The sequence below is a fragment of the Martes martes genome (assembly GCF_963455335.1).
Source record: "Martes martes genome assembly, chromosome: 7".
In the NCBI taxonomy this organism is placed as follows: Eukaryota; Metazoa; Chordata; class Mammalia; order Carnivora; family Mustelidae; genus Martes; species Martes martes.
The window spans coordinates 124,185,745-124,307,640 of record NC_137894.1 but is presented as its reverse complement, the minus strand read 5'-3'; the positions used below and the strand labels follow the sequence as shown (position 1 = coordinate 124,307,640).

At 39.1% G+C, this 121,896-nt stretch overlaps 2 protein-coding genes and 1 long non-coding RNA gene across 3 annotated transcripts in view; 1 reads left to right on the top strand and 2 right to left on the bottom strand.

The window, feature by feature from the left end:
- Positions 1-2,154: 2,154 nt before the first annotated feature.
- GTF2A1 (general transcription factor IIA subunit 1) lies at positions 2,155-45,290 on the bottom strand. The gene is made up of 9 exons (XM_080808264.1): positions 44,813-45,290; positions 40,875-40,976; positions 31,064-31,268; positions 29,207-29,271; positions 24,087-24,162; positions 22,818-22,951; positions 19,775-20,095; positions 14,423-14,512; positions 2,155-4,954 (listed from the first exon to the last, which is right to left on the bottom strand). The coding sequence occupies exons 1-9, from the start codon at positions 44,840-44,842 to the stop codon at positions 4,847-4,849; spliced, it is 1,131 nt and encodes a 376-aa protein (XP_080664390.1). The 5' UTR covers positions 44,843-45,290; the 3' UTR covers positions 2,155-4,846.
- A 1,115-nt stretch (positions 45,291-46,405) lies between these two features.
- Positions 46,406-52,529, top strand: LOC308345403. Its single transcript, XR_013967066.1, has 3 exons — positions 46,406-46,613; positions 50,593-50,639; positions 51,217-52,529. It is a non-coding gene; the product is annotated as an uncharacterized lncRNA (long non-coding RNA).
- Positions 52,530-72,492: 19,963 nt separating this feature from the next.
- Positions 72,493-121,896, bottom strand: part of STON2 (stonin 2) — a 145,923-nt gene continuing 96,519 nt past the window's right edge. The window contains exons 6-8 of the mRNA XM_080808033.1: positions 81,608-83,446; positions 75,791-75,993; positions 72,493-73,980 (exon numbers count right to left, since the gene is read on the bottom strand). Coding sequence (XP_080664159.1) covers positions 73,897-73,980; positions 75,791-75,993; positions 81,608-83,446 — 2,126 coding nt within the window. The 3' untranslated portion in view covers positions 72,493-73,896. The remainder of the gene's footprint in view (positions 73,981-75,790; positions 75,994-81,607; positions 83,447-121,896) is intronic.

Below are 121,896 nucleotides of genomic sequence, written 5' to 3'. Positions count from 1 at the left end.
ACTTTACAAAGGAAGAAACTGAGGCCAAAATGGTTAAGATCATCAACATAGGAGCTTAAAGTGCAAAAATACAAGATTTGCTGGCAATAAATGTCTTTATTATGATTGTTTTAATGGTTAAAATTTTATTTCCAAGGTAATGTAGTAAGAGGATAAAAAAATTACCAAAAAAACCCCTCCTTAATGATTCATTTAACTATAAAATTAAAATACCAAATTAATACCTTCTAAAATAACGCAAAATATATATGTAATACAAACCTCAATAATCCAGCTCTCCTCTTAAGCAATTATTTACAGACTTTGAACTAAGGAAAAGATTTAGCCAAACAGTAATTAAAATATGCCCTCAAATAATTTTATCCTAAGTAACCTATACTTTGGAGTAGAATTATTCATATATTACAATATGTTAATTATATCAATTTTTAGTTACATTTTGTTGGTGTGAATTTAGCCCAATTTAAAATCCTGTGTGCCTGGAAAATACAACTAATTCTTCTTAAAAGCTACTAAGAACTTGTAACACAGTTTAATATTTCAGATTTACATCTCATCCTATTTATTTTGAAGGTATAGGATTTAATGATACCCTTCTCTTTTGTGAAGTGGAACTTATTAACAATGTAAAGCAATTTCCTTTCTAAACTGTATAGTTTTATTCAGTTATCTATATAACAGTCTTACACACTAGTAAGCAAAGCAAGCAACATTACTTTTTTAAATAACATCTTTAATTAAAGTTTTTGCAAAGGTAAAATATTAAACTTAAAATAGGTCTTAGTACATCAAAATACTAAGTTCTCTAATTGTATTCCAAGATGGTCTTTAAAACATAATATCCTGTATATCACAGAAGAGCAACCTTGATCTGCAATTGTACAGAATGAATTTTACAAACATAATAAATATATTTACGCCCTTACACATAACAGTATGTACAACAGCAGTTGACAATAGTAGCTCAGAACAGCAAAAGGATTAGCCCCTCCCCCAAAATTGTAGCCCTGACACATACTGGACCGATTTAAGGAAACCTGACTAAAATAGTAGTTACTAATTCAAAGCAGTTCTTCCCTTAAGAGAAGAAAAAACATTTCTCTTGTTCCTCAAAATAAACACAAATATTAAGTTCGGTGTGTTCTTCCTTAAATCATAAAAAATGACAAAAGATAGGCTAAGGCAGGCTTAAAAAGGGAATTATAAACTTCAGAATAATTTCCATAGCATAATAGATTAAAATGCAAAACTATTTAATATAAACTCATGAGGAACTATTTTAAGCAACTATGTTTTAACCAATGAATTCAAAATCTGAAATAGCTGACTCAGACAGATAGATGGGAAACAGACATGAAATCAAATGAAAATGTACAAAGATGAATCAATATAATATTCCATTGCACAAAAGTTCAAAAAAGTTCAAGATGAAATAATCTGAAAATATAGGAATTTTCTCAAGTGGAAGAAAATGCTAAGTTATAAAGGGAACTCCCAAGAGGAAATTATGTCTGTTTTCCTGTACAAGGCATATTTACCTTTTGAAAAGAATGCTGACATTATTGCTGTAAGGTAACCAAAAATTACTCTTAGAGGGAGACAACCCTTTTTTATTCCTCCATAAAAGCCAGAAAAAAAGAAAACCAAATCTTTGATTTTCAATATAGCAAAAGAAAATCTTTATACAAAAGCTATTATATTTTTATGTTCTTGCTAAAACCAAAATCTATTAGAATATGCTCTTCAAGAACATATTTTAATCACTATACACACCACTCAGATCCTGATATATTCCTAAGAATAACATCAAGGTGGCTTTGATTATAAGAGAGGCAACAGTATGTGATATGATGACATTTAATTAACAGAAAGAAATGTGAACATTTAAAAAATATAAAAGCCCAATATAAAGATCCTCCTCATATAACAGACATTTTACTCTAGGAACTAATTGCACATTAAAGTTGTTTTAGCCAAATGTGGCTCTCCACAGAAATTAAATGTGCTCTCAAGCAATTCAAATGGTCTGATTATCCAAATGACCACCAAAAAAGAGTACATATACTGAAAGGCACACATTTCCACACTTTACCTAGTAATTTTATGTAAATTTTCCTTAGCACTGTTAACATTAATCTTTTTTTTTTTTTTTTTGGTAGTAAAAGGTGCCATCACCATCTGTGCAAATCTCAACAAATCCTCTCCTGAAACCTTTACTTATTTTCATAATACCAAGTCTGAACTATTTTCCCTCTTTGAATAAACATGTATTTTTATTTTAAAATTCTGAAAGTGGGAATCCTTGCCTTTTTCAAAGGAATGACATTTTATAGAACCTAATGAAATGATTTGTTAAATACAATGTAAAAGCATGATTAAGAATTCAAGTACAGTAAAAGATAAGCAAGTGGCATTCTTATAGCAAGCCACTACAATAAAACCAAAACATTCTATCTGATTAAAAAGGAACACGATGCAGTAATATATAAGAGCACAATTTGGTATGCAGTGTTGTTTGGACCGGCTTTCAGAATTTTCACAGGTAAAAGAAAAGCATTTGCCAAGTATGCCATAATCAATATGCAATACACAGGTGCAAATACAAATGGTTATTTCCTGCTTCAAAATAACCCTAGTGAGTCACTCTGAAAGCAGTGGTTGTTCATGTTTGAAAATAACGTTATAAAAACAGGCCTGTATACAATTCTACTATGAATACAAATGTTTGTCTACATAGAGGGCCCAAAACATGAGCTGTATATCATATAGTAATTCAAGGTTCAGTAGCAGAAGAACTACAATATAGCCGAAGGGTTTCAATCAACATCGCAGCACTGCTAAACTTTTATAGGTAGTTCAGGTGGTTGACTTCTTCATTGGGTAAATATAAACCTATCAGCAACTAACTGAAGGACAACTGAACAACAGGACTTCTGTGATTTCACCCCCTCCCTTCTCTTCTCCCAGATTCATTAACAAAAACAAACAAACAAACAAAACCTGTGTGTGCTTTGAGAGTAGTGGGGTAAACAAACAAACCTCCCCTCCAAAATAACTAAATTAATATAGTAAAAATTAAAACCGTATTACACCAGTTAATGGTATCTAAATAAAACCTAACTACTAGCATGCTAGAAACCATCATTTATACCAAAGTTCAGAACATAAGTTAAAGGGACCAAGTTGCTACATGGGGTGGGAAGTAGGCAAAAAAAAAAAAAAAAAAAAAAATGATTAGCCTTTTTAAGAAGTTTAAAGATTTGTGTTAAAAAAAAAAAAACAGCTCACAGTTTTTCTTTGCAATGTTAAGTGTTTCTGTTATTTCTGGAAACACACAAAGGCAAATAAAAGGAAGACGAAAATGGAAGACATAAAAAAAAAAAGCAATATACAAGTATCTTAAACACACGTTAATTTTGTCAAGATAGACCATGAAAAAGAATTAGTTATAAGAAAACACAGATGAAGTGTTCCTACAGTTCTCCCAGGCAACTAGTTCACACAGAACACAGCACTGCCATATTGTTCTTTAGAGGCTCTTACAGAATACAGAGCTGTGCATTCTTAATATACATATTACATTTCTATTATTCTTAATATACAAGTCAAATTTCTATGCTTTCTTCTCGATGTGCAAACTGGAGCCCATGCCTACATTACCAATGGCCTGGAAGGGCCACCAAATGAAAGAGAGGTAAATATGTACTTAGTGGCCCAACCCCCTCTAACCCCAAAATTTCTCCCTCAAATTACAAAGTTGCAATTAAAAAAATGTGTTCAATTAGAATAGTTTTTAAATTCTTCACTAGTAAACACAAGAAACTTTTATAATTACTAAACTGTTTAAAACAAAATCCAGGTCCTCACTACCCACTGCTTCAGTCAATGCACAGAATGTTATCTGAATGTCTGTTTCGCTTAAAGATTAAACACATATATAAGCATATACTTCAGCCCAACGGGAAAAAATCTGTATGTATTCTTATGTATGTAATTTCAGCTAGATGGTACCTCTGTGAAATAAAACTGTATTCCTGAGGAGCCACCCTGGGGTTTCTTCATAAGGTATGGGACTAAAAGAAACAAGCATTTTTCTGTAAGGAAACCAAAGTTGTCATTTTAATTCTGTTTAACTCAATGAGGCCCAAGTCTTTAAAAGTTATAGTTAATGAGTATGAAAACCTAATTAAAATAAATAACCATTCCTGGGTCAAATTTAGTCTCCAAACTGTGATTATTGATTACTTCCTTTAACTCTTAAGAGATGTTTCATAAAGCAGGGAAGAAGAGGTATATATTACTGAGGGAGAATAGCTAGTAAAAATATTTAAGACCTATAATGAGAGTTCTAAATTGTTTCCTTATACAAGTGAATTAAAATTCAACACCATAATTCTTACCCTTTTGTAAAAAGCTCACACGCAATTTTTACCAAATATAACCACATACAATAAGCAGTTTCAGTTCAATCTATCAAAAGGGAATTTTCTTCAGTTCGTTCCAACAAGTATCTTCTGATTGAACCCAAGTTGAAGGAAGGAATATAGACAAAGCTTTACATGCTAATTACTGGTGGCAGGTACCTGTATTTAAAATCAACAATTATGGTTTTCCAAAACCCCAACCTCCCCCACCCCAACATCCCCAGGTGCTACAGTTCCATGGCTTGCCAGTTAGTAGTGTCTATGTTGTCAAGGTCTCTTTGTTCCAGTAGCTTTGATTCTACTGCACTTTTCTGACATGCAGAAGTTAAGTTTTGGTTGGTGTATGTCCCAAGTTTTAAACTGTCCACTTTAAATTTTTTTAAGTTTCTTTGTTTTATTTATAAAAGAAAAGAACCAACTCTTCACCATTCTGCATCTCCAATGGCTTTGGAAAATATATAATCTCTTCCATTAAGATTCATAATGCCATCCTTGAGATGAAATTTCCATTTGTTTTTACTTCTGTGTATCTAAATAAATAAAAAAAGAATGTAAAAGATACAATCAAAAGACAGAGGAAACAAAAACCCATTAATACACCAAAAAATCTGTCTTATACATTACTGCATTTATAAATTCTTCTTTTAATTGATAATTGACATGTAACATTAATTACAGCAGCACATGATTCAATATTTATATATATTACAAAATGATAAGTAAGTCTAGTTAATACCCATCACCATAATACAGTTACAAATTTTTTTCTTGTGATGAGAATTTCAAGTATATAACATGTCATTAACTACAGTCATCATGCTGTATATCACACCCCTGTAACTTATTTTATAACTTCCAAGTTTGTACATTTGACCCCCTTCACACATTTGCCCCAATCTACCCTCTGGCCTCTAATAACCACCAATCTGTTCTCTGTGTCTATGAGTTCGGTTTTTGCTTTGTTGTTTTTAGGTTTTTTGCCTGGTTTGTTGTAGAATCCACATACAAAAGTGAGATCATACGATATTTGTCTTTCTCTCTCCTATTCCACTTAGCATAATTCCTCAAGGTCCACCCATGTTGTCATAAATGACAAGCTTGCTTTCTTTTTTATGGCTGAATATTACATCATGTGTATATAAATATATATCACATTTTCTTTATCATTCATCCACTGATGGACACTTAGGTTGCTTCCATGTCTTGGCTGTGGTAAATAATGCTGCAATGAACATGGGAGGGCAGAAATCTTTCAGAGTTAGTGTTCTCCTTTGAATAACTATTAAGGAAGCAGAATTACTGAATTATACAGTAGTTCTATTTTGGATTTTCAAGGAACCTCCACACAGGTTTCCATAGTGGCTATACAAATTTACATTCCTACCGAAAGTGTCTAAGGGCTTCCACTTCTCTACAACCACACGTAACACTTGTTAATTTCTTATCTTTTGGGGAACAGTCATTCTGACAGGTATGAGCTGATATCTCATTGTGGTTCTAATTTGTATTTTCCTAACAAATAGTAATGTTGAGTACCTTTTCATGTACCTGTTGGCCATTTTATGTCTTCTTTGGAAAAATGTTCAGTTCTGCCCATTTTCTAAACTGAATTGCTTATTTGCTATTGAGTTATATGAGTTCTCCATACATTTTGGCTATTAACTCTTTATCAGATATGTGATTTGCAAATATTTTCTATTCTGTAAGTTGCCTTTTCATTTTGTTGATGGTCTCCTTTGATGCGCAGAAGCTTTATAGTTTAATGTAGCCCTGTTTATTTTTGCTTGTGTTGCCTTTGCTTTTGGTGCCAAATCTAAAAAATTATAACCAAGACCCATGCCAAGGAGCTTAATCCCTGTTTTCTTCTACTTTTATGGTTTCAGATTTTTTTTTTTAAGGTTTTATTTACTTATTTGACAGAGAGAAAAACAACGAAAGAGGGAACATAATCTGGGGGGTGGGATAGGGAGAACCAGGTCCCCTGCTGAAGGACTAAATCCCAGGACCCTGGCATCACGACCTGAGCCCAAGGCAGACACCTAACAACTGAGCCACCCAGGAGCCCCATGGTGTCAGATCTTACATTAAAGTCTTTAATCCAGGCGGCACCTGGGTGGCTCAGTGGGTTAAGCCTCTGCCTTCTGCTCAGGTCATGATCCCAGGGTCCTGGGGTCGAGCCCAGCATCAGGCTCTCTGCTCAGCAGGGAGCCTGCTTCCCTGCCCCCCTCTCTGTCTGCCTCTCTACTTATGATCTCTGTCAAATAAATAAAATCTTGAAAAAAAAGTCTTTAATCCATCTTGAGTTGACTTTTGTGTATGTCATAAGATAGTGGTCTAGTTTCATTGCTTTGCATGTGATTGTTCAGTTTTCCCAAAACCATTTATTGAAATGATTGTCCTTTCCATTGTATATTCTTAGCTCCTTTGTTGTAAATCAATTGAATACATGTATTTGGGAACATTTCTGGGTTCTTTTCTGTTCCATGGATCTGCATGTCTGATATTATGCCAATACCATACTGTTTTGATTCTTACAGCTTTATAATGTATAAAATCAGAAAGCATGATGCCTCTCTCTCTTAAGATTGCTTTGGCTATTCAGGGTCTTTTGAATTTTGGAATTATTTGTTCCAGTTCTGTGAAAAATGCCACTGACATTTTGATAGGGATTGCACTGAAACTGCTGAATCTGTATAACACTTTAAGTAGTATGGACACTTTAACAATATTAATTCTTCCAATCAATGAACACAAAATACTTTTCCATTTGTTTCTTCTTCAATTTCCTTCATCAATCTCTTAAGTTTTCATAGCAGAGATGTTTCATCTTCTTGGTTAAATTTATTCCAAGGCATTTTACTCTTTTTGATACAATAAATGGAATTAACTTCCCCTTCTGATAGTTTATCAGCATATAGAAATGCAACATATTTTGTATACTGATTTTGTATCCTGCAATTTCATTGTATTTATTACTTCTAACAGTTTTTTGGTAGTCTTCAGGATCTTCTGTATGTAATACTTCGCCTTCCATAAATAGTGACAGTTTTACTTCTTCCTTTATAATTTAATTTGGATGCTTTTTCTTTCTTTTTCTTGCATAACTGTTCTGGCTAGAATTTCTAATACCATGTTGAAAATGGCAAGAATAAGCATTCTTGTCTTGTTCCCGATCTCAGAGAAAGAAAAAGCTTTTAGCTTTTCTTCTTTGTGTTACTTGGAGCTTTGTCATGTATGTCCTTTATTATGTCAAGGTATATACGTTCCTTCTGATACTCACTTTTTTGAGAGTTTTTATCATAAACGGATGCTGAATTCTACCATATGCTTTTTCAGCATCTATTGAGATGATAAGGATAAGATTTTTATCCTTCATTTTGTTAATGGGGTCAGTTGCCACATCGATTTGTGTATGCTGAATCATCCTTGGATCCCCTGAAATAAATTCCACTTGGACACGGTCATGGTGTATGATCATCTTAACATATTTATAGCTGAATTCAGTTTGCTAATATTTTGTTGAGGATTTTGGCAACTGTGTTCATCAAGAATATTGGCCTTTAATTTTCTTTCCTTGTGGTGTCTTTCTCTGGTTTAGGTGTCAGGGTAATACTGACCTTATAAAATGAGTTTACAAGTGTTCCCTCTTCTATTTTTTGGAAAAGTTTGAGAAGGACTAGTATTAATTCTTCTTGAAGAATTTCTTCTTTATCCTGGTAGAGTAAAACTATCTGGTTTCATGATGGTTTGTTGGAAGGTTTTTATTACAAATTTATCCATTTCTTCTAGGTTGTCCAATTCCTTGGTGTATAACTGTTCACAGTAGTTTTATGATTCTTTGTATTTTTGTGATATCTGTTATAACAACTCCCTTTCACCTCTGATTTTGAGTCTTACCCTTTTTTTTTTCTTGGTGAGTCTAACTAGAGGTATGTCAATTTTCTTTTTCTTTTCAAAGAACCAGCTCTTAGTTTCACTGATCTTCTCTAGTGTCTTTTTAGTCTCTATTTCATTTATTTCCATTCTGATCTTTGTTATGTCCTCTCTTCTACTAACTTTGGACTTCATTTGTTCTTTTTCCAGTTCTCTGAGATATAAAATTAGGCTGAGATATTTCTTGTTTCTTGACATAGGCATTTATCTCTATTCCCTCCTAAGAGCGCTTTTACTACATCTTATGAATTTTGGTATGCTATGTTTCCATTTTCATTTGTCTCAAGATTTGTTCTCTCTTTTGATTTCTTCTTTCACTCAATGATTGTAGCGTAGCATGCTGTTTAATCTCCAAATATCTGTGAATTTCCCAATTTTTTTCTTGTAATTGATTTCTAGTTTCATGCCATTGTGGCTGGCCAAACTGGTGTGACTTTTTTTTTTTTTCCCCAAGATTGACTGACTGACAGAGAGAGAGAGAGAGAGAGAGCGCGCGCGAGCGAGCAAGCGCGCGCACACAACCAAGGAGAGCAGCAGGCAGAGGGAGAGAGAGAAACAGGATCCCCACGTAACAGGGAGCCTGATTCGGGGCTCAATCCCAGGACTTTGGGATCATGACCTGAGACGAAAGGAAGACACTTAACCAACTGAGCCACCAATGTGCCCCCAAACTGGTTTCTTAATAAAGTTAAATCTGACAAAAACAAAAACAAAAACCACCAACCCAAACAAACAAACAAAAAACAACAAACAAAACAGCCTATTCACTCATTAGGTGAATTTTTAAAGAAACAAATGTATCTGCAATTAGTATTATTTTACAGCTCTTAATACTTGTGTTCATTAATAATAAATTTCTCTGCAAAGTATCTTATCTTTGCCAGGTTTATATATACATGTGTCCCTTTTTTCACAGGAAATTTTCTACTGGCAAACTTTTAAAATAGGATACCCTTTGTTTTCCCTGATGCTTCTAGACCACGGTTTTGCCTTTTCTCCGTAACTCCTTTTATGTCTACACCATTTAACCTTAGGCTTTTCTTCATTCTTATCTAGACTACTGGGACACTATCCTCAATACTGGAATCACGTTTACAACCACTCTCTTCCTCACATACAGTAACAATTTCCATATTGCTAACTCTTCTGATACTATGATCAAACAGTATTAATATCCATACTAATATTAATATTTCTAACCTCTAATTACTTTATCTCTAATTCTACTTTAGTTGTCTACAGGACACCTGGCAACTGTTTTCTCAATGGCCACCAAAATATCTTCTAGTTTACCACATCAATAGCCTCTTGTTACCTGATTTATTACAGTAACTTTCCAACTCCAGGCTTCAGGTTCAACTTTCTTCCAATCTGCTTATAAATATTGTTGCCACAAGCACAGTTCTAACCAATCATCTCCACTTAACTATTTCTATTTCTAAATGACCTGGTAATAACTCACCTTCCAAGCTTATTTCCTACTTCCACATTCCTCAAAGACTGTATTTCAATCAAAAGAAGTATCATTCCTTGCTCCCATTTTTATAAATTCAATTCCTATTTCAAGATCCACCTCAAAAACACTGCTGTGTTCTCCTCAAAGCGTTCCCTAATCACATCAGCTAAAAGTAGTCTCTCCTAATAATTTTCAGTGTCATTCCCAAACACATTTCTAGTACCATTTCTAAGTATATACAATTATGAAGAATTTCTTCTATCAAAGTAAAACCGCTTATGGTTTCCTCAAGACCTAACATGGAACATTATACATGGCAGTATTTAACAAATACATCTGAGGGAGTTCTGATCATCCAGTCACTTACAGATTTCAAAAACTATGTCTACCTGCAATTATGCCAAAGGGGTAAGGGCGGTGTTCAAATAGCACCAGATCCTGGGCACTCCCCTCCTTACCTTCATTTATAGTTTTTAGCTGTTTGCAATTCATAGACTAAAGGAGAAAAGGAGTTATAAAAGTTAATCAACTGAAATGACCTTTCTTCCCTTTCCCAATAAATCCCTTGCATCATTCAATTTTCAGCTTAAGCTCCCTATCTTCCAAGAAGGACCCATGGTTCTCCCTCTTCTCTGATCTAAAGGGACCTCAAAATCAAGCAGCTAAGGCTTTCATTTTCAAAAAAGATAATCATAGCTTAGAGAGGTTCAATGAATTGACCAGGAATATTTTGCTAGTAAGTAAGTGGCAAAGATGATTCTCAAACACAAGACACTTTTGACTAAATCAGGCCATTTCATATAATAATCCCAAAATGCTCACTATGATAGATATTGTCTGAACATCCTTGCATAAAATTCCATCCTCCCAATACAAACATTTCCATGGCATATTCTTGGCAAGCTGTCATTCAATTTCTGCTTCAGTATGATTAGACACGGGGAACAAAGAATTGCAAATTAAGTTATTCCACTCTGGGCCTATTCTAAAAGCCTTTCATACTTTATCCCTTATTGAAATCTGCTTCCTCCAAGCTTCTGCTCACTGATCCTAGCTCTATCTTCTGGGACTTAATTTAAAAAAAAAAAAAAAAAAGAAGAAGAAGAAAGAAAATCAAACACTTAATGTATTTGAAAACTACTCCCAAGCTTTTCCTCTACATCACTGAATTAAGCTATATACACATTTAATATTTATCATATTTGTCTTTTTATTACAAGAAAATAGAGCAAAATAAAGTTAAAATAGCAGTTAGGGCAGAAACTCTTATGTTAAGTGGTCTTGTATTTCTGGTCTAAAAATACACTATGTAGATAAGATGTTAAACCTAACATCTTAAGATGAATGATTTGAATGTCCAACAGACATACCAAGACTTATCATGCTCAGAACTAAACACTCTCCTCACCCAAACATGCTCCATCTTCAGCCTTTCCCATCTGAGTTGATGGCATCTCCATTCTTCCTCCTGGTTCCTCATCAAAAAATCCTGGAATCATTCTTGATTCCTCTTTTTCTTTTCTACCACTTGCCAAGAAGAGTCAGAAAATCCTGCTCACTCTTCCTTCAAAACACATCCAAGATTCAGCTGCTTCTCACCACTTTGAGTACTATCCCCCTAGCCAAAGTCACCATTATCTCTCATTTGAACTACCATAATATCTTAGTCTCCTTGTTTCAACTCTGCTTCCTCTGCACAGTCCACTCTCACCAAAGAAGGCAAAGTAATCTTTTTAGAATTAAAATGTAAGTGACACTACATCTATTTGAAACCTTCCAATAATTTCCCAATTCGCTCATAAGAGCCCATGTCCTCACAAACTTCCATACCACCTGCCACACTTACCTCTGACTTAATCTACTAACTATATCCCTTCCCCTGCAACCCCAGCCCAACCACTCTCACTTCCATGCCACTGCTCACACGCAACAGCTAGGCTTTGTTACCAGATAATGACAAGGCTAACTCTCCTCAAGGCTTTGTTCAAATGTCATCCATTCAGAAGATCTAACAAGACTAACCTTCTAACCTTTTAAAAACTCTAACCTGTATCCTTTCCTACCAATTATCAGCTTCTAACATACCATAATAATTTATTTATTTATTACATTTTAGCATCCGTCTCCCTTAACTAAACTTCCCAATGGCAGGGATTGCTTTACTTTGTTTACTAGTGTTTCTCAACCTCCTAAGCACAGCACCTTGGTACACCACAGACATCCTATTTATTGAATGAAAAGACTTCTGTCTCCTTTTTTTCTTTGACTCCCTATAAAGAAAGTAGTAACTATCCAAAAGTGGGCAAATTTATTTCCAGCACGAACCGAGTGACTGCAACTTGAAAGACAACAGGATTATGTAAGCAAGAAAGTGATGAGAAGCCAGGAAAAAATAATTCTCCAGACAAGTAAAGAAACTGATCACATTCTTCTGTATTGACAACTTGCTAAAACCAAGTGTACAAAAGTTTCAGGATCAGTCTGTATACTCAGCACTTCAAAAAAGGCCCTTAAATTTCCTAATGACAAACATATTAAGTAAAATTACCAATAAATAAGACTGAAGCCTCAACACCTGATGCCATCAGTACTTATCTATCATAATAAGGGAGAACTCTGCTTCATTATTAGGTTTAACTACAATTTTGATTTGATTGGCAACATAAACTTCATTATTCTTTCTATAAGTTTCTAAAATCGACTCGTTGAAATTCTAAAGTTTAGGCTTCAAAAATAAAATCCTAAAATTCAAGTTGGCTCAAACCACATCCAACCCCATTTTAATAATTCATAGAACACCAGCATTCTTTATTATTGACTAAAACATCAGGCCCAGCCCTCAAGAACTCATTTGATTCTAAAAATTAGATCTTTGTAAACTTTAAAATTGTTTATTGCTCAACACACTACTTAAAGCTATTTTCAATTTCTGTCTCAAACATTAAATTGTCTCTAGGAGGAAAACAAACCAATTTTAACATTTAAAATATTATGTGTACAATTTGTACCAAAGGAGAATACAACCATTCTTATATTATGAAAATACTTAGAAGTATATTCTTCAGTCTAGCTAAGGTAAAGGACTCTACTGCCTGATATGACATCTTCTCATCACGAAACTGTGTTCTGGCTAATTTGGTTGCATGAGGTCTCTTTGAAATTTCCTGATAATACAAGGTATTCTCCTATCTATTTCAACACTAATACTCTTCCACTACACAATAACAAAAAATTACACTTATGGGGTGCCTGGGTGGCTCAGTGGGTTAAAGCCTCTGTCTTCAGCTCAGGTCATGATCCCAGGGTCCTGGGATCGAGCCCTGCATTGGGCTCTCTACTCAGCAGGGAGCCTGCTTCCCCATCCATCTCTCTCTCTGCCTGCCTCTGCCTACTTGTGATCTCTGTCAAATAAATAAAAATCTTTAAAAAAAAGTTACATTTATTATAACGTCCCTGGTGTAAGGTTTTAAGAATGCTCACCCAAAAGTCACACAATACAAAAGCAGATGCCCTAATAATTCTGTTTATGAACAACTTCACTGCTTTATTCTGTAATCTCACTGCAAGTAACTGGCTTGACTTCTTTTCATTTCAAAATGATAAAACTGTTTTGACATTTCCCTACATACATGTTTCCAGTAAGTATGGCTATTCATATGCAGTAAGGATGACTACTAGAAGATTCATTTCTATAAAAGCAACACAAATCTAAGATTTTCATCACTTATAAAGGAAACTCATGCAAGGCACAATTCTGCATGATCATGACTACAGCTCCAGTGCCTGGCATATGCAGACACTTAATAAGTATTTGTTTAGTGAATGAGTGTGCTTATAAACAAAAGCCCGATTGCTTCTATTAAGGTTTTCCTCATTTGGTAAAGACCACTGCTGAAATTAAATTATAAATGCAATATAATTTGTGGATTTATTAGAAATTTAATGAGTATAGAAGACCATTTTATTCCAAATTAATGTTTCAATAATTAACAAAATCTCAACAATAATGCTAATAACTGTAACAAAAAACACCTGGCAAGTAGCATCCTTTCGAAGAATTAGGAAAACAAGAATTGAACAGTTAATTCTCACAGACCTAGTTTAAAAATACCTAAGGCTATCAAAAATACAGCAAAGCTAAACAATTTTAAAAATGATTTTCAGTAAAAACATATTTGTTAGTTAGCAGTCCTGTTTACTGCCCTAGTTTTCTCCTTAGTAATAAAAAAAGTGACAGGATTCAATTAAAGCCGTTTAGTTTTGAGGCAGTTGAAACTAAAGGGAAAACAGGTTATTCTACTGGCTTATTAATGTTAAAGGACAACCCTAAAGTGACTGTTAACTTTGCTAGCGAGTTAGGAGATGGTATAAATTCAAAGCCTACTTCTCCTCACGATTTCATTCTTAACATTTTTTCCAAATGTAAAGCCACATAATTTCTCATTTTATTAAAATAATCTACTAAATTTTAACAATGTCTACATTCACCCTGTTTATACTGAATGTAAGAGGCATCTGTTAGCTGCCCAAATTTTGAACAAGGTAGAGAAGATATTTAGGGAAGAAATTACAGCAGAAAAAATGTCAGTAACCTGATAAAAATCCTTACCTTATCATATTGGCATACAACAACATTTTCTGTATCAAAGAGTTCCTGTCCTTCCTCATCACTCACATCATCTTCACTGTTGAGGGGCTCCTACAAATAAGAAATAAGAGTATTTACTTATACTTCATGTATTATTAGAAAAAGGCCCTTCTAATATTCAAGGAAAAGAAATACAATGACCTTGATGTTCTTTGAGAATGAAGGTTCAGACAGAAGCATATACATACATATATTTATATCAAACTTATTATTAATCAGCTGTTAAGATTTTGCCAATTTTACTGAAATTCCAACAAGAAATCAAAAATAAAAAGTTAAGCTACATAACTTTAAAGTCTGAAAAGATGTTTATCTCCTTCATTCGTTCAGAATAGCACAAGACTACTCTCTGCTTAAGAGGCCTAGAAGGGGACCTAAGAAAATATGAAGGTTTAATGAGATAATGGTACTATGTACCAACAGCAGCAGCGGAGCAAAAGGGAAAACAGTGGTAAAGTTGGAGGGGAAAAAAGCCTATAAAACAGGCTAGGAATCTGGCTTTTCTATATGTGGAGGACTAAGACTCTATTTATAATATTAGCATGTCTACCATTGTGATGGTAATTGTGGGAGGCTTGCAGTCTAACTAAGGCATTTAGATTAAAAGGATACATGTGGGAGGGGTAAAATGGAAGAGGGTCTCAATCCCAAAAAGAATTAAAGGCCAAGACCTAACTAAAGCATAAAATGACCAACTATGTTAAATCTGACCTCGGTTATTTGAGAAGACAAAAGATGTAACTCAGATTTCTAGTTAACAGAAAAAGAGAAGAAAAAGAGAAATAAGACAAAATGAAAAAAAGAAGACAAAATGAAAGTGGAAAGGAAAATAATCAAGTAGATATTAAGTCTAGGCTTATACCTCATACACATGTATATTTAATTTAAAATAGGTATCACCAATGTAAATGTAAAAACAATTTATTGAAGCAAAATTCACATAACATAAAATTCACCATTTTAACCATTTTAGAGCATATAACCAGTCATACTTGGTACATAATGTAATTATCACCACTATCTAATTCCAGAACAATTTTATCACCTTTACCATTAAGCAGTTGCTCAACCCCCATCCCCACCTCTCCCCAGCCCCCCACTAATCTGCTTTCTGTCACTATATATTTACCTCTGGCTAGTTCATATAAATGCAAACATACAATATACACATAAAACAACATGAGGTATGGTTTCTTTAACTTATAATGTGTGAACTTCATCCATGTTGTAGCATAAACTGGTACTTTGTTCCTTTTCATGGCTAAATAATACTCCATTAAAATCACATTTTAATTTATCCATCCATCAACTGATAGACATTTGGGTTATTTACATCTTTTGGATTTTGTAAACAGTTTTGAACATTCATGTACAAGCTTTTGTTTGAATAACAGTTTTCAATTCTCTTATACATATACTTAGGAGAATTGCTGGGTCATATGATAATTTTACACAACATTTTGAGGAAACACCAAACCATTTTCCACAGCAGCTACACCATTGTCCATTCCCACCAGCAATGCAAAAGAGTTCCAATTTCTCCACATCCTCACCAACATCTGCTCCTGTTTTTATCTCTTTTGATTACAGCCATCCTGGTAAATGTGAAGTGGTATCTCTTTGTGGTTTTGATATATGCATTCCTGTAATAACTAGTGATGCTGAACATCTATTCACACGCTTATTGTCTATTTGTATATTCTCCTTGGATAAATGTCTATTCAAGTCCTTTACCCACTTTGGAACAGAGTTGTTGAATTTAAAAGTTTTCTAGTTTGGATATTGAGCCCATGTTAGATAGAGAATTTGAAACATTTTCTCCTATTTTATAGTCTGTCTTTTAACTTTCTGCATATTGTCCTTGGATACACAAAAGCTTTTAATCTACTAAGTCTGTTATTTTTTTAATTGCTTGTGCTTTTGGTGTCATATTTAAGAAACTATTTTCAAACCCAGTGTTACAAAGCTTCTGCCCTATTTTCTTCTAAGAATTTTATAGTTTTAGGTCTTTAAGATCTTTGATCCATTTTGAGTTAATTCTGTGTAAGGTGTGAGGCAGGGGTCTAATTTCACCGTTTTGCATGTGGATATTCAGTTGTCCAAGCTACGTTTATTTAATAAGATCATTCTTTTCCTATTGAATAGTCTTGGCCCATGTAAAAATTTTTTAAGATGATAGCATACAAAGCAGTATTCCACATTAAAAAAGATACAACATCTAAAGCTTAGGGATCCAAAAATTTGAAAGTGAAAGAATGAAAAGAGCTATTCTAACTGAAACAAAGTTGGTATGATTCTATTAATATAACACAAAACAAACTGTATGGGCAAAAAAAGAGAAATTACTAGAGATAAATAGCATATAATCATAAATGGCTCAATTCACTGGAAAGTGTAAGTTTAAGCTAATATGCATCCACTTTTAGGTTCAAAATACAAAAAGCATAATGACAACAAAACAAAGAAATACACCATCATAGTAGGAGATGTGAACATATCTCCCTCACTAATCGATAATGGTGTAAGCACACAAAAAATATCAGTAAGGGTATAGATTATCCAAAGAATCTAATTCTAGTAATACATATAGAAGACAACCAACAGCTACAAAAAAGTCTTTTCAAATATACAGGAAGCATATGCAAACACTGACCACATAAAGCAAGTTCTAATCAATTTCAAAGGATGCATACATTACACAGATCATAACTCTACAAATAAAAGTTAAGTCAGAATAAGAATGAACTAGAAAAAAATACACTAAAGCTAAAAATTGATTCTTAAAAAACATTAATGAATCAACATAACCTCTGGCTAGACTGAACAAGAAGAGAAGAGCAAGATGGCACAAAATCAGAAATGAGAATATAAAAATGAAAACGACTACAAAGGATTCTGGTATCAAAACATAATTATCATTAACTTTATGCTAACTTATAAATTTACATACATAGCCCTAGAAAAATATAACTTATCCGAACTGTCTCAAAAAGAAACAATACTTAAACACAGTAAGGACATTACTAGAATCAGATAATTTTAGCAGCATGCTTTAACAAATATTCACAGAATTAAGTACATCTTTAAAAAAAAAAGAAATCTAAGGATGATAGAACACTCACCAGAATTCATTTTATAATGCTATCACAAACCTGAAAACCTAGCAAGAAGAGTATGAGAACAGAGAATCATAAACAGTCTATGAATGTCCATGAAAAAGTCCTGAACAAAGTGAATTCAGCAATTCATAAAAAGGGTAAGAATAATCAAGTTGTGCTATCCAACGAATACAAAACTGGCTATAAGCAGAAAACCAATTAGTGCAATTAGTTATTAGATAACAGATTAAGGATAAGAAATTGTATGATTAACAGTTGCAGAAAAACTGTTTAACAAAATTCAACATTCATTTAGAATTTAAAAAACAAAGCAAAGCTTAGTTAATGTGAATAGAAGGGAACTTCTTTAACGTGATAAAAGTTGTCCATAAAAAGCCTATAATAAACATTATACTTAATAGTGAACCACAGAAAGGGTTCCTTTTAAAATTAAGAACAAGATAAGGCTGCCTGCTATTTCTAATCAATACTGCGCTAGAGGGCTAAGCCAATGAGGCAAGAAAAACTGCCATTTTTAGTTATTTGATTGTCTACAGAGAAAACATGAAAGAATCAAAGATGCTAAATCTCATTAGTAATCAAATTAAAACCAAAAGGAAACATATTTTCTACATATTAGACTGGCAAAAATTAAGAAGCCTGACAATATCAAGTATCGGTGAAGACATATTAGTACAACAATTTGGCATTTTATTGTAAAGTTGAAAACATACATGCCTTAGAATCCAGTAATTCAATGGTTAGGTGTGACACTTAAAAAAAAGTCATGCATATGTGTCTCCAGAAGACACACTTCAAAATATTTTATAACTGTAAGAGGAAACATAGAAACAACCCTAATGCCCATCACATCAGAAAAGAAATGGAGAAATAAACTATGGTATATTCAATAGTGAAAATAATTACCAGTATATACAACAACTTAGATGAACCTCAGAAATACCTCCCTGAAAGGGGGGGTGGGGGGGAAGCAATCAACCTGTAGAAGAATAGAGAGAATAACTCCATTTATGTTATAAATGGGCATTCAAAACTAAACATTATGCTCTTTAGGAATATAAATAGATGGTAAACAAAGGCAAGTTAATGATAAAAATCCATGAGCCTGGTTACTCTGATAACAGAAAGAAGAGGATGGGGGTTAGGGAGAGGTACTCAGGAGACTTTAATAATGGATATATATTTTTAAAAGATTTTATTTATTTATTTATTTATTTATTTAGATAGCACTGATGAACAGGGGGAAGGGGCAGAGGGAGATGGAGAGAGAGAGAATCTCAAGCAGACTGTGCTGAGCGTGGAGCTTGATGTGGGGCATGACCCTGAGATCATGACCTGAGCTGAAATCAAGAGTAGGACCTTAATGACTAAGCCACCCAGGCACCCCGCAATGTATTTTTAACTAGATATGGACATAAGGGTGTTTTTATGTTAAAATATTTTTTATTCATTTGTATCTATTCAACATTTAATAGTATTTTTAAAAAAACATTAGATATAAAGAATTTTGTCCTAAAATAAAATTATATCTTAAGTTGCAGAAAGCAATGAACAATGAAAACTGTGGTTAAGACTAACATCTTGAACACAAGTAACCAAGCAGGAACACTGAGAACAACAAAGATATATTTATAAGCTTCTAGAAATATGTAACTAAAGATGAGTAAGAATGGTTCTTTTAACTCACAGATAGACACTAAGAGTAGACAAAGTGATGTACAGAACTAGTATAGAATACAGACCAAAAGGAAGTTATGAATAAGTCTGTGACATTTAGTTTTTTCTTCACGTCTCCTCACTTTCCAGATGTGCCATACCTTTTTAATTATTGAAGCAGAAGATTAAGCTCATTTTATCTGCTCTACCAAGGTCTTACATTTCAATCACATCATGAATGCATAAGCCAGAAAATTAGAATTACACTCTTCTCTCCACCCCCTTTACAAATACAACTCAGTATGATATATTTATATTTTATTACTAGCTATAAGAAACAGTATTTTATGATGATAAATACAACCAGAACCATCTAAAAACCTTATTAGGTTAGAACAATCTAACTTTATATTTAAAATCCTATTTATGTAACACCTTAACAGTCTCTGAAAAAATAGGAAAAAATCCATCAGTTTGACACCAAGTAAAAGAAATGATTGAGTAGTTTCTCATTTCAAGTCTTTTACTACAAACTTACTTCTTCTACCTGCCCATCCTCAGCTCCATCTTTCTCTTTGTCTTCCTCCTCATCATCATCATAGTCTTCTTCTTCATCTTCATCTTCTTCAGATGATGTATCCCCAGTTCCATCAACCTGTAACACCAATGGGGCTTGTGCTTGAGCAGGCTGGGCCTGTGGTTGCTGTTGGCCAGTTGCAGTTATCTGTGCTTGTGCCGGTGTAGGTGCAGCCACTGTAGTAGGTATAACTTGAGTCTTATTTCCTGTAAATAAGATTTGTTGTGGCTGAATGATGACACCCGTCTGTGGTGAAATCCCTCCAGGAAGAGGGGCCAGTACCTAAGGCAAAAGAAAACCATAGTAAAACTAGTAAGAGGACCAAGTAGCTCAGTTTCATTTTCTAGCACACAGAACTAGGCGTAAATGCTAAAGGATCATCCAAAATGGCCTTATCTCATATAGTTAAAACCACCAAGCATAAAAGGAGCTGAATGAGTATAATGATCCCACTTCCACTTTACCATTCAAAATTCTGAAGGAAAAAAGATTTTCTGAAAATAAGTATTTATTGAGCACTGGCTATGTACCTGGCAAATTCCAAGCCAATAGTTACACATATGATTAATTATTTGTTTGATGTATGGACAAGTTTAGTAACTTGCCAAGTTCATAGTCACCAAGACACAAAATTTTAACCCAAGCTTTCTGATCCTGTGCTGATTATTATGTTACACTGCCTCCCTGTGGAGAACACTACACTGAAAATGTGGTCCTGGGCCCCAGTTTTGTCTAGGATCCCAGGTCGAGATATAGCAAAGGCATGTCATTTAACCTACTTTGGCTTTTGTCACTTCACTGTTAAATTAGGATCAATGGTTCTCAACCCTGGCTACAAATTACAACCACCGGGGGCACCTGGGTGGCTCAGTGGGTTAAGCCTCTACCTTCAGCTCAGGTCATGATCTCAGAGTCCTGGGATCGAGCCCCGCATCGGGCTCTCTGCTTGGCAGGGAGCCTGCTTCCCCCTCTCTCTGTCCGCCTCTCTGCCTACTTGTGAGGTCTCTCTGTCAAATAAATAAATAAAATCTTTAAAAAAAAAAAAAACAAACAAACAAAAATTACAACCACCGGGTAGCTTAAAAATACTGGACTTGGGTCCCACTCCTACTATTCTGATTTAATTGCTATGAAATGAAATCTAATCATTCAAACAAAGCTCTCCAACTGATTCTAACTATACAACCACACCAGATCAGATGATTTCTAAAGTTCCTTTCTGCTTCTGTATCTAGAATTCTAAAGTAAACCATAACTCAATAAGAACATATTAACAAATATTAACTGTATCTTTTTTTTTAAATTTTTTATTTCTTTTCAGCGTAACAGTATTCATTGTTTTTGCACCACACCCAGTGCTCCATGCAATCCGTGCCCTCCCTAATACCTACCACCTGGTTCCCCCAACTTCCCACCCCCCGCCCCTTCAAAACCCTCAGGTTGTTTTTCAGAGTCCATAGTCTCTCATGGTTCACCTCCCCTTCCAATTTACCTCTACTCCCTTAACTGTATCTTTTACAATAAATATAATTATAGGTATTAACAAATTAATAAATTATTAGTGATAAATAAAGAACAGTGAATGGCAATTATCTGCCTTTAGATTCAAGGAATGCAAAATAAGACAGTACTTCCCTTAAGAAGTTTACAGATTAATGGTGCAATAGACAAAGCAGTAATACAACTCAAAAGGTAGAAGGTATAACAGAAATATAATACGCTGTTACGAGAACACAGGAGACTGGACTAAATTCAGTTTGAGGGAAAAGGTATGGGCAGGAAAGCCTTCTTAATAGGTAATACTTGAGTTCTGTTGTGCTTGGAAGATTAGCTAGGCTTTTCCATTTGGTTGCTTTGTTTGATGCAGATAGTAAAGGGAGTTGCTAGAAGGAAGGTCAAAGGGCTTTCTAAGTAAAATAACATCAAGTGAAAATCTGGAAAGCTGTAAATCATCTAGATTACTGCTTCTCTGATCTTACCACTGTCATCACACTATTAATATGGACATTATGTTTTCATGTGTCTCTTTTCTAAAGTGCCTAAGTTCTTTAAGAAAATAAACCATTTCTCTTTCCTCTTTGTTCTCATAGTACAAGAGTTTAACGCCCAGCACAGAAATAGATACAAAGATTTAACTTTGATCTAAACAGCAGCTGAAGCAGATAATTGGAAGCATGGCAAGAAATAAACCTGAAGAAATCAAAAAAATCAGATCCATAAATAAAGATCCTATGAATCATGCTGAGTTTTAGACTTGGAAAAAGCCTAAGAGAAGTTTCAAAAGGAGAACTATAAAATACAGAGTAACAAGTTAGGAAGGAAGCTTAAGAGTCAGGGAAATCAATTAAGAGGACAATATACACACAAGAACGTGCACACACACACACACACATTACATATAGTATATATACTACTGAGGGAATAAGAATAGTATTTTAAGTGGGAAATTATGAAAGCCTGAACTAAGAAAATGATGAGAGAGACTGAGAAAACTAGTTTCAAACATCAAGGAACTGCAAATATGTTAAAACTGCAGTGTAGAAAAAAAGGAATATTAAGAATTGGTAGGAATTCATAATACTTAGCACATTAAAAACGCATAAGCTTCATGAAACTGGATTCATGTCTGCCTTGTTCACTCCTAAATCTCCACTCCCTTGCAAAGACTCTGATACACAGCCACAGAGTTAATGCTTGCTGAATGAATGCCAGATAACTTGGAGGCTTAGGAGGCTGGATGGAGGGTGGTGCCACTGATAGAAAAGCATGTCCCGGGGAATGATGAAAGATAAGCAGGGGTAACAACAATTTAGTCTTAAGTATATTGAATGTAAGTTAAGCTATAAGGTATATAGGAGGAATTTACAAGGATAGGACATACAGTGTTGGGAGAATAGTCTAAGAATTCGTATAGATAAAGCCATGGGAAAGGGGAAGAGAACCACCCAGAGAATTCATACAGAAGAAAAAAGAGCCCCATCGTAATAACTTACTATTCTATTACCTGTTGTATAACAGGAGCTTGTACTCCACCAGGCTGCATTTGTGGTATAACTTGTTGTTGGAGAACCACTGACTGCTGAGGCTGAAAGATATACTGGGCACCATTGGCTGCTCTTACTACTTGAAGAAGCTGGCCTAAAGCAGAAGGTATGTATTACAAGTTATCATTTTAGCAGTGACTATCTGAAAACAAATGAATTCATAATGAATGTCAAACCACCAAAATGCCCTAGAAATGACTGGGCAAGAAGTCTAACAACTAAGGGCTGCCATACACAGTAAACTATAATCCTCACCTTCTCTAGGTTCCCTCCATGTTCAAATACATTGCTTAAAATCTTTTTCCTACTTACCATCCTTATAAAGCTCTTTTCCAATAAAGTTTTAACAGATTATGGAAGTTGATTAGAAGTTTAAATTATCTTTACTAACTTAAGAGTCGTGTAAAAGCAGTAAGATCAGATGTTTCAAGGGCTGTTTCTTTTTAAAGCTCTAAAGACATGAAAGTATAATAGTTCATTAATATCTTGAGCCAAAGCATCAGGATACTTAGCTTCAAAATGCTTTAAAAAAGTAAGTTTGCTGAACCAATTATCATTGCCACATAATACTGAGTATATGCCTGGCTTAAACACAGAGACATGAATCCCTCTCTTTGTTGTTTGAGATGATACAGAATCATCAATTAATTAAAAGGCAACAATTATACATTCATAAAATACGTAGCAGGATAAATCTCTAGCTAGTTCTCTATAAATTTAGAATCTTATTAATAAAATATCAAGAAATTCTGTAATTCAGATTACAGAGAAAATACTTAAAATTCATGTAAATAAATTCTTCCAACATTAATATACCAAAAATCACAAGTACATTTTGTCAGTCTATGCAGATACTATGTAAAACAGAATGCAGTAAAATACTATAGGATTTAGTTTGATATCACAAATTCAAATGAGTCAAGTTTACTTATCTGGCAGGTTAAACGTGTTTAACAAAAATCTACGCAAATAAACATTACTATATAATCATACTGCAACAAGATTCTCATTCACAGATCAAAAGCTCAAGTGCAATTTTCATCTTCTCTACTGCATCCTCAGTAGTAATTATCATTTAATGTGCTATAGTACTCAATCTTTTTTAATAACCTAAGCCAAATGGTAAAAGAAATATTGATTTTGTCTTTCAATGAGGCCAAAAATGAAGACTAGATGTTACAATTTTCTGAGTTATACATATAAATAATGGTACCATTACTCCTCATTACCTGAATTTGTTAGTATCTGCTGAACAGGAGTCACACCCGCAGGAAGTGCCAAGGTAGCAGCTGTAGCAGCAGCACTCTGAAAAAGACAAAGGAAAAAAAAAAAATCAAAACCATATATGTGCATAACAGTACCTCAATTTATCTCTGGCACATTTTCATAGTGTTTGAAGTTTATCATTTAGTATACACTAAAATGAAAAGTTTTAACAAGACTAAATCCCATTTTATAAAATGATACAATGAAGACCACCTAGCTTAAAGGCCTTACCTTAAATACTTGAAACAACAAAGTAGAGTAATATAATTGGGTTTTTTTCCCCCTGAAGAATGTGTTTTTTTTTTTTTTTTAAGATTTTATTTATCTATTTGACAGACAGAGATCACAAGTAGGCAGAGAGGCAGGCAGAGAGAGAGAGGGAAGCAGGCTATCCGCCAAGCAGAGAACCCGTTGTGGGGCTCGATCCCAGGACCCTGGGATCATGACCTGAGCCAAAAGCAGAGGCTTTAACCCACTGAGCCACCCAGGCGCCCCTGAAGAATGTGTTCTAAGGAAACCTCACACATACTAACAATGCTATTCAACATATAAAATATCCATTCCATTATTTATTTTCCTACTCTATTTCTTATTCCCAATTCCTTGTTGTCAATTACAGCTGACCCTTAAACAATGCAGGGGCTAAGGGCACCAACTCCTCACACAAGTGAAAATCCACATGTAACTTATGACTTCCCAAAAGTTAAATAGCCTACTGTTGACCAGAGGCCTTACCAATAACATAAATGGTAGATTAATACCTATTCTGCATGATATATATACATATTATATACTGTATTCTATAATAAAGTAAGCTAGAAGAAAATATATACCTTATTTATTGAAAATAACCATATTTATCGAAAAAAAAATCTGCATATATGTGGACCATACAGTTCAAACCCAAATTGTTCAACTGTAATATACTTGAAGCAAAATGTTAAGTATCTTCGTTTTAGAAATCTTAATATTTTTAATTTATACCAGAATGAATAGGCCTGAAAGAAACCTGGTATCAGAAGGATGAGCTTGTATAGCTAGCAATTCTATGATGCCCTAAGATGATAATACTGGTACTCTATCTAGGTGAAACATATTAATAATAGTTTTATTAACACAAAAAATACCTAAAAATCTTAACAAAAGTCATCAACTTTAATTTCTACATTCTAAAATGGAGGTAGTATCTGACATTTAAGTAAAAAAATACATACATGGGTATACTCTGAATCTCTTTAAATCCAGGATAAATTTTTCATTTACTGCTTCTGGAGACTTCTCCTCTCCCCTTTCCTCCAAAAGAGTTACACCACATTTTCTTTTACTGTTTTTTTAATTCTGTACTCAAAGTATTTCCATGCATCTCAATGTAACTACATATAGAGGTAATTTTCTCCCTCATCCTTCAATCTTTTTACAGGTACCAAGTCTTCACATACCAATCTAACATATACATTTTTAGAAACATCTCTATTTGGCAAGCTCTGAGAAATAAATTTAACTGTGCTTTGAAGATACTAATGCCAGAGAATCTCAACAATACTTGGAAAATTATACAAAAGTAGTTTCATGACACTACTATCTAGTATAGACTCCACGTATGGTGTTCCAAGAAAATGTGCTTCTTGTTGCCATTTGATAGACCTACCTAGTTTCTACTTCTAAAGCCTCCAATTCCCACTATGCCCCAGAATCCAGCTATAGCCCCACCAGGTTTCTTCATGAAATCCAAGTTCTGCATTTCATTTACTTTAAATAAATCTTGTCCATATAGGCAAATGTAAGGTAATCTAAGTCTAAGGACCACATTAACAACCACTTACTACTGAGAAATACTATTCAGAAATATTAATATTGAGATTTTATGAGATTAATAGAGCTCCCTCTACTGGCAAAGTGACAACAGCATACATGACACAAAAACCACCTGCACACCTCTGCACATTCAAGACACTATCAATAAATATTTGTTGAGTGACATACCATACACAAAACACCTTTTATCAATGCCTACTGGGGCACCTGGGTGGCTCAGTGAGTTAAGCCTCTGCCTTCAGCTCAGGTCATGATCTCAGGGTCCTAGGATAGAGCCCCGCATCGGGCTCTCTGCTCAGTGGGGAGCCTGCTTCCCTCTCTCTCTGCCTGCCTACTTGTGATCTCTCTATCAAATAAATAAATAAAATCTTTAAAAACAAACAAAAAATGCCCACTGAAAATTTCTTCTTGTATTTTATGAAATAGCCCTAAAATGAATAATAGATTAGAGCAATTATTTTATTAAGAGAACCGTAAAACTGGTTTGATGTCAGGTCCTATTTCTTTTGTAGGTTCCCTGAAATAGCTGTCTACCTAATATATCACTATCCTACATTCTTATTAAATTACGTAACTTTTCAATGTTCATTTCCAAAGCATGCATAGCTTTAAAAAAAAATCAAAACTGGAATAAAATCTTGCCATCTGGAATGACATGGATGGAGCTAAAGTGTATTACATTAAGTGAAATAAGTAAGTCACAGAAAGACAAATACTCTGTGATCTCACTCATATGTGGAATTTAAAAAAGAAAACAGATGAACATATGGAAGAGGGAAAAAACAAAAAGGAGAGAGGGAAACAGGCCATAAGAGACTCTTAACAAAAGAGAACAAACTGAAGGTTGGTAGAGGGAGATGGGCAGGGAATGGGCTAAATGGGTGATGGGTATTAAGGAAGGCAACTGTTCTGATGAGCACTGGGTATGTATATAACTGATGAATCACTGAATTCTACTCCAGAAACCACTATTGCACTGTATGTTAACTAACTAGAATTTAAATTATTAAAAAAAAAAAAAAAAAGGAAATCAACCAATCAAATGGTTATCTTTGAATCAGGAATAATTCAAACAAACAAAACAAAACAAAACAAAACCTTTTATTTGTAAAGAGCCTACAGTGATTATATTTCAGAACATATAAAATACATGGATGAACACTGAAACATCAACTAAAATACTAAAACACACATAAATGCTAACACCTTTTATTGACAGATGTTTCTGACATATGGTCTATTTAAATACATGCTCTTTAGAACCAAGACATAACAAACAACTAAGAGACGTGCCACTAATTTTGACTCAGTCTCTTTAAACACTATTTTAATTCAAAATTTTCTTCCAAACACTTAAAATTCTTAGAACTCAGAGAGGCCTACTCCAAGTAATTCTACAAAATTTTCTGTTTTAAAAAGGACAAAAGTCAGGGCGCCTGGGTGGCTCACTGAGTTAAGTGGCCAATTCAGCTCAGGTCATGATCTCAGGGTTCTGGGATCAAATCCCGTGTCTGCCTCTGCACTCAGCAGGAAGCCTGCTCCCTCTCCCTCTGCCCTGCCACCTGCTTTGCATGTGCGCACGCTCTCTCTTCCCTTCTCTCTTAGATGAATAAATAAATCTTAAAAAATAAAATAAAAGGACACAAGTTATTCCTTAGGAAACAATCTCAATAGTACCAACTGCAATACAGATCCTACAGTGAGACTTTCATTTTAAAGACGGAGGTTAAAAAGAAATTTGGGGCCTGAGACTTGAAATAGAATTTTCTGAATGATAAGAATTCTTGCGATGCCATGATAGGCTGGAATTTTGTGATTTTTATGAAGAACTGATTCCAGCAATTTGAACTAGAAGGACAAATAGATAACCTTGATTCTTTTGTGAATTTAAAAACTGCAACTTCTACTATCATGCAGAAATTTGTAATTCTGTCAAGCTACAAATTTGTGAGGCTGGTATATTTAAAAAGGAGTCATCTGTCTGGTAGGTGAGCCCTGTTTCCTATCTGCCCTGTTTCCTATCTGCTTATCAATCACAGATGAGCTCTGAGGTTAACTACTCATTACTCACCAAACAGAAGTGATTTTTTAAAATACTGCTTTCTCAGGGCACCTGGGTGGGGCATTCGGTTAAGCATCCAACTCTTGGTTTTGGCTCACATCATGATCTCAGGGTTGTGAGATCAATCGAGCCCTGCATCAGGCTCTGCATTCTCTGCATTCTTTCCCTCTCACCTCCTCCCAACCCACCACCCCTCCACACATACGTACACCCAGGCGTGCTCACTATCAAATAAATTAAATTTTTGAAAAATACATATTTTTGCTTTTTTTCATTTAAAAAAAAGAACTATCTGGGAAAAAAAAAAACCTCATTGCTAGCATTAGACTAAGATTTTTTTTAAAAAGTGATTCTTGCCTTTAAGTAAAAAATATGGCTGAATTTGAGAATGAAATGTCGGAGGTGAGATTCCACTAACATTCTACTTATTGTAAAAAGAACAAAGAAAAGCCATTTATGAGAATGCGCTGGAATAACTATTCTAATAAGACTTCATTTAATGTCTTATTTTAAAAAAAACTTTAAGCATATAGGTAAAGACTCTCTAAGAATCTGAAGTAGTTTTTCTCATTTTAGTTATATGGTACTATATTCATTGGGAAATATCACATGCCCTAAATGAAATTTGAAAATTTAGTTATGTTCAGTGAATATCCCTTAGAAATACCAAAAGACTAATGCGTAATAAACTCAACTGGTTAAAATGTACTTCAAAGTAGTAATATACACATTGTAATAAATCTTATTATGCTATACTATGGTTAAATCAGAGCAAAAATTTTCAAAGGTTTCGTCTTAAAAACAGTTATCCTGAACTATCCAAACAGTTCATTTTCATTTTTAAAGTTTTAATTCTAGTTAATTAATGGGTCTTCTGAAACAGAACTATAATTGGCACATTATGTTTCGTAGGTCCCCTAAACCCATTTTCCAAAAATAGCTTGGAATGAAATAGCTCTCACAAAGCATCATTCTTTTGGTATTTTCAACAGAAAACTGCATAATTTTATGAACCTCTATGTCTAAATACAAAGCTACCCTTGAGATCTGCTGCTAAATCCAGTAATTAGGAAACCAAATAAAACAGCTATTTTGTTCAAGTCTTGAATAAACTTCAAGTTGTTAATACACAACATACCTGGGCATAATCACAATTTTGAGTTAGAATAAGTACAGCCAATCAAAGTCTTATGTTCTGAGTCTTACCATGTTTGATGCATTCATATGTTGTATCAGCTTAGAATCAGGAACTATAACTTGTGGTGCAGCAGCTATTAAAAAAAAAAGTACAAGTACAAACAAGGAACCATGACATGAGGCTGTTTCATAATCCAAAGAATACTATACAATGCTGAAAACTTATTTCCTGTTTCCTGCATTCAAATGCGTTCACCCATTTGATACCTCAGAATGTTATAAATTTCTACAGCAAATAACAGTTGTGATATACCCATCTTATACTGAAAACATTAATTAAAAAGATTTGAGTAACAACACCTAAGAATACAAGGGAATTGGGGAACATGAAGTAGTGAGATACCTAATACCTATACGTATCCAGCTCTGTGCATTCTTAAACTGGAAATTTTCAAACACAACTTAATTGTCTTACTAACTCAATACTGTTTTATTGATATAAGGATACTACTGTTAGAATGAGTTAGTAGTCCATTAAGAATGAACTAAAAAAAACTATTAACTAGTTGTTTTTAATCTATATAGCCCTCTTCTCCCATCTGGTAGTTGCCAGAATTTTAAGTTACGTCCACCAACTTTTTTAAAAATATAAATCAGAAATAATGGCAATGTTTAAAAAAAAAAAAGAAAGAAAGAAAGAATGGCAATGTTACATAAGAACAAAAGGAACTAAGTGTTTGATTCCGCAAATTTCAGAGAATAAACAGATAATCCCATTATCCTAATATTCTCTGAGTGAAGAAAATCAAATTTTAATTTATGATGACCTAAAATCCTAGTGCCAGCCCTAAAGGCAATAGGAGGAACAGTCATCAAAACAGATCAAAAGGATAAGATTATTTGATCCAGGAATAGAATAAAACCAAATATTAAAAGTCTTATTTGATATAAACAGTAAAACAATCCAAACAGACATTTCTACTATACATTACTTAATATATATCACTAACCATTTTAAGTCTTATATATTCTCAGATACTCTCAAATGAGGCAAATGGGTAACTAAACCATTACCTTAAATTAAAACTTTTCACTTACCTTCATTCTCCTCTCCAGTAACAAGATTTACAAAACTGAAATACGTTTGAGTTTCAGCTCAGGTCATGATCTCATGGTTAAGTTTTGTAACTGAATACATTACGTGTCATGACGGAAAATACTTACTATATGTAATAGGCCAAGCTTCCTAGCCTTCTCAGGGCCCAAATTTTCCTTAGCACTGAAATGTTGGAAGAGCTACTTCACAAAGCCTTTTATAAGGCTTCAATGAAACAAATCTATAAATTCACTTGCACATTACAAAGCACTATGGACACACTCTATAAATACCTGGTTTTTCTTACCTTCAAACCAAGTAATATAAATTAAGATATGTATATACACTCTTCACTTAAAAGAAATCTAATTCCGTCATTTTACATTTAAAGTACTAGGGAACTGAAATTTCAGACTGTCACACTTACAAACTCCCCCAGTGTTTAAGATATATTTATAAAAACCAATTCAAATGTCTCTGAAGTAATAAATCAATTTCATAAAGAAAGTAAATAACAATTTTACCATAGAAAATAATGAAATCCTCAGTAAATAAATCTTTGTAGGTCTGATGTATTTTAGGAAATCCACCATTATGCAGCCTTCTCAAAAGAAAATATTAATACACTTACCTCATCTTAGGCTCTCAATTAATTACTTGTTTATTATTACTACAATACAGAATCCATGTTTTATAAAAAAAATTTGTATGTAAATACACATACACAGACAACCCCTCAGTCAACAGAAAGAAAAAATCCACATTTCTCTTCTTTGAAAATGACAAATTTCATTTCCAAGTTGTAAGCAGAAAAATACATCCGGTCTCACCTTGTTGTGATGCAGGAATAAGGACCTGCTGGGTCTGCGCTTGCTGAGGTACTGTCTGCTGTGGCTGAGTTTGCTGATGGTGGTGGTGGTGGTGATGTTGCTGCTGCTGGGGTTGATGTTGCTGCTGAACTTGCAATAAAAGCTGCTGCTCTTCTGAATGAAATCCATCTACTGCCCTAGACTGCATTAGTTTATTCTCCCACAACTAAGGCAAAGAAAAGTAAAGAACATTCTAAGTGAATGCTAGTAAAGGTAACTCCAGCCACATGGACAAAATATATTTTACTAGTCTGTTTATAAAATTCTTCCATTTTCAATCTTTATTTTCTCCTCTCACCCTAGGACAGCTATTATAGTGGGGGAAAAAATCAGTTACGGGCAAAAATAAGAAAGAAAATAAAATATTTATGACTATTTCATACTTTTCCCTAACACAGATCCTCTCTAACAGACTTAGTGTTCAATGTGGAGAACCTCAACCCTTATAAGAAACTGCCCAAGAGGGGCGCCTGGGTGGCTCAGTAGGTTAAGGCCTCTGCCTTCGGCTAGGGTCATGGTCCCAGGATCCTGGGATGGAGCCCCACATCCGGCTCTCTGCTCTGCGGGGAGCCTGCTTCCTCCTCTCCTCTCTCTCTCTCTGCCTCTCTGCCTACTTGTGATCTCTGTCTGTCAAATACATAAATAGAATCTTAAAAAAAAAAAAAAAAAGAAACTGCCCAAGAAAGAAAAAAACCATTTTTTAAATATACAAAATGAAATTAATTTAGTTATTCTGGGGCGCACCTGGGTGGCTCAGTTAAGCATTTGACTCTTGATTTAGGCATTAAGCTCTGCACAGAGTCTGTTTGTCCCTCCTCCCAGCCCCCACTCTTGAGAACACACATATTCTCAAATAAATAAATAAATATAATATTTTAAAAAATAATTCAGTCATTTTGTACACATGCACCTAGCCCATACACACACTTCGTTTTCTCCCCTAGGATAAGCTCTTGGAATACTGCCTAACACACCTGAGACTTCTAGGAGATCTTTCAAAAAGGTCTTTTTACCATACTCACAATGATTTTTATCATCTTCCAACACTTCGAACTGTTCTAGAAATTCTGCATTTGTAGCTAATAACAATTCCAGCATATCTCTAATGGCTTGCTAAAAAAGTAAACTAAAGGTCAATCTCCCAAAGCAACAATTCCCCTTAGCAAGCTCACTGTTTAGACCTGCCTGAAGACTAGAGATACTAACAGTATCTCCCTCACTGGTTGTTGTGAGGACTCAGTAACATATTTATGTAAAACGTTTATCAGAATCTAGCATAAACTCAGTGACCAATAAATGTTAGTTTTCATTATTACAGTGGTGGTGCTATTAATTGTGTAATAGGGCACTACACTAGAAATCAGAAACATGGTCCTGGTTTGGCCACTATTCAGTTTTGTGGACAAATTACCTATCTTTCTTGGGCATTTTCCTCATCTAAAAAGAGGACAAGTTGATTTCCTTCTAAAATCATTTCCAGCTAGGAAATCTAAGTCTCTGAAAAATCTCAAATTAAAAACAGCTAGAATTCTACCTAGGGTAACAAAGAATTACTTTCGGAGAGCTCAAGTTGTATCTGGTTCATCTCTGTAGAGTAGGCACTTAGCACAACACACAAGACAAAATGGACACTTACACACTGAATAAAATACATTTCAACTAATATATTATATAAAAAGGCTCTCAAACAGTTTGCACTCACCCAAAACTTCTGTATTTCTTTTGTCTGTTCTAAAACAAAACAAAAACCTAGACTCTGGTAAGCCAAAAATCAAGGTACCATTGATTAATATGCCTTAAGAAACTGTTGTTTAAACCATGATTTTTTAAATTTAAAACTTCAGTTCAATCACCTCTAATTGGTCTATCCACTACGATGTGATCCATTCACATCACTTCAAGGAATCTTCCACAGTAATGGCAAATATTAACGATTAGGGGCGCCTGGGTGGCTCAGTGGGTTAAAGCCTCTGCCTTCGGCTCAGATCATGATCCCAGGGTCCTGGGATTAGGCCCCATGGGGGGGGGGGTCTCTGCTCAGCGGGGAGCCTGCTTCCTTCTCTCTCTCTGCCTGCCTCCCCCCCAACTTGAACTTGAGATCTCTGTCTGCCAAATAAATAAATACAATCTTTAAAAAAATATATTAATGATTATATATTATGAGCTAAATACTAAGTACCACTACTCACCTAGCCTCCCAAGCCAACGACCTGAGTCAGAATCCACCTCAACACCCCTCATTACTGTCACTATCCCTTCCAAAGCGTTGTTCCAATCTGTCCTTACTGGTATGGCCCTGGTTCAAGTCCTTTCCTCCCACCAGTACTACCATAAAGTGTAATGACGTAGCCCACTGAGCTCCCCATATCAAGTCATAAAATTCTACAAATAATGAGATCTCCTATATACTAGGCACTATTAGAGGCACTGAAACAGTGAACAAACCCGACAAAAATCCTTCTCCTCACAGAGCCCACAATCTAGTGAAAACTTACTCTTCCAATCTATCCTCTATAAATCAGTGGTCCTCAAAATACAGTCATCAGCATCACCTGTGAACTTGTTAGGCATACTAATTCTCAGGCCCCACACCAGACCTACTGACTCAGCAACTCTGGGGATGGAGCCAAAAATCTGTTTTAATAACCTGTCCAGGTCACTTTAATGCATGCTATTAAAGTCTAAACCAATGCTTTTCAAAGTGCATATTGCAACCCATTAGTGGGTTGTTAAAAGTCAATTTAATTTTTTTTCTTTTTTGGTATATGTAATTGAATTAAAAAGAAAATGTCAAACTGTGCCTCTATCAGGTCAGACTCTCTGGAACAGCAGTCCAAAAATCTGCATTTTAACTAGCACCCCAGAGAATCTTTCTCACTTTAAAGATTAAGCTCCTTAATACAGAATTACGTTAACTCTCTGCTACTATGAGACTTGCATTCTACTTTCCTAACAGTGTACAACGTACTTTCCTAACTTCAGTACAACGTACTTGAAGTTCCCTGAATATAGCATACCTATCTCATGTCTAAATCTTAGTAAACTATTCCCTCTGACTAGCAGTCTTCCCTCATGATTCCCTAAACAATGGGTACGTCAAAGTCACACAGCCTCAAAAGAAATCACTCACTGCCTCCAAATCCTACAAATATTTTTTTAAGATTTTATTTATTTATTTGACAGAGAGACATCACAAGTAGGCAGAGAGGCAGGCAGAGAGAGAGGAGGAAGTAGGCTTCCCACTGAGCAAAGAGCCCGATGCAGGGCTCGATCCCAGGACTCTGGGATCACGACCGGAGCCGAAGGCAGAGGCTTAACCCACTGAGCCACCCAGGCGCCCCTCTAAAAATATTTCTATCATAGTTTTCACACCAAGTCTACCTTCTCTACTGAAGTATGAATTCCTTCAAGGCAGAGACTGTCTTATTCATCAGGCAACAGAATGACTAAGAGCTTATCAGACATTTAGTATTAATTTCAAAGAAGAGAAGGGCAAACAAACTGCTGTTTCTAGCTAATGTTTCTCTGTAAGGATGCTACGGACATCTTGGCCAAGACAATTTTTATTGTACAGGTAGTGCCACAGGAAGTATACCACCCCCCCCCAAAAAAAAAACAAAAACCCATTCCGGGCTGTAGCCCACTAAATGCCAAAGGTGCCCACTAGTCATTAAGACAAGCAAACACGGCCTCACACATTTCCAACTGCTGCAGGTGGGTAGGGAGCAGAGGAAAAAGGGATGTTGGAGTAGGCCCCCGAGAATTCACATTTACCAAGTACCAAATACTGTCCCAGGTAACATGAAAAATACAAATACAATACTGTACAAATATTTAGCATTAAACTTTAATATCAAATAATATAAAGTTCAAACTGACTAAATGTTTTGTTTTTATCCCATTTTTTATGATTTTAATTGTATTGATCAAAATACTCTACTTTTCAAATATCACCTATTTAAAATAAATAATGCAATACTGTTTTCAGCAACAGTAATCATATTAATACTACTGACAACAATCAGGAATACTAAGTTGTTACATATTTATTTATTTTGCTTAGGAAACAGAAGAACTCTTTTTCTTTATTTTTATAACATTATTTTCTCTCCAACACAGTAGCTATAATTTCTGACAATCTTATTTCATCAATCTTCTGCCAGGTCTCCGAAATTAGACATGGAGAAAATTCATTTTCTATTCCCCAAAAGGCTGTAATGTACATATCTACAGAGCATATTAACTAGATTAATATAGTATTAGTATTAATCTGTATTCTTACTCTGCACTTTGCAAGTAACTTTACACAGAGACTCATTTTTACAAAATCCTGTAACACAGACATTGTTACTATCTCCTTTTTACAGGAAAAAAAAAAGAAAAAAAAGAAAAACCCAGAAGAACAATAAGTTAGATAATTTATCCAAGACCACCAACTAACAGCAGGCAAAGTGGTATATAATCCAGGCAGTCTGACTCCAGTGTTCCCAGTCACAGAACCTGGACCCTGAGAGTGAAGACTAAGTGTCCTTTAAATTCTACACCCTAGACCCCTTGCTTGCCACATCCTAATCCTAGCTCTGGTCCAAGTTTTAATCTCTACACTATATTGCTGCTATCACAGCAGGCCCAGTCACAACTCTGGTACCTTCCTTTTTCCTGGTAAGTATTATATATGTCATCTGAAGGCCTTCGTTAAAGTCTGTACTATTTGCTAAATAATCTTATCAAAGCATATTCCTTCTGAATCTATTTTTTGACCTATAAATTGGTGATTATTAAATCTACAGTTTCCTGGCAGTTTGCCAGGCTAGAAATTTGAAGGATTCTACTTTCACAAAACATCTAGCTCCTGAATAAATACAAGAAAACTGAATTTCTGGGCTTCCTTGAAATGGGGTTAGGGTACAGAGTTCCCCCAAGGATAAATGAAGTAGAGAATAATAAATTATTGTTCAAGTTATGGCCCAAGTATTTATATATAACTAGAGTATATTTAGAAGAGTGGTTCTCAATCAGAGGTGGTTTTGCCCCCCAGGGACATTTGGCAATGCAGAGAGACATTTTTAGTTGTCAGAAATGAGCAGTACTACTGGCATTTAGTGGGCAGAGGCCAGGTATGCTGTTAACATTCTACAATGAACAGAACAGCTCTCTGCAACAAAGAATTAACAAATAACAGTAATGCCAAGGTTGAGAAACCTGATCTAGAGACCAATAAACTGAGTTTCAGATTTGTCTCCAACTGAGGAAATTTTTCTCACTTTATTTCATTGAGAAGAGAGGCCAAAGTTTTATATGTACTTGCTATTTAGATATGGGTAGGTCTGACAGTGTAGAAATGAGGATGATTTTATCATTCACTTTAAACAGGATTTGTAGACTGTCATTCCCACCCATAATCACTCACTAATCCAAAACACAATTTACATTCAAATACAAATTAAAGACCATCAAGACTATGTTTTAGGTGGTTTTTTTTTTCTATCTCCCATAGTTTATACATTAAAGTAGGTCCAAAGTGTTTCAAGAGATAACTTCTGAGAACTGGATTGACTTTTTTTAATCGTCTCTCTTCCAGCATTATCTAGTTAGGCTTCAAATTACATGCACAGCCCTTACTCATCTTAATTCGTCATCTAATTCACCACTGTATCCTCCAGCAGTGGTGAAGTTTTTGATAAGAGTCTGTGAAACAGCCAAAAAGTGGGGCGGAAGAGGTTAGAACTAATGACAAAGTCCTTTGTAAATCATAAAACACAAAAGCAATGTTAGTTTTTGTTAGCAAGATGTCTAAACCTGTAGAATATAAAACAGTATCTAGCAGCCACACATGGTGATTTATTTTTACTTTTTAATACATGGTGATTTAAATTGCAATTAATTATAATTAAAAATTTAGTTCTTCAGTTCCATTAACTACATTTCAAGTGCTTAATAGCCACATGTCGCTAGTGGCTATCATACTGGAGAGTACAGTTACAGACCATTTATCACCACAGATAGGGCATATTCTGGAAATTCTGAGATCTTGAAGAAATTTAGTAAAGAGAATTAAAATAACATGAATTCCATTTAGTGTAACAGTGTATTTTCAAACACAGTTACAACCCACAATAGAAGAGTATGCCCCATCTGAAAAACAGCAAAAATATTAAAATACCTTGCTCTGTTAGGCTCTGGAACCATGTTTGTTATTAACTAACTTAATTAAATATTTACTGAATACCAACCACATATGCAAGGCACTGTGCTAGAGGCTAGGGATTCAAAGTCAAGTAATTCACAATTTTTGTCATTAAAAACTAGCCATCAAACAATGTATAAAACATACATAATATTCATATATTATATGCATTATATATATTATTTTTTTTTATAAGTAACTTATTTTTTTTTTTTAATTTATTTATTTGTTAGAGAGATAGAGCGAGCGAGCACAGGCAGACAGAGTGGCAGGCAGAGGCAGAGGGAGAAGCAGGCTCCCCGCCAAGCAAGGAGCCCGATGTGGGACTCGATCCCAGGACGCTGGGATCATGACCTGAGCCGAAGGCAGCCGCTTAACCAACTGAGCCACCCAGGCGTCCCTGCATTATATATATTATTAATTAATCTATTACACTAATATATTTGAAAAATCAAGTGTGATAAAAATAGAGTGAGATCTATTTAACCTCAATGACCGCTCATTCTCTTTGGAGAATGCTTTGATGCTAGTGGGACCAGTAGGAAAAATCAATTCCCCACACTTTGTGAAAAGCAAGAGTAGATAACCAACAACCTGGATTGACTACCAGTTTGATTTAGAGTGGATTAATGACTTTGGGGCTGATTTTCTACATTTAAAAATGTTATATCGGGGCACCTTGGTGGATCAGTGAGTTAAAGCCTCTGCCTTCAGCTCAGGTCATGGTCTCAGGGTCCTGGGATCAAGCCCCACATCAGGCTCTCTGCTCAGCAGGGAACCTGCTTCCCCCTCTTTCTCCGACTGCCTCTCTGCCTACTTGTGATCTCTGTCAAATAAATAAATAAAAATCTTTAAAAATGTTGTATCTTGGGGCACCTGGGTGGCTCAGTGGGTTAAGCCTCTGCCTTCAGCTCAGGTCATGATCTCAGGATCCTGGGATCGAGCCCCACATCAGGCTCTCTGCTCAGCAGGGAGCCTGTTTCCTCCTCTCTCTCTGCCTGCCTCTCTGCCTACTTCTGATCTCTGTCAAATAAATTTAAAAAAATCTTAAAAAAAAAAAAGTCGTATCTTCTACATAAGGTCAAAGTACCTCAAGGAAAACCATTATATGAGCGTAAGATAAACTGCAAAGTAGCTCCACATAACACAAAGAAATCTTACTCTCTTATTCATATCCTGAGACACTTTATGCTACGTAAGCAGTTTATGTTACGATTCTTCCATCTTATGCCTCAAGAGTTGGCATTCTTTCGCTTGTATTTTAGGATGCCTACTCTTCACTTTTAATCACACCATCATATTTGATGAACCATCACATTTGTCTCAAGGTAAATAAAAATTTCCTCATCTCACTTAAATCTATGTATGTTTCCTTCCTTGCACAGGCAGATTCTTGTTAAAAACTCCACAGAAGCTACCCCCAGATGCCTAAACACTCTAAGATTTCATGACCATAATAAAGCTGAGGTTTACTTTATTTAAGGTAAGTTCCTAAGCTGCAGCCTCCACACTGCCACTGAATAGATAAATAATAAAGTTCTTAACATTGACTGTGATTACTGACTTTGTACATAGTCCTCAAGGATTTCAATACCCAATTTTTAAGCCAGCAGTTCTAAAACTTTTTAGTCTCAGGATCCTTCACTGCTATCAAAAATTACTAAAGACCTCAAAGAGCTTTTATGAAATTTTAACTATGTTGGGTATTTTGTTTACAAATTCATTTAAAAACAGCAATGTATCCATCACATGTTAACATAAATAACACATTTTTAACAAAAATAACCAAATCAAATTCACTGACAAATAGTTTAAAGGAAAAATAGCTGGGTTCTCCTATCTGCTTCTACAACCATCTTATTGTTTTGGTTGAATATATGAAGAAAATCTGTCTTTCCCACACAGTTGGGAAAAGAAAAAGTATTCAAAGTGATGGTTTCTTAAAAGTTAGCTACAATGTAAAATCTGAAACCACACACCAATGAACTTTTCGTACTCTTAGGTTAAAATCCATTAATTTATCTTTCACTTTGAACAAGGGATTTTGCAACATCATGCATTGGTCATTTGTAAAATATAAGTTCAGTGAATTATGCAATATTTCAAATATTAACACATTTCATTAAAAGTATGAAATATTCTGATTTCTTAACATTAACACTGATCTCATCTTGATTCTTCAGTACACATCCTTTTTTTTGAGATTTTATTTATTTGACAGAGAGAGATCACAAGTAGGCAGAGAAGCAGGCAGAGAGAGAGGGAGAAGCAGGCTTCCCGCTGAGCAAAGAGCCCGATGCAAGGCTTGATCCCAGGACCCTGAGACGATGACCTGAGCCAAAGGCAGAGGCTTAACCCACTGAGCCACTCGGGCACCCCAGTACACATCTTTTTTTAATATTCACTGCATCAAAATGGGAAGCATACATAAAGCACTGTGCATACGAAGAGTTACCTCAAAGAAAAGTACTTGTGCATTTGAGTAGCAAGTTTAATTGGCCACTTTTCATAGAACACAACTTTTACTGAAAACATGACAAACTCTGATTATTCAGATGGGCATTTGGCCAACCTCACTGACCTCCTGAAAGAATCTGTGGGGAAACCTTAGGACTTCACAGACCTTATTTTGAAAACTACTGTTCTGAGCAATAAAGCAAAATATTCAATGATTTCATGAGTTATTAAAACACCAAGGAAACACAAATGTTAAATAAAAATATCTAATTATCATCGCGTAAGTCCAAAGAAATCCAAGAGACAGAAAACCAACTCCCAGTGTAAAATACATCATAAACCTAATATTTGGCCTACATTAAAAAAAAAAAACTTAAGAACGCAAAACTATTTTATCAAAGCACTTATTTAATCTCCACAACATAAATACTTTTTAAGATTTTATTTATTTACTTGACAGAGAGATCACGAGTAGGCAGAGACAAGCAGAGAAAGAGGGGGAAGCAGGCTCCCTACCGAGCAGAGAGCCTGATGCAGGGCTCGATCCCAGGACCCTGAGATCACGACCTGAGCTGAAGGCAGAGGCTTAACGGTGAGCCACCCAGGCACCCCCATAAATATTTTTTAAAATATAGGTACATTAAGACCATTAAAAAAGTAAAAAAAGAAAACAAAAAAAAACTATACATATGTTAAATAATTAGACCATAAATACCATAAATAAATAAATAAAGTGAATATAAATAAATAAATAAATTAGACCACGAATACACAATGTTAATGGTCCTTTCAATAGTGAATGCTATTGCTAGGCACTGTGCTTAATAAGCACTTAATATGGTTACTGTATTTAATCCTCAAAACAAACCTATAAGGCAAGTCCGACCAATTCCTGTATCACACATAATGAAACTGAAATACAAACAGTGTGCCTAGGAGCAGAGGAAGGATGGATGGTAGAGTGATCTAAAACTAGCATCCTTCATCCATCCACATACTGTCTCCTGCAGCAAAGTTGAATGTTCACCCCATGGAAAAATTATGGATCAGTCTCTGGCTGAAGAGAGGATTTTAAGGGAGAAAAAAAAAGGCATGACTATTAAAAATAACAAAAAGAGGCAAACTCACGGTCTTTAGTTCCATCAGAACTTGTTCATCAACTCCATCATCCAAAAAGATGTCTCTTACATCATTAATAACATCTTCAATCACAGATCTGTACAATTTAGGCTTCAAAGGAAAAATAAAAAACTTGAAAAAGATCATTTTTCACATATTCCAAACAAAGTCATTTTTCCAACTAAACAAAATTTATTTTAGAAGCTATAACTTAAGATATAGGCATCCTAACAAACATCATTTGCTTCAATTAAAATGGATTATCTTACAACTGCATATTTTAAAAGAAGTCTCAAAGAGTAATACAATTCAAATACAGAAGTCCTTACGCATACAAGGTCCACACAATTTCCAGTTATAATTTCCTATGTTGTTATAATCGAAACACCTAATATGGCCCAATAAATAGCCTTATGGGTTGCTTATGTCTGGTTCCTATTATTCTTCCCTTTGTTTGACTCCTGTTAGATCTCACAACCTCCTCACTAAGACTTAAACTAGAGAACCTTACGTCCTGCAGTCATTTGCCTGATAATATCTGCAACCTAATATAAAAATCACATAATTTCTATTTTCTGTTAACCAGTCTGTGCCTTTAAGCTATACCATTAAATTGTTCATATACCCACAATAACAGGTCTCAAAGCCTCAAATGAACAAGGCACACTCATCTCTTTCCCAGGATTTCTTTCCTTTAACAACTGCCCAGACGATGCTATGAAACAGAATCATGGACAGCCTCAACATTTATTTTTCTAATTATTATTATTACTACTATTGTTGGTATTACTTAGGAAGGGTTGGAGGGGAAGACTGTTTCTAAAGTTTGCCAGAAGAATAAAAGGAGAAAAAATGTGAAAGCACTTTCAAAAGTATAAAGTATTTTTTAAAAACCAAAAGGTGATGGACAATAGTTTGCCCAACCCACATCCTATTTTTAACATGTTAGGCAAGAAGTTTGCATGTCAGTATGATAGAACTAGAGCTATCTTGTTATAAATCCTATCCATTATCACACACAATTAAGGTTATCATCCTTTTTCTTTTAATGTTTGTCATTATTTGTGTTTTATAACCTGCTTAAAGTAAGAATTACTGGTTCCCCAATAAAACCAAGGGTTTGCTCTCATAACCAAACCTCAAACAGAAATGCTTCACTAGCATCTCTTTCAGAAATATTGTTATCACAGGAGAGCCATCTAAGAAAATGCATTCTTGCACTGCCAAAACTACAAATAAGAGTTCCTCTGTATAACTTACCTCAACCATTAAAATTTGTTCCTTTTCATCACAACCAGAAAAACAATTCATATACCTGGGTTCTGACCTTTGCTATTCCACACACTAACCTGCTTTATTTTACCAAATTTACCTCTCTAAACTATTAAGTTATTCATGTGCAAATGTGGAACTCTATAGGATCTCATTTTAACATTCTGATTCTATATATAAGGAAATTGTTACTGACTATAGGGTATCACTTTATCTATGCAGATTTAACCACTGAATTACAAAAATAACATTTAAAACGTGGCTTTTTTAAACCAATAATGATCCTTAAAGCACTATAAGGTGACGGTATAATTTTAAATTGTTACTATGAATCTTAAGTTGATGATATAAATTATTTTTTTCAGCAACCTGGACATTTGGTGTTTTCTGAAGTCAATCACTCCTAAAAATCTTCGGCTTGGAGATCCAGAAATCTATAGGTACAAAACTTGCTTTCTTCTGGCACTCCCTATTTAATCAATTTATCTTGTCTTAGGATTTTGCTTACGCACCTTAGTTAAGCTACAACTTGCCCACTTAGTGGATTCATAAAAGCACTATAAAGGGAAATGTGTATTCTTCATGACATACACAGAGAACAATTTAGCAGAATTCTTCCTAAGTTGATAAGCCCCCATAATACTGATGAATGGGGGTATGCAGGGACTATCTGAAATAAGCAATTTCCAAGTTATTATTTAATACACTAAACCTTACTTGAGCCAAAGTTTTTGCCTTTTACAAAATACAAAGTAAGTTAGGTTTGTCCTGGTTTTCAAAACAGACATTCCAAACTGGTAAATTAAAGAACCATGACTGTCACCACCTAATGACTATTTAGAAGGTTCCTTTCAAAAGTGTTAGTTCCCTGAGGGAACACTGGAAAATAAATCAGATTAATATCCATCTAGAATATTAATATCCAATGAAATAAAAACACTGCCAACTTACAATTTTAATTTTTTTAAGATCCAGTTTGCACTAAGCCTCCTCACTCTCATTACTCACAATTCGTCTATACATAAGTGTACTATGGACATAAGGTCCTATGTTGAGGCTTTAAGCACTTGAATATTTCTTCAAAAAGCTGTATGTCTCCAACATTTATTACAGAAAAAAGACGTATTCGGAGCTTTACTTCTAACATATTTTCTGAATACTTGAAGAACACAACACTACCAAAGTCAAGTACCCTGCAGCTAACAGTTAATGTAGGAAGCATTTTTTTTTAAATTCCCGACAATAACGCATTTTCCAATACAAAAACGATTAGACATCTGAGCTACAGTTCTGTTTAAAAGCAAAAATAAAAAGAAGGGCCAGCAATTTTATTTTCCCCTAACAAAGACAGGAAACCCTAACTGCTCCTTCAAAACAACAACAAAAAACTTGGGACGCTGAAAGCGGCCTTGTTGGGTGCGAAATTACAGTGCAAGCAAAGGACCTAGAAATAAACTGAGCTCTGCACACTCCTGCCTCTCGCCTCGGGAGCACGCACCTCCCAGCCCCGCTCTCAGCAGCTCTCACTATTTAAAGCCGGATCTAGTGTTTAAATGGAGAGGCGGTGACGTAGGCCTGAAAAGCACCTTCCCATCCTGGCAGAGTCTATATTAGAGAGCGGCAATGGCTCTATATAAACAGGGCAGCCAAAGGGAGGAGGACCACAAGGCTCAGGGACTGAAAAGCAGGGTAAGCAGCCGCAGCCATGATGGATCGACCCGAGTCGCCAACGGTACGGAGTCGGGCGGCCGCGGGCTTATCCGCGGCGTTCGGGACCGGGCAAAAACGTGTTTTATTGTCAGAATAAAAATAAGAGTGGGGTGGACTAGTGATCACATTGCGTTGGTGACTGACAAGGTTATTTATGTGACTGCTTTTTGCAAACCTACGTGATCGCAAGTAACCAAAAAGGGACTAATGGGGAGAAGTAGACAAATTTCAAGGCGAAAGCAGGGGCACTTTGACCACTGTAAGCTTTTTTTGTTGCTTTGGTGCTTTTGCTAGTGGAAGATACGATGGGGGTTTTGCTTCCCCTTCGCCATTTTACCGATTCGGAAGGAACCGAGATAAGTGCTTTTCAACCTTCGTCCTTTTTTTTTTTTTTTTTAAGAAATATAAAATGGCCCCAGTGAAGGCTCCCTAAGCACAACCGCCAGAAACACCCCAAGTGACCCCCAAAGTAGCCGTTCACCTTCCACTGCATTGAAGTGGACCACGGCGGGTCTTGGGGACTCGCCTAATTCCCCAGACGCGGTTTTTGTTTTGAGGCTGCTCGGGGTGCCCTTCTCGAGCCGGCGCGGCCGGGCCCGCTTCAGGGTGGGGGAAACGGCGGCTTCCCGCCCACCCTCCCTCCCGGCGACCGGGGTCTGGGACCCGGGCCGCGCGCTCGCCCCGGCCCAACGGCCTCCGCGGCCCGGACCGCCCCGCGGCGGCCCCAGGCCCCGCCGGCGCCCCCGCCCTCCCGCCGCCGCCGCCGCCGCCGCGAGCCCGAGGCGCCCCCCCGCGCCCGCCGCCCCGGCCCGCTCCGCCCGAGGCGGGAAGCGGCGGCGGCGGCGGCCGCGCGGGCGGCTGAGGAGAGTAGAGGCCGGGAGTCGCCGCCGTCCCCGCCCCCGCCCGGTCCGGCCGTTGCTGCCGCCTGGACGAAGCCCCCGCCGGCCACCAAACCACGTCCTTACCACGGTGTTTGTATTTGCCGAGTTCGCCATTTCCACACACAACACAAACAAGAGGGGGGCAAGCCCGAGAAAACAAGATAAAAACAAAACCAAAAAAGAAAAAAGAAAACCAAAACACCCGGAGGGTGGCCCAAGCCACCGCAAGATTGGGGGTAAAAATTTCAAACAAAATCGAATCCTGAAAGAGTAGAGGGGAGCGGTGAGAGGAGGAGGAGGAGGAGGGGGGCAGTCCTCCCAGAGCTAAAAACCTCGAGAATCGCCCTTAAAAAAAAAAGCCACGACCCTTTTGGGGTCCAGGGGGCGTTGCCCGCTCCCCACCCCGCGCCAAGGAGGGAAACCACCACCGGTCGCCGCTCCCCGCGCCGCCGCTGCCGCCACCGGCTGCAGCTCCAGCCGTCCGGTCCGCCCGCTTCTCCCCTTTATATAGTGAGCCAACGAGCTGCGCGAGCCGCCGCCGCCGCCGCTGCCGCCGAGAGACAGGGCGGAGGGGGAGGGAGGGGCGGAAAGGGCGGGGGCAGAGGTGGGCGGGGTTGAGCGCGAGACACCGCGAGAGCCGCCTGCGCAGGCGCGCCGGGGCGGAGGCCGCCGTGGGCCGCGTCGTCACGCGCCGTGGAGGGCGCTGGGCGGGCGGAGCCAGGGAACTGGAGTAGTTCTGTGAGCTTGCCGACTCCCCAAGTCTCGCGTGATCACGTGGTTGCCACCCAGGCGGAAGTGTCCCACAGCTCTTTTAGGGTGAGGGACTTGCAAAGCACTGCTGGAAAAGACGTGAGTTCTGGTGACACTGGAGGCCAGCGTTACCTGGGACCGACTCTTGTCAGGTGTTTCTGCATCTCCCTGAGCTGGAGAAGCTAGAAAATATGGAAGGGGTGGTGGCAGCTGCCTCGCTAGCAATGGCTGCAGAGCCCCGGTCACGTGTTCCCGCTTCCGGCCCCGGGAGTGCTCGGACTCCGGGCAGAGTTTTAAATGCGGAGTCATCTCAGGGCTTGAGTTAGTGATTCCAAGCTCTGAGGCTTCCGTTCCTCTCCTGAAGGGTGGGCCCTTCCCCTGCAAAATTGTGTACGTCTTCCTGAAGGGGAAGAAATCTGATTTGGGCCCACCGTTAACACATTTCAGGATTAGTAACCCCCTGAACTGGCTGAGTTGTCTCCCCAGTACAGCTAAAAGTCTCTGAGCTTGTTTCCCAAGTTTCGGCCATCTACTAGCCTACTAGTACTTTAAGTGACTTACAACGGTGGTGGGAATGCCAAACAAAACAAAACGAAACAAAATACGAGCCACCGGATTATGACAGCACGGTAATGTTCCCCCCCACCACCACCTTTTTTAAAATACTGCCCAAATTCTGTAACCATATGTCCTGCCTGTAATAACTAACATCTGAAATACTTCCCCTTGACCCACCAACTCTCGTGGCCTCTCGCTGCGAGAGAGCGGGCAAAAAAAGTCCATGTCTTGAAGTATAAATCAAAAGGCGTTTGACCTGCTCTGCTCGGGCAAATCCCGCCTTTATGGCAACATTTTACGCAGAACAGAGAATGCTCTGTTTAGAAGGCAGAACTCAGAGTACCTAATTCTCTTGTCCCTAGGAATTTTGAGAAACATGGAATGTAGTCTGGACAAGTGAGGGAGTTTATCCTCATAAAGCAAAACGAAATGTCAAAGTTGTATGCAGCTGAGAGCATATTTGGAAAATAGCAAAGACAACGTACCAGAGAGAGAAAAAGATGCAATCTACCAAGACCTGAAGGAAGAAATTAGAGAAAGCAGAGGCCATTAAGACTCAGAAAATGGGAAGTTGTCGGTATGTTTGTGATGGGCATAGAGAATATCAATTAATTTTGAGATTTCTTTTAACACCACCTGCCTTAAACGAGTTGCATTTCAGTTCCCTGCACAGCTTCCTGAGTGAAGGCACTTAAAAAAACGTCCTAGAAAATCTTCGTGTTCTTGATACATAAAAATTGGATTCTATCACCTTTTGTAATTCTTTTAATATTCAGGTGACCATTAGCCGGAAAAGTTGTACTAAACAGTACCAATACTGGTAAATTTCATCACTTATTAGGACTTCTTTTTACCTCTTTATGTATGCATACTACTATTTGCACTTGGAATCCCTCACCTTCCATGTCATTTTCTTCTCTCACCACTTGATAGTCTTAACTAAATGATAAAATGTTTTGCCATCGGTTAAGATAAAGAGCACTGCATACAAAACATGGGTTTGAATCTATGAGATTTATTCTCCACAGACTTATTCCAATGGGATTAGTCACCATTTTGCTCTGATTGAACCTGACCTATGAAGTAACAAAATACAGTTATGGGATTAAAAAGACAGAAAACCCCGTCCTGGACTCCTTAAGACCTTCCTACTTCTTGGAGGCTCTGAGATGGCCTCTGTTTTTACACACTTTAAATTGCAACAGTGCTGAAGCACTTAACTAATATTAACCCGGATCTCTTGCGTTCTCTTTTCATTGTGCCTGGATTCCATTCCAATTTACAGTTTTCCATTCCTCATTTAGTTGTAATATGTTGTAATGTGCCTTCAATCACTACATATGTGGGCCAGCCACTTTAGTTACAGAAAGAGACATTACCTGATCTTGCACCAAAATAGTGGGTCTGAATAATTTGGAGACTACAGCTGTTTAATTCACAAAACTGGAAATCTGTGAATAGAAAGTTCCTCCCATGTAAGACTAGATTTAGCATTATATGTAAATTTTTTTTATCTGAACTTCTTGGGGAAGGGGAGCTTGAATAACTTTTCTAATTTTAGCTGTTCCTTGTACCATGTATGAATCATGAATCATTTATACTGCATATTCAGTTTACAAACTCATACTTTGTAACAGCTATATACTTAAACAGGTAGATACTTATAGTGCTCTCTTTTCTCTGTAATGCATCTTTTATTTATTTATTTTTTTACTTCAAAGTGATTTGTACTGGACAATAGCAAGTTACTTCTTCCTTTTAATGTTAATATTCTGCCTAAACACTGAATAATTGCTAAACAAAAGAAGCAATGGAAAAATTTAGTGCTTAAATTTTAATATACCGTAAACAAAATGACACCAAACCTTATATGCCCAAACATTAAAATGTTCTACTCTCCAAATGACTATTTTAGCAACAATGCCAAGAGAGAAAAAAAAAATCTAAAAAGACTGCTCCTGGAAATTAGTTTGAACTAAAATCTCATTATGTAACTTACCTTCAGTTTCCATGTTCTTAAATAATAGATAGATCAATAAAGGTAATTTTCTGGTGTATTTAGGAAGCATGCAGCCCTTATATGCTCAGTAGTATTGGGCACTTTGGGAGAACACTGAAGTGAAGAGGGAAGATCTTGTAACTCAAGTTTACCAATCCTAGTGAAAGTCCCTATTGTATAGTGCATAGTTACAGCATTCATTCAATTTATTAAAAGCACTGATGTATTTCAGTACGACCAAAAAGAAATATATTCAGAATTCATATATTTTTTAGGCCTTTACAAAAGCCAAACAAAAAACACCTGTTGATTTCCATATGCACTGATGTTTGATGCAGTGTATAAGAAGAAATTACTGTCCACACCAATGACTTTATACATACGAGGAGGAGATTTTTTAGTTCTTTTTTTTTCACGGTTCTCTTCCTTTTCGCTTACAGTTTAAAATTGCTGTTTCATGTCTTAAAACAGCAACTTACTTGCAATTATTTTTTGTATATTGAAATATAAGGCAGTTAGTGGTGGCTTAGCAAAAATAACTTAGTGCAGAGTCTGTGCAATCATGTTTGACAATGCCATTACCTTACTGTGAGACGTTCTGCAGTAACTAAACTTCTCTGTGCTTGATAAGATGAAATAGTAACCACCACGTATGGATTGTTGGGAAGATCAAAGGTACTAGAAAGTGCTTCGGTAAGTATTGGGTGGATATTTTTCTTATTAACGGTAAGTTACGTCAACAACATCAAAGCAAGGGGAAGTTCTTTTTTTTTTTTTTTTTAAGATTTTATTTATTTGCCACAGAGAGTGAGAGAGAGAGTACACACAAGCAGGCAGAGAGGCAGGCAGAGGCAGCGAGAGAAGCAGGCTCCCTGCGGAGCAAGGAACCCGATGCGGGACTCAATCCTAGGACCCTGGGATCATGACCTGAGCCGAAGGCAGCAGCTTAACCAACTGAGCCACCCAGGAGTCCCAAGGGGAAGTTCTTTTTAACACACTTTATAGAACACTCCTATGGTTGATGATTAATTTATCCAGAGAAGTTTGTCTAAATTTTGATAACTTAAGTGGTGAGTATACAGAATAATTTTTGCATGTAAATATAATATATGCTGTTGTAAGATAAGATTCCATAAGCCAAGGGGCACCTGGGTGTCTCAGTCAATTAAGCCTCTGACTCTTGATCCCTGACTCTGGTCATGATCTCAGGGTAGTGAGATCAAGCCCCGTGCTGAGCTCCACGTTCAGTGGGGAGTCTGTGTCTCCTATTCTCTCTACCCCCTCCCCCAACCCCCACCCATGCGTGCTCTCTCTCACTCTCAAATAAATCTGGAAAAAAAAAAAAGATTCCTTAAGCTAAAGGCTTAAGGAATTCATGATCATTGGATATAATTTGGATGTAAGGATATATCCCGTTGGATATAAGGAATTCATCAGGTTGCTTGGTTACACGTGTACAATTATACCTAGCAAAATTACTTTTGGATTTGTTTATTGACCCAGCAATGCCAATTCTGGACTCTATCCCACAGACATAGTAGCAAAAATATGAAAAGGTATATGCCCAGACCTATTCAATATAGGACTGCTTGTAACACCAAAAGAAAGGAAACACCCTGATATGTCCATATAAGGAGATTGGTTGAATAAACTATGGTACTTGCACACAGTGAAATACTATACAGCTGTAAGAAGGAATGAGGAATATCTCTATATACCACTATGAACAGGATATAGTGTTAAGTGAGAAAAGCAAATAGAGATAAGTGTTCTTTGTATGCTACCATTTAAGAAAAGAAAGACTATAAAAATGTGTGTACATACACTTGCTTAAATTTAAAAAAAAAAAAGGAAAGATAAACCATAATTTTTTAAAGGAAGGTTACCTATAAGGACAAGGAGAAAATATGATGAGAACAGGTATAGAAACTAGGCTTATTTAAATATATCCTTTATATTTTACTCTGGAAACCTATTCACTTAATTACAAAATGAAAATAACTTATTTATAAGATAAAATTAATTATAATTGGTTTTGAAACTAAAATAAGATGAAGGAAATAAACCTAATAGTATATTTCATAACACACAGAGAGGAACCTTTCCAAGTGACCTTAAAACACAGTAATTTGGGGCACCTGGATGGCTCAGCCCATTAAGCATTCCACCTTCAGCTCAGGTCATGATCCCAGGGTCCTGGGATTGGGTCCCACAGGTGCCATGAGTCCCACCAGTCCCACGTCAGGCTCCTGCCAGCCTGCTTTTTCCTTTCCCTCTCCCTCTCCCCACCACTTGTGTGCTCGCACTCTCACTCTCTCTCTCTCTCTCTCATGCTGTCTCAAATAAATAAAATATTTTTAAAAAACAGTAATTTGACTATACATCTGTAGGAATGTATTTTCTAAAAACAAGAAGAAATATAAAAGTTTTTTTCACTCTTCTCTGTATTGATGTGATAATGTTTGTATATGTATTCCGGCTTTTTAAATGTGAAATGTGAGATAAATAAAATGAGTAATGTTCTAATTATATCATCTTAATCATTCTTGAAAACCAGGATTCCCAACATTGGAGAAAGGAAATGCAGATGTAAGATACAAATGGGTAAGTAAAAATTCCATAGTCCTGAATTTGAATTAGAAGCATCGTGATCCATTTTGTTTTATTTTTCACCCTGCCTCTGAAAAGGCCTAGAACTAACCAACCCAGTAGCAATGTGTACACCTAATGCCTAAATTAAGGCATTTCAAGACCAGTACTCCTTGGAGAAATGTCTCATTCTGATTCCAGGTCAAGACCAAGAAATGTCTTTTTTCTAAAAAACAACAAAACCCGAACCCAATGTTTTAGCATGTAAAATATACATAGCTCTGAAAGAGCCTAAAGACAGTGACCAATCTAGCAACTGTGAGCATCTCTAGCTCCCAGATAATAATCTTGAAATATTTTCCACTAAAAGGAATCAAGGCTCCTTGCAGATATTGCTGACTCTAAGATTTGAGCAAGAAAAATATCAGCTTGAACCAGATGAAATTGCCAATGATTGCCCAACCTAATACAAAATGAGTCTAGAATATCCTTTCATACAGATCACAAGGAAGATGTATTAGTTTCCCTGGGCTATTGTAATGAAGTCCCACAAACTGGGTGACTTAAATAATAGAAATTTATTTTCCCACAGTCCTGGAAGCTGGAAATCTGAAATCAAGGTGTCAGCAAGACCATGCTTTATCTGACCCTGAGAAGAATCTTCGCAGCTTCTCGTGGTGGCCTGCAATCCTGGGTGTTCTTTGGCTTATGGTTGCATCACTCCAATCTCTGCCTCCATCTGTACATGGCATTCTCCCTGTCTTTACATTGTTTTCCCTCTAGGCATGTCTGTCTCTGTGTCCCCAATTCCCCTTTTTGTAAGGATGACAATCCTGTTGGATTAGGGCTTGTGACCACATTCTAACTTAACTGTCTTTGAAAGACCCTATTTCCAAATAAGGTCACTTTCTGAGGTACTGGGGTTCAGATTCCAACATCTCTTTTTTGGAGGACACAATTCAACCTGTAACAGAAGATACCAAAGACTGCTCATGTCCTGTCAGGAGAATTTAGGAGCAAACATGAAGAGGCCCCTATTGGCCAAAGGTGAGACACTTTGAGTTCCAATAGGATAGAACTTAATAGCAAGTTGAAGTACATCAAATATTTAAATCCATTAATTTATAATACTATTAAAAAATGAAACTTCTAATTGGTCACTATTGGAGGATGCTGGGGAATTAACTCTTTATTTTGAAGAGTGATAAATGAAGAAAACTAATTGAGCACTTATCTAGCCTTTCCTAATGGACTGTACCACTGAGTACCAAATTGTGGATGTCTTGGATTGAATGTGACCCCCAAAAGAAAACGTCCATGTCCTAATCCTCAGAACCTGTGAATGTTACCTTACTTGGAAAAAAGTTCTTTTTTTTCTTAAGGTTTTATTTATTTTTTTGAGAGAGAGAGAGAACAAGTTGGGGCAGCAGGAGAGAGAGAAGCAGACTTCCCAGCTAAGCAGGGGAACCCAACACGGGTCTCAATTTCAGGACCTGGAGATCATGTCCTAGCTGAAGGCAGATGCTTAACCAACTGAGCCACCCAGCCGCCCCAGAGAAAGGGTCTTTACAGATATAATTATGTTAAGGAGTTTGTGATGAGATCATCCTGGATTACCCTGGTAGGTCCTAAATCTGATGACAGGTGTCCTCATAAGAAATACAGAGAGGTGAGCAAAAAGAGGAGGAAAGGGAATGTAACCACGGTGGTAGAAATTGGAGTGGTGCAGCCACAAGTGATGCCAACAGCATCAGAAGTTGGAAGAAGCAACAGAAGTTGGAAGAGGCAAGGAACAGATTCTCCCTTAGTGCCTCCGGGAGGAATGTGGCCCTGCCAATACCTTTATTTTAGACTTCTGGCTTCCGGAACTGCAAGAGAATAAATTTCTGTTGTGTTTAAGCCACCAAGTTCATGGTTATTTATTACAATGGCCTCAGGAAACTAATACAGTAGATGAGAGGAAGCTTCTCAGTAAAGAAGTATTCCGACTAGTAAGTGAATAAAGAATGATAAAATATCACCATTTCACAGCCACATCAATTCACAGAATTGACATGGAGACATTAAACACTGGCATCTGCTAACATCACAAAAAGAGAAACAACCAGATGTATATGGTTCCTGATGAAGAACATGCTACCACCAATAAGGTAGTCTTACCTTCGTGGCCACCACCCAAAAATAGAAACCCTGGATCTGATTAGGCTTATAGATCCAACTAACAATTTTCAAAAAATACAGAGGAGGCAAGGACATCACAAACTACATATCCAGAATGCAATCAGCAAAACCCAGATGCTGGGAAGCTATAGGACAAATGGTCCAATTTCTCAACAAATAAATTCAAGGAGAGAGAGAGGAACCTGTAGATTAAAAGAAACTTAAGAGACATATCAATCTATCACAATGTGTGGAACTTACTGGAATCCTAATTCAAGTAAACCATAAAAGAAATGACAGTTATGACACAATTGGAAATTTGCAATTTACTGGATATTTGATGAAATTAAAGAGTTACTGAATTAAATGAAATCACTCATGTAAAATGTCAAAAATAAGTCCTGTAAAGCTTTATTTTACAGTCAGTGATGGTTCTTTCTCCAGATGGCTTGACTTCCAGTCGAAAAACAGTTCATATCCCCAAGAAGGCCTGGTATTGTGTTATAAAAGTAATTAATGTTGAACACTGTTTAATTACATGGATTATCTCTTTCTCTGATTCTTGGACCTCGGCCATATATACCTTATCTTGATTCACAAGTTGAACAGCTGTGATTTGGGACAGTTAAAAATGGTGAAAATTAAGGTGCTCACTGATATATTTATAAAAGCATTCTTCTAGCAGGCAAAATCTTTTTTTTAGAGGCTTTATTTATTTGAGAGAGAGGGAGTGCATGAACGGAGGAGGGGCACATGGAGAGGGAGAAGCAGACTCGCTGCAGAGCAGGAAACTCACCTCCCTCAATCCTAAAACCCTGAGATCGTGACCGTGACCGGAGCCTCAGGCCGATACTTAACCAATTTAGTCACCCAGGTGCCCCCAAATTATCTTTGATTTACATGCCAACTTTATCTTCTTATTCATACATCTTCAACTTGATAGAGGCCTCTGATATGACACTTAATTCTACATAGATAATTTTCTAATAAAACACAACATAGGTAAATCTGTAGTTTATCTACAAACCCTGTCTTAGAGAATTATTATGTAAACTGGAACTAGATGGACCATTTTCAATTCTCCAGAATCTACCTTCCTCTGATAGTAGAGGTCGTACAGCTTGTAAAAAGGGAGGGGGGCGGAAAGACTCTCATAGATTCCAGGCCAGAATGGGAGTACTGGTCTTCCATTTAATAGTTTCCTGTGAGAAAATCGAGGGGTGCATTTCAAATACCTTGTTGTGAACAAGGCTCTGGATTAATGTTGTAGGATGTTTCTTCAAGGTAATGAGATAGCCAGCAGGCAAAACATAATAGATGATTAAACAGGAAAAATGGAGATTAAAAAAAAAATGAAGAATTTGCCATTTTGTGTTCCTGCCAAGATGAGAAGCAATAATAATAATAATGGATTTAGTTTAAAAGCTTTAATCACAGGGTACCTCCTTTAAAGCTTGTAGCAGTCCAATGAGATAAGTAATATAATCCCTTCACTGTGGATGGGAAACTGAGACTCACCTTCAGCAGTGACTTGTCCAAGGTCATATTGCTGTTTACTTGTGACATTTTAGAGGTACAAGTTCAAGGCTCTTTCCACCTGTCTTAGAAATAAGAAACTATCCAGGAGAATGCAAAGGTTTTGAGTCAACCCACCTTGCTCCTTAAATTTGTTAAATGTATGTTAATTACAGGCACCTGGGTGGCTCATTGGGTTAAAGCCTCTGCCTTTGGCTCAGGTCGTGATCCCAGAGTCCTGGGATAGAGACTTTCTGCTCAGCGGGGAGCATGAGCTTCCTCCTCTCTCTCTCTTCTGCCTGCCTCTGCCTACTTGTGATCTCTCTCTGTCAAATAAATGAATAAAATCTTTTTTAAAAAATGTATGTTAATTATATAATGCATTAAACTTCATTTGGGAGTAGAGAAACTGTAGCTTATGCAAAACTGAGACCTGAAACTGAGACTTTGCCCTGATTAAAAAAATTGCCTTCATAAAAGTGTCATCAAGAAGCATGTATTAAATCATTTAAATAACTAATTTCTCTGTTTTTACATCAATTGAAAATCATCCATTTCCCATTTTAAGTAGCATCTACTCAATTACTGAATTTGTCAAGAACAGTCATTTTCTAGGAAGATTCTTTATAATCAAAACATTTATGTCTAGCTTTATCATTTATCATGCTTTCATTAAACAAGAAAATAAAGGGTGACGGTTAGAAAGGGGAATCCTTTCTATTTTACCTAATAAGCCAGTGACATACCTCTGATTCTGTAGATAAAAAATATATTAAGTTGGGCATGTGGTGATGTCTTTGCACGATAATAAATCAGAAGAGGCAGTATATATTGAAAGGTATAGTGGTTTAGCAAGTAGCAAAGTGTGTGGACTTTGCAGTCATGTACACTAAGATGCTTGTTCTCGCAATGACCACGGGCAAGTTACCTCATCTGTGAAGTGGCAGTTTAGTAATATTACCTACTTTAGAGAGTTGTGTAATGGTAATCCATGTAAAGCCCCTTAGCATGGTGATTGCCACAAAGTAGGTCCTCAGTAAGTATTAAAGACCATAACGACAACAATAATAATAATGCTGTTGGTACAGAAACTGAAATAGGTTCCCTTTTGTCTTTGTCTTTGTCATGTTGAGCAGTGGAGCAAATGTGAATTAGAACGTACTTCTGAACGGAGTTTACCAATTAAGCAAAGCCGTCCTCCCCTTTGGATGTGTAAGAGTTTCTTTATTTTTTCCATCTGTAAAATTAGAATCAAAGAAGCAATTCCAAGTATGACATGAAACACATACTCTACTCTGAATTAGTAAATTTTTCACCAGTTTCTTTGAGGTTAAGTCATTTGAATAACTGATTTCTGTTTCTAAATCTGTTGAAAATCATCTATTTCCTGAAATGACTCAGACTGTTTAAAACTAAAGGCCTTATATAAATCTCTAGTCAAGAGATATAATTGCTCATTTGCCAAGTGTAGAATGCATTACCATTCCTCAATAAATGTTAAATGAAATGATAGATTTTCCAGCCTTCAGATATATTGTAGCATGTGATAATGACGATCAATACTGTCATTCGGGCACAGGAGGACAAAATACACCTGAGCCCAGATAGAACACAGAACTAGGAACCCACAGTCTGTAGAGAGGAGTTTCATTTCTTCTTCATATATTTTGCAGCACCGTGAGGGATATTTATCATTAACTATCGTTTTATTTTCCAAGGATAGAATTCATTACATAATCACTTCTTAATTTTCTCAAATTTTAGTGAACAATACAATCAATTCCACATCTCTTCTTCCTGTCTCCCCTTTTCTGTGAACTTACTGTCCTTTCTCCTTCCCTCTCTCTTGCCTCTCATTGTCTCCATTACTGTTCCTTTGCTTTTCTTTTTCCTTTTTAATAGACTAGTTACAGAATACCAAACATAGCCTCTTTTCAGTGCCCTTAGTGTGTTTTCATCCTTCCAATATTGGGTTAAAAAAATAAAATCAGATTTTCTGTCTGACTTTTTAAGAATGTGATTGGATAGTGATCATCAAATACAGACCATTTTCAAAATCTCTATGTTCTTAGTTTCCATATTTAGCCACGGATTTTTTTTTTCCTGAACCAATCATGACATTCAAAAAATATTTTATGGGAGAGGAAAAACAACAATAAAACGAGAAAAGTTAAATTACCAAAAGCCATCAAATAAAAATTATATAAAAGAAAATATGAAGCCCGTGTATTTCTGTCTTTCTAGTCATACCTTTTGATCACACATGTGTTTTTTCTTATGCCCACAAAGCATCTCTGGCTATAGATAGATGATAGATAGATAGATCGCTAGATAGATAAATGTAACTACACTTTGTTTTTTACAAAAAAAAAAAAAGGATTCATGCCTTAAATTTTATATACAACTTGCTTTTTTTCTTTTTTTCTGTCTGGAAAAAACGATTTATTTATTTGTTTGTTTATTTGTTTATTTGAGGGAGAGAGAGAGAACAAGCAGGAGAGACAGGGAGAGGGAGAAAGGATCTCAAGCAAATTCTATGCTGAGCATGGAGCCCGACATGGGGCTCGATATCACAACCTTGAGATTATGACCTGACCCAAAACCAAGAGTTGGGTGCATAACCAACTGCACTACCCAGGCGCTCAGTTTGCATTTTTTTTTAATTTATTTATTTGATGGACAGAGATCACAAGTAGGCAGAGAGGCAGACAGAGAGAGAGGGGGAAGCAGGCTCCCCGCCGAGCAGAGAGCCCGATGTGGGGCTCGATCCCAGGACCCTAGGATCATGACCTGAGCCGAAGGAAGAGGCTTTAACCCACTGAGCCACCCAGGTGCCCCCAGTTTGCATTTTCTTAGACCCAGTATATCACAGACCTCTTTCTAGACCAGTAAATTTCATGTTCTCAGGTGACTTTAATGGCCCCCTCTGTGGGTACCCAAAGGAAGAGTAGGGCTGTTTCCTTTTGTGCTATTTTAAACATTGCTGCAATAATGTCCTTGTGAATGTTCCTTTATACACTTTTGCTATTATTTTTGTAGAATAGATAAGTGGAAATGGAGTTGATGGGTCTCAGGATTTTTACATTTTAAATACTAATCAATAGTCACAAGCTACCCATAATAGGTTTTCCCCACTATCTCTCTGACTTTATACAAGTCCCACATAGCTGTCCCGTAAAGTTGAGACCATCTCCTTTCTCATTACTCTGGAAAAAGGAATTTTTAAAAATTTGTTTCTGTATCTTTCTTCACATTACACTTTTTTTTTTAAAAGACTTTATTTATTTATTTGACAGAGATCACAAGTAGGCAGAGAGGCAGGCAAAGAGAGAGGAGGAAGCAGGCTCCCTGCTGAGCAGAAAGCCCAATGCAGGGGCTCCATCCCAGGACCCTGGGATCATGATCTGAGCCGAAGGCAGAGGCTTTAACCCACTGAGCCACCCAGGCGCCCCTTCACATTACACTCTTAACAATGTCTTTCTCCACTTATGTTTTTTCCTTTCTAGAGAAATCCAGCTCCTGGAAGCTTTAATTCCTTCCATTATTTGCCCCATCATTGCTTCTCTATATTTATTTTTGTAAATTACTTGGAAAGTGGTAATATTTTATGTAATTAATTGTGTATTGTGCTTCAACGGGCATTTTAAAGGGAATATTAAGACATATTTTCACAATGTTCTTTGTTCTTGGCTTATTTTCCTTTCATCCAAAAAGAAAGACTAAAGCTGTCTCTAATTCCCAAGATCTGGAAATCTCCTTTCTTAATTTTGTACATACTCCCATTTAAAAGAACGTATTATAGGGGGACCTGGGTGGCTTAGTCATTAAGCATCTGCCTTTGGCTCAGGTCATGATCCCGGGATCCTGCGATGGAGCCCCACATCGCATCACATTGGGCTCCCTGCACAGCAGGGAGTCTGCTTCTCCCTCTCCCACTCGCCTTGCTTGTGTTCCCTCTCTCACTGTGTCTCTCTCTGTCAAATAAATAAATACAATCTTTAAAAAAAATTTTTTTTAAAAATTTTAAAAATTTAAAAAAATTTTTTTTAAAAAATTAAAAAAAATTTTTTAGAAAAGAATGTATTATCATTCAATTTTTGCATGTCTGATTTCCACTAGACTTTTCCTCCAATTATTCAATGACTACTTATTGAGCGACAAGCCCTATTCTAAGCCATGAGTGTGTAGCATAAGATAAAACAAGCCAAATTCCCTTCACTCATAAATCCCATGTGGCTGGTGAAACAGACAACAGACAAGATAAGTAAGTAGAATATTATATGTTAGGCATTTGTAGAAATCCAGGTGAGAAGAGTAGAGATAGATTCATTGTGTGTTTTGCAAAGGGATCCAGTAAGGCCTGCTTTGGGTAGAACATGGGGTTTTAGAAAAATGAGCAATCAGAAATGATGCACAGGTTTCTGTTAGGTAACTGGGAAGATGTCACGGCCATTCAGGTTGGGGAAAATTGAGGGAAAGACATGTCTAGGTGATAAAAATTTTTCTGGTTAGGTTTAGATGTCTGTTGAGCATTCAAGTGGAGACATCAAATAAACTGTTGAATACAAGTTTAGAGCTCAGCAATTTGACCTGGAAATAAATATCGGGGAATCATTTAGCATTTATAGGTACTTACAGCCATGGAGATGTGTGAGATGGTGTGAAGAGTGTAAGGAGAGAGAATAGAGGCATTCTGACATTTAGAGGCTGGACCAAGGAGAAAGAGCCAAAAAACAAAAACATAAACAAACAAAAAGCCAAACCAAAACTGGGAAGGAGTTGGCAACGACGTAGCATACAAACCAGGAGAATGAGAGTGAGGGTGGAAGGTGGGTGTGGATACCAAGGTTAGAGAATGTTGCAAGAAGAGAGTAAAGCTGCCAAATGCTGCCGAGAAGCACAGAAGAGAAGATAGGAAAGATCTTAATCTGTCAAGTCAGAGGACATTGGCAAAAGCATTGGAGTGTAGTAATGGAGATGGAAGACAAATTGGAGTGAACTGAGAAGAAAAGATGAAGTGAGAAAATGGTGAGAGCAAATACAGCTTCTCTGTATCTCCATGGTCAGAAGTAGCAATCAGCAGTCGGAAGACAGACTTCTCATGTTGGGAGGACAGGGTCCTTTGTGTCTGCTCTTGCTCCTGCAAGAGCCAGGGCTGGGAGATGGGGGGTGGGTAGCTGCTTCTGTGCTAAGAGCTGACATTGACTGAACCTAACTGCACTTTACCGTCCAAGCCTTTGCCTGGAAATGACAAGCCTTTAATCGACTCCAGAGTTCCAACATGGTTATATCAGATTCTGTCAATGCAATGGACTGTCTAGGTAGGGAGACAAGATTCCTGGTGCTTCCTACTCCACCAGCTTCCCAGAATCCTTTCCTCAAATGATTTTTTGAAGATGGGATTTATTAGAGACTATTTCTGGGAATAGTCAATGGGGGAAGAAAATTCATAATGATACAAGAGAAATTGCATATTATTGCAGTCATCACTCTTTGAGAAAGGCCAGCGAGGATAGGCTTCAGAGCAAAAAGGGAGGCGTTCATCTTTGCTGGGAGCAGGAAGCTTCCATATACTGTAAAAGGAGAGAGGATGAGAACAAAGAATTGGAATTGGTGGTGGAAGTGTAGGTAAGTTGATAGATTGGGTGGTAGGAAGGAAAGGAGTTTCCTGTGATTGTTTAAAAATGTTCAATAAAACACAAGGGCAAGTTATCAGCTGAGAATGCAGTGTAAAAAGTGGGAAGGAATTATTGAAGGTTTGAGAAAAGAGGAGAAAATATGAATTAGTCATTTTTTGCAGGCACAACATCAAGGGTATCTTTAAAAGTATATAGGATTGTTATGGAGAATCAATTGCTTTCTTGAGATTTAAGATAAGAATCATCATGGCTATGGTGCTTTTCTTTGGTGTCAGTCAGCTGCTTGTGGGAAGGCATAGAGTAGGTAGGTAAGAGGCTTAATTAATGTGACAGAGATTACTTACTGTTCCAAATATCCATTTTTCCCTTTCCCTTAGTCGTAGAATTCCCTGAGTATTAGCTGGTCTTGCCCAGCAAGAGATTACATTTTGAGCTTCCTTTGTGGCTAAATGTCATCCTGTGCTTACATTTGATCCAATGCATATAAGAGGTGATGTGGGCAACTTCTGGAACATCTTCCTAAAGAGTAAGCCCTGTGCCTTGGGCCTCAGCAAGTCACTACTGTCAAAAGTACATATATGACAGAAAACCAGAGAACAAACAAGTAGTAATTCATAAAAGTTTATTGTGCACACACCAAAATACAGTTTGCAAACTGGGAGCACTCAAACCAAAACATGGAATGAGCCTCAGGGTATATGGTTAGAGGACAAGGTCCCTTCTGTAAGGGGTAGTTTATATAGTGGGAAGGCAGTGGTTATTTATACTTCCCAGTGATTGGTTATAATAGAATTTTCTTAAATAATAGGGAATTGGTCTGTAATGACCTCATATTAACCTTGGGAACCAGTTCAAGTTTTGCTTATGATTTCCAGACACAATCAAGAAATAACCCAGGTCAAGTTAGTCTTCCAAAATAAGCTAAATTAAGCTTTGTATGAAGGTCAAGGAGATAGCAATATTTGGGGTTGTAGTGTCTGATAGCATGAACAAGACCCAAGTTTTGAAGAGGAAGGAGAATGATTTATGAAGCAAAGGGGATACCTCTCTTCTCTCTCATCTTCAAGCCCACAGGTATCTGGTATAAGAGAGAAAAACCACATCCTGTTCCAAGGACTGCAGGGCAGTGGGAACATGTGGCTAGAAGGGGATAAGTGTTTCAGTCAGGTTGGAAATGAAGGTGGATGGGAGTGAAGGGACTGTTCAGAGAAGATATTATAGATAAAGAGTACTGATGACAGGTCTTGAGTCTTAGAGGCACAAGAAATGTTGAGGGAGCTAGGGAGGAGTCTAAGAGGGGTTGTATTCATGGATGGATTGGGGTGATGGGTGAAAACAGTTGGGATTTCTAGCAGTTCCCGAGGCTAATGGAAACATATATTGGCATAGTGATCCTAAGGTCCAACTAGAGGAAGGTCAGGAATTGGTTTAAGGTGGGAAGCACAGACGACCCAGCTCTCTTGCAGCCAGCTGAGATCTAGCACCTAAAGAGCAAAGACATCTTCTGAGACTTTGGTCTCTTGGACAGTTGCAGTGATGAGCCAGCCACAGGAACAGCCAGGTCGCTGGAAGCTCCAGGAACTCTGTTAATTCACAGTATTTAAGGTCTCTCTGCTTCAGTTTCTCAATGACATGGATGGGATGGGGATGATAATGGTTCTTATTTGATAATTATGCAATAGATTGAATTAACAGCTCTAATTCTTCACCCCTCCCTATGGGTACACCCTCTGCCTGTGACTTTGCAATATACTAAACAGATGGATCTGTTTTCTCTCCCTGTTAATCTGGGTCTGGTCATGGGAGTCCATTTGGCCCATAGAATTTGGTAGAAGCGATGGTGTGCCATTTCTGACTGTAGGCCCTAAGAAGCCTAAGTATTTCCACTCTTGTTCTTGTGCTCTTGCTTCTCCATGAAAATGACATACCCAGGCAAACCTGTCAGTTCCAAGAGGAGGATAAGAGACACATACAATGAATCTGCCCTAAGATGCCCCAGCCAAGCCCAGGCTAAGGCACGGCTCCCAGGCAACCATTAAGCACCGAAGTGAGCCCAGCCTAGGTTGGCCTAAGTAGACCACAGATATGTGAGCTTTAATAAGCAAGAACTATTGTTTTAAGCCACTGAGGAGTGGAATGGTTTATTTTATAGAAATAGCTAACCAATATAAAATATAAGGCATCAAACATGGTACATGGCATTTGGTAATTACTCAATTAATGTTATTGTTCTAGTTACTACGGCTCTTAACAAGTTACCCCAGAATTATTGGTCAGAAACAATTATTTATTATGCTCATAGATTATGAGGATCAGGAATTTGGACAGAGTACAGCAGGAATGGCTTCTCTTCTCTGTGACATCGGGTGTCTCAGCTGGAAGGCTTGAAGTCTGTGGGCTGGAAATCAACGGAATCTCCACGCACTTACGTGTCTTGGTTGATTCTAGCAGTCAGCTGAGACCTTCACTGAGACTGCTGAGTGGGACATGATCACTGGACGTGGCCTGGGCTCCCTCAAAACATGGTAGCCAGGGTGGAAAGGTGAGTGAGCTAAGAGAAAGGGAGACATAAACTGCATCTTGTTATGACCTTGCCCTGAAAGTCCCATAGCATCACGTGCACTGTGCTATACTGGTTGGAGCGGTCAGAAGACCGCCATTGAAGGCCCAGATTCAAGGGGTAGGGAAATAGGCTCCACAGTTTGATGGGGGCTGGAAGGTTCTGGAAGGTTCTGGGACTGGAAATATTGCTATTTATTGCATTTATTTGAGGAAAATAGAGTCTGTCATAGTTAGCCACTTTTATTTCTATTATTCTCATCAAATAGATATACTGACCCTATCTAAATTCACCATTTATGCTTAATTCTGCCTACTTACTTACCTAACGGTGTTCCCCCTACTTGTTAAGCACTTGCTCTCCTCACCATGCCCTACTTTGCCTTTGGAAGTGGCACCCTTTCCTTCAAAAGCCGGCCCAAAACCCATCCCTTCACAAAATCTTTTCCCTGATTGAAATAATTCATTTGAATTCATCCGCAAAATTCTAAAATCCATCATTTTAGCCCCACTTTTTCAGCACTCTTTGTATATATCTTGCATTATACATTACCTTGCTATATATAATTCTTCCTGAGGGCAAGAATGATAATACTTAAACTTTTTAATGTACTTAGTGAAAACCAGTTATTTTTCATGATCTTAAGAATGCCCCAAACATTTATTGTTTTTGTTGTTGATGAAGATGATAACACCAGATAAATAGTCTGTAGTCACATGACAAACGCAGCTTTCTAAGCACATGTGAAATACTGCTTGCAAATACATTGCTGCCTAGCATGGACCAATGTGGGACTGCCTCCCAGAGCCATTCTTAGGAACATTTCTGCATGTGCTTGTGTAAAACATATGTATCACCTTTTCCTTAAGTTTCAAGATGAAGGGTGTGCTCATTCTAGTGTAGGTCCTTCGACCATCCCCTCTTCATTGGTTTTGGTGTTCCATTTGTGGCTCCTCTTTTTTCCCTTCAAACCCTTTATACATCATCTTTGTTGTTTCTTGTAGGCTCGTCTCGTCTATGTCCACTGATACAGGGATTAAAATGAAATATTAAAACATTGTTACTACATCTATATTTCCTTATGTATGGATTTATGTTTTTGTAAATTCTAGGCTCCAGATATTTTCATGTCTATTTTTACTTTTTTTTTTTTTTTTAAGTGAGCTCCACACCCAGCGGGGAGCCCCACAAGGGGCTTAAACTCACAACCACAAGATTAAGACCCGAGCTGAGATCAAGAGTTGGACGCTTAACCAACTGAGCTACCCAGGCTCCCCTTTCGTGTCTATTTTTAAAAAATAGATCTCCATAAGCTCATGATTTAAGTACCAGCTACAGAACCGAGGAGGCCACATACTGTTGTGTAGTTTTTACATTGCATAGAAGGACTCTTCTGAGAAGGCACAGGTGAAACCTGGTGCTTGATCTACTTGCAGTATTCTCTCTGTTCTGATGTGGGGCTTTACCAGCCCAGAAAGTGGGATGCCCTTTTGTAACTCAAATGAAGTTGTCAAATGTGCTCCCCTTGGTCTTGATGATGCCTTTGCTATCCGAACCATCTTCTGAAGGAGTTATTTCGGGGGCGGGGGGCATGTCTCATTTACCTCCGCATCCTTCGAACCTAACAGAACACAGAATGGGTGTTTCAAAACATTCTTGAATGACTACTATATTGATTAGCAGTTATTCCAAAGAAGAGTACTTTGCAGATATGTTAGTCATTGCTGTCACCTGAAAGTGAGGTGACCCACTCACAACCTTCCTGTAGGTGGCAGAGTAGCATAGATAAGAGGATGCTGATTTAGATCTGCTGATTCCTGTTCCTTTCGGTGCATTTTTGCTGCATTGCCCGGAAAACTAATTCTTTTAGTCGTGATTGCTTTTTAACAAGGAGGATAAACCTAATAAATAAAAAACATTAAAAGGCAACACACAACTGTTAAAAAGTGGCAGATGAGATGTGCGCTTTATTCGAAAAGAGTTCAATGTGGTAAGAAATAACTGGAGACCATTTCAGTCTCTGGGATATGTTCCTTTTCCCGCCAGTGCCCACCACACTAGTCCAGGCTCTTGGGACTTTATAGTGTTTAGTGAGAAGAAGAAGAGAGGAAGAGAAGAAGAAGAAGAAGTGAGAGAGGTGAAACAAGATTTAAAAAAAAAAAAAAAAAGGAACCCCTGGGGTTTGCTTTCTACAGGTATAGAAGAGATTTACCTTGTCCCCTCTGTTGACCTAGACTGTGTGGGGAAGGAAAGTACATGTATTTCAGCTCTGAGTTCTTCTAAAAATAGTATCTGTAATTTTTTTAAAAATTAAATTTAAAAAAAAGTGAATTTCTATGGTTCTTTTTGGAGATCTAGGATAGCATTCTCTTTGGTTTGGAAAGATACTTCAGTGGGTCCATGACATGATGCAATGGAGTAGAACCAAAAATTGCTTTGCATAGGAAAGTGAACTATAAAGGAGACTCATTATACTTCTGTTCAAGTTATTTGGTCTGCCATTCCACTCAGTGGGTCTGTGAGGCAGAGAAAAGATGCCATCAAGCCTGAAACATCAATTCATACTGGTAAAACTCAGGAAATAATTGTGACTCATTTTAATGGCTTCCCCACATTGGCCATGAACTGGAACACATTGTTCAGGTGGCCGGGATTTGGGGTGGTGATGACTCTGTCAGTATTCTCAATGAAGAAATTGAAAAATTAATTGAGGGTCAGAGGGCAACTTTCATTAAAGAAGACTTATGCCTTAGACTATTTTCTGGGCACTTTGATTTTCAAGAGTGTTGACTTTAGAACTTAATCGCCACTTAATGTGAGATTTTAAGAATTTTTCAGTTTTCTCTTGGCAGTCAGGGAAACCACAGTTTGGGGACTTGAGGTGTTGGCTCCATTTACTCAGGCTAGAGGCGGGGAGAAAGATGTTGAGCAAGGATTCCCTCCGTAGGTTGTGAGCAGTGAGCTTTCAGAGCAGGGATGTTTGGTATTGAGTCTTAAGTTCTTTCCTGCTTTGTGCTGTACTCGCTATTAATTGCTAACCTTCAACAAATGTCCATTGTACCATCAGCCTTGAACTATTAGTACCTTGCAGAATGGAGAGAGGGGCTGCCTTCATTAAATATGAATGCATCTAAAATCCTTAGGACACATGGCTGCACTAGAGTATAAAGCTAAAACATATTATGTTTTGGGAATAGAGAAAGTTGCCCAGCATGGAGGAAAAAAGAGGAAATAGAGGTGATCAAGAAAGAGGTGGGGGGAATTTGGAAAAGAGCTGACAAATGACACTGAGGACATTTAAATTCTCATCTTCACTTCCTCTCATTCCCAATTTCTCTTCCCACAAATCCTGAAGAACACTAGGGAGCACCCTTGGCTTCAGACAGCCACTTGCATAGTAATTCCACCTGAATATCGAAGTACAGGGGGGCCTTAGCAGACTGAAACCTTGTGTCAGGATGGGACCTAGACAGGTCTCAAAACCTGCACAAGAGGACTCTGGGCAGACAGGGATGAAAGAATAGAGGGAAGGAGTATATTATTCTTCAGCTAAGAAAATGTTATGCTGTTTTTTGGCCATTAACCCTTCTGTGCACCTGCTATCAATTACTAATATCAATTAATTTCATACTGGCTAGACTATACAGTTCTGTGTTCTATTCAGGACAGCGTTCTCTCAATGACAGGGGGCCACTTATGGATCATTGTCTTTTGCAGTAAGATGTCCATGGTCTATTTGAACTAAATAAAACACAAAGCTCCGTTTCTCTCTTTCCTTGTTTACTCAAAAACAAAACAAAACAAACAAACAAAACAAAAAAAGCCCTTCTTTTCTTTGCCCTTAAGCTTTCTTCTTGTCCAAAAATACCCGGCACATTGCAGACAGATGAGTCTTTCTAGAATAGTGCTTTATTGGTAAGATTCTAAAATAGCTTCATAGCATTTACTGGGTTGAGTCGACCTCAGGCTAGCTGTAAGCCCTCCCTCAGCTTGGCTTCGCTCCCAACCTTACCTTCAGACGCGCATGAGGCCTTCACTCAGGTCAGGCTCACCTCCCACGCATCCAGCATGCCACTTCGCCACCTGACTCTTCCCAGTTCTAAACTCCCCTCCTCTTACCACAGAGACCTCCAGGTCTCACAAGTCATCTTTTCTGTGAAAATCTTACAAGTAATCAAGTCCATATTGATTTTGCCCCCATCTGAGTTTACGTTGACATTAGTCATTTGGATTCATCAATCAATTGAACAGTTGTTTGTTGGGCACTGACAGTATGCCAGGAACACATTGCAAATATGGTATTTGATTATGTACTTTTATATTTCTCACTTATAGGTGTATGCACTTATTGCCAAGAAAACCTTAAGGATTATATAATTTTGTTTTCTCACAGAATTGGCCAGAAAATAGGAACACAATAAGTATCTCTTGAATTGACTAAATTATATATGTGATACACTAGGATAAACAGTTGTTAACCTGCCACTTGTTAACTTGTCATCTTATGATCATTAACCATATTAATTGGGTGATGGGCTTTCTTTATAATAAACATTTTTCCTTATGCCCCACCTCATTAAATCTTCCATAGTGAAAAACTGTGTTTAAAAATGTTTATTAATAGCTTGTTTTCATAGCTCAAAAAAAGGGTATTACAGACAATAATCAGCAGAACGATAAAAAACAGAACCTTACCTCTATAAAGTTAGCCAGTGTGTAGACTTTATTACATAGGCACATATTCTTTTTCTTTTAAAAAAGTAAACTGGTTTGACATAAAATTAATCACACTAGTACAAGAAGTTACACCAAATGAGGATGGATGATGAAGGAAGGAAATACAAGCCTTGGATCAGCTGACTCACTCATTAGATCTTGGGTCCCTCCATCCCGACAGACTGAAATTCGCTGATGGACATTACAAAAGTGGAGGGTCAGCAGGAGAGCTCTTTTATCACACTCCCTGAGCTAAAATACTGATTCTGTTTATTTTATTTTCTTGCATATGGTAAAGTTTTCTCCACGTTCTGTTGGCAGGTGGACACAAAGGTCAAATGAATGCTGGCTTAGGGTCAGAGGAACTCACAATCTTCCCTTTCACATTAGACTTCAAAACCCTTCAACCCTTTGGTCCAGGGTCTGTGCACATCTGCTTTCCCAGATCTACTTGCATTGGATACTACCTGGGGTTGCTGATCCTGAAGCACATGGAGGCAAGATGACCGTGGCTAGATGGTGTCCGTGACTGGCACTGAGGGTTTGATCTGAGGCACACGGGACTGACCAGGAAGAGGATGCTAAAATTCCTTGCTCGGTCCAGTTCGAATTGAGCCTTTACATTTGACCCCATTCTAAGTATAAGAAACTAAAATCATACTAACATAGACCACAAAAGAGATGGTATTTTATGGCTTCTGGATGTTTAAAAAAAAATTTAAACTACATTTTCATGTTACTAATAGACAGTGAGGATAGAGAGAACTGACCCTTGCTCTCATCTCACTTTGCCACAACTGTTTTACGAATAGTCCCAGAATGTTTACGGAGCATTTTTTTCCTCCCTCAATTGCTGCAGTCTTTTGTGTAAAAGGACATAACTATAAATCATAGATCATCCTAATGTGGCCCCTCAGTACCCTGGTGGGTTAGACCTACGTTTGCTTCAAGTGATCCCCAAATCCTAACATCCGTTTTGGAGCCCTGTCTGGTCTGTTCCTCCTTACACTCACAGCCCTGTTGTGCTGGGTGATGCAGGTAGAACTTACAGAGCAGTGTTCTCGCTGATGGCCACCATCCTTTTGATCCTCTAACTACAAAACAGAGGACTGCAGAGTTTTCTGTGTTTGTTGTCTGGGCAGAGAGTAAAGGATAGAGACATAAAAAGGAAAAAGATGGGCCAGCTGATATTGGTTCTTGGTTCTTGAGACTATATGAAGAGTCCTACAGACGTGAAGTATCACTGACAATGGCACCAAAGGCTCTTTTATAAAATAATCCATAAAACTGGAGCTGGCAGGGATCATTAGTTCAGCTTTTTCACTTTTTTAGCTGAGGTTACTGAGGTCCGGTTGTGAAAACAGCAAGTTACTTCACATGGTGATTGTCTCCATGACTGTGCCCTTCAAAGCTTCATAGAAACTCTAATTTTCCCTTGATAAAGGGCACTCCCTCCAATGACTTCACATCAACAATGTTCAGTGTCCTTGGCTTTGACCTTACCTCCTTTTAAGGAAGCTGGCTGACAGCACGGAACTTGGACCAGAGTAGACACTTGATAAACATTTGAACTGAAATTGTCCTACTGTTAGCCTCACTACATAATCTTTTATTTTTCCTAGAGCTCCTTAGTTTAAGGGATGCTCTCTAGTTCAAATATTTTGAGGTTTGGTGGCCAGTGCTGTATTTGTCACCTCTCTACACTTTGTCTTTTCATGCTGAAATTCTAATTTTTGAGTCTGTTCTTTTATAGTTTTTCACTATACACAGTTATGGTTTTCCTCTGTCCAGGTACCAAACACATTATTATGGATAATTTCTGTCTTTACAGACCTGGAATTCCAAGTTCAGAGATGTGTTTCCCCCCACCTCCTCAATTCTTAAAAGAAAAACAAAAAACTAGACTCTCAAGCAGATTCGCTAAGGCACACTAGAAGAAATGTGAAAATTACATAGCTCTTCTTTTAGTTAATACATGGGAAATTATTACTGATACGTTTATTTTCTAATCTTGTTCACTTTTAATTCCTTAAATACATAAATACGAGTCACAATATCCAAAGCAAGTTTCATTTACAAACAGGACAACTAAAAAATGATGAAGAAATGGTGATTTGTAGGGAATTGGCACTTAAATAGTGGTAATGTTTAGGAAACATCTTTAAAATCTGGTGAGAATGCCATGGCTGATGTTGAATAAAGAGTGGTCATAGTTTGGATGGGACTTGGTATAAGGTGTTAAAGATGATTTGCTTATACTAGCTGATATTTTTTTGTGGATATAATCTTTTGGGTCAGTTTTGTTCAAATTTTTTTGTAAACTGCATTCTTAACATGACCTAAACTCTAGAAATGCTAGAATCAACCATGATCACTGTTTGTAGAAGAGTTAAAGTTATCAGCCTCAAGTGGGAGAAATTCTAAATGTGGGAGAATTCTAAAAGTAGGCAAGGTGGCAGTGCTTCCTACTCAAAATAATTTAACATTCCCAAGGCTTTTAAGAAAAAAAAAAAAAAAACAGATCATCCTGTGCTTTCCCTACCACTAACCTTATAATGAGACTGAAAGCAGCTGTGAAATCATGATTTCATTTCACAAATTTCATTCTTACTCTCTGACCTCCATCTACATAGGGTGACAAAGGAAGTACCCAGTAACGTTGGTCAGTGCTTACTGTTGGGGGAAAACAAGGACCTCACACACCAAGACCGGCCATGCTTTCTTCTCCTGCTGGCTATTCAAATGGGCAAGGTCTGTCTGGCTTGCAGAAATAAAATTGAGTCAATAATCTTCACTATGGGTGACATCTGTGCTATTGTATTTTGGGCACAAAAATGTTTTTCAATATGAGTAAAGTAAACTGTAGTTTAAATTCAGCTGCACGTTAAGTGCTGCCAGTTATTAGTTGACGGGGGAAGCAGGAATAAAAAAAAAAATCAAGTCTTTCATGAAATAAAGCATGCTTGCTTGCTTGAATATAAGTATCTGATAAGTAAGGGTTAAGTATCTTAGAGTTTCAGGGTCAGTGTTCATTCAGCAAACACTTACTGAATACCTAATAATTTCTCTCTCTCTCTCTCTCTCTCTTTTTTTTAAGTAAGCTCTATACCTAACATGGGGCTGGAACTCAGGATTCTGAGATCAAGAGTGGCATGCTGTATCAACTGAGATAGCCAGGCACCCCCTAATAACTTCTTTGTATTTCAATAATATATGTTTGTCCTATCATCAAGGATTTGAAGTGGCTGAAACCTATTATACTCCCAAGCTTTGTCCTAGGTACAGGAAACAAAGAATAAGATACATTCTTTGCCATCATGGATCATATTTCTTGGGGGCACTGATTTCTAGGGAAATAAACTCTTGCTCTTACCCACTAGATTTGAATAGAAATTAGTCCCGTTTCAAATAGAAATACATTACATAAAAAAAGTTCTCAAGAGTTCTGAGTCCTGCCAATAATGCAGGAATGCTGAGAGCGGGGAAAGACCCAAGTAGAAAAAAAAAAATTGTCCTGATAATATTTAATATAAGTGAAATGCAAAACTTTGATAAGAAATAACTAGTATTATGTTTATAAGCGTGGCAAAGGGGGTTTAATGCCCCCCTCAAATATCTTAACTTCATTCTCCTTTGACCTATCATAATGAGTACATTTCTTATCCTCTTTTACAATAAAGTCACAAAGCAAGCCACTGGACTCAGAAGAAAGCATAGCTCTTAATATCATGTGACATCTAATTTATGTTCTAATAATAATACTATGTATTGGTAAAATGAACTTACTTTTCATTTCACATTATTGCTAACACAGACAAGGATTTTTTGTGACCACACATACATACAATTCAGGTCCAGAGGCAAACTTAGAATTCGCACACCAAAAAGGCAATTTTCCTAACTGTGTTTTCTAGGTAGCCTATTAACAAAACACTAGGCCTAAAATATATAGTATTGTATTTCCAAAACCCCTAAATGCTACCCATAATTAGTTTCCCAAAAATAGTAGTGGGAAAGCAAATTTAATGAAATCAAGGTGATATATATTTTTCTTAATTAATAATAATTTGCTTGTTGAATGTAGATAGCATGGAAGGGATTTTCCTAAGCGTTCGTTAAAAAAAAAAAAAAAAGTCCAGGTAAAAGCACAAAGGCAGTGAGAATTAACTACGGTGGGGGAAAAGTTTCAATAAGCAATACACATGCGATGCTAGCAGGTGAGGCAGAAATCTCGAGAGGAGGCACAGGCACTAACCTTAGGTAAGGAAGGTGCCAGAATGCCCTTCACCCTTGCCAGCTCTTCAGTTCACCTTGATGTTTTTATGAGGAATCTCATGTGTCTCTCATACAACAGGGGAAGGGCTATGCCTCACTTGACAAAGACCTCCAGGGAGCCCCACTGTATTTCAAAGAGCATACAAAACCACTTATCAAAGGAAAAACAACTAGAGTTAGAGAGTCCTGTTACTACTGAGATGAACCTATATGCAGAAAGGGATCTTGGTAGCCATCCAGCCCAAATCCAATGTCCCTCTCATAGCATCTGGGACTGATGGTTATTTTAACCTTTGTTTGGGCATTTGCCGCAACCGGAAATTTTACTGCTCAAGTCTATTCCTCTTTAGAACCACTCTTATTAGAAAATTCTTTATGTTGAAGCAAACATCTGTCATCTAGAAAGTTCCTCTTTGTTCCTATTTTTGCCCTTTGAAATTACACAGGGTAAGTCTAATTCCTCTCCTTTTTATTAAAACTCAACAGAAATTTCAAGGCAGTGATATTATTTTATTCTCTCCTATTCTATTCCCCTGCTCCTTATATCATCAGACCCTTCACAACCCTGATCACCTGCCTCTGGACACAATTTATTAATGTCTTTCATAAAATATGGTACCCAGAATGGAACTCAGCCTTCCATCCAGAAGTGGACTGACCGATGCAGCATGCAGGGTTCCCTGGGCTTTTGTTACCACAGGCTGATGCACTGACTTTGAGAATAATCATGATACACTCCTGATTCAACAATGAACTCCTATTTTGACGTGAACTGCTATGAAACCAGGACTTTTTAGCACCTTCCCCACCACCTCTCTGTATTTAGAGGGTTACATTTAAGCAACTAGAATATAGTTTCTTACTAATGTCTACTGAATTTCATCCTTTTAGTTTCAGTCTTATGTTCAGGTATTTTTAAAAAATGGTAATGATGTCTATATTCTAGTGTCAGTACATAGTTATAATTCAATGAATATTCAATGAATAAATTAATCCTAAATCTGCCAGTCGAAACAGGATATATCATTTATTTCTCTGTGTCATCTGACAAATCTGACAAGCATGCTTTCTGTCCCCTTACTGTATTCTTCATGGGAGAAACAGGCATTTAGAGCCTACCTGTAAATTGTTGGGCAGGTGTCCCATTTGGGATGGCCGATATAGGTCTGTGTGTGGTAAGAAAACACCAAGATACAAGTAAGAAGTGGAAGTACAGAATGTAAATGGGACCATATGAAGGGAAAGAAAAGTGAGTGTCCTAGACTCTTGGGACTGGGACTAATAGTCCCAACATTAGAAAAATATGGCTTTCCCCCATTTCTACCATAGAGACTTCTGCCTTGTAGATCTGTTACAATACTGTGATTATCGAACTCTGAATTTTAGGGAAAAGATCATATAAGTTCAGTTTTAAAACAGCTTTTAAAATGATCTTTTCCACTTATATTTCGTGTAAAGTCTGAGTCAAAGAGACATGCAACTGTCCATAGGCTTGAGGTATAGAAAGAGCTCCCAAGTGTTCCTGACAAATGCCTGAGGTATAATATATATATATACATATATCCATTTGTTTCAGGAATCGGAAATGGCCTATGTTTTTCAGTGTGAATTTGGGAATTCATTCAGATTGAAAATGTCTCCTGAATTGAATATAATCTTATAATTAATGTCTCTTTTCCCCCAGAATGAAGAAAAATAAGCTCAGTTTTGCTTTCCCTTTCATAGCCACCCTTTGCCGAATATGGGGCTAATCACAGAATAAAAAAGTATCCTATTGTGCCTTTTTCCATTGTCTATTGTGACTCAGGGTGGTGAACCCCGGGACTAGAGAGATGGAAAAAGTGTTTCCATCAAAACGATCCCAAAGCGGGACGGAAATGTCTCGAAAACTTCTGTTGCATAGCGTTAACATTGCAAGAACAGAGACATGTACCAAAGGCCTAGTAGACCCAAAAAGGAAATATGTTTTGTACCTCTTCTGAACCTTTTCTAGAGGGCATGACAGAAGGGGATTCTCAAGACTGTGTTTTCTAGAAAATCATGGAAGTGACAGATGAACACCAGAAGGAAATCCTGCCAACACTGATGTGGAGGGTTCTCTTCCTAACTCCAGTAGTCACAACAAGCCACACTCAAGAGCTACGAGATCAACAGAGCAAAGAGAAGGAGGCTTAATTAGACAACAAGGTCCAGAAGTCAGGGAAACCACCTGCTTCAGGCATATCAGAGTCTCTCCAAAGCAGTCACCTCAAGGTTTCCTGTGAGATTACAGGTAACCACAAACGGGAGGGTCCAACATACTGTTCCAGTAGGGAGTAGCCATGGTAGGTACTGCCTTGAACTCCAGCTGCTCAGGAAGACGTCCTGTCACGATGCTTGGGTCAGGCCCCCCCGCAAGAGGGCTTCATCACTGGACCCCACACTCCTTGGGATTTTCCATTTCATCTCCTTCAAAGTCTGGCTTCAAACTCTTTTTTTGCTCAATTTCCACCTGTCGCGAGTAGAAGTTGGAAAGAAATATCAGAAAGGAGAAAAACCATCCCAATAAGAAGTAATCCCAAAGAGAATACCTCACCAGGAGATTCCCTGTAATTTTGTCACTGTTTTGAGCTTTGGCCACACTGGAGCTACTCTGGCCCAGAGGTCGGCGTGGTTCTCTCTTGGCACATGCTTTTTGCTTGGTCTGGAATTCCCTCTTCCTCACAGTCCACCAGGAAAATTTTTATTCTTTGCCTTGTACGCTGCTCAAAGGTCACCTCTTCTGTGAAGCTGTCCTCAAGTCATTAGGTGCTGCTCCTATCCATATCTCCACTGTCCCTTGTACATGAACCCAGCTCCAGGATTCCACAGGCTCCGTGGGACAGGAGCAGGCCCTTGTTCACTACTGTATCCCCATAATGCAGGCATGCGCCGGGCAAGCATAAAGGTTTATCAAATGAATGGATTCCTCTCCAGCCAGATGTTTATACTCTCTATTACTTTATGGCTTTACAAAGTCTCCAAACTGGTCCTGAGATTGAGCCCGCATCAGCCCTTCTGCTCAGTAGGGAGCCTGCTTCCTCCTCTCTCTGCCTGCCACTCTGCCTACTTGTGATCTCTCTCTGTCAAATAAATAAATAAAATCTAAAAACAAAAAAACAAAACAAAACAAAGTCTCCAAACTGGTAAGTGTTGTCTTTTTACGGTTCTACCTGTGTTTTCAGCAAAATATGGTAGCTGTAACTGAATGGATTAATAAATTCATCTTGCCTTGAAAGAGAGACACACTGAAGCCTTTGACAAGTCAGAAAAGAAGTACATCAAGTAAGAGAGTTTCACAGTTAAAGCTGCTCCTCTCTTTACCACTTGGGATATTTATGACGAAGGAAACAATTCAAGCAGTGGACTAGGCCCATGCTTGATGAAAGTGCTATTTTTTTTCTGGCCACAAGATGGAGTATTTGTTCTTTTTGGTAGTTCAAGATTGTAGATGACACAACTAAGGAAACATTTACAGAAAAACAAACCGTAAAAATCTAAGGATATTATTAAGAATAAAAAATTATTAAACCACTTTGCAAAATACTTCTTCAATAACCCCCACTTTCTGTCTTTGACATTTAACCTGCTATTGAATTTCTAACACCTCAAGATAGAATGACCATGTCTGAACACTCCGATTTTGTTTCCTCCTTCCACAGCCTGAATCCTGTTACAGAAGCTTGCTTGGCTTCTGAACTGTGTCCTGCTATAGCCCTGTGACCAGGTCATATGTGTCCTGACTTTACACAGATCTACATCATCAACTCGGAAGCCGAAACACATACTTTGGGTTAGCACTTTCCTGAACTCCCCTCCACCTTCCAAGTTCACAACTTCTGCAACATGTATTATGAATGAGAATATGATATTATGATATACTCATTCATAATATTCATATATATACTCATTCATAATAATCATATTATATATAGTGTACAATTAATAATACAGAATGTATAGATTAATAATAATCCCTTTACCCCATGACTCTTTTGATGTTGTTCATGATGACTGAAAGACATTATACCCTCCTCTTTCGTCCACCTCTTATTTTTTCCCAACTTTTCTCTCGCTCACTAGAGATTAGTCATTCAAATCAGAGCGGACTCACCCACAGCCGCCTGTGGCACACCCCTCTCTAAGGCAGTAAGAGAACACACTGCATCCAGGGCAGACGCTGCTAAAAGGAACAAGATGGGGCATGGAGGGTGGGGAGGGGGGATGGTGGAGGGATAAACAAACGCTCTTGGACTCATTAGCCAGATGCCTCCCGAGGCTACCTTGTAGCTGTAGTGTGCAGAATAATTGACCCACTTCCTGACGTCAGTCTTGTCTTCCACGGAGATGGATCGTACAGCGGCTTTGGAGGCAGAAGTTGTGGGCATGCTGAACTCCACATTCACGTGACTGGCAAATCTGGAAGGCACTTCCCGGTCAGAGCCAAGTTCAAGGTGGCAGAAGAAACAGTGAGGGTGACCAGAAGCTATGAAAGGGTAAGAATCCAGACATTAGGTTCTTTGGAGAGCCATGGAAGGAGAGGCCCACAGATGCACCTCAACAACAAAAAAGGCCTGAAGACTGCCTCCCGGCTCCGCACCGGGCAGTCTTTCCAAGGGTCCGGGGCTGAGCATTTCCTTCCACGGAAATCACAGTGCCTGTGCCTCAGACCCTTTGCTAGAACTATCTGATTACGGTGGCCTTGTATCCTAGCAATAAAACCCACAGCCTGAAAAACGGGTCACTCTGCCCGCTGAGGTCAGGGCGATATGGGAACACAGCACGAATACCAGAAATAAAGGCGTAGATCCGTAGATTGGCAGAAAGGAATAAAAGGGAGCAGCACTTAGCAACGAATAAAACATCAACGACAGCCACGTGGAGCCAAAGAATCAATTCCCTTTGAAAGATGAATTTTCTCAACAGCATTTCGTCTTTTCACAAAAATGCTTTGCCACGTTTGTGGGGGTAATGGCATCTGTAAATGACAAAGCCCTTAGAAACAGCACAGACACATGAAAGATGGACATGGTGCAATGGGTGGGACACAGACTAACAGGACACTGCGTGTGACTCCCAGCTTTCCTCCTAAGTGGTAGAGATCCTACACCCAAGTCCTTTATTCTCCCCTGGCCTCAAATCCTGACTTGGAAAATGGGGAAATGGGAGATGGGTAGTAAAGGGTGGGCTAGACAATGCCAGGCATAGTCCCTTCCTGTTCTTTAATTCTATACATCTATGGCTAGTTCTACTGTGCTTGGATGAAAAACTCAAAGTTTTCCATGTGAGGGCTGTTATTAGATATGTGCGTGAAGAGACATATCAGTTCTGTGGCTATAACCTCTAAAAGCACGGTTTGCTGAGCACTCTAGTGTCCCAAATGCTGCCCGCACACCCTCTCCCTGCATCTTTGCAACAATCCCTTGAGATCACAGTCTTTCCGTTCTACAGATGAGCCCACAAAAGCTTTGGGAGGGAAAGTGAACGAGCCAAGGTGAAAGCTGGAAAGTGGCAGACTGAGGACTGAACCCAAGCACTCTAACCCCGAAGTGTTTTAACCACTCCGTCTGAGTCACAGCCCCCCACAGAGTCCCCAACCTCAAGACCAGGTTTGCAGGGTGACCTGAGTGGAGAAGTGAGCTGTAGGAACCCCCGTACAGCAACTTGCCATGGATAAAACAACATGACATGGCTTTGGCTTCATTATGTAATACCAACAGCCCTTAGTTAAAGGAGTTTCCCCAAATAAACAATTCCAATTTTCTTTATTGATCTGGGCAGGGCTTTCTAATCTCAGCGAGTGAGGACATACACACCCACTCTCCAAGGAAAACATTACGGAGTGAAGTACATGTTTTGCTCTACTTGACAAATAACATAGTTCAGTGGTTATTTCTAAAGAGTAAAACTCTGGAAAACTGAGAAATTTGCACTGGTTTCTAGGAAAGAAATTTTAAATTGGATACACATAATAGTAAAAATTACATTATCTAAAAATGAATCCATGTGTTGTTGTTGTTGTTGTTTTTTTAAATTACAGTTGTAATTACATAGCTATCTGCTACATTTATTACAGGCCAGAAACTGTCCTAAACACTTAAAGGCATTATCTAATTTCTTTCTTAATGAGCTAGGTATTAATAACCCTCTTCTGTAAATGAGGAAAGTAAGATTTCTTTGAGAGGTTTAAGTAAATTGCCTGAGGTCACAAAGCTACTAAAATGCAGCACTAGGAATAAAACTCCGATCTGACGCCGAATTATGTCCTAAACTCCTCTCTGTGTGTTGCTATGGATTTAGATCACTAAAAATTATATTGAGGAGTTTCTTACTTTTAATCAATGGCAACTTGAACAATAGTTTTATCTAATTGTCCTTATCTGCACATTGGAATAATGAGGAATCATTACTTTCCACAAAGCTGACCTCTCCGCTTACCCCTCCAAAGTACATTCACAGCAAACTCTATGGATGTGGCATTCTTTCATGATTCCCAGCATCAGCTAATGGATGTGTAGGGCTGGTGGACAGGTAGGAAAATGCAATTCTGAGAGCTAGTGTCGTCTAATTTATGGTAATGAACTATGCGAGCCCACACATTTTGTCATCTTCCTTGATGAAGTTGAGAAAATTTAACATTAAAATTCAGATTTCTATTTTCCATAAAAGGCAAATTCTATTGAAATTGTTTTCTCTCGATCTAATATTAGGGAACTGGAGTTCCAGCAAAGAAAGCTACCTATGCAAGACAGCATGTTTTGTTTCCTGGCGGATGATCTGGGCAAGCAGTAGGCCTCGTTCTGCTACCTTCTAAGACTTAGAAAAGCTCTTGGGATCAGGGTGAAAGGGGTCCTTGAAGAGCCTGGTGGGAAGGCAGGGGCGGCCGTACATGCACAAGGCTGGGTTGGACCTGCCAGTTTAAACCATGTTGGACTCCAATGGCAGCTTGTTAATCGTTTGGCAGCAGGACTGGGAGAAGCCTGCTGTGGCTGCAGCAAGTCAGGGGTGCTGCCCCGCGATCCCGGGCTGCCTATGGTCTGACAGCCCTGCCGGCTGCAGGCAGGAGTAAGCATGCAGAGGTTCTGGTCTCCCTCTCTGTAAATGGAGGTGTGAGAATTATGAAAAAATCACCTGTAAAATGTACCATCCAAGGCTGACTGAAGACTAAGATGAGCTCTGAAAAGGGATGATAACTAATGGAGGGCACACTGGATGGAGAGAGCAGGAGCTGATCACAGGGAGCACCGGCAATGCTAAGAACCCACTGTCCGACAGAAATTCAGATCCTGTACCTCTCAAGTTTCCAGAAAAGGATCTTACCAATTTCTGGAACCTATCCAGAAATATACCATTGGCCAGGGAGTAGAATAAGAAGCCCTTTTTGGGTGTGTGGGTGGGGGTTGTTACTAAAAATGTATAACCAGGTGCCTGTATAACCACCTGATGCCTACCTAGGTGGCTCAGTTGGTTAAGTGCCTGCCTTCGGCTCAGGTCAGGTGTCCCAGGGTCCTGGGATCGAGCCCCCATCAGGTTCCCTGTTCAGTAGGGACTCTGCCTGCTTCTGCCTGCCACTCCCCCTGCTTGTGCTCTCTTTTTCTTTCTCTCTGAAAAATAAATAAAATCTTTAATAAAATAAAATAATGTGTATCCATGAATAGCAAAAGCAGTGATGGAGGAATAGCTTAAGGGAGAAACATTCCCAAATATCCTTATACTGTCCTGTATTTCAAAAATCTTTCACAAATAAAGGTTCCAGTAATGGGGAAATACATTTGCAATTACCAGCTGCATTTCCTTGGCCTTGAGCCTACTGAACACTAACCTGCTGGGAAGCATTAAGTCAAGTGTTTGCTGAAGACCTGTATTTTCCCTGTCCCTTGTCCTGCAACCACCCCACCCCACACCCCTTCTTCTGGTCACAATCCTTCCCCCCTCACCCTTGCTTTGGGAAATAATCTTCCCCAGCCTTGCATGTCATGTCAGTCAAAATGTGCTATCCTCCCCTTGACTCCTGAGCCAAGTGACGCAAGGACAGAAAATGGCTTGTGATGATTGATCCCAACGGCTGCAGCCTGAGGAGACATCTCTCAGTTCTGCTTTCGAGAGCCATCCTTTCTAAGCCTGCTGGCTCAACTGTTCCAAGCTTTCCTTCAGTTCTCCAAGCTACCCTCCAACAATCTTTTTTTCTTGGTTGTCTTTGCTGTTTATCACCAAAACCCTCTCATACAGTAACTGTTAAATATTTGAGAGCAAGAACTTTGAAACAAACGAGATAGATGTGCACACACTGAGAAAACCGCAAACCTCTCTTCTCTTAGAAGAAATACTTTCACATTTGTGTCTACTGTGTCCTCTACCAAGAGGCAGCTGGGGTATTAAGAAAAGACCCCTGGATGTGGCTTCGTGACTTCAGATAAGTCGTGTTGCTCCGGGTCCCTAATTTTCTCATCTATAGAGTGAAGAGGTTTGACTGAGTTATCACCAAGGTCCCCCTTCCAGCTTGAAGACTCAGTAATTTCATAACGAAATTATCTGAATCCATGCTTAACAAACTTGAAGGGCCAAACATTCCGATAAACATAAACCTGAGGCCTGGTCTCTTGGAGGTCAAGTCTCCAGCAGGTTTAACAGTCACTTCCCAGCCTTCCACTTTACTTCTCTTCTCAAGGGCTTCTGTGCCGAAGGAGAGTTCAGGGCTTTTCCTTTCAGACCCGTCAATTCAGACAGGTCCTGTGGCTGAGGTGGAAATCACAGTGCTATCACCAGGAGAATACAGTGCTAAATTCAGGAGAAATGCATAAGCAGGCCCTGAGAGGGAGACTTTGTTTTTTAAAAAAAATCCTGTCAGTTTGGAAACCAGGGTGGGGGTGGGGGTGTTTGGCAAGTCCAGCCTCCAGCACAGAGGTCCAATTGTCTCTTCATTTCGCACTGGGCTACAGTGTCTGACACAGAATGCCCCGGTGTGTGTGCAGGGCCTGGACGGCTTGGGGAGGTGACCCGATCGTCCTGCTTCTTGCAGGCACGTCACGTCCCATTTTGGGTAGGATGACACAGCCACTCCACACTCAGAACAGGAAATGGAGACTCTAAACTTACTATCAGGGTTTAATAGTGAGAATGGAAGAAGGATATCTGCAGAAGGGTAGAGTTTGTCCCAACCTTATCCTTTTTGCCTGGCTAACATATCTACTTTTGTTAACAAACTGGCGAAGTTTATGATAAACAAGAAGTATTTTAAAGGATCATAGGATCGTGGGCTTATTGCCTGTCATTGGGGTCATGCAGACTTCCTCTAAGAAATAAGACTATTAGAGCCTGTTGGATTACTCTCTAGTTTTGTCATTTCATTAAATTCCCTAGACCCCTGAGGAAAGTCATCACCTTCCGTGCTCACTCAAGCACAAAAGCTTCCCTGTGAGCAAGGCAGCGAGGGCCGGTAGGCTCGCTTTCTTGGTTTAAATCAAACATACCTTCCTTTACTTTGTATCTGATAGAATTTCAGCCCTTTTGGACCTTCTGGTCCTGGCTGGATCTTCATTCTACTCAGAGGCCATTTCTCCTTTTCCCATCCTCAAATCCCAACTCTGAGTTGGAGATGTAATGACTGACACAGGTCTTGCACAGGGGGACCGGAATCACGAGTCTGACTCCTCACCCGTACTGCATTTATGACTGGCCATAAACTGACCCCTCTACCGACACTCAAGGCACAGCGGGAAAGCTACCTCTTCAAAACCAAAGGCTTTCTAGGATCTGGAGACAGACAGCTTCCGGAACCACAGAGAATACTTAAGTGAGTCAGAAAAAGCATACAAATTCATAAGTTGCCTTGCAATCTGCTTAGCAGCTCAGCTGAGAAGAAGAACGCAGAGTTTTCTAGAAGTAGATAATAAAGGAGAAAATGGAGTAAACTGGGCCATTCATGTTTGTTACTTACTTTTTGCTCAAGTATTTTTGCTTCTCTGGTCCCACGGCTCTGTTACCATATTTCTGTCACACAACAAAACCCAGGCCTTCAGAGGGGAACAGAATGCGGAACTCTGACCCCAACTCTCGTGTGACCATGTGGCAGTTTTCACAGAAGAGAAACCTCTACCTACCTGAGTTTTTGTCAGGCAGACGGTTTATCCTCCACACAATGGAGTTGAAGGCATGTTCATACTTGGCAGTTCCCAGAGTGACTCTCATGACCGGCTCAGAGCCAGACATACTGGCTGAGCCAAAACTCGCCCCCCGGTTCACTTTGGCTTTTAAAGACTTTTCCCCCAGGACGCTTTCCCTGCGGAAGTTTTTCACCCACTCACTGGGCACGGGGTAACGAACCATCACATTCTCACAGGGAACCTGAGTGAGAGGGTCTCGGTTAGAGGAGAAGCCAGCTGACATCCTGAGCCAGCTCTGCACCTCCACCTCCGCCCCATTGATGCTTGCTGCCGTCCTGAGTGTGAAAGGCAAGGTCTTCTCTGCAAATACCGTCCTGAACCGCATGAGCTCAAAGCGGCAGGCATCCAAAGGGTTGAACAGAATAACGCGTGAGCCGCTGAATACGTCCTCATCCACACACCCATGAAAACGGCACTGATGGAGCTTGATCCACTTGGTGGTGGTGGTGGGCATGATGTCTTGCCGGGAAACTATCTCGTTCCCTTTGACGAGGACATCGTTGAGACCCAGGCGGCACTCTGCCAGCCCAGAGAGGAAACTCAGAATGTGGATCCGTGTCAAGACATGGTGCTGGAGAATCTGGTTGTCTCCTTTGCTCACGATGCCAGAGAATTCATCCCTGACATCCACAGTAATCTCCTCTTCCAGGTAGTTCAAGCCAACTGTGCTCAAGTCCATTGACAACACTGGCAGATTCATGAGCCGGTCCTGAACGGCACGGATGAAACTCAGGAAGTCGTCGTAATTGGTGGTGCCCAGCTTAATCACTTGTTCCCTCTCTGCTGTGTGGGCCACAGCAGGTTTGGGCTGGTATTTCTTCTTCTCCTTGTAGATGACACGGTCTATTCGTAAGCTGTGGATCCTGCCATTCTCGTCATAGTTTTGGAGCCGCGGTTCCGAAATTTCATGGCAGATCTCCAGCTTGAACTCGCGGAACGGTTTTTCTAGGCCCTGCTCATAATACAGCTGCAGGTAACCACTGTCTGTTAGTTTGATGTAGATGGGTCCCCAGTGCCTAGACGACATGATGTTTTTCTTCTCAGGGATCCTTAGCATCATTGGCCACCCATCTCTGGGCTGGGACAGTGCTGAACCAGGGGGGTGGTCATCTAGTTCAACCCAGGCTATGGGGTCATCATCTGGTAGCGTCGCACTGCCTGAACGATCAGGGTCATCAATCTGGAGTTGCTTGAGTTTTTCAACAGCATCAGAGTGGGACTGGGTTTTGCTTGAGTCATCAAAACTGATGGCATCCTGGTAGACCGCAATGAGAGAATCTCTTTGGCTCTTGCCTGTGGCACTGGAAACAGAATTGTTTTGGGAGCGCCTCTCCTGCTCCTCAAAGAAAGCAGTGAAAGGGTTGATAGGGGAGGGTTGGACATCCTGCAGAGTCTCATTCAGGAAAGGATTGGTTGCCCTCCAAGGTGGAGCCTCCGTTATGGAAGGCGGATGGTTTAAGGATGAAATGTCCAGTTTCTGAACTTTGGAAAAGTTCATCAAAGTGCTCTTGGGACGTTCCCTCTTCTTAAATGACCCAGCTGACTGATGAGGTACATCTGGGGTCCCAGATGCAACAAGTGGTGGGTTTGGCTTCAGGGGAGAGGTGACTGGTGGCAAAGGGTAGCTGACCTCATTGTCATCAAAAGTGACCCAGCTGGGGAAACGAGCAGAGGTTACTGGAGTGGCGGGATGTCCATTCATGGCTGGACTACTGGCCTGCCAGCTGATGGCCTCCATCTCTACCTCTTCATCTTCCTGGACTGAGGAAGAACTGTCTAAAAGAAAAAGGAGAACATATGAGGGCTGCTATTCAGGGCCTCTTAGATACATGGGAAACAGGTATGGGAATGAAGAATGACTAGAACTTTATCTGGAATCCGGTAAATTCCAAAGTAGCTCACTACCTGTGTCAAGATGCTAGTCTGGGCACAGATTTCATAATTTTGTAATTAAGCACAGCACAGGGGCCACACATCAAATGTAGTAAGAATACAAATGGGCCTATCGATAAGACTAAGGCCCCTCATAGTTTAACTCTTATACATTCTCCCTTTGATAGAAGTTTCTAGAAAAGATGTCCTTACCTTGCTCTAAAGTGCATATTAATTTTTAGACATTGAATTCCACCTCCTTCATAAAATGATATAAAGCTGATCTCATCTCATTGAACAAAACACATCATCGGCTCTAAGTGATCACAAATAATGTGATTGGAGGGATTTTTGCCCAAATGTGATCAAGAAATACTAAAGACAAAATATTAACACCCTTAAGATGAAGTAAGTCCATACAAGTGAATAAGAAGGCTAAAAAAACTTTAATAGAAATACAGACAAAGGACATATACAGACAGCTCAGGAGAGGGAAACAAAAACTGTCCAATAAGCATGTGAAAAAATGTCCAATCTCACTAGTAATAAAAAAATGTAAATTAAAAACAATAATCAGTGAAGATTTTAAAAATTTTTAGTCTTCAGTGAAGTTAAAGATACCATTATATGAACAGTAAACAGAACTTTAATGGGACCGTAAGTTTCTATAAACTCTCTGTAAGTGGTTTAACAATTTGCATTAAGGGTTTTACAAATATGTGTAAACAATAACTTTGTATTTTGCCCTAAGGAAATAAATCCAAATTGTGAACCTTGTTTTGACTAAATGTTAACCAACTAAGGTATACAATAGAATAATACCCAGCCATTAAAACATTTATAAGTATGCAGTAATATGAGAAAACACCCATAGTCTCTTCTTTTTTCTCTAAAATACTTTTCCATCTTGGGGTTTATTTATTTTTGGGGGAAGAAAAGGGGATATTATAAATAAAACACCACCTTAGCAGGGACTTCAAGGAAAGGGATACAGGACTAGATTTTCCATGTGGGAAAGATGCAAACTTTTTAGGTAGCAAAACGACCCTGTGTGTCTGCTGGGATTGTGCAAAGGGAGGGGAAATTGAAGACTTTAGCAAAGAGTGGATTGTGACGAAGGAATGGCACAGAAAACAAATATGTGTGGCATACAGTAGATACTCAGTAAAAATTTGTTGATTGAATAAGTGAGAAAAGAGACTTTGCATTGGGGCAGTTCTATTTTCTCTGTCCCTGGAAGAAAGCATATGGAGATCTCTGAAACCATTCCACCCATTATTTCTGTCACCAGCAACCTGGCATCAAAGGAAACAGATGCTCAGTGGTTGAGTCAAGTAGTTGAGTTTTCTAACCGCCTCACTAGACCTTCATGAATGTCATATCCAACCAAACCAGATCAGCAAAGCCACACGCAATTGCAAGTGGAATCACACGTGGATGGAATGGCTGGCTCATTATTCATCTTCCCAAGTGTATTTATTCAAACAAAGAGCAATTCCCTCTACTGAAAACATCACCTTGAAAATGTAAGCTAAATATGTGAGTATGCATACACACATATCCACACTCACCCCAGAAATACAATGGGTAAAAAAGTATATTCTGTATGTACGGCAACCACAAAAGGATTTCAAACCATTTTAAAATGAAAGATGAGAGTTTCCTTCAAATTAATCACTAATCCACTTTTGGAGATGTGGGATTTATTTTCTGGAAAATGAAGGGAAAAGGGTCAATAAGCCAGGTTTGTAGGATCTGTATTTTATTTATTATCATTACTACTACTATTACCAGTATTGTATCAAAGGCCAAAGGGAACAATGTGGGCCTGAGTAAAACAGAATCACTTCCTTGGAATGTAACGGATCCTCCCCAGACGACTGGAGAAGCCATGCATCTCAAAACATCAATGTTTTATGAAGCCGCTCTAAGGAGCTTTTGTAACAGTAGAGTTTCCACCCAAACAGCCTGGTACTGACCCAGCCCCTGTACCAGGGATATCCTTTTTGTCTTGGGGCTCATCACCACTCCCTAGTCTGAACAAGCCAAAGTCCTTTTCCTTTGGAGGGTGCTTTTCTGCCAAAGCTATTTATTCTTGCTGCCAAAGGATTCCCTTCTGTTGGGAATCTTGTCCCCAAAATAGCGTTTCTCATTTTCCTCTATGAAGCCAAAAAAGAAATGGATGGGGTGGGGGTGGGAGAAGCCTTTGTCTTCACTGAACATAATTTCTTTTTTTAGAATAAATTCCTTTGTCAATGAAGTTATTTAAAATCATACAAAGTCCTAGATAGTTCTAAAGCATTAGACTTAGCATACAATTTAAATGAAATTTCTTTAAATCTGGAGGGAAAATTTTTAATTAGATTAATTTGTAGAGACTCCGTCTTCTCTTTGACAGCCATTAAAAAGTATCAAAAGACTTGTTACAAAATATTCTCTCCGTTGGTAGAGAATCATCTCCCATGATAACAATCTGTTTTAAAAATCCATCATTGGGGGCAGTAGTGGGGTGTAGGTCAAATTTCTGGAAATGAGATTTTTTTTTCTATGAAGTCATTTATAAAGAAAAATGTCTTAATAAAGATACTTTTACAGATGAAAAGCAAAAGTGGTCTCTAGTTCACGTGAAAATAAAGCATTTCTTGGAGTGAACTCCAGGACTAACAAACACAGCTTTTAAAAATAATCCCTTATTGACTTCCCTATTTGTAAGCTCTTAATTTTCTATCATTTATCAATGACTGAAAGGCATCTTGAATTGTTTTTGCAAAGATTAGGTCATATATTTTCTGAGCCGCTTTTTATTAAAACCTCTTTATTATATTATTCAAGACTTTCACATGTAAAAAATCAACTTATCCGTATGTGAAATTTCTGGAGGAAAATATCTGATCATATATGACAAAAACTTGGTATCCTTTATGTATACGACTGTGTATTCTTTTTTTTGTTTTTTTTGTTTTTTTTTTTGTTTTTTTGTTTTGTTTTAAGATTATTTATTTATTTATTTGACAGAGAGAGAAATCACAAGTAGGCAGAAGTAGGCAGAGAGGCAGGCAGATAGAGAGGGAGAAGCAGCTCCCTGATGAGGAGAGAGCCTGATGTGGGGCTCGATCCCAGGACCCTGGCATCATGACCTGAGCCGAAGGCAGAAGCTTAACCCACTGAGCCACCCAGGCGCCCCACGACTGTGTATTCTTAATAAAAATGATACACCCGGGGTGCCTGGGTGGCTCAGTGGGTTAAGCATCTGCCTTCAGCTCAGGTCATGATCCCAAGGCAAGCTTTCTGCTCAACAGGGAGTCTGCTTCTCCCTCTGCCCTCTCCCACCCTCTCCCCATTTGTGTTTTGCTTTCTCTCAAATTAAAACAAAAAACAAAAAACTTACAAAAAGATACACCCTCACCAAAAAAATTAAATAAAATAAAACAGGATAAGAACAGATAATTTGCCAATTAAGAAATATAAGTGCCAGTAACTATTTAGGAAAAAAAGTTTAACCTTATAAAACAATAAATACAATTATCTCTGTGTCCAAGAGACAAAAATTTACTATGAATCATTACTTGTGACATCAGGAAGTTTACACTCTGATGGAAGTGCTCAAAAAGTCTTCCTGAAGGACAATTTGAATATTTGTATAAAAGTCTCAAACAATGTGATCCAAAAATTCTATTCACAGGAGTGTAATCTAAGGAAAGAACAAGACGGGCATGGGAAGAGTAGATAGCGGTATGTTTATCACAGCAATGTTTGTATCGTAGAAAAATGAGAAACAACCTAAATGCCCGATAACAGGAGATTGGTTATATTAAGTATCATGCCCCTAAAATGGAATCCCCTGCAGCTATCAAGACAACGCTAGTGATGCATGTTTATTCACATGGAAGCTGTTCATGACATATATAGCTAAGGGAATAGTAACAAGAGCCTACAAACTGGAATCTGACTCTCTCGGTTTCAAATCTGTACCTGCCGCTTATTAGCTAAGTGACTCTGGGCAAGTTGTTCAATTTCTCGGCAACTCAGCTTTCCCACTTACGACATTAAGAAAATATTAAATCCTACCTGACTGGGTTGTTGGGAAAATACAGATGTTAAAATTGTGCCTCACAAGTTATAAATGTTCAGTAGATGACAGTTGTTATTACTACTACTACTAGAATGATACATTTTTATTATATAACGTTTACATGTATTAACAAGCTTCGGAATATAATATTTCATAATATTTTGATGTGAAAACAGATGTGTCCTGTGGGGTAAGAGGTGATTTAAAAATAATAAATCTGTATTTAAAAATACTGTTTGCTTATAAAATAAAGAAATGATAAAAGGTCAAAACACATCTTTAGCATTCCTACTAATTAACCTCAGAGAAACAAAATAGTTTAGCTGTAATCCATGTTGAAAAAGCAGTAGTTAGATCTTTCCCATGACACTTACGACTGATGTGGCTGATACTGGAAACAATGACGGGAATGGCGGCGGGGGCGGGGTGGGGGGGGCGGTGATGGGGGGGGCTGGCAAATTTCTCCAGTAAGAAATAGGCAAAAACTAATTATCTTCAGAACAAAATTAACTATCATACAGAATTCCATTTTATTGACTTAATAAAATAAAACCAAAACCAAAAATCCAGCATGATTTAAATTACTATCTCTTCCACTTGCTACCTCCAAATTACTTTTAGTATGAGTTGGGCTGCTGCCAAACAAAAGCCATGTATAAAAATCAGGCTCTCATTCGACACCACAGGGAGAACTGCTAATACCTAAGAGCTTCCTAATGTCTTTACTGATGCAAACAAAAAAAAGAAATGGTGGTAGAACTCATACAGGAATTCATCAAAGTGGCAGGATATAAAATCAATGCAACAAAATCAGTTGCATTTCTACACACCAACAAGACAGAAGAAAGAGAAATTACGGAGTCAATGCCATTTACAATTGTAACCAAAACCATAAGACACCTAGAAATAAGCGTAACCAAAGAGGCAAAGGATCTGTACTCAGAAAACTATAGAACACTCATGAAAAAAACTGAGGAAGACACAAAGAAATGGAAAAATGTTCTATATGCTCATGGATTGGAAGAACAAATATTGTGAAAATGTCTGTGCTACCTAGAATAATCTACACATTCCATGCAATCCCTAACAAAATACCATCGACTTTTTTCACAGAGCTGGAACAAACAATTCTAAAATTTGTACGGAACCAGAAAGACCCTGAATAGCCAAAGGAATGTTGAAAAAGAAAACCAAAGCTGATGACATCACAATTCCAGACTTCAAGCTCTATTACAAAGCTGTCATCGTCAAGACAGTATGGTACTGGCACAAAAACAGACACACAGATCAGTGGAACAGCCCAGAAATGGACCCTCAACTCCATGATCAACTAATCTTTGACAAAGCAGGAAAGAATAGCCAATGGAAAAAAGACAGTTTCTTCAACAAATGGTGTTGGGAAAATTGGACAGCCACATCCAAAAGAATGAAACTGGACCATTTCCTGACACCACATACAAAAATAGACTCAAAATGCATGAAAGACCTCAGTGTGAGACAGGAATCTCTATCAAAATCCCAGAGAAGAATACAGGCAGCAACCTCTTCAACCTTAGCTGCAGCAACTTCTTGCTAGACACGTCTCCAAAGGCAAGGGAAACAAAGGCAAAAATGAACTATTGGGACTTCATCAGGATAAAAAGCTTTTGCACAGCAAAAAAACAAAAACAAAAACAAAACAAAACAAAAAAAAAACAGTTGACAAAACCAAAAGACAACTGACAGAATGGGAGAAGATATTTGCAAATGATGTATCAAATAAAGGGCTAGTATCCAAATCTAACACCCAAAGAACAAATAATCCAGCCAAAAAAATGGGCACAAGACACGAACAGACATTTCTCCAAAGACATCCAAATGGCCAACAGACACATGAAAAAAATGCTCAACATTACTTGGCATCAGGGAAAGACAAATCAAAACCACAATGAGATACCACCTCACACCAGTCAGAAAGGCTCAAATTAAGAAGTCAGGAAATGACAGATGTTGGCAAAGATGAGGAGAAAGGGAAACCCTCCTACACTGTTGGTGGGAATGCAAGCCCGTGCAGCCACTCTGAAAAACAGTATGGAGGTTCCTCAAAAATTTGAAAATAGAACTACCCTATGACCCAGCAATTGCACTACTAAGGATTTACCAGAAAGATACAAATGTAGTGATCCCAAGGGGCACATACACCCTAATGTTTATAGCTGCAATGTCCTAAACTATGGAAAGAATCTAGATATCCATTGACATATGAATGGACAAAGAAGATGTGGGACAAAGAAGATGTGAATACACAAACACACACACACACACACACACACACACACACACACACACAATGGAGAACTCAGCCATCAAAAAAAAAAAAAAGAAATCTTGCCATTTACAATGATGTGGATGGAACTACAGGATATTATGCTAGTTAAGTAAAATAAGTCAATCAGAGAAAGACCATTATCATATGATAACGGAAAAAATAATTCCACATACGATCTCATTCATATGTGGAATTTAAGAAACAAAACAGAGGATCATAGGGGAAGAGAAAAAAAATAAAACATGATGAAATCAGAGAGGGAGACAAACCATGAAAGACTCTTAATCATAGGAAACAAACAGGGTTGTTGGAGAGGAGGGTGTGGTGGGACAGACAGGGTAACTGGGTGGTGGACACTCGGGAAAACACATGGTGTAATGAACACTGGGTATTCTATCAGACGGAGGAATCCCTGACCTCTCCCTGTGACCCCTCTACCTCTATATTGCACTATATGTTCATTAATTGAACTTAAATTTAAAAAGTGAAAAGAAAAGAAAAAAAGAAATGGTGGATTCTTTCAATGTTAGAGCCCAATCTATTTTAAGTTCCTTGAAGATTAAATTAAATGATTACAATGGTAGTCAAAGTCACCAATCTGAAGAAAAAGTCAGAACTATGGGGGAAGATGAAGTTTCCATGGTATCTTGAATACAGCAGATATTCTGTCATCTTCTCTCCCCATTTGTTACCTAATGTGTGCATTCAATGACAAATGCAAAAAACTTACTGCGAGCTATTCACTGAAATTTATTTTCAGTGGCAAGAACACATAATCTGAGAGGACTGCTGTTTTCTCAAGATGAGACAGCAAGAGCCTCTACTTGAAACTGTAACCAGCCTCAGATGCCCAGCAGGCCCTTACGTATTTGTGGACTGATATGTAGAGTGAAAAGAGGAACAGAGAATTTTGGGGTTTGAAGACATTTTAGAAATAATGAAACTTGGCCCCTTCATTTTTTGCTAAGACTGAAGCTCGGGAAGTTTATGTGGACTGCCCAAGGGGACATTTAAAAAGCTCTACTTGTAATGTTCACTAATTGTGGCATTTTCTTAATGCTTGTTTGTTAAGCTAAAATCCGGTTAATTTTTCCCATTGTCTTTGAGATTGGCAAGAGTTACCTTAACCCGCAGCTTTTTAGGAGCATTGCTCAGTAGGGGGAAAGAAATGAACTAAACAAGGGTTTACATCCATTTATACAGAGAAGTCTTTGGGCACAAGGTCAGGTGATGTCATCCCCTGATGTGTGAATGTATAAGAGTGAAAAGAGTCAGTCCTCTGAACCTTATCAAGGGAGCTTCTAACTGGGATAAAAGAAGCTGAGACCGGTTTAGTCTTCACAATACACTGATAAAGAGAGCCAGAGGGTATGTGTCTATTCATCTGTCCTCAGCATTCTCCAGGAGAAAGGGTGCATTGATGCTGGTCAGAGATATCCTCAAAGTAAAGAAGCCAATTCATAGAACTACCACTTAACTACTATTTGACCAAATCCCTGGCAGGAGTATTTGACACTACATTGTAGTTTCTATTTGTTAAGGGGACCTATGAAGCAGTGTTGAGTTGCCCCACCAACTTCCTCTCTGCTTATCAAGATGAGCTGACCCAACACATTTTTATCTCTTTTTTTGCTCAGAAAAGCAAGCATCTGACCATAAGTTTGATGAATGTCTCAGGAACTTGTGTGCTCCTGATAACTCGGTTCTCTCTGGTTCTAAACTTTTGCTTTTGTTGTACCCCTGCCCACTTTGCCAGTACTCGACCTTTGGATCCCTGCTTTTGGCTTCTTCCTCTGACAGCTAAACTTCCACTCAACCGGCTTACTGGTTGCCGGGCTTACTAGGCCTTTCTGGTATCAGCTTCTCATGTTGTCTTAGATAAAGATGATATTCTTCAACTCCCACCAGGGCAGAGATCTTACTGTAACACCTTGCTGTTGTCTGAGGGAACCAAGTTCAGTTCCTTAGGTCATAGGCAGGGAGCAGGGATAGATTCCAGTATCTGTAACAAACTGAAAAATCAACATTCCACTTTATAAATTAATCTCTTAACTTTTTATACATTAGGGTATATCAAAGACTTAACTAGTAATAAGGCCTGCTGAGAACCTAACCTGTGTTTTATTTATTTGTTATTGCCATAGCAAAAAGCCCAGTGTATTTCCCTCTCATCCTCGACTATTTGAGCACACCAAAGAAGGGTGAACAAAGAGGACTTTCTAGGGTCTAAGCCTTTTTGAATGGGCAATGAAGCTCTTCTTAATGGACCATAATAACATTCTTCTATGATGTCCTAAATAGACGTTTTCCCCAAGAAGATATACAAATGGCCAACAAAGGGGCACCTGGGTGGCTCAGTCAGTTAAGCATCTGACTTCAGCTCAGGTCATGATCTCAGAGTCTGGGGTGGAGCCCTCCATCGGGTGCCCCACTCAACGGGGAATCTGCTTGAGATTCTCTCTCTCCCTCTGCCCCTCCCACCATTGATGCTCTTTCTTTCTCTCTCAAATAAATAAAATATTTTTTTAAAAAAAGAAAAAGGCCAACAGATGCTCTTTCTTTCTCTCTCAAATAAATAAAATATTTTTTTAAAAAAAGAAAAAGGCCAACAGACATATGAAAATATGTTCAACATCACTAATCAACAGGAAAATGCAAATCAAAACCACAGTGAGATGTCGATCACCTTACACCAGTCAGAATGGCTAAAATAAAAAAAAAAAGGAAATAATTATTGGCAAGGATGTGGAGAGAAAGCAACCCTTGTGCACGCTGGTGGGAACGTAAATCAGAATAGCCACTGTGGAAAACAGTACGGAGGTTCCTCAAAAAATTAAAAATAGGGGGTGCCTGGGTGGCTCAATCATTAGGCATCTGCCTTCCGCTCAGATCATGATCCCAGGATTCTGGGATCAGGCCCCACATCTGACTCCCCCACTCAGCGGGAAAACTGCTTGTCCCTCTCTCACTCCCCCTGCTTGTGTTCCCTCTCTCTCTGTTAAGTAAATAAAGAAAATCTTTTAAAAAAATTAAAAATAGAACTAGCATATGACCCATTAATTCTACTAATAGGTATTTACCCAAAGAAAATGAAAACACTAATTTGAAAAGATACACACACCCCTATGTTTATTGTAGCATTATTTACAACCGCTGAGATATGGAAGCAACCTAAGTGTCTACAGGTAGATGAAGAGATCAGGAAGATGTAACACACACACATACACACACACACACACACACACACACACACACACACACACACAGGAGTATTATGTAGCCATAAAAAAGATGAGGTCATGTCATTTGTAATAACATGGATGGATCAAGGGGGTTTTTAGGTAGGTTGAGAAAGACAAATACTATAAGATTTCACTCATATGTGGATCTAAAAAACAAATGAAGAAACAGAAACAGAATCAGACCTATAAAAACAGGGAACAAGCTGCGAGAGGGGAAGGGGTAAGGGGATGGGCAAAATGAATGAAGTGGAGTGAGAGACACAGGCTACCAGTTATGGAATGAATACATCACAAGAATAAAAAACACAGGAGAGGGAATATGTAGTTAATGGTACTGTAGTAAGCATTGTGTGGGGATGATGGTAGCTACACTGTGTTGTGCACAGCATAAGGCATAAAGAAGTTGAATCACTATGTTCTGCTCCTGAAACTAATGTAACATTGTGTGTCAACAATACTCAAATAGAAATTTAAAAATAATAACAATAACTCCTCTCTGGTATGATGAGAGGTAGGAAAGGTTCTTTTGGTTCAGGAGCTTAAAAGAGAAAGAGAAGCATCCAGAAGTTGCTGTAAGGGAGAATGTATGGGAGGGCCAAGGGAAAAAGAGGGTCTCCATCCTGACTCTGAGCTGAGGGAGAGTTTTTCGACCCAAGAAGTGCCAGAGGTTGGGACCAGGACAAGGACCGTTTACAGGGGCACTGGGACAGTGTTCATGCCCTTATTGTGACCAGGACAGGTGACTCATCAGGCCTGCCTGTCCCTCTGCCACAGTGGAAGTCTCACCCATGTGTGTCCCCATATCCTCCCTCACTATTCTTCTGGCTACCACGTGAGGAAACACCCCCAGCAACAACCTGTTTGAGCCTTAGTGACAGGAACTGCTACTTCTCCAAGGTTGACTCTGTAAGTTCAGCAGGGCACTTGTGATAAGGGCAAAGAAACAGAGCTGGGGGCTCTCACATAGTATTACATGCGCTTGGGTATACGTGTGCTGGGGATAAGGAGAAGAGAGAGCATTCGGACTGGGTCTGTATCAAGCCTATCTTCCATGTGTTGTTAACTTTGCTAGGCTATAGTATAGCTTCCAGGAGAAATTCAAAAAGTCTGTTGGTGGCAGGGGTACCATCAGCTGGTCTAAGATCACCCATAGAAAGGTGAAGGGCAACTTCTACTAGCCAAAAAGATCTCTATAAATGATTCCCTTTCACCTATATTGCCTAAAGCTCATTTCTGTTCATATGGACTTTCCAGCAATGACAATAACAAATAACCAACAGCTCCTGCATGCAGTAAGCCACTTCTTTCCAATTGAATTTGGGGTTGGTAATTCGATTTCATTTCAGTACTTATTCAGCTCCCGTTTAGTTACCAAGATCAAAGGAGACATTCTCCTTTTCTTCCTTCTTTTCTTTTCTTTTCTCTCTCTCTTTCTTTCTTTCTTTCTTCCTTTTTTGAGAGAGAGAGAAAGAGAGAGAGAGCACGCACAAGCATATGCATGCACAGAGTGACGGAAGGTGCACGGGGAGAGGAGGAGGGAATCTTAAGCAGGCTCCATGTTCAGGGCTCAATCTCAGGACCCTGGGATCATGACCAGAGCTGAAATCAAGAGTCAGAGGCTTAACGTACTGAGCCATCAAGGCAGCCCAGGAGGTGTTCTTAAACAGACACTGATGGTAGATGAAATTTATGAACTGTAAGCATATCAAGTTAAGATAATTTCTTAGAAAAATAGGAGAGCAACTAATTTCTAGCATGACAATAGATTTATTCTCTCAGGTAGAGATCTGTTTATATTTTTGAACATATCAAATTTTTCAGAAGCCCTCATAAGGTAGATAATCTGCAGGCAAACCGTGAAATGCTATTTCCAGATGGTTTACTCACTCAGTGCTTTTCCTGACTTGCTACAGCATCCACACTGTCTGGCATATATACACCATGTCTCCTGGGTGGACACAAGGCTCATGTGGGAAGGGCTAGATTAAAAGTGGTTTGTACTAATGATGGATTAAATTCCTGGCTTTATGCTGGTCTCTACTGCTTTTTTATGCCACTGTAGACAAGAGAGAGTAAAGCCTGGGCCCTGTAGTCAGATCAACCTGTCTCTGCCATTAGAAAACTATGACCTCTTGGGCACCCTACTTCACCCTTTCTAAACCTCAGGATTTCTCAACTCTCAAGGCAAATAATAACAATATCCACTTTACATAGAGTTGTGAGGGTAAATGAGATCATTAATGGACACTGAATTTAACCGGCCCACAGCTCAATAAATGTCGCTATCACAATAAAAATATGTAAGCATTAATTTCAGAGTTCTCAAGGAAGCAAAAAAGAGAGGGGGAAGAAAGAGAGGTGAGAGAATGCCTTTGAAGTTGTATTCTTAATCTGATAGAGACTGAAGGACAGACTGAAGAGGGAAAACTGAAGGAAGAGAAAGAGAGGTGGAGAAGGACAAAGGAATGTCTCAGATTATGATCCCATGAGTCCAAATCTTTCCCTAATTATTGCATAGGTAAATTCCCAAAGGCTTGGGGATTACAAGAGATACGAGGGTCTGCATTCACAAAGTCATTGTGACTACACAAAGCAGCACTCGTCTATCACATAAGAGAAGTGTTAAATCTTGAGTACACTCTGGTCGAGACAGAACATCCAACTTTCTATTATCCTTCTGGTACTAAGAATTGCCTGTGTGATTGTTGGGCAGATCTCAGATGTTTTCATACTCCAGATAAGTAGTTCTCAAAGTAAGAGAATGCACCCAGAGAGGCACACAGAATCATTGACTGGGGTGTGGGAAGAAAATATCAGATATTTTAATTTTGTTTACTTTATAACCAATTCTTCAAACATTTCTAATTTTTGTTCACATGTTATAAAACATTTACTAAAATACCTAGTATGTTTACAATTTAGAAATAAATTAATAATATTACACACACACACACACAAATATTAGAGGCTCACGATCAAACCTCTTTGGAGAAATGTGACCAAACATTCAGAGAAAACTGATATAGTACATTAGGCATATTTAAAATACTTAGCATGACTTCACATATACAAAAAGATATCAACTTTTCCCTGTTCTTTGTAAAAGTGGACTCTTGTAACCAGGAAAATGGTCTCGGTTGTCAGTCCAAAGGGAGAAGTATCTTGCCAATAAGAAGATTCTATTACTCTCTTAAGCTCTTCTATTATTTGGGCAATAATTCAATCCTAAATGCTCCAAGCTCCCCTGTGATCATGCTAATGACCTATGTGAGGCTTTCCCTGTTGCCTAGAACCTAGCTAAATATGACTTCACCACCACTCATCCTTGGCTTTCTAGACCATTTTAAGAACAGTCTTCCAATTCTGCAGAAATTATGAAATTAACCTAAGTAAATGTCAGAGTAGCTGCCCCGGTCAAGGACTGTATGACCTCGGTATCAGACCCCCAGTCTTATCTCCCTTTCTGATTTGTCCTCTTGGTGCCCAATGAAGACATAGCAATGGCAGGAAGAAGAATGTCTGTGAGCCTGTGAGATCCTGACCTATGCCAGGGTCATCACTAGCACAGTAAATGTCTTTATTTAGTTAGTTAGTTAGTTAGTTAAGATTTATTTCTTATTTATTTTAGAGACAGTGAGAGAGCACAGTGGGAGGGCCAGAGGGAGAGGGACAGAGAAGCTCAAGCAGACTTCATGCTGAGCGTGGAACCCCAAGCGGGGCTCCATCTCGCAACCCTGAGATGAGGACCCAAGCGGAAACCAAGACTTGGACGCTTACCCGACTGTGCCATCCAGACATCCCTCAGCAAGTGTCTTTAAATTAAATGTTTTAAATGTCCTGTTGTTCAAGTAACAGGTTGAGACTGTTACTTTTGCTTTCAATAAAGTTTTAGAGTAAAATTCAATCCCCATAATTCAGAGCAGAAGGACAAAGTCAATAGATTGAACAGGACAGGTGGAAGAGATTGTGTACTGCCTCTCCTGCATCTCTCCCCAACCTTGGGTAACCATTTTACAACCGAACCTTCTCCCCCTCTCATTCAAGACTTCAGCAATCAAGGTGCCCAACCCCCGATGCATATGACCCAAGCAAAGTCAGATACTTATTGGAAATCTTGGATAGACTAATGCCAGCACAGGAAAATAATGGGAGCTGAGGTATCCAGATAGAGACACACTGGAGAGCCTGCACATTAGTTCTTGCCGACTTAAGGCTTACAGTTGCCAAGGTTCCTGACCATCTGTGGGAGAAAGCATAAAAATGGCCTCAGATCCTTCCTTTCTCCAGCCACACTCTTGGGCAGTCCCTTGTCACACAGACTCTGTGCTGCAGCATGGGATTTATTGTAGTCAGGATCAAGTAGATCACAAGCACAAACTTGAAAGGTGCTTGTACGCTGGGGCTTGCCCTCTTTTCCCGTACTTGGTACCCCGAGACCATGATGAAGCGACTGTGCAGGGGAATGAATGACCATGTGGAGAAGCAAGGTACCCTCGCCAACCCGGCACCTGACAGCAGACCCCTGAGTGAGCCCCCATGGCGATCAGCTTGGCCTAGCTCAGACTGGGAATTGCTCAAGCTTGTCTAGACCGTGGATATGCAGAACCTTTAGCTAAACCAATGATTGTTGGGGTTGCGGCAGGGTACTAATTTTCAGTGTGGTTTTTATGTAACACAGTTAAAGTTGACACACCAACTTCCTGCTGTGTGAATTCTCAGCTTTTCTTCTGATTCTGTAAACTATTACATCCTTAGAATAAATTCCTTTTGCTTAAAGTTAGTAAAGTTGGCTTCTGTTGCTTGCCATCCAAATTATTTAGTAGCCAGGCAGGAGACAGATGACAAGATCTTTGTTGGAACCACGGGCAGATATAAATTTCTAAAACCTTCCAAATGTGTCTGGCTTTGAGCCAAACTATTTTGTTGCTCCTCTCTACTCTCCCTCATTCTTTTCACAAGGAAATAGAACAGTATTCTTATTGCTTAAACAATACAAGACATAAACTTCTAACTCATACTTCTAACTTCTAACTCATACTTCTAACTGGTCAGGTTGGAGGGGAGGAATTTTAAGGCTCTTCTCTGAAGAACAGTCATCTTTGGTCTGGGTCATCCTAGGCAAAAACAGGTGGGAAGGGGAGAGACTCTGACTGCACTGCTAAGTGGTCAATGGACTGTGGCTCTAGGCTGGTTCCTATTCTGGCTTCTCCATCTGTTAACACTGTGACCTTGGGCAAGTTACTTAAATGTACTTGAGCTTTAGTTCCTTCACCTGTAAAAAAGAGATAACAGTAATATTTACCTCTTTTTTTTTTAAGATTTTATTTTTTTATTTGACAGAGAGAGAGATTACAAGTAGGCAGAGCAGCAGGCAGAGACAGAGGGCGAAGCAGGCATCCCGCTGAGCAGAGAGCCCGATGCGGGGCTCGACCCCAGGACTCTGAGATCATAACCTGAGCCGAAGGCAGAGGCTTAACCCACTGAGCCACCCAGGTGCCCCATATTTACCCCTTTTTTAAAAAATATATATTTTATTTATTTATTTGACATAGACAGAGAGAGAGAGAGAGAGAGAGCGCAAGCACAAGCAGGGGGAATAGTAGTCAAAGGGAGAAACAGACTCCCTGCTGAGCAGGGAGCCCAATGTGGGGCTCAATCCCAGGGTCCTGGGATCATGACCTGAGCCGAAGGCAGCCGCTTACCGACTTGGCCTCCCAAGCACCCCTAATATTAACCTCTTAAGTTGTGGTGAGGACTGAGTTCATCTATGTAAAGCTTACATGGCAAACATTTTATAAATATTTGGTGTTATTATTATAATGATTATTCCTTAGAGTCTAGATACCCTCAGGGAACAACTTGGAAAGAAACATTTGGCGCTGTGGGAGCTTCAATAAAGCCATGAAACAGAAGGTTTCATTTCTAGTCAGGGCTCTGCCACAAACTTGCTATGGTCTTGGGCAAGTCTCTGGGCCATCTCCCCACCTGTAACATGGGATAAGCATAAATCCTGTTCTAGTTTGGAAGCAAATATGAAATAACACATATGTAGGAATGTTTCTAAACATTCAAAAGTACTTAACTGATGTTTGGTAAGGTCTATAATTACTATTCAGATAATGTGGTAGTTTTAGGTTCCAAGTAAGTCCTACAATTCCTCATGCCATTCAAGTAGGTCCTAGCTGGACACTTGTTGCATTTGAGAGAGAGAGAGAGAGAAATGCAAAAAGCAGTCTTGGAATATTTACAGATCTGTTAAACCAAAACCCGTGCGTTGAGAAGGTTGGTTACATGTCAGATCAAAGAGGTCATAGCCTTTTCAAAAGTCTCCCAAAGACCACTGGTATTTCTGAGAAAGTAAATGAAATCAACTAACCAGAGAATACGGGAAAGTGGAAAGCCAACAACACCCTCCTACCTTTCTATAACCTGAGCTGACAGATGCCACTTAACTGGCTGGTTCCCCAGCTGTCCACAGGACCAGGGTTGAGTGTCTTTTGTCTCCGCTGGGGATAACTTGGGATTTAAGGCCCACTGAATCTAATGTCTTTGTAATGTGAATTCATTTTAAAGCACACTGCTTTTTATAATTGTTCCAGTTACCAAGTTCTAAATTAAGTAACAATTTGCTTCTGTACTATAAAGATGAACTTTTTCGATAATTTTAGGGAATAAGTTATATTTTAGAAAATTTGGATGGTGCAGAAACATATAAAATTAAAAGCACCTGGGGTGCCTGGTTGGCTCAGTCCATTAAGGATCTGACTCTTGATTTCAGCTCAGGTCGTGATCTCAGGATTGTAAGATCGAACCCCGGGTCAGGCTCCATGCAGGGTCTGGAGGCTGTTTAAGATGAAATCAGGGCCTCCAAATCCTGCTGCCGTCTAAGATTACTGATGTCACTATGACAGTGTTTTCTTCATGCTGTCTCACCGTGCACAGCCACATTCATGAACACACAGCTATCTACAGAGTAGGGATTCTTCTGCATATATTCTTCTGCATTTTAGAACCCACATTTTCTTTTGCTTAATATTCGCAGATGAGAATTTTCATGGGACAACATTCGAAACAGGCAGTGAGCAAGACAGTAAGTGCCAGCAGCTGTTGGCAGAGGCTGACCAAGCTGTTAGTATGACATTATGTACACTCAGAGAGTCTGGAGGGCAGTTGGTATTCATTCCAGTGCATAAATACAATGTCTGGCAGCCTCGGTGGGGACGTGCAGGATATGTGGAAAGTAATAAGAAGCTGTGATGGTGGGTAAAGGATGGTCAATGCCGATCATTTGTTTCATGAGGTCAATGTGATCCCACTGACACTGAACGTCAGGGGCTTCAGTAGACAGACATGAGGTAATGGGACCAGGATTTCTATTTTCAAATCGAAAGCTTGCCTGACTGTGACACGCTGAAATGTTGACAAACATGCTGCCTTCCACTCTTTAAAAATAGTAATCTCTGTTTCCTCCATGGAGGGCATTTCCTAAGGTCAGACTTAACCTCCTTTGCAGCTGGACACACAACCGACTGGTGAGTGTGGCTACTCGTTGCTGCTTCTTTGCACAAATGAGAGAAGTCAAACGAAGGATGCAAAGGTGGTAACCTCTTGCCACCTCAAGGCATAAGCATTGTTACGTTAGAGGGCAAGTTGCACAACATAAAACACAGGTTTGCTTCCTCAAAGACTCTTCAAGATCATGCGCTGCATAGCATAGGGCTTTCTATCCTATCTTCAAGAGCAGATGGGGGCAAATACACTAGTCAGCATTTGATCAAGGCTGTTAGCAAATAAGGGGTAAATAGTCCCAAAATATTTAGAGAGGAAGAATGTAACTATTCTGTCTAAAACCTTAAAATTTCTGCTTAAGATTAAGGGGGGCAAGGCATGTGTCAGTGGAGAGAAGCACACGCTGAATCAGGGCAAAATCGAGCCAAGGAATGAGATCTTTGTGGTGTTCGTTTTTCTTCAAAGTATTTAATTTGGGATGGACTATCGAAACCCACATAGCCCCTGGTGACTTCTGGAGTGTGTCTGGAGTTCTCTGGTGACTTAGGGAGTAAACTTGAGGTTTTAGGGCAGGAGAGAGAGCTGGAGGGAGAGAAGGATAACAACCCGCCATCGCCTCCGCGTTCAAGACCACAGCAGTGGCTGGGCTGATGCACAGCGGTCCTGTACTGGACGCCAGGTGCTCCGCCAGACTGCTCTGAAATTCCATGTGATCCTGGAACACCGACCTAAGGTGGGTCCTACCTCGGGGACGCTGAGGCATGGAGGTGAGTGAGCAAATGAGTAAGTGGTGGAGCTAGAATCCGGACCCAGGAAGTGGGAGCTCACCACCCTCAGCTTGACCGCTCTGGGGTACTGCAGCGCCGACCGCCGCTTAGGGTTATGGAACTACCTAATCTCGAGCAAGTGACTCAATTTCCAAGTCTCTGTTGCTTCACTTTTAAAAAGAATAATAAAAATAATCTGGTCTGTCCACCACAACATGGCTGTGACAACCTAACGAGACGTGGGAACGCACGTGAGTGCCCCTCGTACAATATGGCATGCCATCCATCTTAAGTTACTTTCATTATTACTGATGAAAGGAGAGAAAGAAAGGGGGCACTTGTTTCTTCGTTTTGAGGTTTGTCCTTTGTTTCGTATGAACATTTTAATTTTAATAATCAACATCAGGCAACGGAAGTAACGGATATTCACATTAAGCATTGAGAAAAAGCAGAAAACATTCCCTCTATCAGGAATCTGTGAGGAGAAAGAAAGAATAAAACAGTGATTATTTTGACAAGGCAGTGACTTAGGCTCTCTGGGGGGACTCTGTAGCTCTGGTGATAAAGCCTGCTCTCACTGCTGGCAGGCAAGGGACACTTCCCTTTCTGGAAGTGGAAATGAACTCTCAAGGATTTGTGGCTCTCCAGATAATGACTTCCTGTTCCACAAAAACAAAGCACACCCACTGGAAATAACAGCCTAACTCTGGCCTTAGAGCTATGGTTCTTAGTCTGGTCTGCAAGAGGGTTCTCTAGCTCCAGGCCTCCAAATCCTCAACTGTTAATCAGAGGGACAAAAATGCCAGAATTTTTTTTTTTTTTTTAAAGATTTTATTTACTCGGGCGCCTGGGTGGCTCAGTGGGTTAAGGCCTCTGCCTTCAGCTCAGGTCATGATCCCAGGGTTCTGGGATCGAGCCTCGCATGGGGCTCTCTACTCAGCAGGGAGCCTGCTTCCCTCTCTCGCTCTGCCTGCCTCTCTGCCTACTTGTGATCTCTGTCAAATAAATAAATAAAATTTTTAAAAATAAAAAATAAATAAATAAAATAAAGATTTTATTTACTTTATTGACAGACAGAGATCACAAGTAGGCAGAGAGGCAGGTGGGGGGGGAGGCGGGGGGAGGGGAAGCAGGCTCCCCGCTGACCAGAGATCCCTGCCATGGGGCTCCATCCCAGGACCCTGAGATCATGACCTGGGCTGAAGGCAGAGGCTTAAATGCACTGAGCCACCCAGGTGCCCCAAAAATGCCAGAATTTAAAGCCAAGGTTAGAGAGAATTACCTTTCAGCAAAATCACCCTGGACTCAGATCAATCTGCTGGAAGTCATTAAACTTCCAAGCAGGGTTGAAGTCTTTGATATATTCCTCCATCACAGCACACACAGGCATGACCTCTTTGTGTTTAGATTCCCACTCTGGCCACTACATAACAGACTTTTTTTTTTTTTTTTAAGATTTTATTTATTTATTTGACAGAGGGAGAACATAAGCAGGCAGAGAGGCAGGCAGAGAGAGAGAGGGGTAAGCAGACTCCCTGCTGAGCAGAGCCCGATGAAGGACTCGATCTCAAGACCAGAGATCAAGACCTGAGCTGAAGGCAGAGGCTTAACCCACTGAGCCACCCAGGCACCCCTACATAACAGTGTTTGAACTGAATTGTGTTGGGAACTTCATCTAGGAACCCAAAGTTGGGAAAGAGGAAAAAAACGAACATCTCCAGAAATCAAGTGATAGAAGGGTCAGCGAAGAAGAGTTTAGTCATCTGCCATTAAATGAATTCTCTTTTCAGTCGATCTATACATGTTCAAGTTTTATTACAATGTATGATGGGCAGAAAATACAGTACTTCTTATATAAGAGACTGAAAAAGAAGGAAAGGCTGAAAATTAGATTTAATGTACTCAAGAAGCAAGAAATAAAGTCATAGATGTAACACTCCACTTTCAGGTGCCTTTGAAGTCACCTTCAATGGAGATTTACCATAGTGCTTTCATAGTACAGTGTTCATATTTTATTAGAGCCCTGTGTACAATCAGTCCTGTGATAATATTTTAAAAAGAAAAAATGGTGATCCTACAGTTCTGCAAGGGGACAGCTCCTCTCCACGTGACCATGGAATGTCATAAAACCTAGAGTACAAAGGAAAAGTTTAAAAGTTTTCAGAAAGAATTGATAGGAATCTAAAGTCTACTAATCTGTAACCTCATTAATTACAAAGAAGGTTCAAACCTTTCTTTTAACACGAGCAATCCATGTTCAGTGAAGAAAATTTAGAAGATACGGGCAAGTTGGAGTAGGGGAGCACCCCAAAGTTCCACTTTTACCACCAAGATAAGAGACATCTGTGCTGTTATAAAGGTTGATGAAGGAGAAACTGAAAATAACAACAGCCAAAAGTGTTTCCAAATTAACTGTAGGACACAGGTGGGACTCACGGGACCTGAAGCTGCGCTTGGCACTAGGATCTAGTGGTCACTTTGAAAAAAGGTGCCTGGACTTCTGTCGTCTTATGCAACTCCTCTGAACCTCCCAGATGATTACAGAAGTTATTCGCACATAATAGAATAATGTGTTGTACAAGCATACCTTGTGAGACCATCGCAATAAATGAAGAAAAGGTAAAATTTAACATCTATTAGTAATAATAACTCAGCATACTAGAAATGGGGGACAATTTCCTCAATCTGATAAAGGGTGTGTGTTGTGTGTGTGTGTGTACGTGCACGTGCGTGTGTGAGTAAACTTCAGCTAATATCCTAATGGTGAAATATTGAATGTTTGCCCCCAAACTCACCTCATCTATTCAGTATTGTGTGGAGTCCATATGCATGGCAACAAGATAAGGAAAGGGAGTGAAAAGCAAATGAAAGAAATAAAACTCTCTTCATAGGTGGTATGATTGTGTACTCAGCAAATCCAAAAATATCAGCAAAATCATAGAAGCATAAGCAAATGCAGCAAGGTGTCAGGATACAAAGTCATTACTTAAAAAAACTCATTATAGGGGTGCCTGGGTGGCTCAGTAGTTAAGCAACTACCTTTGGCTCAGGTCATGATCCCAGAGCCCTGGGAGCCAGCCTCGCATCGGGCTCCCTGCCCAGCAGGAAGCCTGCTTCTCCCTCTCCCACTCCCCCTGCTTGTGTTCCCTCTCTCACTATGTCTCTCTGTGTCAAATAAGTAAATAAAATCTTAAAAAACTAATTATATATCTAATTTTTTATATATATATAATTATATATAATTATATATAGTAACAGGGGTATATAATTATATATATATAATTATATATAGTAACAGGGGTACCTGGATGGGTCAGTCAGTTAAGTGTCTGCCTTCAGCTCAGGCCAGGATCCCAGGGTCCTAGAATCAAGCCCTGTGTCAGGCTCCCTCCTGAGCAGGGAGCCTGCTTCTCCCTCTCCCTTTGCAGCCTCCCCTGATTGTGCTCTCTCTTGCTCATTCTCTCGTACTTTCTTTCAAGTAAATACATAAAAGCTTTATGTACAAATAACTGGAAAACGAGATTTTTAAAAATTACAATATCATAAAAATTTCAAATATACAGAGTAAATTAAGTATGTAAGACCTCTATACTTGAAAGCTACAGAACACTAGTCAGATAAAATAAAGAAGGCCTAAACAACGGAAAGATTTCATGTTAATGGATTTGAAGATTCAAAATGTTACGGAGAAAAAGTTTCTGAAATTGAATTATAGTTGATGCAAATCCAAACACGATCCCTGGATTTTTTCTTCCCCTTTTGGTAGAAGCTGATATACTGTCAATTTTTATGAAAGCCTGTCAATAGCCAAGATAAACTTGAAGAAGAAAAATTTTGGAGGGCTTATATTAGTAAATTTTAATATTTATTACAAAGACTCAGTAACTATGATAGTTTAGTAGGAAAGATAAGTAAGTTAATTGAAGAGAATAGAGAGTCTAGAAGTAGACCCATAATATATACTCATTTGGGTTTTGACAGAGGTGTCACAGAATTCAATGGGGAAGGAGAGTTCTTTTCAATAAAATGTGTTGGAGCGACTAAACATACATATGGAAAAAAACAGACCTTAACCTTTTCCTCTCTCTATATATACAGGAATTGAAGTGAGAAAGATCATAGATCTAAATGAGAGCCAAAACTATAACACTTCTATAGGAAAACATAAAAAAAAAATTTTGTGACCTTGCAGGATGCAGTGATTTCCCAGGACACAAAAAGCACTACTATGAAAACAAACAAACAAACAAAAAAACCATAATAAATTGCATCTTATCAATTTATTTATCAAGATATCACTTAAAAAGTTAAAAGGCAGGCTACTGAAAAAAGACTTCTATCCAACATACATAAAGAATTCCCACAAATCAATAATAAAAAGAACAACCAATAAAAAAAAAATGGGCCCCTCATAAAAGAAGCTTTGTGAATGGCCATAGAGCACATGGTAAGATGCTCAACATCATTAGACACTAAGGAAGTGTAAACTGAACTACAGTGAGATACGACCCATCCATTAGAAAGGCTGAAGTTGGGAAGTGTGATAATACCATGCGTTATAGGATGGAAAACAACTAGAACTCTCTTATATTGCTGGTAAGAGTATAAAGCAGTAAAATCACTTTGAAAAATGGTTTTGCAGCCTCTAATAAATTTACACATTCACCGAACTTATGACCAAGCAATTCCACTACCATCTTTATATGCAAGAGAAGTGAAAAATGTGTCCACAAATAGACTTGTTTGAGAATGTTCATAGCAGCTTTATGCATTATAGTAAAACACTGGAAATACCCCAACTATCCATCACTAAGAGAATGTATAAGCAAACTGTATCATATTCATATAATAGAGTACTACTGTAGCAATAAACCTAAGGGAACTGTTTAGACATATAGCAACATGACAAATCTTAAAACCACCACCTGAATCTCAAAAGTCACTGTCACACACCATCACCTACTCTGGTTTCACTGATTCACTTAATGTCATATGAGCCCTATAAAGTAGATACAATTATCCCTCAGTTTTATTTTTTAAAATTTTAAAAGGATTTTATTTATTTATTTGAGGGAGAAAGATAGCGAGAGAGAGAGCACGAGCAGGGAGGAGAGGGAGAAGCAGCTTCCCTGGTGAGCAGGGAGTCCCATGTGGGGCTCGATCCCAGGATCCTGAGATCATGACCTGAGCCCAAGGTAGCTGCTTAACCAGCTGAGCCACCCAGCACCCCTAATCCTCAGTAATGAAATAGTAATAATGAAAAAGATTCACAGAGGAAGAATAATAGCCAAGACTGCATTTACTCATTCACTAGTTCATTCAATATTGACTGAGCATGTACTGTTTGCTAACAGGTGGTGTGTCACATGCTGAGGATACAATGTTAGCGAAACCAGACACAAGATTTATACCCAGTCCTTCCACTACAGGACACTGCCAGGTACTGAGACAAGCCCTACATTAAAAAAAAATGAGTAAGGTACTATCACTGCAATTACAATACAATAAAGTGCTCCCATAGGTGTATGCAAAGGGCTGTGTGAACCCGGGAAGCAAAATGCCTGAGAATTCCGCCTGAGCTGGTTGAAGCCAAACTGGCAAAGGGGCTGACATTTCCATTGGTAACATAACAGCAGACAGAGTGCTTTCCGGGGCTGAGAGAGAGCGGAAAGAGCTCAAGACCTGGAACCAACTCTGCCCGGGTGGGAGGGGGGCTCAGTGCTGACATATGTGAAATGCTATCCGACAATCCGAGGGGTGGTTGTGGGAACCGGAAATAATACCTAAAAATCAAAGCACATGCAGAAAAAAATTAAAATTACAGTAGCTTTTATTTTTGAGCAGATCACTGGTGCTAGTCATCCTGGCAACATACGTCTCCTGTTGTAGATGGTGCGTCAATCCCCAGGAAGGCTTACCCGTCAAAACAAGAATGTGATTACCTTTCTAAGGCTTGAAAAGCTTTAGACTAGACCCTCAACGCACAGTGATTTGCTGGCTTTTGATCCTCCTCCTCGTCCGAGCATGACTTGTGCCCAACATACACCATGAGACTGTGTTAAGTAGAGTTGGCTATCTCAGTTTGAGTGGCTTCATAGGTGGTTAGAGGCCAGGACCCCCAAATATTTGGACTAGTGGGAACCACAGCCACTCCCCACTCGGCATTGTTCCTTTTCGTACAAAACCACTCAGAACATGCACTTGATTGCTGCCTCCTCTGTGCCCAGCTCATAGCAATCCTGCTTTTAATCGGCACCACATAGCGCTCTCAGTCTCCAGGTTCCTAGAACAGAGGCTAGTGGTAAGTATTAAATTAATCTGAGAGAGACAGCCTCGCAAAGGAGGGCCAAAGTGGCAGAATTTTCTCAATACACAGAGGCTCTTCCTGCGGCGCCTGCATCCAGGATTTTAATATAGATAATGAAATGGGCTCCGTATCCCCTCTGATACAGTAGGTTAGTGCTGCTGAATATTAAGGCATTTACAAAATGCAAGGTCAGAAGTTGTTTGCGAGGCTGAGTGGCTCTCTATTGACATTTCCAGTCGAGCCTAGAATAATTACAGCAAGAGTGGCCCTGGCCCCAACCTCTCCTAACCACACAGGTTTATATGTGCACGGTTGACTGATGAACTGACGCAGAAGGGTGTTTACATTATTTAATCATCAGAGCACAGCACATGGGAGAGAGCGCCGCACCACAGAGAGGTGTGGGTAACGTCGGGCAAATGACTTCTGTTCTCCAAGCCTCAGGTCCCTCACCTAGAAAATGGAATAATGATGCCCTGCAGGATACTGTGAGAGTTCCAGATAATGCAGGCAAGTGCCTGGCATAATGCCTTGCATGTACCAGACACCTAATAAATGGTTGCTTTTGTTATCATAATTAATGGAAGGCATGGCCATCTAGAGTTTTGGGGGAGCCAAAGAAGAAGATATATGCTACAAGTTGGTTGCTTTTGTTGGAGAGAGGCCATGTTAAATGGCTCGTAGCCTGCTTACATGGAGTGGAGTTCAGGGAAGGGTTGGTGTGTGACGGGGGCAGGGTGGGGGTGAGTGGAGGGAAACAGGAGAGACAAAGAGGGGAGAGGTGGGGGGAAATAAACAGCTTTCAGAACAAGCACAAATATCTTGTTACTAGACTATAAGCTATTTGAAGGCTAAGCCCCGGTCTTATTTTAGGTTACCTTTTTTTTTTCTCCCAACCCTGTTTTTATTTGTTATTACAAGCTCTATCAGCATCTAACATGACACCTGACACCCAGCGGGCACTAGGTAAATGTTTACTGATGTACACCTGGATCCGTGCTGACCCGCGCTCACAGGTGTGGCTCTGACTAAACAGGAAGAGGAAACGGACAGTGGCGGTGTGGGACCATTGTTGAGCAGCCGTTCTGATAAGCAGAAGTGCCCTTTGTCCCAGCAGTTGAGTCACTTGCCCCATCACAATGACAAACTGTGACAGGTTAAACTCACAACACCAATAATGACATGAAATCATTCCCTTGACAAAGCACTAAGCCCCAGATAAAGGCTCCAGATCTTAACACAGGAAAGGTCTGTCCCAGTCTGTCACCTTCTATCCCAGTTAGTACATCAGATACATGAAGTATTTTACTGTTCCGTCCTGGACTAGGCATTCTGCATAATCTTTGTTCATTAACCTCAGGACAATGCTATGTAAGGTATTAAGCATAGTTTAAAAGTGAAGAAAGTGAAATTCACAGAGGTGGAGTAACTTGCCTAAAGTCAAATATCAACCAGGCTTCAAAATCCTATTGTACAACACACCCACAGAAGGGTGTATGTATCAGAAGTTTTCACACCCCGAGTACATTCATGTAACCATACCCGAGGAAGAAATAAATACCCTTGTACTTCTTTCTTGTCACGCTCCCTCCAAAGGCAGCCCCCCTTCTGACTTCTCACAACTCTATGAGTTTTGCCCAGAACACTCCCACCTATAGTAATTTCTCCTTCCACTGAATGCTTCCACTGAATGGGTTTTTCTTCTCCATAATTTCCTAAGACCTTCTTGGAGTGTCAATTATTCGTTCTGTTACATACGTTGTCTTTCTAATCAGGACTGTTGTAAGCTTTTTGAGGCCCAGGTTTTATACTTCTTTACCTCCCCTGGTACATCTAGGATGGAGAACTTACTGTGCAGCATAGGTACCTAACAGTGAACTTTCTGCTTTCTGTGTATCTGGCACTGTTTTAAGTATTATACCCGGCTTAGCTCATTTAACCCCTCCAGCAGCCCAGTGAGGTAGGTATTGCTATTTTCTCCTTTCTATAAATGATGAAACGGAGGCACAAAGAAGTAACTTGCCCAAGGTCATACAGTCAGGGAGGGATCCTCCGGATTCAGCTGGGGCATTGTTAGGCCAGGGAATGCAGGAATTGGAGGGCTTTCATTATTCTGTTTTCTTTTCATAAAATTTTTATTCAAGTATAAAACACACATAGAAAAAAGACCACTTAAATCACACATTTAGGTTCAATGCACTCTGGGTGTGAGGAGAAAGGGACTATGGGGAGAGCGTGTCTCGTTCGACCAAGCACTTGGAGTGAGCTCCTTCATTTCCAGCATGGAAGAAACTTATGTCAATTCCCCGTACCCTGAAAAGCTATCATAATGCCCTTAGGATAAAAGCCACCAGATCAGGGTCTGTAGGCTTCCTTATCATTTTATCAAAGGCAGAAAGAATCATCCTTAATGTTGCAAACAAATTGGCCATTTTGTCCCTTCAATGCTCACCACCAACTTCCGTGGACCAAAAATCAGTCATCATATCTTCAGCTATGAAGATAAAAGTTGTAGTAAGCAGGATGTTGTGAACCAAACCAGAAACCTTGGGCAAGGCAGACGGTTAACCGACTGAGACATACAGGTATCCCGGCCCTACAAGACCCTTGCTTCTTCCTGCTACCAGTGGATTCTTCATTTTTTTTCCCCCCTGAATTTAATTATAGAAAAATACACTGTGACTTTCTGTCAAGTATCTTTTTTATTTCCTCCTTGCTTTGAGCCTTCACTCATTTGATGCAAGACAGAACCCTCAAACTCAGAACTATCTCGAATAAGCATCAATGTAGACAGCTTAAAAAACAAAAAAAGTTGAATGGGTTTTTAGAAAATGAAGACACCTGTATAACTCACACCCAGATCAGGAGACAGAATACGATCAGCAACCCAGAAGACCCCTTAGTGCCCCATTTAGTCACTAACTGCATCCCTACGCCCCAGGGTATCTGCTATCCTGACTCTTCACACCATATATTAATTTACTTATTGTTGAGCTTTATATAAATGAAATTATATAGTATGTCCTCTTTATATTCATGAGATTCAATCACTTTGTTGCACGTGGTGTGTTAATTTGCATTTCACATTGCATTTTCTATGTTGAAGTATGTGGATGTGATATGATTTATCCACTCTGGTGTCGATGGACAGTTGACAGATTCCAGATTTCATTAACTGTAGCTAATGTTCTGTGAGCATTCTTATACATGCTTTCTGGTACATAATATGTGTGTGTTTTCTTGAATATATAAGCGGGTATGGAATTATTATGTCTTTGGATATGCAAAGTTGATCATAACAAGTTATACTCCCATCTGCAGTATTTGTGATTTCTGCTCACTCTAAATCCTTGCCAACACCTGATAGTGTCTGTCATTTTCATTTTCATTTATTTTTTTATTAAATATTTACTTATTTATTTACTTAAAATTTGAGAGTGAGTGAGTACATATGTGAGTGGGGGGAAGGACAAAGGTAGAGAATCTTCAAGCAGACTCCCTGCTGAGTATGGAGCCTGACACAGGGCTCGATCTCACAACCCGTGAGGTCATGACCTGAGCCGAAACCAGGAGTTGGACGTTTAACCAACTGAGCCACCCGGAGCCCCATGTCATTTTCATTCTAGCTATGATGGTAAGTGTCTAGGGGTGTTATATTGTGCCTTTATGTGGGTTTTCACTGATGGCTGTGGAGTTAGTTGTACACCTGCTGGTCCTTTGGATAGTCTCTTTTGCGAGTACCTTTTCAAGGCTTTTCTGCATCGGGTGGTCTACGGTCTTGGAGTGGTGTAGAAGTTCCTTACATGTTCTGGATGTGAGTCCTCAGTCAGATAAATCTACTGCAAGTATCTTCTCACAGTGTAGCTTGCTTTTCACGCTCCTAATAGTATCCAAAGCAAACAGTCTTAATTTTAATGTAGTCTAATTTATCAGTTTTTTCCCTTTATAGTTAGTTCTTTTTGGCTCTTGCTTAAAATGCATTTTTTAGGGGCTGCCATAATAGAGACTGACTGGTGGGGCTTCCTGACAAGGCCCCAGCCTCCCCAAAGTCACACGAGCTCATCTAGGCCACCACAAAGCTCTTTCTCTGGAATTTTACTCTTTAGGAAATGAAAATGAAACTGAAAATGGTTGAAGGCACTAGAAGAAACCATCTGAGAATCTTTGCCAGAGGCCCAAATTCTATTCTACCGTCCTTTCTGAGTATGGCTTTTCAGCTTGATTTCTGTTTTTCCTTCAGTTCTGTGAGCACACCCTTCCCCTTGGCCCCTCCATATCCTTCCAATAAAAATCTCTAATTAATCAGAGTCTATTTCTGTTGCTTACAACCAAAGAATCCCACTGATTCGTCCATTCACTCTCTCTATAGTGACATCATCTATTTTTAATTTGGTGCTAAGCACAAAAGGACAGCTTGACATTACACTGTGCAAACAAGTAATTTCACCTTCTTGAAATTCGGTCCTCATCCTTTCATGACTAAAGTACGATTTTTAAAACTATGAGTTTTCTGACATCCCAGGACTCATTCTGCCAGGACACTCACATTAGGAAAAACGATGGCATTTTCAACTCATTGGCTCCTAGGGAAATGAAGAAGGGGAAATCTAGCTAAAACTGCACATTCTCCAATAAAGCAGACAATAAAAAGGTACAATAGAGCATTAACCCCTTAACAAAGTACCCAGCAAAGACAGCTCTGCAGCTGTGCCCGAGCATGATAATTACTACCTTTTTATTGTTGATGGCTAAAATAATGAGTACTGATAATTTAAGTGGAAGAGCAAATGATACATGGTGTACAATATTATTTAAATAAGGAGCACTTCTAAAAATTAAATTATCCTGAATAGGCAGCATGGGGAAAGGGGGTGAGAATCTATAGAAACACTGTTTTAACTGGAAGGGTGTTTGGGGAATCATCTCAATAATTATGTGTTCAGACCCTTCATGTTTCACAAAATAAGAGCACAGGCCAACCTTAATAAGAGATTTTTTAAAAAACAAACAGAAATCATACCTCCAAATGAGTCTGAGCTAGCAAGTCATACACATATTGCATCGATGCAATTGTAACATTAGGCATTTCTGGATTACATTTTTTGTAAGTGTTTTTAGAAACTATGCTGCTTCCTTCAGCATGACCTTAGTGGTGGCAAATCTTCATTCCCTGAAGTTGATTGGGTTTGATTGCTCAAAAACATTCAAAAACTCAGTCAACCTGATGAGTAAATTTCTGTTAATATATTTTCTTTTAAAAAAGGGACAACACAGGGGCACCTGGGTGGCTCGGTTGGTTGGGTGTCTGCCTTTGGCTTGGGTCATGGGCCTGGGGTCCTGGGATGGAGTCCTGTGTTGGGCTCCCTGCTCAGCAGAGAGTCTCCTCCCTCTGCCTCTGCCCCTCCTCTGCTTGTGCTTTCTCTCTCTCTTTCTCTCAAACAAATAAATAAAATCTTAAAAAAAAAAAAAAAGGGACAACACAACACTTTGGAGTTAGAGCAACCTACACTCTGACACTTCCTGGTTTGGGATCTTGAACACAAGAGAGTCTACTTGTATTTCAGTTTCCTTATACATAAGAAGGAACTAATAGTCTTTCAGACGGGTGTGGCTGGTAAATGAGATACTGTACCTGAAGCTATTATATCTTTAGCTTTTATTATTGTGACTAAGGAAGGAGAATGGTTTCTGTCTGTCGAATGTAAATTGGTTCTGGAAGGGCTTCACAAAAAAAATTTACAGAATTTAAGCATTATCATTAGTAAGTGACAAGACTTGTGAAGTCTCTGGATTTATGCAACCCAGCTCAGACCCAGAAATTATTTTTATATATGTATGTATGTATGTATTTATTTATTTATTTTTCAGACCCAGGAATTATTTTTAAAAGGATTCTAAGAACAAAACACAATCATTGAGTCTAAGTACTAAAGTTGGAGCATTAATGCACAGATGTGCCTCTTGGTGTCAGAGGAGATAACACTCATGCTCTAGTTTTGAATCCATCCCTACAAAGCCCACGAAGAGGCCCATGAAGAAGGGGTAGCTATTGGTGCAGGGAAAATTGAAAGGCTGATAGACGCAACTGAAGTTCTCAAAAGAAACCAGATTCACTGAGAGAACATCTTTTACCCATAGACATATATGCTAAGGGACTGTGGGAGGATCAGGGGCAGAATGACTCCTTTAATAGGCTGCAACTTCAAAATTCAGAGGGCAGGCTTCTGGGATGGTGCTAGCCAGGTACAATAGGCTGGTCTTCGGACAGTCAAGCTTTATTTGGTTCAGCACTGGATTAATGGTGTTTCCTTGATATTTGCCTAAAACCTTACGCTGCCCTACTTCCAGGGGAACAGAATAGTTCATCAAACACTCAAAAAATCTGGTTACCTTGACCACTTAGTGTCCTTATCAACAAAATGAGAAAAATCACACCTACCTCATGGTACTATGCAAATTAAATGAGATCTCATGAAAAGCATCATTATAGTGTCTGATACATAGCAGTTGCTTGATTAATAAGTAATTATTGGCTTTAAACAAAGAAAAGCCAAATGTTGCATCTGTACTGCTAAGAAGATAATCTATGGATCAAGAGAAAAACTTCATCTAGTCTGGATAATTCTATAATTTGTTGAATCTGGGTTTTGAATAATTGCTATTATATCTTGAATGCATATTTTCTCCAAATATATTCTCTATACCTTCTTGTTTTATCTACACATATCTTTTTTTTTTTTTAAGATTTTATTTATTTGACACAGAGAGAGATCACAAGTAGGCAGAGAATCAGGCAGAGAGAGAGGGGGAAGCAGGCTCCCTGCTGAGCAGAGAGCCCGATGCAGGGCTCGATCCCAGGACCCCGAGATCATGACCTGAGCCGAAGGCAGCGGCTCAATCCACTGAGCCACCCAGGCACCCCTATCTACACATATCTTAAAATTTTGCTTAGTTGTGTAAGCCTGATGATTCACAGTCCTGCACCCCTGGGGCAATAATACATTATGTGTTAATAACAGTTCTTTAAAAAAGAATTAAAACTCACCTAACCAATCATATAGACCAAGCAATAAAAAATATATATATATAACTATATATAACCAATCAATAGAAAAATCTATTCATAAATATCCAGGTCTTATGCTCTGCAGATTTGACCTTTTCTTTGAATTACAGAGCTAGAGGATGAGATCCCACAGAGGCTGGTTTTTCAACAGATGATGAAACGGTCCTTCAATCAATCCTCTGGACCAGGTATTTTTGTTTTGTTTTGTTTTGAATCTGAATCTGTCTTGATCATGACTGTGTATCTAAGAGCACTGAGTTAGTAGAGGAGCTCTCCTTCAGAGGGGAAAACCAGAAACTGTTCATTCTGTCCTCATTGCCTCTTTCACATAATAGATGCGTATTTCCTGTGGCGAGTCAGGGATAATGTGCCAAAGACAGGAAGGGACAGGGTCAAAGGTGTCACTGCCTTGTTTGAGGATCCTCCACACCTTTACATTTCAAAAACTATGGCTCTCAAATCATTTGATATCCACGGTCACTTTGGAAGGGCAATAAACCAAAAGGCCACACATAGAGGACCCTGAATTAGGGCGGGAAGACCCCTCCCTCTGCCACTCAGAGAATTCATTGAACACCCTTGTGCCTCAATTTCCACATCTGGAAAGTGCAGAGGTTGGATCAGAGAACCCTGAATTAGTCTCGTGTTTAAAACTCTGTAATTATATCCACTCTTCCACTTTTTTTAAATGTGAAAGACAGCAAGGAAAGCCACCCCACTTTCACCAGAATGAATGAAGAATAAGACATTGCTCTGATGGGGCAAATGAAAGAAATAATAAAATATGAGTTCCTGTTAAATATAAAAATATACACAGTGCCATCCTGCAGTCATCCCTGGAGAGCCATCTGCTCAACAAGCGATGAGCCTGCTCGCGACAGGCTCTTTCTTACCATCTACGGTAATGACGGAATAGGATCTCTGAACCCTCAAAATGGCTCATTTAATTCCAACTTACAAACTGTCGAGACTAGCCAGAGCTGCAGACAGACAGGGCACCCGCTCCCTGCTTACCGTGGTCAACACGGGAGCGGCAGGCGGCATCAGGAACGAGTGGTAACACTGAAGTTATGTTGACCTGGGATACCATGGCATTCCGCTGCACAACAGCCAGGTGTTATTTGAGCTCATCATGGCTAATATTTCTTGAGTATTTACTTCACACCAGCACTTAAAGCCACGTGCTTTATATACGTTATCGAATGTTTGATCATCCCCTGTACCACATGGGTCAGGAGACCAAGGCTATGGCAGCTCAGGTCCCAGCTGTGCTACTCAGAAGCACTGTAATGACCGTTCTCTCACAGGGGAGCTAGACAGGGGAGCTCCTGTCTCCTTTTTCCTGGGCCTTCTTTCCAGCTCCAGTGACTCATATTCCTTCTTTCTCAAGCCCGTGAGTCCCAACAGACTGGAAAGCTCAGAAAGTTTGATGCCTGACCGGCTCTTTGATTTTTTGCAAGTGTTTTCCTCTAAGTGCCAAATGGTTCAATGACTACGCCTGTCTTCCATGATCAAATATACTGGTACCACCGGTATCCCTAGAGGTAGGTTTGAGCTAGAATTTGAGCTAAATAGCAAGACATGTTGCCAGACTCGGAGGACAGGTAAAAGGGAGACTGGAACCTCCTGGAAGACACAGCGGAATCTGCATTCCTTCCTGCACTGCATCCAGTTTTGTATCTAGCCATTGACAGGTACAGAACCGGTATTGTATAATGGAAAGAACAAAGGGATAGGAGGGCGTAAACAACAAGGGCACAGGTCTCCATCGTCCCCATTCTTGCCCAGCCATCTCCGCTCTGCTTTCCTCTCCCCACACCGGAACAGAACCCCGACACTGAGAAGTACCAAACGTCAAGGGGTGTTTCTAACTCAGGAGAGGCAAAGAAGAAGAGAAAAAGCTGAAATCCCTTTAATGGACTAAAAACAGTAACAACTTATAAATTCACACTATGTGCCAGGCACTGTGCAGAAAAACTTTTCTAAGATGATCTTACTGGCTTCCCACAAGGCTCCTGCGAGGGAGACATTCTTATTAACTCCATATAAAGACGAAGTAAATGAGGCACGGAGAGGTTAAATAACATTCCCAGGCTGTACAGGTAGGAAGTGGCAGAGCTGAGATGTAAGAGAAGCTTTGCCACTGAAAACAAAGGGATCTGCTTTGTAAAGAATTGTGTGAAACTGTTAGAAAGGGGCAAGTTCCTAGGAAACCAAGAGACTGCTCGGAGCAGACCTTCTCTGGAACTAACTCAGAAAGGGATATCAGACAGGAAAGCACCACGTTCCCACATACTATCTTTGTTGAGTGTATTTTTGTAAATGAAGGAGGGGCCAATTAACATTGTCTAGTGGGACACATGAGCCTGATGGCTTGGCTGCTTGTCAACCCAACACAGTTATCTCCTGGTCTTTTGCCAACATGTCATACCATACTGTCTCCGCCTCACTAAGTGAAAAGCAGAATGGACATACGTGTGTGTGGGTTTGGGTGTGTGTAGGATTCGTGCAGTGTAGGCGCAAAGCCCACAGGCACACCTTGCATTCTTGGCTAAAATTCCTTCCTCCTCATAAAGAAGAGAGATTATGTGATTGTTTTAGTCATTCTTCTCTTCCTGGAATGGCTTTGGGAGGGATATCGTCTGGCTGGGGTTTAAGCTCCCAAGCAGACCAAGCATAAAGGCAGGCTGCCGACACCCTCTGTGTCTGTGGGTTTTGGTGAGAAGGGGAAGCTGGGACAACTATGCAGGCAAAGGCTGTCCTTTGCCGTGACAGTTGAACTCTCTAAGGAGAGGAGCCAAAAGAGAAACTTTACCTTATCTCAACTGTCCATATTCTCTCTCTCTCTCTCTCTCTCTCTGTTTTCAAAATAAATTGAAGCTGTTTGGCTTTTTAAAGGTAGGAATTTTGTGCTTTCTACAGAAACGTAATCAGTAAATCTCCCCTAAGTCATTTCCCCTAGGAACTGCAAACTCCATGATACCAGAAGGAGTTGTATTTTCTAATTCAATCAACTTCCCTCCTGCCTCCTGTTCCTGGTTGATGAATACCCATCACACCTCCAACCGAAGGAATTCTTGCTTTTCCCTCCCGGCCACATCTAGTCTAGGCTTGCCGCTTAAATGTGCAATGGCTAGCTCTAGTTTCCCAGTGTTAAGTGCCTGTATTGATCACAACTGTACGGGTTTACAGGAATGGGCCAACCCTCTTGGAAACTGGTATCCTGGTTTTTAAAGCAGAGAGATTTCTGGAGACTAGTAAACCTTTTGTGTGCTTATCATCACCTTTTGGTTACAAACTTTTTGTGTTTTCATTACTCAACACTTAAGATAAGAACTGTTTAAGAAACATGTCCTTGCTTATAAAGCCCATCAGTCGAAAAAGGATACTTACAAATTAATCAGAAAGATAGAACTCCACGATTTCAGTGTTCTTCTTGCTGTATTGTCCTCCTCATTTCTCCCTCCCTCTCTCTTTCCCGTTTTTCCCCCACCACCTTCATTCTGTATACTATCTCCTATAACTTCCTTCCAGCACCTGGCTTCAGTTCATGGATTCTGTCACAAAAGAGCAATCAGTCTAATCAAGGAAAATTGAAACTGTCTCTGATCAGATCAGTAGCAAGAGCCCAGGGTTTTTTGTTTTCATTTCTTGCAGCATATTTTGGGTGTGGGGTGGGATGGTAGGGAAGAGAAACAGAAAAAGTGAAGCTGAAGATCCTTAAGGGCAGAGACTGTCATGTAATCATCTTTGTACTCTCCAGGAAGCCTAATGTAGCACTACTGAGTCTTCAACAAATGTTTATTGAGTGGTTCCTATGCAGAGTCAATGGTGACTAAAACAGATTGGGTGTCTGCCTCCCAGAGTCTCAGAATGAGAGAGAAAATTGCTAAAAACAAAAAACAACCAGCCCCCACATAAGAAATAAATCATTACAAACGGTGCTAAGTGTGATGAAATAAAAGAACACACTTAGCAGGGAGCATAAGCCTGGAGTTCTGCTCTAGCCCCGGGGGAGGGGTTGGGGGGAGGGGGCGGTCAGGGAAGCTTCCCTGAGGAAGTGACACTGAAGTGGAGACCCGAAATATGAACAGGAATTAAGGGAGCTACAGAGTAAATGATCTTCAATAAAGCAAAGGCTTTTTTTCCACTTTTCAGACAACTGGAGTACCACTTTCTGTGTGTGTAGGAAAGACGTGAGTGAAATGTTAACAGTGTGGCCCGCATCTTTCATTCCACAGGCAATGGAATTAAGATCCTCCTATGAGCTGCCCGAGGCCACTGGGGCTAGGACTAGACCCCGGAGCTGCTGGCCCCCAGCCTAAAGCCCTTAGGACTGCACCACAAGAACACTAGTGGGTTGGGGATAAAATATTTTTAAAAGTGAACTTTTACATTTTTGTTTAGGATTTATTTATTTGAGAAAGAGAGAGTGTGCAAGTGAGCAGGGCAGGGGGGATGAGGGTGGGCGGGGCACTTTGGAGGGGGAGGGAGAGGGAGAATCCAAGCTCAGCCTGGAGCCCAACGCCTCAATGTGACCACCTCAGGATCACGACGTGAGCAGAAACCAAGACTGTATATGTGTACACAGGCGTATAACCTGTGTATATCAGGTGTATAACCAACTGAGCCACCCAGGTGCCCTAAAATTGAACTTTTCATAAAAGAACTCAGTGCTGCTTCCACAGAATGGCTGGATACGTTCAGATAGTTCTGACCCAAATGTTTTTGTGAACCAGGAGCAAAGAGGGAATCAGGCAGATTTCGCCACCTGCGTGCAACGTGAAAACAAGATGTAGACGCGGAAACAGTACCGTGGCAATGTGATCCGATCAATTCGAAGTGATATTTAAGGTCTACTGACTTCGCCCATTAGCCCAACAGGAACTACAATTAGCCCTAAACGCTAAGCTTAACTGCACCCAAGAAGCAGTCCTGAATTCCCAGGTGCGGCAGTGTTTAAATGCCTGTGACACCTGGCAAGCTCATGCCACCTAAGCAACTTTCCTGAGCAGCGTCCCCATCTTCGTGCCTCCCTTTACAACACTGCTACAGCCAATAACGACTAACACCTCCATTTCTCAGTCTCGGTCAGCTTGCCCTTCCTTCTCACAACGAAGATACAGAATGAATTAGAAGGACTGGCGAATACAGCGGGGAAAACCCACATTCTGGTCCAGTCTGGCTTCTCCAAACTTAGAAGTGAACACACCATGGGCAATAATCCAAGAGCTTCACCACCCCCCTGTTTGTTAAGCAAAGATAGTAAGAGAAAGGTTTCCAAAAGCTGCCAGGGGATGTCTCTCAGAAGAGAGGTCTCATGAAGAAGGGAGGGAGAGATACTATTGACTACCACTAAACCTCAAATCCTTCCCCACTTCACACCTCTTCGGAGACAAAAGATTAGAAATGTCCCTCCAGTCAAAACAAGATCTCTCTCTCCCTCTGCCTTTCCATGATTCTTAGCCCCTGCTTTGTGTTGGCCTCTTTGTCTCTGCAAAGAAGCTGCTTCATTGAAACATCATAGAAAAAAAAAAAACAAAACACAACAGTTGTCCCCCAGACAATGAAGTCCCCTGCACACAGGCATTTCCAACGTAGGCAGGAGGCAGGCGACAAAGCCTGCAGAATTCTCAACCTGTTGCTATAGTAGCAGAAAGAATGTGATTCAAGCAGCTCTGCTGAGATCCATATCCAAATCCTTCCAGCTCCCAAAGAGAACATTAACCCTTCACTGCCCCTTGTTGGGGGCAGAATCACCTGGGAAGAAGCCTAAATTTGTCTTAGGCACTGGGTATTGTAATCCTCGCATCTATTCACTCCTGCATTCACTCAGTATCTATTTATCTGGATTCGCCGGTGCTGGCTCCTAGATTTTCAGCTGTAAACAATGCAGATATGGCCCTTGGCGATGAGCAAGAGGAGGAGTAGGATATTAAATCATTGCTCGAATAACAATATACTACGCAGCATTAGTCATATATGGGAGCCACATGAGGTTCTCAGCGAAGCCATCGCCAGAATGGAAACAACCTATCCAAGATAACCAGCTTATACACTAATTCTAGCAGACTCTACATATCCTGGGCCACTGCCATTATTTGATTGTTTGCATGTGCTAATCTGACAAGAACACCACTGGAAATGCCTGTTCCCATCATATCACACCTCCTACAAAGCATTAATTTGAATGAGTTGTTTAATCAAGTCAGCTTTCCACATAAAATAGAAATAGCACTGTTTGTCAGAGAAGCATGGCAGGCAACTGCTGAACAATGACTAGAAAACAGACGTGGCAGGTGAGGACACAGAGAACCCTGGAAAGAAGCATAGTCACAAGGACCCTCCAAGGACTTCTATCGAAACAGCTCCCAACCCAATTTACTTCTGTGGTCAAGATGGTAACAAAGAAACGTTAGGGAAGAGTATTTAGAAAGGACTCATAAGCCAGCTTACTTTCCCAACGTGGTAGTGCAGAAATCTTATAGCACTGAACACCTTCCTGCTAGACTACTTTATTTCTCATGGGGCATTAGTACTAGGAGGGAGGGGTTTCTTAGGAAGCTAAACTCATTAGGTAATGATATCCTCATACGCTTTTTGTGAAACAAGGCAGCATCGATCAGCCTGCCCAGCAAAAGTGGAAAAACCAACAGGACAGGTTGCTAATCTCAGATGGCTAGTAGAGTCAGTTTTGTGGAACTTGCATAATCTTTTGTATCTCAGTTTCCTCGGAGGTAAATCTGATACACTCTGTAGATCCAAAGGCACAGAATGATCAACAGCAATGCCTATACAACAGTGGCCTGAATTACAGTTGACCCTTGAACAGCCTAGGAGTCAGGGAAGCCAACACCCCACAGAGTTGAAAATCCACATGTAACTTTTTTTTTTTTTTAAGATTTTATTTATTTATTTGACTGAGAGAGATCATAAGCAGGCAGAGAGAGAGAGGCAGAGAGAGAGGGGGAAGCAGGCTTTCCGCTGAGCAGAGAGCCCTATGCGGGGCTCGATCCCAGGACTCTGAGATCATGACCTGAGCTGAAGGCAGAGGCTTTAACCCACTGAGCCACCCAGGCGCCC

What these genes read in the sequence shown, in the direction of transcription:
- GTF2A1 (XM_080808264.1), bottom strand. Translation starts at nt 44,842, where the DNA reads ATGGCGAACTCGGCAAATACAAACACCGTG. An exon ending in TATTCCTGCATCACAACAAG is followed by an intron (nt 29,272 to 31,063) that starts GTGAGACCGGAT and finishes TTTTTTTAATAG; the next exon opens with CTGCTGCACCACAAGTTATA. An exon ending in AGGATGGGCAGGTAGAAGAA is followed by an intron (nt 14,513 to 19,774) that starts GTAAGTTTGTAG and finishes TCTTATTTGTAG; the next exon opens with GAGCCCCTCAACAGTGAAGA.